The following is a 131,965-nucleotide window of genomic DNA, read 5'->3' as shown; positions in this document are numbered from 1 at the left end:
CCAGAAGGGCAGTTGAAGCTGGTACGGTGGCACGAGCAGTAGTTACCCCGTCGCAGCCACCGCACAGACAGGCCCGTAGACCCCCTAGAGTCCCTGAGGTGCTGGCAAACCCTGATTGGCAGTCCCCAACTTCAGCCGCACCTGTAGTTCCCCCTTTCACCGCCCAGTCTGGAGTTCGGGTTGAGATAGCTCAGATTGGATCAGCACTGTTTTTTTTTTTTAGCTGTTCTTGACTGCGGAGCTCTTGGACATAGTCGTGGCAGAAACAAACCGGTATGCCACTCAATTTATATCCGCCAACCCGGGAAGCTTTTATGCCCAGCCTTTCCGGTGGAAACCCGTCCAAGTTTCCGAACGTAAGACTTTTCTGGGCCTTCTCCTTAACATGGGCCTAACAAAAAAGCATGAATTGCGGTCATATTGGTCCACGAACCCAATTCATCACATGCCCATGTTCTCTGCTGCCATGTCCAGGGCACGATTTGAGACCACCCTGCGTTTCCTGCACTTTAGTGATAACAGCACCTCTCGTCCCAGCACTCCTAATGCTGGCCATACATGTAATGATTGCAGAGACCCTCAAATGCCAGGGCAGTACAAACACCCACAAATGACCCCATTTTGGAAAGAAGACACCCCAAGGTATTCGCTGAGGGGCATATTGAGTCCATGAAAGATTGACATTTTTGTCACAAGTTAGGTTAGCGGAAAGGGAGACTTTGTGAGAAAAAAAAAAAAAAAAATCAATTTCCGCTAGCTTGTGCCAAAAAAAATAAATTTCTATGAACTTGCCATGCCCCTCACGGAATACCTTGGGGTGTCTTCTTTCCAAAATGGGGTCACATGTGGGGTATTTTTTTACTACCCTGGCATTTTAGGGGCCCTAAAGCCCGAGAAGAAGTCTGGAATCCAAATGCCTAAAAATTCCCTCCTAAAAGGTACTCATTGGAATTTGGGCCCCTTTGCCCACCAAGGCTGCAAAAAAGTGTCACACATGTGGTATCGCCGTACTCAGGAGAAGTAGGGCAATGTGCTTTGGGGTGTCTTTTTACATATACCCATGCTGGGTGAGAGAAATATCTCTGTAAATTGACAACTTTGTATAAAAAAAATGTAAAAAGTTGTCATTTACAGAGATATTTCTCACTCACAGCATGGGTATATGTAAAAATACTCCCCAAAACACATTGCCCTACTTCTTCTGAGTACGGCGATACCACATGTGTGACACTTTTTTGCAGCTTGGTGCGCAAAGGGGCCCAAATTCCAATGAGTACCCTTTAGGATTTTACAGGGCATTTTTTACGCATTTGGATTCCAAACTACTTCTCACGCTTTAGGGCCCCTAAAATGCAAGGGCAGTATAAATACCCCACATGTGACCCCATTTTAGAAAGAAGACACCCCAAGGTATTCTGTGAGGGTTATGGTGAGTTCATGTAAAATTTTATTTTTGTCACAAGTTAGTGGAATATGAGACTTTGTAAGAAAAAAAATATATTCAATTTCCGCTAACTTGTGACAAAAAATAAAAACTTCCATGAACTCACTATGCCCATCAGCGAATACCTTAGGGTGTCTACTTTCCGAAATGGGGTCATTTGTGGGGTGTTTCTACTGTCTGGGCATTGTAGAACCTCAGGAAACATGACAGGTGCTCAGAAAGTCAAAGTGCGTAAATGAATTTTTTTGCACCATAGTTTGTAAACGCTATAACTTTTACCCAAACCAATAAATATTAACTTATTGCATTTTTTTTTTATCAAAGACATGTAGAACAATACATTTAGAGAAAAATGAATATAGAAATGTAGTTTTATTTGAAAAATTTTACAACAGAAAGTGAAAAATATCATTTTGTGGCAACAATTTCGATCATTTTTGATTAATATAAAAAAAAGTAAAAATGTCAGCAGCAACGAAATACCACCAAATGAAAGCTCTATTAGTGAGAAGAAAAGGAGGTAAAATTAATTTGGGTGTTAAGTTGTATGACCGAGCAATAAACCGTGAAAGTGGTGTAATGCAGAATTGTAAAAAGTGGTCTGGTCATTAAGGGGGTTTAAGCTAGAGGGGCTGAAGGGGTTAAATACCTTACCTGCAGACCTCAGATCAGAGGGTGATTTCCGCCTTGATCCGCGTGCCAAATTTCTCTCCGCCCCCTCCACAAATGTCATGCATACCGGAAGTTCTTGCTGGAACACATGTGGAACGCACCCAACTTTCTGTGACATTATCGCAAAAGATGAAAGTATCGGGTTGCGACAGGGAGCGCGCACAAGACCGGAGGAACTCCCTGAGTGTCCGACCACCACATGGACCTCCACGCCCGACGCGCAGAGCGGGAAGTCAGGAGCAGAAGCCCAGTACCTGCAGACTCCCTACAGAAACCTAGGGAACAGGAAGACACTGAGGAGGAGCCGGAGGGGGGTCTAATCTATTCTTCCTGTCCCTACCTGGACGGAGTCGGGTCATCTCTCATGGTATGCCGTCATGGAGGATGAAAGGGAAAATGAAAGCGCAAAAGAAAAAAACCTCCTTAATGTGTGCAATTCACATATCCGTGGCGGCACCATGGAAACGTGCTGTATTTTAGTTTGAGATTACAGATCCCTCACACACGTTACAGTCTATGGGTCCATGAAAACCACTGACTCAACATGGATGCCGTCTGTGGTTTTCACAGATTACTGTTAGAACATGGAAATTAATTGTGCAGTGTCTGTGGAATACGGATGACACATGAAGGGCAAAAAATTGACAGACGGACCAAATACGGATTCCGCATTGATGAACCACTGATCATCTTGTCTGCATGTCTTCGCAGACATGTGACTGAGGCCTCATAGGAGCGCTGGCGCTGCATACAACTGACTTTATAGGGTGCTGTCCACATGAGTTATGCAATATGTAGACACAATACAGCTTTGGATAACCCCTTTAACCTCCTCACGACCGCCGTACGCAGGATTGCGTCTTCGCGGCGGTCGTGCTCTTCTGAGTGGACGCGCCGGTGCGTCCTCTCGCGAGACGCGAGATTTCCGGGTATGCCGGCCCGCGCATGCGCATCGCGGGCCGGCAAAATTCAAAGAAGAAGTTCGTCATCAACCTGCCGGCCACGATCATTGGCTGGCAGGTTGATGATTTTCAAAAAATCCAATCAGCAGCCATTTAACCCCACATATTAGTAAATATGATGGGGTTATATGGCTGCTGTGCTCCTCTGCTCCTTCTTTTGGTCGGTTGGTTCCAGGAGAGGAGCACACATCACTGTGAGTACCCACTACAGTACACTTAGCCCCCAGATCACCTCCCAGCACCCAATTAACCCTTTGATCACCCCTTCTTGCCCCTGTCAATCACTAGTGAAAAGGAAAAAAAGTGATCAGTGCAAACTGTCACTTTTTTTTTTTCACTGTTATTGACCGTTAGGTTTTAGGTATAGTTTAGGTCCCTTGGTTAGGTAGTTAGCGATCAGTTAGCGCCCAGCCCACCGCACCGCAGTCCGTTATTCGCTGATTAGCGTATCGCTAATCAGCATTTGTACTTTTATAGTATCTGAAAGTGATCAAAACTGATCACGGTCAGATCTATAATAGTACTAGTGTCACTTTAGTTCGCCCTCCACCCAAAACGCAGTGTTTGCCCGATCAGGCCTGATCGGTCGCCCACACGTGCGTTCGCCCACGCCCGCCCCACCGCAGTGACAAAAAAAAATTTTTTTTTGATCACTGCACATTCACTTTACACGCACTGCGGCGATAAAAAAAATCAGTTTTGATATTTTTTATCAACCGCAGCGGCCTCCGGTACTTCGCTAGCCTCCCCTTTGTAAGACAGGCTTGCTTTTTTTTCTTGGGTAGTCTCAGGGAATACCCCGAAATTTAGTTGCCCACATGTCTAACAGGGGGTATTCCTCTGAAGAGGCCTACAGGCTTCTGACCCAGTCGGATGAGGAGTGGGAACCCTCATCTGATGAATCCAGCGGGTCAGAATACGAACCTGTAGAAAGCAGTGGCTCTCTGACCCAAAGTTCGGACGAGGAGGTTGAGGTCCCTGATAGCAGCAGGCGTACCCAGGCCCCGTGTCGCTAGACCGCAGGTTGCGCAGGATCCGCTTCAAGAGCAGCAGAGTGGGGCTGGTGCTGTCGGATTACTGTGGTGAGGCATACACCAGCAGCCCAGCCCTCCCTGGACCTAGTACCAGCACTGCCGTACAACCTGGTGAAGTAGCGAGCACCAGAAGGGCAGTTGAAGCTGGTACGGTGGCACGTGCAGTAGTGACCCCGTCGCAGCCACCGCAAAGACGTGCCCGTAGAGCCCCTAGAATCCCAGAGGTGCTGGCAAACCCTGATTGGCAGTCCCCAACTTCAGCCGCACCCGTAGTTTTCCCTTTCACTGCCCAGTCTGGAGTTCGGGTTGAGACAGCTCAGATCGGTTCGGCCCTGGGATTTTTTGAGCTGTTCTTGACTGCGGAGCTTTTAGACTTAGTTGTGGCCGAAATAAACAGATATGCCACACAATTTATAACCGCTAACCCGGGAAGCTCTTATGCCCAGCCTTTCCGGTGGAAACCAGTCCAAGTTTCCGAAATTAAAACTTTTCTGGGCCTCCTCCTCAACATGGGCCTGACAAAAAAGCATGAATTGCGGTCATATTGGTCCACGAACCCAATTCATCACATGCCCATGTTCTCTGCTGCTATGTCCAGGACACGATTTTAGGCCATCCTGCGTTTCCTGCACTTTAGTGACAACACCGCCTCCCGTCCCAGGGGCCACCCTGCTTTTGACCGGCTCCACAAAATTCGGCCCCTCATAGACCATTTCAACCTGAAATTTGCAGATATTTATACCCCAGAGCAAAACATCTGCGTAGACGAGTCCCTGATACATTTTACCGGGCGCCTTGGCTTCAAACAATACATCCCAAGCAAGCACGCCCGGTATGGGGTCAAATTGTATAAGCTCTGTGAAAGGGCCACAGGCTATACCCACAAATTTCGGGTCTATGAGGGAAAAGATCAGACCCTGGAGCCGGTCGGTTGCCCTGACTACCTGGGGAGCAGTGGGAAGACAGTTTGGGACTTGGTGTCACCCTTATTCGGCAAGGGGTACCATCTTTATGTGGACAATTTCTACACAAGTGTGGCCCTCTTTAGGCATTTGTTTCTAGAACGGATTGGCGCCTGTGGTACCGCGCGAACTAGTCGCGCGGGCTTCCCCCAACGGCTCGTTAGCACCCGTCTTGCAAGGGGGCAGAGGGCCGCACTGTGTAACGAAGAACTGCTCGCGGTGAAATGGAGAGACAAGCGTGACGTTTACATGCTCTCCTCCATTCACGCAGACACGACAATACAAATTGAGCGAGCAACCCGTGTCATTGAAAAGCCCCTCTCAGTCCACGACTATAACCTCCACATGGGAGGGGTCGACTTCAATGACCAGATGTTGTCTCCGTATTTAGTTTCCCGACGCACCAGACGCTGGTATAAGAAGGTGTCTGTATATTTAATTCAATTGGCTCTGTACAATAGTTTTGTTCTCTACAGTAAGGCTGGGAGAACTGGATCCTTCCTCAAATTTCAGGAAGAGATCATCGCGAACCTCCTGTATCCAGGAGGTTCCGTGGCCCCATCCACCAGTGTAGTTAGCCGTCTACACGAGCGACACTTCCCCAGTGTCGTTGCTGGTACCTCAAACCGACCGCCACCCCGAAAAAAATGTCGTGTCTGTAGCAGGAGTGGAATAAGGCGTGACACCCGCTATTTCTGTCCTGACTGTCCGGACCACCCTGCCCTATGCTTTGGAGAGTGTTTCCGGAAGTACCACTCACAGGTACACTATTAGCATAGGGATCATCTCACCAGGATAGGCACACAGGGCTATTAGGGCCCATTCACTCACAGCTGCTGCAAACGTCTCCTTTCACCTGGGACAAAGTGCATAACGCACTTCGCCACATCTTTGGGCGATTTGCGCTTTGCACATTGTCCCATGGGGAAGGAGAGGTTTGTTCTATAAAGGTAAAAAAAAAAAAAAAAAAAAAAAAAAAAAACAGGTAAGCAAACAGGTTAATGTTTAGTTCCAAAAGTTAAAGTTTATATGTTCTGTTCCAAAGTTAATAAAATTATTGCGTTGTGGCCTGGTTTTTTCTTTTTTTTTTTTTTTTTACCTTCCAGGTGGACCAACCGATCGACCAGCTGCAGCACCGATGTGCATTCTGACAGAAGCATTGCGCTGCTGTCAGATTACACGCAAGTCGGTGTATGCGGCGCTGCAAGACGGGATTTTCTCCTCTGCAGTGACAGATACGTTTGCCGAGGCATACGAGCTGAGGAGGAGGCGGCGTTCCTATGCTTTGGCAAACACTTTGTATATATATATATATATAAAAAAAAAAATCCCGGCAATGATTTATTCATCCACATCGATTGATGCGAATGGAGAAATCTGGTTTGCCAGGGCATACGAGCTAAGTGGGTATGGATGTAGGGCGGAGCTCCTATGTCCTGGCAGACGCCTTTCCCCTCCATTTTTTTTTTTTGGCAGAGATTTTTTCATCCACATTGATCGATGCGAATGAAGAAATCTGTGCCGTTCATTTTTTTCTTTCAGCCCAGAGGCTGAACGGAAAAAAAAATCTCATTACCTGTATGCTCAATATAAGGAGGATAGCAGAAACTCCTAATGCTGGCCATACATGTAATGATTGCGGAGACCCTCAAATGCCAGGGCAGTACAAACACCCCACAACTGACCCCATTTTGGAAAGAAGACACCCCAAGGTATTTGCTGAGGGGCATATTGAGTCCATGAAAGATTGAAATTTTTGTCCTAAGTTAGCGGAAAGTGAGACTTTGTGAGAAAAAACAAAAAAAAATCAATTTCCGCTAACTTATGCGAAAAAAAAATTATTTCTATGAACTTGCCAGGCCCCTCATTGGATACCTTGGGGTGTCTTCTTTCCAAAGTGGGGTCACATGTGGGGTATTTATACTGCCCTGGCTTTTTAGGGGCCCTAAAGCGTGAGAAGAAGTCTGGGATCCAAATGTCTAAAAATGCCCTCCTAAAAGGAATTTGGGCACCTTTGCGCATCTAGGCTGCAAAAAAGTGTGACACATCTGGTATCGCCGTACTCAGAAGAAGTTGGGGAATGTGTTTTGGGGTGTCATTTTACATATACCCATGCTGGGTGAGATAAATATCTTGGTCAAATGCCAACTTTGTATAAAAAAATGGGAAAAGTTGTCGTTTGCCAAGATATTTCTCTCACCCAGCATGGGTATATGTAAAATGACACCCCAAAACACATTCCCCAACTTCTCCTGAGTACGGCGATACCAGATGTGTGACACTTTTTTGATGCCAAGGTGGGCAAAGGGGCGCATATTCCAAAGTGCACCTTTCGGATTTCACCGGTCATTTTTTACAGATTTTGATTGCAAAGTACTTCTCACACATATGGGCCCCTAAATTGCCAGGGCAGTATAACTACGCCACAAGTGACCCCATTTTGGAAAGAAGACACCCCAAGGTATTCCGTGAGGGGCATGGCGAGTTCCTAGAATTTTTTATTTTTTGTCGCAAGTTAGTGGAATATGAGACTTTGTAAGGAAAAAAGAGAAAAAAAAAATAATCATCATTTTCCGCTAACTTGTGACACAAAATAAAAAATTCTAGGAACTCGCAGTGCCCCTCACGGAATACCTTGGGGTGTCTTCTTTCCAAAATGGGGTCACTTGTGGCGTAGTTATACTGCCCTGGCAATTTAGGGGCCCAAATGTGTGAGAAGTACTTTGCAATCAAAATCTGTAAAAAATGACCGGTGAAATCCGAAAGGTGCACTTTGGAATATGCGCCCCTTTGCCCACCTAGGCTGCAATAAAGTGTCACACATGTGGTATCGCCGTACTCAGGAGAAGTTGGGGAATGTGTTTTGGGGTGTCATTTTACATATACCCATGCTGGGTGAGAAAAATATCTTGGTCAAATGCCAACTTTGTATAAAAAAATGGGAAAAGTTGTCTTTTGCCAAGATATTTCTCTCACCCAGCATGGGTATATGTAAAATGACACCCCAAAACACATTCCCCAACTTCTCCTGAGTACGGCGATACCACATGTGTGACACTTTATTGCAGCCTAGGTGGGCAAAGGGGCGCATATTCCAAAGTGCACCTTTCGGATTTCACCGGTCATTTCTTACACATTTTGATTGCAAAGTTCTTCTCACACATTTGGGCCCCTAAATTGCCAGGGCAGTATAACTACCCCACAAGTGACTCCATTTTGGAAAGAAGACACCCCAAGGTATTCTGTGAGGGGCATGGTGAGTTCCTAGAATTTTTTATTTTTTGTCGCAAGTTAGTGCAATATGAGACTTTGTAAGAAAAAAATAAATAAAAAAAATCATCATCATTTTCCGCTAACTTGTGACAAAAAATAAAAAGTTCTATGAACTCACTATGCCCATCAGCGAATACCTTAGGGTGTCTACTTTCCGAAATGGGGTCATTTGTGGGGGTTTTCTACTGTCTGGGCATTGTAGAACCTCAGGAAACATGACAGGTGCTCAGAAAATCAGAGCCGTTTCAAAAAGCGGAAATTCACATTTTTGTACCATAGTTTGTAAATGCTATAACTTTTACCCAAACCATTTTTTTTTTATCAAAGACATGTAGAACTATAAATTTAGCGAAAAATTTATATATGGATGGCGTTTTTTTTGCAAAATTTCACAGCTGAAAGTGAAAAATGTCATTTTTTTGCAAAAAAATCGTTACATTTTGATTAATAACAAAAAAGTAAAAATGTCAGCAGCAATAAAATACCACCAAATGAAAGCTCCATTAGTGAGAAGAAAAGGAGGTAAAATTCATTTGGGTGGTAAGTTGCATGACCGAGCGATAAACGGTGAAAGGAGTGTAGTGCCGAAGTGTAAAAAGTGGCCTGGTCATGAAGGGGGTTTCACCTAGCGGGGCTGAAGTGGTTAATACCCTTAAATGGCTAACTGAAAGTCTGACAAGCTTTCCCCTAATCAGGTCTCTTCTTCCTCATGTTATAACCGCATCTGACTAGTGCGGTGGGTGAGACAAGTGATGGAAAGCAGATCAATCTGAGCGGAGGAGGAAACAAACTGTTGGAGCAGTAAATTGTTCTTGCGGTTACAGATAAGGAGTGAGAACATTTTATTGTCCCTTGATACGTATCCAGTCCATGGATGTGATGAACCTAGGAGTTCTGAGGGGTGAATTCCTTACAGATATGTAGAAGGTCATAAATCCATGCGACATGTCTTCTAGTTACTGGCCAACATGGTACTTCATGGAATATGCAGGTCTCCTCAGCAGGTCGTCCTGCTCCGGCGGACTCTGCAGCACCAGGTGCAGGTATTATCTGAATAGGCATCAAGTATTTCCAAGTTCTGACAATCATTGAGGTCGATGCAGTTTTGAGTTTTAGAGAAAGTACCGTATTTTTCGCCCTATAAGATGCACTTTTTCCCCCCTAAAGTGGGGGAAATGTCCGTGCATCTTATGAGGAGAATACTAATGAGCTCTTCCATTATGGAAGTGCTCATTAGTACTGGAGGATCGGCGAGCAGTGAATGCAGTGCTCCCCGTGCGGGCTCTGTACTCACCGCTTCCTGGTCTTCCTCGGCTGCATGCTGTACTGTGATCTGCGCACAGCGTGATGAGGTCGACGCGCTCTGTGACCTCACGCTGTGCGACATGGGGTGACAGCACAGGGCGGCAGGAAGAGCAGGAGCTGGGTCTCCGAAGCGGCAGGGTCCAGAACAGGAGCGGTGAGTTGATTTATTTGTTTGTCTCTGATCTGAAATATGAGTAATATGAGGGTTTTATAAGCTTTGGGGGGCTTATTAGCATTAGGGGTCTGAGCTGAGGTCTGATTGGGGGTCTTATTAGCATTGGGGGTCTTATTAGCATTGGGGGTCTGATCTGTAGTCTGATTGGGGGTCTTATTAGCATTGGGGGTCTTATTAGCATTGGGGGTCTGAGCTGAGGTCTGATTGGGGGTCTTATTAGCATTGGGGGTCTGATCTGTGGTCGGATTGGGGGTCTTATTAGCATTGGGGGTCTGATCTGTAGTCTGATTGGGGTCTTATTAGCATTGGGGGTCTTATTAGCATTGGGGGTCTGAGCTGAGGTCTGATTGGGGGTCTTATTAGCATTGGGGGTCTGATCTGTAGTCTGATTGGGGGTCTTATTAGCATTGGGGGTCTTATTAGCATTGGGGGTCTGAGCTGAGGTCTGATTGGGGGTCTTATTAGCATTGGGGGTCTGATCTGTGGTCGGATTGGGGGTCTTATTAGCATTAGGGGTCTGAGCTGAGGTCTAATGTGGGTCTTATTATTAACATTGGGGGTCTGATCTGAGGTCTGATGAAAACATTTTTTTTCTCTTATTTTCCTCCTTTAAAACCTAGGTGCGTCTTATAGGGAGAAAAATAAGCATGCATATGCATGCTGGGAGTTGTAGTTTCACAACCCCTGGGCTACTTAGTAACTCTACAGATTATTGCAGCTCCATCGCCTTCACTGAAATTATAAGGTGTCTGCAGAAATCGGGAGACTTACAGCTGTTTAGGCGACTTTCACACTAGCGTTTTTACTGGATCCAGCAGGGTTCAGCAAAAAACGCTTCCGTTACTGATAACACAACAGTCTGCATCCGTTATGAACAGATCCGGTTGTATTATCTGTAACATAGCCAAGACGGATCTGTCATAAACTCCATTGAAAGTCAATGGGGGACGGAGATCCTTTTTCTATTGGGTCAGAGAAAACGTTATGAACGCCATTGAAAGTCAATGGGGGACAAATCCGTTTTCTATTGTGGCAGATAAAACGGATCCGTCCCCATTGACTTGCATTGGGGGTCATGACGGATCCGTCTTGCTCTGCATCCCAAGATGGAAAGCAAACTACAACATGTTGCGGTTTGCTCTCCGGTCTGGGAACGCAACTAAACAGAACAGAATGCATTTCGGAGCACGCCGTTCTGTTCAGTTCAGTTTTGTCCCCATTGACAATGAACGGGGACAAAACGGAAGCGTTTTTTTTTCCGGTATTGAGCCCCTATGACGGATCTCAATACCGGAAAACTAAAACGCTAGTGTGAAAGTGGCCTAAGCTATGGGAGCTGCAGGGTGGCATAGGGAAAAGACAACAAGCTGCTTTGCCTTGGCTGTAGAGGCCACCTTTACCCCTGGTCACTGCACAGACAAGCCCTTGTTACTTGCAAATCTCATCTCCAAGGGACATTTCTACTCTAAAGCCACATTCCTTCTTCACAAGCCACAACTGTGTTCTGCGCATGCGTGGATGCACTGTATCAGTAATTTCCCACTGCGCATGCCCGACGCCAGCCACACGCAGAAGATAGCTACATTGTAACAAATAAACGCAGTTTCCAATCCCAACATACGAAGCGTAGATTGAGCCACGCCCCCTTATGTCTATTGGTCAGCTTTCCGGAAGTTTTGGAAACTTCCGCTTTTCGACTTCCGATGTGCGATATTATTGGTTAATCCTCTTCAGGGGGCGGGGTTTTCTGTCCCGTAGGCTCCCTGTCTGTCAGGTGGTGCGGGCCCTGTATCTAGTCGGTACCGGCTTCCGGTGGAGGTCCTGAAGCCTACGTCATGGGCAAGAAGGATAAATGGGATCGAGGTAGGAGGCTGAGCTTTTTTAGGGACTACAACTCCCATGATGCACTCAGTGCTGAGCCTCCTCTAGTGCCGTGGAGTTTACCTGGTGCCTGTGGAGGTGGGACTGCTAGTGCCACAACACAGCGAGTGAATGCTGAGGGTTGTAGTTTTCACATCTTACTGACTAGATGCCCCAGAATAATCAGATAGTGAATGCTGAGAGTTACAGTCACAGTATGCAGACGCTTGTAGTGACCAAAGTATATTCAGCTAGTGAATGCTGAGAGTTGTAGTCACAATGCGTAGAGACCTGTCGTGCCACAGTATTGTCAGATAAGAAATACTGAGAGTTGTAGTGCCACAGAATAGTCAGTGAATGCTGAGAGTTACAGTCACAGTGTGTAGAGGCTTGTAGACACACAACACTGTCGTATATGGAATGCTGAGAGTTGTAGTTTTCACATAAGACTGTAGAGACTTGTAATACCACAGTGTAATCATATAAATGCTGAGAGTTGTAATCACAATGCGTAGAGACTTGTAGTGCCACAGTATTGTCAGATAAGAAATACTGAGAGTTGTAGTGCCACAGAATAGTCAGTGAACTGCTGAGAGTTAGGCTACATGCACACAAACGTTGTTTGTTTCCGTGTCCCTTCCGGGTTTTTTTTTATAATTTTTTTTGCGGATAGGATGCGGACCCATTCATTTCAATGGGTCAGCAAAAAATGCGGACAGCCCACCGTGGGCTGTCCGCATCAGTATGTCCGTTCCGTAGCCCCGCAAAAAAAAATAGAACATATTCTATTCTTGTCTGTTTTAGGCATTGTTACAATGGATCCGCCAAAAAACGGATGTCATCTGTTTTTTTTTTTTTTTTTTTGCGGATCCACAATTTGTACTTAGCTTTTATTGATATGCTACTAAAACTATATTACTAACTTAACTGATTATTAAAATTCCAGTGCGTCGCAGTCCTCACTCTTCTATTTCATTCACTATAGTGTTGTACAGCATCCCTTACTAATGTGGGGTACAGGTCACTGCTAAACTCTACTGATGCCGCTGCCAGCACGCTATTTGTTCAGTGTTGCGATTCCCCTTATGCTGTTTGGGGCTGCAAACTGCACTGTATTAAAATTGAAGCTTCACGCTGCCCCCCGATATGTTTCGCCGTTACCGGCGTCTTCAGGGGTTAGGGCAGAGTGTGAGCGTGTCTCCTCCCGGATGGTTTATAAGACCTTCGTTTGTGATGTCATCAATGTGTGCTCCGCCTATGGGCGTGATTAGGACCTCTGGTTGGGCTCTGATTGCTATCATGCCGGACCTAGTTCCTCCCACCGGCTATGCCTATCTACATTTGACCCCTAGTTTTCATGACGTCATGGGGTTGCGCCGCGCCTGTGTTGAAGACTTCGTTTTTTTCCCGACTCACCCTACTGCGCATGTCTTTAGACTTTGTTCACGGTGTGTAGGGTTCGTCATGCTGTACTTCCAATAGCGCATGCTCTGGAACATAGATTATTCTTGGAGCCGGTTAACTGCGCATGACCATCCACTTCGTTCCTCTGCGCTCCGATTCCGCATCCTACGTTTACCATGGCGCACGTTCTGGGACTTGGTCACTGGCATTGTCAATCATGGCTCCCCCATCTATCCAGACTACTCCAATTGTGTAAGTTATCTATGTACAGGGCACATATCATTATAATTACTGTGACCTATACGTTAGCTCTACATTAGTACATATCTTCATGATATCCTATTTGCCTTCTGTATTTAGACAAACTAGTTCTGCGCTTTCCCTGCGCTTATCCAGTCACTCAGGCGCCTTGACGTGCATCTTTCTATCTAGATGGACCCCCAGTGTGAAGGTGTCAATCTAAAGGCTAATCCAGATTGCGGACTACTTCTATATTCCTTCTATGTATAATTACTTATGATAAATTCACTATATTGCTAACATCCCATGTCTGGGCTAGATGTCCCTATTCATTGTCTCTAGTATGATTGCCTGATTCTAGTGTTTCCCATACTACTAATCACTCACAAAACTATTCAATATCTAGATTTTACTATCAATGGTATTAATTTGAAATAGAGGTGGCTGGAGTGATGCGTAGGGTTTATCAGGATGTATATCCCTGTTTTGATTGTGCCGTCATCCACTGGACTCATGTCCTAGTTATTGTATGATCAATATCTTGATTCTTATATCTGCCAGATGGTAATGAGTTCCTCTACTTGTATAGTTATTGGTCACAGTCTTTATTCTATGGCCTGATAGATAGATTTTTATATTGATGAGCTATGTCTTTCTCAAACTCCATAGGGTTAGTCGTACTCTCCTCCTAACTTACAGGATAGATTTATGGTGTTATTGGGCCCATTGCTGTTTGGCCTATATTGGGATCCATATTTAGCCTAGAAGTTACTCTAGGCTTTTGCCCTCACCTGGGGTCCCCTTAGTTTATCCTATTATTGTTACTTTATTCCTAGGTCTTCCATCCGGTGGGTTGCTTCATTTTCATTTACAATTTTTCTTTATTATTCTACATATTCTTATTATTTTAATTTGTTTGTTTTAATTCTTACTAGGTCGGTTACCATCTACAGGAAGGACGCATGTGTGAAACCTTCGTTAAGGCCCTTAGGAGACAGGCTGTCAAGCAGGTAAATCCACTTTGTCTCCTCCTGTTGGAGTTTATTATCTATATCTCCTTTTCGTGGGCCTGATTTCACTCTCATCAGTCCCAAAAATTTGAAGTCTGTACTTTTACCTCTGTGTTTCTCTCTCATGTGTCTGGCTAGGCTGGTGTCTTCACCCGTATTGATGCTGCTCAGGTGTCTCGAGATTCGCCGTCTTAATTCCTGGGTGGTCTTTCCCACATATAGCTTGGGGCATTCACATTTAATGACATAGACAACTCCTTTTGTCTTACAATTGATGTAGTCTCTTATTTTATAGTTTTTTCCATTTGTTGGATTTGTAAATGTTTTTGTCACTTTCATCCGCCCACAGAAGGTACAATCACCACATGGATATGACCCCTTGTGGTTCAACCAGGTGGTTTTAGTAGTTGTTCTATGGGATTGATAGTGGCTATGGACTAGCATCTCTCTCAAGTTCCGTCCTCTTCTATATGTTACTGCTGGATATTTTTGTATCACGTGTTGCAAATCAGTGTCGGCTTGCAAGATGTGCCAGTGCCGTCTCAGGATTTGTTGTATGGCTCTATGTTCTGTGTCAGGTTCCTATGCAGCGTATAGTTTTATCACCTTGTTATTGGGGTCTACCTGTCAGTAGATCTAATCTTGCTATCTTTTTTGCCTTGTTATATGCTCTATGCAGGCATTTCTTGGAATAGCCTCTATCATGGAACCGTGAATAGAGTACACTACATTCTTTTTCAAATGCCTCCTCTGTGGAGCAGTTCCGCCTAGCCCTAAGGTACTGCCCCACAGGGATTCCTTTCTTCAAGGGGTCGGGATGGAAACTTTGCCAATGTAGCAAGTTATTTGTCGATGTTGATTTACGAAAAATTTCAGCTTGGATACTGCCGTCAGGCTGCAAACTGAGTTTGAGATCCAGGAAATTAAGAGTGCTCTTGTGAATGTCAGCTGTGAATTTCATACCAATGTGGTTGTCATTGAGTTGACTAACAAATTGGTGAAATTGTGTTTCTGTGTCATCCCCAAAAATTAAAATATCGTCAATATAACGACCCCAAAATAATATGTGCTGTGTGTACCTATCCATAGTGTCTGTGAATACTACTCTATCTTCCCACCACCCTAAAAAAAGATTAGCGAAACTCGGTGCACAGGTCGTGCCCATAGCGGTTCCCGTAATCTGTAAATAATATTTACCGTTGAGCATAAAATAATTGTGCTCCAACAAAAACTTTAATAGTGAAATAACAAACTCATTGTGCTCATAGAACTGTGTTCCTTTAGTATTGAGGTAGTATTGAACAGCTTGTATTCCCAGATCGTGTTGGATAGGAACCTATGACACAGAACATAGAGCCATACAACAAATCCTGAGACGGCACTGGCACATCTTGCAAGCCGACACTGATTTACAACACGTGATACAAAAATATCCAGCAGTAACATATAGAAGAGGACGGAACTTGAGAGAGATGCTAGTCCATAGCCACTCTCAATCCCATAGAACAACTACTAAAACCACCTGGTTGAACCACAAGGGGTCATATCCATGTGGTGATTGTACCTTCTGTGGGCGGATGAAAGTGACAAAAACATTTACAAATCCAACAAATGGAAAAAACTATAAATAAGAGACTACATCAATTGTAAGACAAAAGGAGTTGTCTATGTCATTAAATGTGAATGCCCCAAGCTATATGTGGGAAAGACCACCCAGGAATTAAGACGGCGAATCTCGAGACACCTGAGCAGCATCAATACGGGTGAAGACACCAGCCTAGCCAGACACATGAGAGAGAAACACAGAGGTAAAAGTACAGACTTCAAATTTTTAGGGACTGATGAGAGTGAAATCAGGCCCACGAAAAGGAGATATAGATAAAAAACTCCAACAGGAGGAGACAAAGTGGATTTACCTGCTTGACAGCCTGTCTCCCAAGGGTCTCAACGAAGGTTTCACATATGCGTCCTTCCTGTAGATGGTAACCGACCTAGTAAGAATTAAAACAAACAAATTAAAATAATAAGAATATGTAGAATAATAAAGAAAAATTGTAAATGAAAATGAAGCAACCCACCGGATGGAAGACCTAGGAATAAAGTAACAATAATAGGATAAACTAAGGGGACCCCAGGTGAGGGCAAAAGCCTAGAGTAACTTCTAGGCTAAATATGGATCCCAATATAGGCCAAACAGCAATGGGCCCAATAACACCATAAATCTATCCTGTAAGTTAGGAGGAGAGTACGACTAACCCTATGGAGTTTGAGAAACACATAGCTCATCAATATAAAAATCTATCTATCAGGCCATAGAATAAAGACTGTGACCAATAACTATACAAGTAGAGGAACTCATTACCATCTGGCAGATATAAGAATCAAGATATTGATCATACAATAACTAGGACATGAGTCCATTGGATGACGGCACAATCAAAACAGGGATATACATCCTGATAAACCCTACGCATCACTCCAGCCACCTCTATTTCAAATTAATACCATTGATAGTAAAATCTAGATATTGACTAGTTTTGTGAGTGATTAGTAGTATGGGAAACACTAGAATCAGGCAATCATACTAGAGACAATGAATAGGGACATCTAGCCCAGACATGGGATGTTAGCAATATAGTGAATTTATCATAAGTAATTATACATAGAAGGAATATAGAAGTAGTCCGCAATCTGGATTAGCCTTTAGATTGACACCTTCACCCTGGGGGTCCATCTAGATAGAAAGATGCACGTCAAGGCGCCTGAGTGACTGGATAAGCGCAGGGAAAGCGCAGAACTAGTTTGTCTAAATACAGAAGGCAAATAGGATATCATGAAGATATGTACTAATGTAGAGCTAACGTATAGGTCACAGTAATCATAATGATATGTGCCCTGTACATAGATAACTTACACAATTGGAGTAGTCTGGATAGATGGGGGAACCATGATTGACAATGCCAGTGACCAAGTCCCAGAACGTGCGCCATGGTAAACGTAGGATGCGGAATCGGAGAGCAGAGGAACGAAGTTGATGGTCATGCGCAGTTAACCGGCTCCAAGAATAATCTATGTTCCAGAGCATGCGCTATTGGAAGTACAGCATGACGAACCCTACACACCGTGAACAAAGTCTAAAGACATGCGCAGTAGGGTGAGTCGGGAAAAAAACGAAGTCTTCAACACAGGCGCGGCGCAACCCCATGACGTCATGAAAACTAGGGGTCAAATGTAGATAGGCGTAGCCGGTGGGAGGAACTAGGTCCGGCATGATAGCAATCAGAGCCCAACCAGAGGTCCTAATCACGCCCATAGGCGGAGCACACATTGATGACATCACAAACGAAGGTCTTATAAACCATCCGGGAGGAGACACGCTCACACTCTGCCCTAACCCCTGAAGACGCCGGTAACGGCGAAACATGTCGGGGGGGCAGCGTGAAGCTTCAATTTTAATACAGTGCAGTTTGCAGCCCCAAACAGCATAAGGGGAATCGCAACACTGAACAAATAGCGTGCTGGCAGCGGCATCAGTAGAGTTTAGCAGTGACCTGTACCCCACATTAGTAAGGGATGCTGTACAACACTATAGTGAATGAAATAGAAGAGTGAGGACTGCGACGCACTGGAATTTTAATAATCAGTTAAGTTAGTAATATAGTTTTAGTAGCATATCAATAAAAGCTAAGTATTAGGTAGATTTGAGTAGGTGCTGGATTAACAGGTGTAAACTAGTCCTCTGGACATCAGTAATTATTATTTTTGAGTGCAAAACACTGCATCCAGCACAAAAGGGAAAGCCCAGTTTTTGCCAGAATGACCCCCGCTCTGGAAGCTAGACAGTCGCCCCTGTTCTTGCCTTCCGCTGTACCCCCAAAATGTCTATTTACCCATAATATTACAATTCACCTATTAGAACTCTACATTGTGTTGTTCCTCCATTATCCCTCCTGGAAATTTCAGAGTATATTGATAACTTGGTGTTACCATCTGACACTGTCCAGTCAGTGCTGGTGTTGTCAGATTGTGTAGGTGCGCACCCCCTTGACAAGGGGATTGGCGACACCCAGTTCGCAATTTTAACCATAAATTTCCAGGGCTAATAACAGAGGAACAACACAGTACAGAATTCTGAGAAAAATCTCCAGAATAGTTATTTCATGGGGGATACAAGGAGCAACTGAAATGAACCTGTCAGGAGTGAGGACGGGTCCTCTGTGGTAAAATTCTGGCTGCCACTAGAGGGCGCTCACTGCATACAAATGGCAGTAATACAGTATGAGAACATAGGCCGTGGGCGGTGCCGGGCTACAGTACCCGCAGCAGTCGCCATGTAGACCAGGATTTGTCCTGCCCTGATGTAAGCATCGCGTTGTGCCAGTTGCAGAGAGGCTGTGGATTTTAACCCTTGGTGTTCATTTTCATTACAGATAAGAAAAAATCCAAGAAGCGTCACTGCGATGAAGAGGAGGAGGATGACGATGAGGCGACCACTAATGACCAGGAAGCCGTGCCCTCTGCAGCGGGAAAGCAGGTGGATGAGGCGGGCACCAAACTGGATGAGTACAATGCCAAGGATTATAGATCGCAAATGCCCCTGAAGGGCGACCACACGTCCCGTCCGCTCTGGGTGGTAGGTGTCTTGTAGAGAGTCTGACTACTCTCCTTTGCTCTGGGGATAAGCGGCGCCAGGTCTGCGTGGCAGACACTTCTGTCCCTCCCCATAGAAATAACGTCCTACTAAACCAGCATGTTTATTAAACGAGGGCGTCTGAAAGGTCATCCAGCCTTAAAGGGCCCGTACGCACGACAGTAAAGAACCCGCCATTTTTGGTGGGACTGGTCTTGTGTAAACACTTGCATGCTCAGCTGAGCTGACTGCGTATGTGCAAGTCAAGGGGAAAAGCTGTATGGGTACCCTAAAGGACTTGTCCGGCCTTGGAGCCGAAAACCACAGGGGGTTCTCCCCGGAACGTAAAAAAAAAAGCACTCCTCACCTGTCCGTGGTCCTGCCGCTGCTCTTTTCCTGGATGTTTCCTGTCCCTGCGGGACAAAGAAGCAGCTCTGTCACGTGACCGTTGCAGCCAATCACAGGCCCCATCACTTGGTGATAGCAGTGATTTACTGTTCAAGCTGCCTGTGATTGACCGGGGCAGTCACGGGTCCAAGTCGCTTCCTGAGCCTGCGGGTACAAGAAGCGGCCATGAAGAGACCACCACGGACCATGGACAGAGGAGTGAGATTTTTAATGTTTAGGGAAACGGAAGGGAAAACTCCAGGGATGGATGAAGCAAAAGCTGGACGCACCCTTTAAATGCTTCTCACAGTTTGCTGCAATTGTATCCACTCCAGACAGTTCTAAACAGCCAAACTGATACATTGTAACAACAGGGCAGGAGGGAGATTTGTGCTGCTGATGTATGTATCTCAGAGGATTACTCCCATCATGTAATATCTTTACTGTAAAATGGAAGCTTTGCATTTGAGGTTGATAACGTAGCGGAGACTGTAATAATTTATGATTTACGTTTTCCATCCTCTCCTTAGGCCCCGGATGGACACATCTTCCTGGAAGCCTTTTCCCCGGTCTATAAATACGCCCAGGACTTTCTTGTCGCAATCTCTGAGCCTGTCTGTCGGCCGGTGCACGTTCACGAGTATAAGCTCACGGCCTACTCCCTGTACGCCGCCGTCAGTGTCGGGCTGCAAACTTCCGACATCATCGAGTATTTGCAGAAGTTGAGCAAAACCGGCGTCCCCGAGGGCATCGTGCAGTTCATCAAGGTGAGCGGTCCGGATGCAGGTAGATTAAAGGGGCAGCCTCGTCTTTGACATACCCTTTCAAAATGCTTCTCTGCTACGGGGAGCCAGTAGGTTGGGGGCAACCCCTGACTTGCCTCCAGCAGGATGCCTGGCTCCATATTATATGGGGTATAAATAGGGGTTAGACTGGTGCCAGCGAAGGACTTGGCAGTCACTTGAATGTATTGAGGCATTTGCGGCGCTCAGATTGTTATCTGCAGTATCAACGTGTGTGTTTATTATACAGTATCACATTCACAATGCAAGATCTGGTTTGGAATAATAATCCGTCACCACAATGTTGTGCCGTATGTTTCGGTCCAGTGGGACCTTCATCAGCGGCCTGATCTGTGGCATGGAGGCTGGATCCGTGGTAAAAGCTTGGTCCGTATTATAGCCCTCTGCACTGGGCAAGGCAAGTCACTGAGTTCAATGGACTTCTTGCCATGTAACTACACCATTTTCAAGATTTTTGCTTGCTGTCTGTGAATGGTCACATTCTTGTTTACATCCTGAACGTGCCCGAGTGACGGTGCTGCAGAGCCTATTACAGTATCAGAGCACTGACCTGCACCTGTGTGAGCAACGCTCAGTCAGGAGGGGTTTTAGCACTCAGTAGGGGGGGGGGGGGGTCTGAAGTGGAATGGCATTGACCCTTTAACTGCCGGTAGTTTTATATTGTCTCCTACATAGATGTTTATCTTTCCCCTGCAGCTCTGCACGGTCAGCTATGGAAAGGTGAAGCTGGTGCTGAAACATAACAAGTAAGTTGGGATCTGACGTCTGTAATGCTGCGCTGGTTCTGCACCTTGTACTGGTTGGACCCGCAGGATACCCAGCTGTGTGGCAGATAAACAACGCTGCAGCCGCTCATCTCCACCGCCCCCCTGATATAACAGAGTGTGTGGGGGGGGGGGGGGGGGGTCTGTCAGAGCTGGTAACTGTTCATAAGCCGAATGTTATCCCAATTCTGTGGCCAGAAATAAGATACTAGAAGTATATATAGAAGGACTGGGCACACCTAGGATACTTGGTTACTGACTTTTATTTAATGTGATTAAGATAATTGAATACAATACATTGGAATAAAATTTAAATATCGGACACAGTGTTACTGGTAATTATCAAGGGGCAGTCACTCGAGGAAATGTGGTAATGTATATCCTCTGTGACTCACCACATTGGGAATTGTACCAGCGTGGCTAAATCTGGTGCGCTGCGTCCAGGAGTAAAATATGATTATAGACTCAAATAAAATACCTATAGGAAACAGTAGCAATATACATCAATACAATAGATCCGTAGTAATTGGCAGTTAGTTCTGTATTGGCAACAGTGCTGATGGCAAAATATCAAAATGGTCCCAATATTATAATTGATACAGATAAATGGTGAGAGTTTGGAGTAACTCAAATTCCTTTAGAAAGTCTTAGGCAACAGAGTATAACGTCAAAACTTCCAGTACTGTCCCCGGTGTATAATAGCGATATATCACTATTAAGCCCTCTAGTCGGAGAGGTGCAGTGGTAACAGGCAGTGTCCTGCTGTATAGCTGGCCTGGCGGCGTCCCGCTTCAGGTCAGAAATGAGCATAGAACAAAACCGGCTTTTAATTAGGAACGGTCTTACCGGTGTTGGAGGCTTATATCGTCCAAGTGAAAGCCCCTGCCGTCTATCAAAACTTGCTCCGGTCTTTTACTTCTGTCGGATGGATCCCCTGTTTGCAGCTTGGTTTGGACACTGCGCGCGATCCCGCTTACTTAGATCCAGACTTGGTCTATTTCCCACCTTCCGGGCAAAGTTTCAGATCGGTTCAAAGCTGCTCCTCAATATAGTCAATGTGGTGCACTCTAGCCCCGAAACGCGTCTGGTCTGACCCACCAAACATATGTGAGTGCACCACATTGACTATATTGAGGAGCAGCTTTGAGCTGATCTGAAACTTTGCCCGGAAGGTGGGAAATAGACCAAGTCTGGATCTAAGTAAGCGGGATCGCGCGCAGTGGGATCCATCCGACAGAAGTAAAAGACCGGAGCAAGTTTTGATAGACGGCAGAGGCTTTCACTTGGATGATATAAGCCTCCAACACCGGTAAGACCGTTCCTAATTAAAAGCCGGTTTTATTCTATGCTCATTTCTGACCTGAAGCGGGACGCCGCCAGGCCAGCTATACAGCAGGACACTGCCTGTTACCACTGCACCTCTCCGACTAGAGGGCTTAATAGTGATATATCGCTATTATACACCGGGGACAGTACTGGAAGTTTTGAGGTTATACTCTGTTGCCTAAGACTTTCTAAAGGAATTTGAGTTACCCCAAACTCTCACCATTTATCTGTATCAATTATAATATTGGGACCATTTTGATATTTTGCCATCAGCACTGTTGCCAATACGGAACTAACTGCCAATTACTACGGATCTATTGTATTGATGTATATTGCTACTGTTTCCTATAGGTATTTTATTTGAGTCTATAATCATATTTTACTCCTGGACGCAGCGCACCAGATTTAGCCACGCTGGTACAATTCCCAATGTGGTGAGTCACAGAGGATATACATTACCACATTTCCTCGAGTGACTGCCCCTTGATAATTACCAGTAACACTGTGTCCGATATTTTAATTTTATTCCAATGTATTTTATTCAATTATCTTAATCACATTAAATAAAAGTCAGTAACCAAGTATCCTAGGTGTGCCCAGTCCTTCTATATATACTTCTAGTATCTTATTTCAGCAGTGGGGTGACGCTGCGGGACCGAGAGCCCCCCGCTTGGTGTACCAACCATCCTGTGCATCCTACTAATATACTATATCAGAAATAAGATACTGTTGTCTCCAAATGACACTGTAATGCCAGGTCTCTACAGGATGTATAATGCCATGCAAATGCCACGCCAGTATGTGGCAAAACCTGACGCTACTAAATATGTTGCTATAACATGATCTACTGGTGCCGGCCCCCAACAGATCCAGAGAGAAACGCCGTCAATGGGCACATTCAGGAGCGGCTGCAGCTGGTATCAGAACTGGTCCGTTTTCTTGATCGCAGCTGTTGCCAGACCCTCAGTGATCTGAGTAATAGAAGTAATATTATCACATGATCTCCGCAGGTACTTTGTGGAGAGCGCCCACCCAGACGTTATCCAGGATCTCCTTAAAGACACCACCATCCGCAGCTGCCGACTGAGGAACGAGGAGGGAGAGGAAACGGAACTGATCACCGAGACCTTTACTAGCAAATCCGCTGTGAGTCCAGTCACTGACAGACTGTGTGTGGTTCTACATTGGAAACTTTGACCTATCTATGCGGAAATCTAAGGGTCTCAGTGGTCCTGGAGACTGAAGTATTCTGAACCCCATCTCCTGGGGGTTAGGCTAATGGTTTTTCCCTCCTTCATGCTTTATACTGCAGCACTACTTACTCAGATAGGCTGCTGCGTATCGGTGCAGATCTGCTCAGACATAGTTTGTATTTCCAGATCACCAAGACAACTGATCCGGCCAGCGACCCATCCACCTCCCAGATCGGGGAGACCGAGAATAAGACCGATGTCCCGGCCGACTTGTTTGAGTTCTACGAACAGATGGACAAAGACGAAGAAGAGGAGGAAGAGACGCAGACGGTGTCCTTTGAGGTTAAACAGGTACAACATGTCACCCAGAGACTTGCCTGTTATCTGTCCACATACTTGCTGATGGTTTCCAGTAACGGAACCTGAGGTCTTCTGATTTGCTTTCCTCTCCCCTCTGTTGCAGTAATGAGAATACATTTCCATATTTTCCATAATTGCTTTTTGAGCAATATAATTAGAAATTTGGCTTCAGAGTGAATCTGTTCTGGTGCGGTGACTTCTCTGCCTCGCTGTAAGGACTACTACTCCTCGTCCGTCCAGTAATGGCTGCCTTGTCTTGTTAGGAAATGATTGAGGTTCTCCAGAAGCGTTGCATCCACCTGGAGTACCCACTGCTGGCAGAGTACGACTTCAGGAATGATACCATGAACCCAGACATCAATATCGACCTGAAGCCCACCGCCGTCCTGCGCCCGTACCAAGAGAAGAGCCTGCGCAAGATGTTTGGCAACGGGCGTGCTCGCTCTGGGGTGATTGTACTGCCCTGCGGTGAGTGGTTCGTACATGTTAATGACTGGTCTGTGTAAGGGAAGCAACCAACTAAAACTAACAGCAGAGGGCGCCAGAACACCATGGCTTGTATTGTCTAAGAGGGGTCAGCAACCTCCGCCACACCACCTGGGGGGAAACTACAACTCCAGGCATGCTCCATTCTCTTCGATGAGAGTCCTCAGCACACTCAAGCAAGTGTGTATGCTGAGAGTTGTAGTTTTCAAAACTGCTGGCATGCCAGTCAGAGGTTGTAGACCACTGATCTAAGATAATGTCAGCGGCGCTGGAGGACCACAGAATCGCCCACTCTCCACCGGGTCACTGCAGCAGCGGTGCTCATGTTCATGCAGTGGTTTAGGCTCCTATTGTCTAATCGAAAGATTGACATTCTAAAATCTCAGTCGCTGCAATGGAGTAAATCAAAGAAAATATGGTGCTTTTGGTATATTTATCCCAAAAATTCTCACAGCAGAGGGTTTGTTACAATTGTATCCGGTCTGGACAATCCACATCAGCAGCACAAGTCTCTCTGCCATCCAGATGCTTTCTTGCAGTGTATCCGCCTGCCATCCGGGATTGTCTGGGTTAGGTACAATTGTAACAAACACTCAGCTGCGAAAAAGTTTTGGGTGGGTTTTAAGCCAGACGGTGCAAATTACAATGTTCTCATTCACTGACAGAAAGCAGAGATCTTGATAATGGTAAATTGAGATGCAACGAGAGAGGTTTAGTGCCGGTGCACCAATTTTCTGGCGAGAACACGCGCAGATGTTGCCGCACGCTTGTTTGATGCAACAATTAGTGGCTTAGCTTTTGTGGCACTTTTCTGAAAAGTGGGCAGGACTTAGGAGGGGCGCGACCTTCTGCGAACTGGAAAGTGAACGTGTACTCGTAGCTGGCGCGTGGAGGGCCAGGGATGCCCCTGGTTCAGTAAGACGGCTGGGTCTCGCTCCAGCACAGAGTAGATCACGACCGAGGTACAAAACGCCAGGACGCTGCAAACATTTTTATTGCACGGTGAATACATTTGATTTCCATCGGACTGGACGCCCCCTTTAAGTTCTGTACGGGGCCATTTGTGTCTGCAGGTGCGGGGAAGTCTCTGGTCGGGGTCACCGCTGCCTGCACAGTGCGGAAGAGGTGCCTGGTGCTGGGGAACTCGGCTGTGTCCGTGGAGCAGTGGAAGGCGCAGTTCAAGATGTGGTCGACCATTGACGACAGCCAGATCTGTCGCTTCACATCCGACGCCAAGGACAAGCCCATCGGGTGCTCTATTGCCATAAGCACCTACTCCATGCTGGGGCACACCACCAAGAGGTCATGGGAGGCCGAGCGGGTGATGGAGTGGCTGAAAAGTCAGGAGTGGGGGCTGATGATACTGGATGAAGTGCACACTATTCCAGGTACGGGATAGCAAGTCTACAATCATGTCGTATTGAATGGTGGACAGGGGAAGGGGTGGCATATTACATTGTGCCTTCTACTCCAGCAACATCCAAAGCTGCACTAATAATGAACGTCCCCTGGACACTATTAGCAGATCACTGGGGTTGTCTTCGATAACAAATCATTGTAGACGGTCCATTTCCCACAGAACATCCCTGTAGATCAAGGATGCCCAACCTGCGGCCCTCAAGCGGTTGCAAAACTACAACTCCCAGCATGCCTGGACAGCCTACAGCTATTAGGGCATGCTGGGAGTTGTAGTTTAGCAATAGCTGGAGGGCCGCAGCTTGAGCATCCCTGCGGTAGATCATGCTGTGTTCATCAAGCAGATGGCAGCGGAGAGATCTGAGGACTTGGCTAAGCTGTGTATGCAGCTTTGGATGTAACTAGAGTATAATACACATTTGCTTTGCAGCTCTGCCCAGCGCTGTATTTGGCTGTTATTCATATAACGATGCTCTTTATGATAATTGATACTTTGTTTAGTATTTTTCCTTTTAATTCCAGCCAAGATGTTCCGTCGCGTCCTGACCATCGTCCAGGCTCACTGTAAGGTCGGCCTGACGGCCACTCTGGTCCGAGAGGACGACAAAATCGTCGACCTGAATTTTCTGATTGGCCCAAAGTTGTATGAAGCCAACTGGATGGAGCTGCAAAACAACGGCTACATTGCAAAGGTTCAGTGCGCAGAGGTAAGTGGCATCCACAACGTGGCACGTGGCAGCGCCAATATTAATCCTACTAAGAGAGACAGACAGTAAGGCTAAAAAGGGCAGAATTGGGACATTTCTGGGTGGGATCAGAGTCAGTTAATGTTTTTAATGCTGCAAAGTGTAGTGCGCTCATCTCTGGAGGTGCAGAGCTGTACCACAAGAGGGCGCCTCTGCAGGTGCCACAGTTATTACTGTTCCATGCAAGCTGCTTCTCCACTGTTACTTTATGTAATATATTAGTACGTTCTCTTTTTAGAGTTTGTGTGCTTTTGGGGTGTGTCCAGTCTGCGCCCAGTCTGAGTGAATACAGGGAAGTCCAATATCCCCATGAAAGAGAGGACCTGACACCTCTCCTGGTTTACTCCATAATACAACCACCCTGCAGCATCTCTTCTGTAGTGTTCCTCTTGTATTCCTCTTGGACATACATAAATAAATTGGCAACTGGATGTTACCATTTTCCTTGTCAAAGGGGTGTCTCCCATACAGTGTGTGTAGGGGCCACGCCCCAACTAGTAACACGTAGATATCAATTTATTCACACTTTTTCAGGAGGAATAACAGAGGAATGACGCAACTCATTTAATGTACAATGCAAGAATTCGTTAAGGCGCTTTTCACACGGCGCTCTGCAGCATCCGGCGCGTACGGGAAATGTGCATGGGAAACGCGATGTGAAAGGAGCCTCTGGTAGACGTGTCAGGAGAGATGGCGGCTTTCATTCTCCTAATCCCCGGCCCCCTCCCCTGTTTGCTGTTTATGTTTGTGTCCCTTTACTCCTGTCCTGTGTTGTCACTTATTCAGTTTGCCAACTAATTTCATGAAAGCCGTCAGGGTCCTGATTAAGACGTCTTCCTGACGGCCGGAGGAAGCTGTTGCCGTGGTGAGCGCTCTTGTGCCTCGCGGCTCGTATTGAGGCTATTGCCCGGGGGGGTCTATTCAGCCTCTTCCTTTCACCAGACAAACAAGCTGCGTGTTCAGAATGCGGCCGGGCCTCTCCTCTTGGCCGCCTGCTCCCTCCTCGCTTTCCTTTTGTCCCTCAGGTCTGGTGCCCCATGTCCCCCGAGTTTTACAGAGAATACGTTGCCATCAAGACAAAGAAGAGGATTCTGTTCTACACCATGAACCCAAATAAATTCCGAGCCTGCCAGTTCCTGATTAAGTTCCATGAGCGGAGGAATGACAAGATCATTGTGTTTGCGGACAATGTGTTTGCGCTGAAGGAGTACGCCATCAGGCTCAACAAGTAAGTGGCCGCGCATGACAATCAGGCGCAAGCGCTGCCGCCCTCTCAATGGACTTTTTTGTACCTTTTTTTAGAGGGGTTTTAAGGGGTCCCGTTCCAGTTCCCTTGTGTTCAGACCACCAGGGGTGGGAAGATTCGATTTTAGGTTGTGCTCACACTAAGGCTCCATTCACACGTCCGTATAATGGGTCCGCATCCGTTCTGCAAATTACGGAACGGGTGCGGACCCATTCATTCTCTATGGGGTCGGAATGAATGCAGAGAGCTCACTATGTGCTCTCCGCATTTCCGGAGCGCGCACCTCGATATTCCGGTCCGCGGCTCCGGAAAATAGAGCATGTCCTATTCTTGTCTGCAATTGCGGACAAGAATAGGCAGTTCTATGGGGGGGCCGGCCGGGTGTATTGCGGATCCGCAATGCACTATGAACGTCTGAATGGAGCCTAAGAGAATGCGTCTTGCAATGAGATGCAACAATGTATCAGCTGCAGCAAAACAGGGAGGTGAAAATGCAGGGTTAACACACCTAAGCCTTGTGACCGATCAGTGTGATGTCACTGGCCTAGGAAGAGGCTGCAGCGCTCACCGGAGCGCCATGGCCTGATCAACAGTGGTGTCAGGAGTCTGACCCTCAATCAAATATGGATGACTTTTCCTGAGGATAGCTGGTCAATATTGTATTGTATTCCTGGACATCCCCTTTAACTAGAGGAGCAAATAATTCCCAAGTCCAAAGAACTGTAACCTCTTCCTGACATCCACCGTACATGTATGGCAGATGTCAGGTCTTTAAAGATGGCACCTGGAGCAGACACCATAGCCTCTGGGTGCCTGCTTTTTCACACAGCGGACACCCGGGGCTAATGTCTGCGATTGGCGATTAATGCAACATTTAACCCCTCAGACGCTGTAATTAATTTTGGCCAAGGTATCTGAGGTGGCATTTCCCAAGTGCGCTGCACTCCTGGAGCCAGAATGCCTTCCCTTCACATAGATCGGGGAAGGCGGTCCTTAGGGGTGATAGGCCTGAGCCTGTATGAGGCTACCAGGCCTATCGCGGGTATATTCCATTGTAGGCCTGCAGATGGCAGAACTGTATTGACCAGGCATGCTCAACCTGCAGCCCTCCAGCTCTTGCAAAGCTACAACTCCCAGCATGCCCGAACAGCCTACAACAGGGCATTGTGGGAGTTGTAGTTTTACAACAGCTGGAGGGCCGCAGGTTGAGCATGCCTGACCTGAGACTGAATTTCACACTCACTAATGTATAAATGCACATTAGTGTATGTGAAACGCAATCTAATGATTGCATGTTTAGGTTCCCTACGGAGGCAAAAAGAAAAAAAAGCTTTTAGAAATATAAAAAAAAAAAAATGTAATCCACCCCTTTCCCTATAATAATAATAATAATAATAATAATAGAATACTAAAGATCATATGCATCGCCGCATCCCAAATGCCTGAACTATTAAAATATAAATGTATTTATTCGATGTAATGGAAAAAAATAAGTTCAAATGGCCGATTGTCACTTAAAAAATTTAAATAAAAAGTGATAAAAAAGTCATACACACCCCAAAAATGCTGACCTGTGGTGGGGGAGTTATAATACATGACTTGCATTGAAATCCATCCCAGAAAAGTTGCTTGTGATTAGGTTTGGATTTTTCATGGCTGTAAGATACAATGTTTCGCATTCCATCTACTGTAAATGTATCAATTTCAGAGGATGTGGCTTCAGTAGATACATTGTCTGCAGATGTGACAGCAGGCGCCGCGCCACTGTAGGAGCAGGGGATTTTCTGGTTGCTTTCTAGTCAAGTGACCAAAATGGTGAAACGCTGTGTATTTTAGGTATTTAGCGGTTATTATACGGCACTTCAGACGGGTCTCTTCTGGGAAGGATCCTTTAATCTCGACTGAAAAGAGATTAGCCGAAGCGGTGCTCAGGGTATTAGACGTGTTCACTGTTCCGTGCGAGCGGGCAAGGAATGAACTCGGGGTGACGGTTATAAGATGTCACATCACCCCGGGGCGTGGCCCTGCCTGTCAGTCACAAAATTTATGTCAAAACTGGAATCCGCCATAAACACTGGGGGTCGTTTTTTACACCAACAATTGGAGTTGCAGTTGCAGACTTTTTTTTTTGTTGCCACCTTTAACACTGCGGATTTCGGGGGGGGGGGGGGGGGGGGCGGCGGCAGCGTCGCCCCATCAATCCCAGAATATTCACTATAATTTACGCCTCGTTATAAAACACCAGTCTCTGATAAGGGGAGATTTGTCATGCCCCCTGCACCTGAGCTGCGGTGCCAAAAAGTTGCACATTTTGCATAACTCCCCATTTGGAGCAACAATTTGCAACGTTGCAATTCTATTAAGAATGTTGCCGCATCTCGCACCATCGCGAACTACGCGAAGACTGGCATTCCAGAGCTGATAAATCTCCGCCATTATCTCACAGTTTATGCAGACTCAGCAGGTCCTGCAGATACTTTGCTTTACCTGGTCTGCGGTCTTGTCCTCTTCTCTATTCACCTCCAAAGCTGCATTCACAAGACCTGATGTTAGAGTTACTCAAGGTGAATTGACAATTTAACTTTCACCCTTTTTTTCAGACCGTACATCTACGGCCCGACCTCCCAGGGGGAAAGGATGCAAATTCTACAAAACTTCAAGCACAATCCGAAAATAAACACCATCTTTATATCAAAGGTGAGACGCTGAAATAAAGATTCATTGTTGTATAACGAACCCTTCTTCAGCTTTGTGTTTCAGTTCCTTGCCATTTTCAAGATCTCTGCTTGCCCTCAGTGAATGGCAGCTTTCATAGTTCACACCCAGATGCTGAAAACCCTTTGTGAAGGACATGTAGTTGCGGGGCCCGATGCAGTGTGTTAGTTCTCCTGACCAAGTCCTGCTCTCACATGTAACACAAGAGGGCTAACGACACGTTCACACTCGCTGTGGGGCTAATAAAATGTTGCAGCATTTTTTTATTCTGCCTCTGGATGTTTTCCATTCATTGACAGCAAACACACGTCTTGAAGATGGAAGGGGATGACTAGATACAAATAAATCCAGTGTTTAGTAATCCTAAGCACAAGCCGTCTGATAACCCCATTGACTGAGGATCAGTGTTCTCTGCCTGGATTTTTACTGCACCCAAGACCAAGTAAGTTTCTGTTCTGCAGGTTGGAGACACTTCCTTTGATTTGCCCGAAGCCAATGTACTGATCCAAATCTCATCACACGGGGGGTCCCGCAGGCAGGAAGCACAGCGTCTGGGCCGTGTCCTTAGAGCCAAAAAAGGTAAAAATCTTCCAATGTACATACACAGTGATTCCACCAGCAGAATAGTGAGTGCAGCTCTGGAGTATAATACAGGATGTAACTCAGGATCAGTACAGGATAAGTGATGTATGTACACAGTGATTCCACCAGCAGAATAGTGAGTGCAGCTCTGGAGTATAATACAGGATGTAACTCAGGATCAGTACAGGATAAGTAATGTATGTACACAGTGACTGCACCAGCAGAATAGTGAGTGCAGCTCTGGAGTATAATACAGGATAAGTAATAGAATGTATGTACACAGTGACTGCACCAGCAGAATAGTGAGTGCAGCTCTGGAGTATAATACAGGATAAGTAATAGAATGTATGTACACAGTGACTGCACCAGCAGAATAGTGAGTGCAGCTCTGGAGTATAATACAGGATGTAACTCAGGATCAGTACAGGATAAATAATGTATGCACACAGTGACTGCACCAGCAGAATAGTGAGTGCAGCTCTGGAGTATAATACAGGATAAGTAATAGAATGTATGTACACAGTGACTGCACCAGCAGAATAGTGAGTGCAGCTCTGGAGTATAATACAGGATAAGTAATAGAATGTATGTACACAGTGACTCCACAGGCAGAATAGTGAGTGCAGCTCTGGAGTCGGCTTCTTATCTGGTACTGGTGACTCCAGGGGTCAGTGTGGTTTCTTGTGACCACCTATACGCTGTTTGTTTTCCGTGTAATTGCTTTCTGTGACAATTGCTTAAGTCTCGCAGCTGATGGCGTCGGTCAGTGACCCGGGAGCCGCTGTGTGGACATTGGATTTGATATAATTGGTCTGTGTATAAATGTTTTCCCCATCAGTTGTGAAGGAGCCGTTACCAAATCTAGTTTTCACGCCCCTCATGTTGATTTCTCCTTCGTTAGTTAATTAGCGCTTGTTGCTCCCATTCTGTTGTCACCCCGATTTGTTTGCGCTCGAGTGGCTCGTTTGCCTGTTACCGCCACACAACAAGGCAGGTCTGTTGTCTCTCTCTAGGAAAGCTTGGGTGAGGTCTGTAACAGGCGCTCATATTAGTCCTCGCCCGGCTTTCGCAGAACTTTCACATAATTACGGCCTGATTCTTCCCACATAACAGCATGGACTCGCAGCTTGGTGCTGACTTGTTAGGTGACGAGGTCAGGCGATTGCACCAAGTCCGTGCATTTCCGTCACTTATTAAGTGCAACTAATAGGCTTGAACGTTTCTCACGGCCTTTAACCCGATTACTTTACCTTGTGGGGGCAGTATGGGGGGGTGCTTAACTTTTATTCACTGCAGGCCTCCCCTCCCCTCATGTCTCCTTAATAATTCACTTTCTTCATGATCTCTCCCTCCTGCGCTCCGCTTTCTGCGGCCTGCGTCTGCTCTGATTTATGCTTCTTCGTAAAAATCCCGGCGGCGATGGCTCAGACTGCGGCTCATTTCCCAGATGTTTCAGCCCCGTACCTGTTACAGTCGCAATAAATAAAGCTTTTTTCAAAGTTCTACAATTTTCTAATCAACTTCCTCAGTATTGGCAAGATCTCTGCTTGCTGTCAGTTAATGGGAACATTCTTGCTTACATCCTGAGGCTGGTACAGACCTTCTCACACGTGAGGCTCGGTTACAATTGTATCCAGTCTGAACATTGAGCTCGTCTGGACTGATACATTGTAACAAACTATCAGGATAGGAGACAGAGTTGAAGATTGCATGGACTGGATACATTGTAACAAACCCTCAGCTGTGGGAAGCATCTAGCCAGTATCGGTTTACAGCCTCTGCTTTTATTTTTATTTTTTTGTGAGAACTGCAGAATTTTGGCTTTTACTTTGGGAGTGACTGGAAAAGAAAATGGGTCCAGAGAATTAGTGGCGGAGGGGGGAGATTTTTGACCTTCTGTATAGTGATACTTGTGTAGGTCACACGCTCGTCTCTTGTTTTCTTCAAGGAATGGTCGCCGAGGAGTACAACGCCTTCTTCTATTCTCTGGTGTCTCAGGACACTCAGGAAATGGCCTACTCCACCAAGAGGCAGAGGTTCCTGGTGGATCAGGGCTACAGCTTTAAGGTATGAGTGGTGCGGGGGGGGGGGGCACATATCGGTCGTGGTGTGACCAGCGAGGAGCAAGGGTCCACAGGATAGGGGTAACTATTAGATCAGTGGGGGTCCTACTGCTGGGACCCCCAGATATCATGAGAATGAGGACCCCCTGAAACACTCATCTCTTTCTAGGACTCCCATGGAGATGACTAGAGGGGCAGTAAGCATGCCGGACCTCCGACTCTGTTCATTTCAGGGGGTCCCTAAGGGGTACAGGGTCTCCTTTCTAGGGATAGGTGTGGGTCCCAGTGGTAGGACCCCGACTGATCTAATAGTTATTCCCCATCCTATGGATAAGGCATAACTTGTCATGACCAGAATACCCCTTTAATATCCTACAAGTCTGTGCTGTATAGGGGGGCAGTTTGCTATACAGCGGATACAACTTCCCTTGTATTTGTAGCATGTACCTACCTGGTGGTCACCCAGACTTGAAGTACCACAACTTGTAAAATACAGTGGGGGGGAGGGGGGTGTCGCTACAAGCAGAGATATAACCATAGATTCTGCAGTGGTTTATATATAATAACTGTCCAGCTGATTGTGAGCTGATATCGGGGGGGGGTAAGTGGCCTCTTGCTATTCATTTCACCATCTGCTACAATGTCTGCCACTTTGGCTAATACAGAGGTGCATACCTTCCATTTGCAGGGGAACGCCCCCATTATGGCTTTTATATCAATAAGGGGGTCATCTAAAGTGAGCATACCCCTTTAACAGTAAATAGTTCAGATTTTGGGTACAGGACTGAAGGTCCAGTTGGAAAATAACCCAAACTTACCATCCTGCCATTTAGGGCATCATTTGGGGAGGAGGGGCTATTTGCATGTCGATGCTCCTTTACATAAATGTGGTTGTTGGTTCATTAATGGGAGGATTAATTACAGGTGATTACGAAGCTGGCCGGCATGGAAGAAGAGGACCTGGCTTTCTCCACCAAGGAGGAACAGCAGCAGCTTCTTCAGAAAGTGCTGGCCGCCTCCGACCTGGATGCTGAAGAGGAAGTGGTTGCCGGAGAGTTCGGGTCCAAGTCTTCCACCCATGTGAGTGCGATGGCGGTTCTTACACTGTTATCCCTTCTCTTCCCGAGCTGTGATGGTCCCGGATGATACATTGTTATTCCTTCTCTTCTTCGTCTGTGATTGTGCCGGGCAGGGCCGGTTCTAGGTGAAATGGGGCCCGGGGCAAAAAACAATAAGCCCCCCCCCATGACACTTGATGACTTTTACAGAAGAAACTGTATATTGTGGGGCACAGTGTAGAGGTATACTGTATATTGTGGGGCACAGTGTAGAGGTATACTGTATATTGTGGGGCACAGTGTAGCGGTATACTGTATATTGTGGGGCACAGTGTAGAGGTGTACTGTATATTGTGGGGCACAGTGTAGAGGTATACTGTATATTGTGGGGCACAGTGTAGAGGTATACTGTATATTGTGGGGCACAGTGTAGCGGTATACTGTATATTGTGGGGCACAGTGTAGAGGTATACTGTATATTGTGGGGCACAGTGTAGAGGTATACTGTATATTGTGGGGCACAGTGTAGAGGTATATTGTGGGGCACAGTGTAGCGGTATACTGTACATTGTGGGGCACAGTGTAGCGGTATACTGTACATTGTGGGGCACAGTGTAGCGGTATACTGTACATTGTGGGGCACAGTGTAGCGGTATACTGTACATTGTGGGGCACAGTGTAGAGGTATACTGTACATTGTGGGGCACAGTGTAGAGGTATACTGTACATTGTGGGGCACAGTGTAGAGTTATACTGTACATTGTGGGGCACAGTGTAGAGTTATACTGTACATTGTGGGGCACAGTGTAGAGGTATACTGTACATTGTGGGGCACAGTGTAGAGGTATACTGTACATTGTGGGGCACAGTGTAGAGGTATACTGTACATTGTGGGGCACAGTGTAGAGGTATACTGTAATTGTGGGGCACAGTGTAGAGGTATACTGTATATTGTGGGGCACAGTGTAGAGGTATACTGTATATTGTGGGGCACAGTGTAGAGGTATACTGTATATTGTGGGGCACAGTGTAGAGGTATACTGTATATTGTGGGGCACAGTGTAGAGGTATACTGTATATTGTGGGGCACAGTGTAGAGGTATACTGTATATTGTGGGGCACAGTGTAGAGGTATACTGTATATTGTGGGGCACAGTGTAGAGGTATACTGTATATTGTGGGGCACAGTGTAGAGGTATACTGTATATTGTGGGGCACAGTGTAGAGGTATACTGTATTGTGGGGCACAGTGTAGAGGTATACTGTATATTGTGGGGCACAGTGTAGAGGTATACTGTATATTGTGGGGCACAGTGTAGAGGTATACTGTATATTGTGGGGCACAGTGTAGAGGTATACTGTACATTGTGGGGCACAGTGTAGTGGTATACTGTACATTGTGGGGCACAGCGTAGCGGTATACTGTACATTGTGGGGCACAGCGTAGCGGTATACTGTATATTGTGGGGCACAGTGTAGCGGTATACTGTATATTGTGGGGCACAGTGTAGCGGTATACTGTATATTGTGGGGCACAGTGTATCCTATATGTGTATAACAAACATATTTCACATGAACACTTACAGTTACTTGGCCCTTGGGGATCTCGGACGCCACTTCCACACTTTGGCCGGGGGCTCGGCGGAGCTGATGATGTGTTTTATCCTAATGAGAAAGATTTCATAATAAGGATTTGGAGAAGGGGCAGAGGGATAGCAGAGCAGGGAGAGGCTGGTGCTTCTACTAGGGGGGTCATACCATGGGGTAGTAATAAAGCCCACCATAATGCCCCCCAGTAGAAATAATTCTCCTTATAATGTGACATTGCAAAAAATACCCCCTTGTAATGCCCCCAGTTGAGCTAATGTGCCCATAGTGCCCCGATAATGTGCCAGTATAAAATACCCCTATATAGTGCCCCCATAGTGCTCCCCCCCCATAATGTACCAGTATAAAATGCCCCATATATAGTGCCCCAGTAGATGCCCTCAGTGTCCCCCGTAATTTGTAAGTATAAAATACCCCTTCTTAGTGCCCCCCGTAGATGACCCCATAGTACTCCTCTCCCACCTTCCCCATAGTATCCACCATAATGTGTCCCAGTATAAAATGCCCCTATACAGAGCCCCCATATAAAATGACTATGGAGATGAGCGCTTCCACAATGGAAGCGCTCATCTCCCTGTGTGACTGTCCTGCCGATAGTTAGTTGCGTGCCGGCACGGGGGGGCCCTAAGGACTCGGGGGCCGGGGGCAATTGCCCCCCTTGCCTCTATGGAAGCGCCGGCCCTGATGCATTGTTATCCCTTCTCTTCCCGATCTGTGATGGTGCCGGTGGGTGATCCATGTTGATGAGATGACGCCTCTCCTTTCCCCCCCACAGCTGGGCCGGCGTGTTGGCACCATGAGCTCCATGTCTGGGGCAGATGATACCGTGTACATGGAATACCAGGCTCACAGAAGCAAAGGTGCCAACAGCAAGCACGTGCACCCGCTTTTCAAGCGTTTCCGCAAATGAGATCCTGGGTTCTGCTGACGTGGATCTGACACGTTGTCCACACAGTGAGGTGAAGCAGGAGAACACCGGAAAACCCTGAAATGCGCCAGTACAATGGCTCATCATGAAATGTGTCATTTATTCTTTTACCTACTTTTTTTTTTTAAAGCCTCAAAAGTATTTATTGCTGCATGTTCCTGCAGATGCAGGTGGGTGCACAGAGATGAGTATTCCTTACAGGAATAGTAAACAATGGGAGTTTTCCCTCTTATCTGTAACATATCTTTCTGGTTACAATGTAGCGTTACATTGGCGCGGACTAGCTCCTGTGTCTGACATTGATGACTGTATAACATGGAACGTCCGATTATTTCCTGCTAATAAAACGTTTCATCTTGTCGTGACGTTTGTCCACCTTTTACTGCTCTGTGGTATCGGCTCTTCTGTTTCAGTACATCGGTTATTAGTCACTGGTCTGAGGAGAGTGGATTCAGCACCAGAGAAGGTATTTACACTGTGCTCATCCTGAGCCTCCTCCTTCACGAGTAGAATACTAGGAGTACAGTAAAGGCTGTCATACAGAACAGCAGGAGAGTGAACGGAGGCGGTATTTGCAGAGTGGTTTACATTCCCGTCCCATCGAGAGTCTATATCAGGGGTCAGCAACCTCCGGCACTCCAGCTGTTGTCAAACTACATCTCCCACCATGCTCCATTCACTTCAAGAACAGCCAAGCAGTTGTGCGTGCTAGGAGTTGTAGTCCCACAACAGCAGCAGCGCCAAAGGTTGCAGACCCCTGGTCCTTGAGCCGGACTCCAATCCGCAAGGTGATATTCTATTGTTCCAAAGTCCATTGTCCATCACCTCAGAACGTTTGCTGTAAAGCCTTGTCGCTCTTCTGACCGTAAGGGCTCAGGGTCATGCACATGACGGTATGTATTTTGTGGTCTGCAAAAAACTGAAAAAATGTGAATGCTGTCCGTGTGTATTCCGTATTTTGCAGAACGGAACAGCTGGCCCCTAATAGAACAGTCCTATCAATAGTCCTATTGTGTACAATAATAGGACATGTTCAATTTCTTAGCGGAGTAAGGCCTCATGCACACGACCGTTTTTCGGGTCCACATCTGAGCCGCAGTTTTTGCGGCTCGGGTGCGGACTTATTCACTTCAATGGGGCCGCAAAAGATGCAGACAGCACTCCGTGTACTGTCTGCATCCATTGCTCCATTCCGAAGCCCCGCAAAAAAAATATAGCATGTCCTATTCTTGTCTGTTTTGCAGACAAGAATAGGCATGTCTACAATGGGCTGCCCGTTCCGTTCGCAAATTTCTATTACTAGAATATTTCCTTTCACCGACAGCAAGCAGAGATGCTGAAAATGGTGAGACAGTGTGAAGCAGAACCCTTCCTTATACAATAATGAATGCAGCTCGGGGCTGTACAAAGGGTCTGTGTGAGAGTTGTACACTAGGTCTCTGCTAACAGGAAACCAGAAGAATGGGAGCAGCTTTGGGTCTGACTAGAGCAGACAAGATGTAAACCAAGCATTTTCCGTGTGGTGTTTGTGCACCGAGCGTGTGACGGGACATCTGTCCTGTGAGACGGCAGCACTCCGCAGACGTCATGGGGTCATTTACGTATATGTGATGCGTTTATCTTCTGGGGTGTGAGGTAAACATTGGGACGCCTCTGATCTGCGCTGCCGCCACACATCTGAATCTGATTATTATTATTTTTTTTGCTTTTGCCAGCAGTTTTTGGCTCCAACACAAACTATAAACAAAAATATTCATTCAATGGGTCGGCATCCGCAGTACGGACCCGCCGCAATACGGGCACAGAACCCTTACATTTGTGTGCATGAGCCCTTTGTGTAATGATAGAAAAAAACATGGCTGCTTTCTTCCAGAAACAGTGCCACACCTGTCCACAGGTCGTGTGTGGTACTGCAGTTCATACTCCATGGAGCTAAGCTGTAATACCGGGTACAACCCGTGGACCGGTGTGGCGCTGTTTCTGGACAAATATCAGACGCGTTTTTCTGATCCTCCACATCTCCTTCGAAGTGTACACAGCGATATCCGGGAATGAGGAATGGCTGACGTATTCACGCTTCCTCTGCCAAGTCTTATGAATCACTCACTGATATTTTGTCTGCATCTCGTTGAGGAGAAGCAGATCCCAGTGCTAATCGGGGGCCAGTTCCTGCGGCAGCGTAATCCGCACACCCCGTAAATGAGATTTCCTGCTTGGCCTTTCCCAGCTGCTCGTTTGGCGGATTGAGGCCCCGACATACAAAAAACACATGATGCGTCTGACCCTGTTAGCACAATTTCCTGCCGCTGGGCGACAGCGCGACCCCAGGCACAAGGAAGGAAGCAATGTCTTCTCTCAGTTTCCTTATTAAGGCCTCATGCACGCGACTGTATGTATTTTGCGGTCCGCAAAAATTACGGATGAAATCCGTGTGCATTCCGTATTTTGCGGAACGGAACAGCACTATCCTTGTCTGTAATGCGGACAATAATAGGACATGTTTTATTTTTTTGCGAACGGAAACGGAATGCACATGGAGTAACTTCCGTTTTTTTTGGCGGACCAATTGAAAAGAATGGTTCCGTATATGGACCGCAATAAAAACTTTACGGACACTGAATGAAAACATGAAGCCTAAGACTCTAGTCACATCCTAAGCTGCATTTAAATTTGCTGGATGCCTCTTGCAACCTGTCAGACCATTGCTATGCACTAGTAAACATCTGGTCCAGTATAGAAGCTGTAGATCCTATGATGGATATGTCAGAGGGGCGTCTTGATGCTCTGGGCCCCCAACTTCTAGGTGCCATTTATAATACCAGGGTCTTCAGTGGCAGAAAGGCTCTTGGGCCCCTCAGGCACCAGGTGTAAGTGCTGCCTCTGCACCCCCTATAGCTATGCCCCTGCACTGGTGAAATGCATTGTGGGAGCCATTCTTCTATGTGCAGATGACCACAGCTGGGCGCGCTCTGTGCAGGAAAAGGTTGGCTTTTGCAGCCTGGAACTGGAGAACAGCAGTGTATGCAGCTTTGAATGTGACTAGAGTGGCCTGCGGCTACAGTTTGGCATTGTCACTGGAGGGGTGATATCACAATTGGTTTTTTTTTGAAGAAAACATAGAATCCCACCCTGAGCGCTGACGATAGCGAGCAGATCCCCATTTACATAATGTATTCCTAATCTGTAAATAATCTGCGACATCTCATTTGCATTTTGTGTTTTTCCACTGACATCGGGTCAAGAAGATACATCAGAGAAAAAGGTTTTAAAAAAAATGGAGTGTAATCGGAGAATAACGAAAAGTTCTGCATCTTTCTAAGACGTCATTTCATTTTCAAGATCACTGCTTGCTGTCACTGAATGTGAATATTCTTGTGTCTCTTCCAAGTCTGAAAACTGGTCCTGCTGATAGAGCTGGAGTTTGTTACAATGTATCTTATTGGGCAATCCTTTGTGAGAAGACTTCTGTCCTGAACTTCAGGTTGGTTGTTGGGTTTACGCGCTGCGCGTTTTCCGATTCCCTATCCACGGCGGGAACGCCCCACATTTTGCTGTGGATTCGTAGGCCAGTTCAGCAGTGTTTAATAAATACACCGTGTGAGATCCTAAACTTACTCTGATACATTGTAACGAATGGCTTCTTTAGCAGGAGCAGAACAGGTTTTCAGGTTCTAAATACAAACAAGATGTTCACTGAATCAAGCAGAGATCTTAAAAATTATGAGACAGTGAAACACTTATCAGGAACGGCCACCAATATGATGGCAGATCACTAATTATACTGGCTGGGGACTCTTCTTTCTGTTTCTATACTTCCGCGCGTTTCGAGTTGCCCTTCCGTAGCTGTGAATGTGTAGCTGCTCATCACTTGGCGTCGCTGCTGAAATGTCCGTTGTATATATTCATCAGCGACGCATTTCGTCAGCCACAAATGCATCAAATTCACTGTGGTTCAGTAGACATACAGTGGGGTCTGGGTGGTTGTCACGGCTGAGGATGGGGAAAACCCTCAGCCGTGCGCTGCCAAAAGATGTTACACGCTGCTTGACCAGGACGACAGTATTAGGGAGCAGGTCACCTCCTATTGCGTCCCTAAACTGACCCTGACTTCTATCCATATGAGTCAACCCTGAAGGTGGGAGGACTCATACACCGTATGCCTTGGGGTCCCTACTAGCCCTCAAGATTGCCCTGGAACAAGGAGCAGGGTAAGACGACCTGTTCCTTCTGGACACGAAGGAACAGGAGTCTCACTGGCCAAGCTGCAGGGAAAGGAACATAAACAGCCTATGGATATGGCAGGAGACTGAAAAGCACTTCCACACCTACCTGCCACAGACACTCAGACTGGATCCCGTGCAAGACAGCAAGTGTCCACACCCAAACACAAATGGACACAGCACACACACAAACACACAGGAAGCCAGATCCATAGGTGTATAACATAACAAAGGAAAACATCAAATGGACATCAACATAAACTTAAGAGTCACAGTTAGATTATGACCACAAGGGTGGCCCCCACTGGCAGATGGAGTTCACAGGAGGCTGCTCCAGATAAGCATGGCTGAAGCAACCCACTGAGACATGCCAAACACAGAGGCTTTATAGGCCTAAGTGGCCACACCCACACTCAGTGTCTCACACACACAGAAAGGGAGTTAACCCTTCCACCACCAGGGAAGGGAAAACACCACTTAAAGGGGAAGTGCACACAATAACATCAAACCAAGTGCACACAAACACACATACCAAATGGAACCGCATGCACAACATAGCAAGCTGCCACGATACAGCACCGACTGCTATGCTGCCACATACATACTGTTGCCAGCGGCAACCACAGGTGAGGCAAATACCACAGCCCTCACCTGTGATTGACAACCAAACCAAAACCGCTGACAACCGCATGCGGTTCCTGAGTCACGACCATGACCATGGCCGTGACAGTGGTGCTACCATAACACGGACCCTAATATTCAGCCAAGTCCGTAGGAAAACTGTCCGTAGACTAAAACTGGTCATTGCCCCATGGGGAGGCAGGCACAGAATATCTATGGGAAATAAGGTGGTGAGATGTAACATAGTAACGTATTTTGTAAAGCTGAGAAAAGGCGTCCGTCCGGTTACCACAAAACACGAGGTAGAAGCCAATTTTTTACATCTTAGGGGAATCTATTATCTGACTACGTAATATAACCTGCATGTCGCATCATGTTTTTTTCTCGTGCAGTCTACATTGTGGCCCTTTCAAGGAAAATTCTTTACCTTTTGTGTCACCTCTATCTCCTCAAAGATTGTAAGCTCTTGCGAGTAGGGCCTTCCTCGGAGCCTGAGGAAAGTGACCGACCATCAGCGAAATGCCTAGCCCCTGTTTTTATGAAAGGCTACTTTCACACTTGCGGCAGTGTGTTCCGGCGGGCAGTTCCGTTGTCGGAACTGCCCGCCGGATCCGCCGATCTGCTGCTGACTGTAAGCATTTGTGAGACTGATCCGGATGCCAGCTAGATACAACTTTAAGTCCTCAGGACGGCAATACAATTAAATCTAATGCATTGGAAGAGCTGAAGGACCTGTGATGACATCACAGATCATGTGACCAGTAAAACAGGCAGTGGTTGAGAAGGACCTGCGAGGATGTCACCATCATGTGACCGGTGCAGGAGAGGAGGGCAGTGAAGAGGAGAAGAAGCTGTGGTGATGTCTGCTACATGAGGAGAGGTAAGTGAAGGGAGAGGCAGAGCACTGCTGGGAGTTGTGGTTATTTAACTAGGACTGTATGTTAGGGCTGAAGGGAGGGATGTTATTTATATAGGACTGTATGTTGATGGTGGCTGGGGAGTAGGTTATGTTATTTACATGGGACTGAATGTTGAAGGTGGCTGGGGAGGAGGTGATGTTATTTACATGGGACTGTATTTTGGAGGGGGCTGTAGATAGAGAGGGATGTTATTTACATGGGACTGTATATTGGAGGGGGCTGGAGAGATGGTGTGATGTTATTTACATGGGACTGTATTTTGGAGGGGGCTGTAGATAGAGAGGGATGTTATTTACATGGGACTGTATATTGGAGGGGGCTGGGAAGATGGTGTGATGTTATTTACATGGGACTGTATTTTGGCGGGGGCTGTAGATAGAGAGGGATGTTATTTACATGGGACTGTATATTGGAGGGGGCTGGGAAGATGGTGTGATGTTATTTACATGGGACTCTATGGCGAAGGGAGGGAAATAGTGTTACTTACATAGGACTGTATGGTGGAGGTAAGAATATAACTACAGGGGGCATTATAGGCGTTACCTATACAAATATATAAATGGGCCATACAAAAAATATCGTGAAAAACTTCCATGTAAAATCCCCTCAAAAGACAAGGTGGCACTGCCTCCGACTGGAGAAGAAGTTCAGTCTCCAGAAGCGTCAAAGCTTCTTTACTGTAAGAGCGGTGAATCTGTGGAATAGACTCCTCCGGACGTGGTCACAGCAGGAACAGTGGACAATTTGAAAGTAAATTACATTAATGCTTATGAAAACGTGTAGAAATCTGAGTCTTGCTTCCTTCTGGGATTCGCGTCCCCACCGATCCCTTGGTTGAACTTGATGAACGTATGTCTTTTTTCAACCGTATTAACTATGTAACTATAGGCCTTCTTATTACTACTGGGGGCTCTATAGGAGGGACTTATAGATCGCTTTATTACTACTGAGGGGTCTGTAGAGAGCTTTATTACCACTGGGGGAACAATAGGGGGTCCTATTACTACTGAGGGGTCTGTAGAGAGCTTTATTACCACAGGGGGAACAATAGATCGCCTTATTACTACTGGGGGGTCTATAGGAGGGACTTATAGATCGCTTTATTACCACTGGGGGAACAATAGGGGGTCTTATTTCTACTGGGGGGCTCTGTGAGGGTATTATTAATACTGGAGGGCTCTTCTACTAATGGAGGCACTCTTGGGGAGCATTATCACTGTTGGGGGCACTGTAGGGGGCAGTATTACTAATGAAGGCATTATAGAAGGGTATTACTATCGGTGGGACTATGAGTACTATTACTATGGGGGGGCACTGATATTTCTTCAGGATAGTATTTGGGGGTATTGTGGGGGCTCCAGGTTGGGGGATGATGATAGAAATGTGAGGAAGCTAAGATGTCTGTGTGTCACACTCTGCAGAGATGAGGCGGCTGAGAGAAGTCCAGTGTCACAGATGTAGAAGGGGAGAACACCAAAAGACAATCAAGAAGGAAGGGGAAAGACACTAGGCCTCACCGCTAGGAAAGGAAAAGGGTCACCACCTATAAAACCCTGCTCCTGGCCCTAACTCCTATCCGTATAGGCACCTCTCGATGGTAGAGATACCCATACACGGGAACCTAGAAAACCCTGGTGACCCTCAGATGCCCTCAAGATAATGACAGGGCAGAGACCACCTGTTCCTTCCCTGGTGAAGGAACTAGCGTCTCACTGAGGCCTAGTAAACAACCGGGGGGGGGATACAAAACACGACAAGCGGAACACTTAACTTCAGAGGATGAAGGATGAAGGATGAACAGGACTTCAACACGAACCACACTCCAGCTCTTCCAAGACAAAATGAAGCTATCCCAAGCAAGGAGTGATGGGAAAAGTCAGACTAAATAGGGCGAGGTAAAGGTCACCTGATCCACACCTGAACAGGAGGTGTGGAGATACCAGCAACACACAGACAAAGTGAAACCATAAGAGGCTGTCAGATCACTAATGTGCAGACAATCTTTCAGACCTGAGACCCGTCACAGATGTGACATCCGGCCCAAATGGAGAAGATGATGACAGAGAAGATCTACATTTGAGGAGACGTCACCTGGAGGCCCTGGATGTGACAGGTATGTTCTTCTGTATAGCAAGTACAGGAAAGTGCGGGGAGAGGGTCGATTTAGAGAACTGGGCCATATTCATTGGGGCTTAGATCTTTTGAGACCCTAGCAACGCCCCTGGCTTAGGCGCAACCCTGTGAATATCCTTGTGTCCCAGCCAGAGCCCTGAACCCAATAGAACATCTCAGGAGGACCTGAAAATGGCTGTCCACCGATGGCCCCCATCCAACCTGACAGAGCTGGAGAGGATCTGCAGAGAAGAATGGCAAATCCCCAAATCCAGGTGTGAAAACCTTGTGGCATCATCTCCAAGAAGACAGGAGGCTGGAATCACCAAAGGGGCTTCAACTAAGTCCTGAGTAAAGGGGCTGAAGACTTAGGTCAATGCAACATCTTAGTTTTTCCTTTTCAGTAAATTAGCAGAGAATTTAAACATTCAGTTGAAGGCCTGTGTGGTCCGAGCTACTGTAGAGCAAATTGCTGACAACTTTACTGCTAGCGATGACAGAAAGGTGTCAGGACATCACTGTTTGCTGTGTAGCGGCTTCATCCATAATTCTGCAGGTTTCCAGTTCAATTTCAAGCAAACACAGAATTCTTTTGTAACTTTGGATGTGATTAGAGAACAAATTATTCACTTACTGCTTTCCTTAACCAGGAGCATTAAAAGTATTATTGCCATCGCTAGTGGTCTGCAGTGTGCTGGTCTCCATGTGGAACTACAACACCCAGCATTGCCTAACAACTGCAGGCTTCATACTTCTAATCCTGAGACTGCAGCAACTTTCCTATTAACCAAGGTTTTCATTAGGATGAACATAAACCATGGTTAAAGAGGCATCCTGACAACCTGATAAAGACGACCCCGAGCTGAACCTAAAGTGACACCACAAATTTTCCAATCTTGATGCAGAGGTCACAACGTGTCCCCCCCTCCCCCACCATCCCCGGCCTCATCCATTGTCTCCAGAAAAATACTGAGAATTATTCTGCAGGACGTGGACGGGAGGAGCTGACATTTATGGATTTTAGTATCATGCATTTAGTGCGGACAGTTCTGGGGAAATTATTCTAATCACAGCCAAAAAGAACGAAAAATCCCCAAAACAATAAAATTTAGCACCCCCCCCCCATACCAGTTTTTGGACATAAAAAGTCACAAACCTTGTGTTTGCAACTTCTTACACGCCATTGTGCTGAAAATTAGGCGCAAGTGGCATTTCTATGCCACTACTGCCACTTTCCTGAGAAGCAATGGAGGAGTCGGGGCCCTTGGGCACAAAATATTTACAGCACCTTGAAAAAGTATTCATACCCCTTGAACTTTTTCACGTTTTCAAGTTACACCCACAAATATATTTTATTGGAATTTTATGTGATAGACCAACACAAAGTATCAAGTATGTGTGAAGTGAAAGTAAAATGATACACGTTTTTTCAACATTTTTAATAATTATAAATCTTAAAATTGTCGTGCATTAGTATTCAGCCCCCCAGAGTCAATACTTTGTAGGACCACCTTTCTGCAATTACAGCTGCAAGTCTTTTGGCATATGGCTCTACCAGTTTTGTAAAACTACAACTCCCACCATGCCCTGCTCTAGGCTGTCCAGGCATGCTGGGAGTTGTAGTTTTGCAACAGCTTGAGGGACACAGGTTGGGCATCCCTGTTCTAAACCATTCCATTGTAGCTCTGGCTGGATGTTGAGGGTTGTTGTCCTTCTGGAGGGTGAACCTCCACCCCATTCTCAAGTCTTTTACAGCCTCTACCAGGTTTTCCTCCAGGATTGCCCTGTATTTAGCTCCATCCATCTTCCCGTCACCTCTGACCGGCTTCCCTGTCCCTGCTGAAGAAAAGCCTCCCCCCGGCATGATGCTGCCACCACCATGTTTTACAGCGGAGATGGTGTGTGAGGGTGATGTGCAGGGTTAGTTTTCCACCACACACCGCGTTTTGCATTAAAGAGGACCTTTCATGTTTTTTTTTAATGCTAGATAAATACCTTTACTTGCGGGGTACACCCTGCTGATTCTGCCACCCTGCCTTTTTTTTTTATATCGCTCCTACGCCCGCTGTGCCCCCCGGCAGTTTTCCTGCTCGGTATGTTAATCCTGAGCATCGGTACAGGGAGGAGACCCCAGGGTTTCTCAGTGGGCGTCTCCTTCTCCCTGGCTGTGCCGCGATCCAATCACAGCGGAGAGCGTCACAGCCAGGGAGAAGGAGACACTCACTGAGAAACCCTGGGGTCTCCTCCTCCCTGTACCGATGCTCAGGATTAACATACTGAGCGGGAAAACTACAGGGGGGCGTACAAGCGATATTTAAAAAAAACAAAAACAGGCAGCATTATGGCTTGCTTTCAAATATGGCCTCCTTCTTGCCACTCTTCCATAAAGTCCAGATTTGTGGAGGACACGACTAATGGTTGTCCTGTGGACAGATTCTCCCACCTGAGCTGTGGATCTCTGCAGCTCCTCCACAGTGACCATCGGCCTCATGGCTGCTTCTCTGATTAGTTCTCCCTTTGCCCGGGCTGTCAGTTTAGGTGGACGGCCATGTCTTGGTAGGTTTTCAGTTGTGCCATACTCCTCCTGTTTTTGGATAATGGATTGAACAGTGCTGTCTGAGATGGTCACACCGGATTGTATTTCGGGGTATCGGAGCACAGGGGGCTGAATACAAATCCATGTCACACTTTTCAGATTTTTATTTATTAAACATTTTGAAAACCATGTATCATTTTCTTTTCACTTCATACACACTTGCTACTTTGTGTTGGTCGATCACATAAAATCACAATAAAATACATTTAAGTTAGGGCTCATTCACACCGATGTATGAACGGATCCGCACCCGTTCTGCAATTTTGCAGATGGTCTGAGGATCCATTCAATTCTATGGGCCCTCAAAAGATGCGGGCAGCACACCGTGTGCTGTCTGCATCCGTTATTCCGTACCGCAGCTCCGCAGAAAAGATAGAAGATGTCCTATTCTTGTTCGCGGACAAGAATAGGCATCTTCTTTTATGGTTGTGGCCACATTGCGGAATGCATACTCCGTGTTTTGCGGCTCTGCAAAGCACTACGGCTTTCTGAATAGGCTCTTAGTGCGTGTAACGTGAAAAAATGTGGAAAAGTTCAAGGGGTATTAATACTTTTTAACTGTATCTTCTTTGACACCAGTTAACTCCGAGCTGCTGTAGATTTAATATTAATCTTTATTTATATAGCATCAATATATTCTGCAGCACTTTACAATCGTCTCCCTTTAAGTGCACGGCCTGCCGGAGGATGCACCTAGTTTATGACCTTTATGATAAATCTCACAATCCTGGGAAAAGATAATAGATTAGATAGAATAGGGAATGTTACTTGAAGCTCCAGAACAAGTGCAGAATCTCGGACCCTGACGTGTCCTTCGCCTCCTATCGTGTATTAGTGGTGTGTTGTGTATGTGTCGCAGGTATGTGGCGGTATACAGGTGCCTTATATTTCACTGTATTTGTAGACTGCACTTTTCAATCTAGTTTCGTCACTGCTCTGCCTCTGTGTTAGTCTTAACTGCATTTCTAGCATTCTATTTACAAAACCAGTAACCTTCCCTTAACATCATTTCTGCTTTCCCTTCCCAAGCACACAGTTACCGTCAGTCAATGGGCGTCGTCCGCCGCTGTATATGTCGGCGATGCGTTCAGTATCTGTGAGCAACGAAAAGAAATAATTCACAATCTAAGGTCCTCGTTCACACAGGACAGTCCTGCCATTTTAACCCCTCGTTACACATTTCCCTCTCTTTTTTGTGGCAGTTTTGCTCAGGGCTGCTTTCACGTGTAGTGTTTATTTTATTTTTTTGCAGTAAAATCGCCAGCTCCAGATGTTTTGCTGTAGATCTGTAGGAAATATGAAATGGGACACACAGGTGATTTTTTTGCTACCGAAAAAAGCAAAACCACAAAGGGGTAAAAAAATAAAAATAAAATAAAAAAACAACATGCAAGCAGTTCAGTGGTAAAAAAAACAACCAAAACCCTCCAGGGCATCATAATAGGAACAGGAAAAAAAAGACAAACAACTGAAATAGACGAGCGGCGCCCGCTATCATTTTCCACTTACTTTCTGGGGAGATTTTAGCTGTTTTCTTCTAAGCCAAGCAAAAAAAGGATCAGAAAGTCCTTGTGTCCCCACTGAAGGGGTTAATGACACTGAGGTAGAGGGGTCCCCTTGTCCCCCTGGGTTGGGGAAACTTGATGCAGAAGCCATTGATTGCAGCCTGTGACCACCCCCTTCCTCCTGTGCTGGGGGAGGGAGGCTTTAATAATGGTGTAAACTGATGCCCAGTCTCTCCAGAGCAGCGCTCACTGCACACAGGCAGGATGGCTCTGCTGGGGGGGAGGCAGCTGCTGCAGATGGAAGTTGTGGGGCTCTGCAGGAGGGGGGTGCATAGGTCCCCCAATCTCTGGGGCGCAGGGCAGGCTGTCAGGGAGATGGCGGAGGGGGTGAGGAGTCTGAAGGAGATGCCAGGACCCAGCACCATCACCAACCTGGTGGAGTTCTTCTGGAGAGACGGGTTCAGCCGCATCCATGAGATCCAGGTAAGGGGGCTGGGGGGTGATGCTGATTACTGGGGGTATGACAGATTACTGGGAGAGTAGCACACTGATTACTGTAGGGGGGGGGGGGGGGGTGGTAACACTCTGATTACTGTAGGGGGGGGTGGTAACACTCTGATTACTGGGGGGGGGGGGGGGTAGTACTCTGATTACTGGGGGGGTAGTACTCTGATTACTGGGGGGGGGGTGACTGATTACTGGGGGGGTAGTACTCTGATTACTGGGGGGGGGGGTGACTGATTACTGGGGGGGTAGTACTCTGATTACTGGGGGGGGGGGTGACTGATTACTGGGGGGGTAGTACTCTGATTACTGGGGGGGGTGACTGATTACTGGGGGATAGCACTCTGATTACTGGGGGGATAGCACTCTGATTACTGGGGGATAGCACTCTGATTACTGGGGGGATAGCACTCTGATTACTGGGGGGTAGCACTCTGATTACTGGGGGGGGGGGGGGGTGTGACTGATTGCTGGAGGGTAGCACTCTGGTTATTGTGGGGGGGAGGGGGGGGGTGGTATGTAACTGATTACTGGCTCCTCATAGATCTGTTATAATTTATTTTGGGGGGAACTTGATATACTTCTATGGGGGGGGGGGGGGATTTTTGGGTTGTATTTTGGGGGTTCTTCTCCTGGAGTTGGGGCATTATGCATTGATTGTATTTTGGTGGGGGGCTTATAGTAATGTTATACTGTGATTTTTAGGGCTTTATATTTGGGGTGTCTTATGGGGGGGCATCATCAGGTGTCATGGGGATTGAAGGGTTAATGATTTGTGAGCAGGAGTCCTGGTGTCTGAAGGTGCTGTGCTTTTCGGGGCTGTAGGGGTTAAATCTTGTAATTAAGCAGCGTTAACTCTCTCCTCTCCGGGTCCCACGTGTTCTGATTTCCAGTTATACAACCAGGGGCGTGGCTTCCATATCTGCTGTCAGCAAGCCCCGCCCACTCATGTGCAGACTAGAAGTGGGCGTGGCCGCCGAGTTTTTACATAGAGCTAAACATTGTAGCGCAGCTAAACATTGTAGCGTGCAGACCCGATCACGTGTGAGGGCTGAGATACCCTGGCCGTATCACAGGCTTAGATACAGTGGAAAGGGTCACATGACAGGCTTAGATACAGTGGAAAGAGTCACATGTCAGGCTTGGATACACAGACTCGGCAGACAGTATGGCACATTATAGGATTAGATACATGAGAGGGGAGAGGGGGAGAATCTAATCTAATCCTATAGATACACAGCTAGGATAGGCTTGGATACACGGCTCAGTGGATGGGGTTACACAGGACAGGCTTAGCTACACGGCTCAGCCGACAGTATCCCACAGGACCGGCTTAGATACACGGCTCAGCAGATGGGGTTACACAGGACAGGCTTAGATACACGGCTCAGCAGATGGGGTTACACAGGACAGGCTTAGATACACGGCTCAGCAGACGGGGTTACACAGGACCGGCTTAGATACACAGCTCAGCAGACAGTATCCCACAGGACAGGCTTGGGTACACGGCTCGGCAGACAGTACCCCACAGGACAGGCTTGGGTACACGGCTCGGCAGACAGTACCCCACAGGACAGGCTTGGGTACACGGCTCGGCAGACAGTACCCCACAGGACAGGCTTGGGTACACGGCTCGGCAGACAGTACCCCACAGGACAGGCTTGGGTACACGGCTCGGCAGACAGTACCCCACAGGACAGGCTTGGGTACACGGCTCGGCAGACAGTACCCCACAGGACAGGCTTGGGTACACGGCTCGGCAGCACGCTGTCTTTGTGACTGGTCCTTTGTTCTTCCCTGTCCTGCAGACAGGTGTTTAGTATTTAGTCGCCGCTCTCGGGGTAATCTGAGCCGCCATGGCTCCCTGCACATTCATCAGGGACCTGGATTAGGGCAGACGGATGATGGGTGTGGTGGTGCTGGGGAGCACTGTCGTTGCTCTTAGGTGTGTTCTTCACATTTCAAATGCCACAAAGTTTTTCTGAAGTGTTTTTTTTAATTTTTTTAATCACATTATTTTTTTTCTTGTTTTGCCTTTTTCAGCCCCCCCCCCCCATCTATAAACAAAAGTCTATTAGAAACTTTTCACTGTACAATTATTCTGCGTAATTTTTTGGACAATCCCTTTAATTCCTGGAGAGTTTGCTCCGTTGATTCTGGCGGCGGGATCCTCCTCTAGTCACACCTCATGCAGCTTGCTTTCGGCTGGCGGTTCTTGCTGGTTCTTCGCTGTATTTACAGAGCGCCTTTATTTTGGCGCTCTCCTATCTAGCGTTCGGATTTCCTGGGCCTCTTGCCAAGCAGCTGCCTCGCTGAAATCTCCTCACGATTCCCCTTGAGAAATGGGCAAATTGCATTCCTAAGTTATACGGAAAAATCCTCCCTCCTGAGTTTGACGTGTTCTCCTCGCACCTTATCCCGCAACTTCTGGTCACCTATGGGCATGGCCGCTACTATAGAGCTCGGTGGGGTTGTCGCCCAGCCTTCCACATGTTCATTCTGCATGGTTATAATCCTGCTTTGTCTGTGTCAGTCCTCACTGCACTTCTAGCATTCTATTCACAAAAACAGAAAAAAACATAATACAACTTACAATTTCTTCTTTGGAATTTTATAAGATGAACAAAGCAGCATAATGACAGTTTCTGCCTCCACCTTGGAAAAAATGACTCTGCAAACCAGAGAGCAGCTTTTTTTTTTTTTTTTTTTCCATCCCTTTTCTTTTTGCCGTTACAGAAATAACCCTAACCCAGCTTTTTCCATCCCACACTCCTTTTCCCACCCAACCTCCCGGCTCCTCTTCCACCTGTGGCTTCCCAGTTGCAGCTGCAACAGGCATCATATTTGGCTCCTACTACAGAGGGAGAGCTCCTCCTGGTGGACAGTAGAGGGGACTGCGCCCTGGTTTTGGGAATCTCCACAGATGACATGCAGGGAATTATGATGCAAGAAATCTGAAAAATATTGAATGGATCGGATGGTGACGAGTTCAGGGAAGCTTATTGTGAACTGTGGTCTGTGTGTAATAATCAACAAAACATTCTGCTTCTTCATAATTTCTCATGGTTTTCAAGATCTCTGCTTGCTGCCATTCAAGAAGAATCTTCATTGTTTACTTCTGGTGGATGACCATCAGTACTGATCATGGAATGGACACACGAGTGCACAGCTCTAAGGACTGTAACAAGCCCTGCACCTCTGAGTCCTTTTTGCTTGCAAAGTTTTTTTTTTTTTTCTTAAAGGGGAACTCCAGTGGTAACAATAGTTTTCTATGTGAATTCTCTTTGATGTTGCTCCTCTAGGTCTCTGCAAAATAAAATATCAGGCAGAATGTTCCTTGATCATTGCCTGACCACTCAGGAATGCCTTGGGTGAGAACTGTGGAACCTCTTAGCCAGGGGTGCACCACCAATGAGGCCAGGTGAGGCAGCACCAGGTAGGGGGGCAGCGGGAGGGCCATGGGGGGGAAAAAGGGGCTAGGTTAACAAATTGGCATGGGGAGGGTGGTGCCTTTCAGTTTTTGCCTCAGGCAGCAGAAAGGCTAGGTGCACCCCAGTGTAGTCCGCTGTTGTCGCCATATCTCTTCCACACGGCTGTGAGTTTCCTTTAGGTGATCCACGATTCTTGCCAACCAGTTATATTAACCCTCCCTTCAGTGAGGGGAAGTTCACTCATTGCCTGCGACATGCTGCACGGAGCACAGCCGGCCGCCTCTCCTGGGCCTTAGACCTTAGGACATCATGGAAATGTACTTACCTGCAGATAGTGGTTTCTACAGTCAAGGTGGTGGACGGAGCTGGAGTAGTCTCTTCTAAAAATTAGTTTAGTGGTGGTTGTGGTGGGAGCGAGGATGACTTATATCGTTACATTCTAAATGTGAGAAGTGACACAACCCGGCTATACAATAAATTCTCCTTCCATTTCTAGCGAAAGCACATCCGTGAATATGGCCGAATCTTCAAGTCGCACTTTGGTCCTCAGTTTGTGGTGTCGATTGCAGACAGAGACATGGTTGCTCAGGTTCTACGGGCCGAAAGAGACGCTCCTCAGAGAGCCAACATGGAGTCCTGGCAAGAATATAGGGACATGAGAGGACGATCCACCGGTCTTATATCTGCGTGAGTAGTAATCGTCCCCTGTAGGGTCATGATTAAAGGAGGCTTCTGAAGATGTTTAACTTATACCAGCTGCACATATATAATTATATACAGGAGATGCCCAGGTTATACCAGCTGTACATATATACAGGAGATGCCCAGGTTATACCAGCATGGTCCATATCACTATATACAAGAAGATGTATAACTTATACCAGCTGTACATATATAATTATATACAGGAGATGCCCAGGTTATACCAGCATGCTCCATATCACTATATACAAGAAGATGTATAACTTATACCAGCTGTACATATATAATTATATACAGGAGATGCCCAGGTTATACCAGCTGTACATATATAATTATATACAGGAGATGCCCAGGTTATACCAGCATGGTCCATGTCCATTATTCTTGGCTCCTGTCTCCTCCGCAGGGAAGGTAAGAAGTGGCTCGCCATGCGCAGCGTTCTACGTCAGAAAATCCTGAAGCCCAGAGACGTGGCCGTATATTCCGGGGAAATCAATGAAGTGGTCCACGACTTAATCAAGAGGATCCACTTCCTACGATCTCAAGAAGATGATGGTGAAACTGTGACCAACGTCAATGACCTCTACTTCAAATACTCTATGGAAGGTAGATCATCCTCGGCCTTGTCGGTCCTCATAGGAATTTTGATTAACTCTTATATACCAAAAACATATTTATTTTAAAAAAAAATTTTTTTTTTCTCTTATCTGTTCCGCCGTGTGCCCGGTTTCCTCCAGCTGTGGCCACCATATTGTACGAGTGCCGGCTCGGCTGCCTGAATCAGCACGTTCCCAAGCAGACCCTGGAGTACATCGAAGCCCTGGAGCTCATGTTCAGCATGTTTAAGACCACGATGTACGCCGGCGCCATACCTAAGTGGTTGCGTCCATTCATCCCCAAACCCTGGGAGGAGTTCTGTCGCTCCTGGGACGGCCTCTTCAGATTTAGTAAGGATCGAACCTTATTATAGCAGATTTTTTATTTATTTATTTTTTACCTGTTTTTTTGAATATTTATTTTTTATTTTTATTAATGTGTAGGTCAGATCCACGTGGATAACAAGCTGAGGGAGATTGAATCCCAGCTCGAGAAGGGGGAGGAGGTTAAAGGGGGGCTCCTGACGTCACTACTGATCAGTAAGGAGCTATCTGTGGAGGAGCTCTACGCCAACATGACCGAGATGCTCCTTGCTGGAGTCGATACGGTAAACAGGGCTTCAGCGGGGCGACGTATTGTGTGGGGGAGGGGTGGGTCATAGGGTGATAACGGTTAACCACTTACCCCCTGATGTCCCCTTCTTCAGACCTCATTTACACTCTCTTGGGCGACCTACCTACTGGCCAAAAACCCTAGTGTCCAGCAGACCGTTTATGATGAAATTGTCCAGAAAGTAGGGAAGGACGTGGTGCCCACCGCAGAGGACGTCCCCAGGGTGCCACTCGTGAGAGCCGTGCTGAAGGAGACCCTCAGGTGAGAGGGTGAATCCCCACCAAGGGAATAGAATATATTGGGGACCTTCACCGCAATATATAAAGTGTGCAGTACCTACCCCTGACTCTGCGGGGCACCAGCATTTTTATGTGTTTACTTTTGCCTGGCTTATATTGGTGCACTGGTCGCTATGGTTCACCTGCCTCATATGCTGGCCATGGACCTAGATTGTCTTGGCTGATTCTGCCTGCCGTGTGTGTGGATTGGGATAAGCGGCATCATGGCAGCCACTTATCTCTATATTGAAATAATATGCACCCTCAGCCAACTGCATGTATTCATGGAGGAGTCCGTTCTGCTGGGCCACCAGATGGTGCAAGAAGATTCTTAAAGGTGCTGGGCTAAGTGTGCAAGTCATCTCCTATAGCAGAATAGGACATAACTGATTGCTGGCGGTCCAACCGCTGGAACCCCCACTGGTGACAGAGAATGAGGGTTACGTTCCCCTGATCTGTTGGAGCGGCAGATCGAGCATGCACCTTACTTCTCTATTCATGGGAATGGAGGGGCAAGGTGCATGCTCGATCTGCCGCTCCAACAGATCAGGGGAACAGGACCCTCGTTCTCAGGATTGGTGGGGTGCCAGCAATCGGAGCCCCAGCGATCACTTATTCCTAACTAGGGGATAGCTTTAAAATTTGGCACAAGCTTTTTAAAGAGGACCTCTTGGGTGGAGAGTTTCTCAGTTTAGTTACTTTTACATTTTTCATTTTTTCTTAGATTATTTCCAGTTTTACCAGGGAATGGCAGAGTGACCCAGGACGATCTGGTGATCGGAGGATATTTGATCCCTAAAGGAGTGAGTTATCATGGGTCGCGTGCTTGCAGGCAAATCCACAACATTTCCTCTAAAGGGGCTCTCCCGATTTTATGTTAATGAAGCTTAATCACTCTATAGGCGAAAGTCCAACAACATTCTTCACTATTTTAAGATATCTGTTTGCTTTCAGTGAATGAGAACACTTCAAATCCACAATGGAGACTCCATTTGTGATTATGCTAATTTCTATTATTTTCTTTTTCAGACTTGGGCTACATTCACACGAACGTGGTGTTCTGCGGATTTGCAAAACACTGATACCGGCCCATGTGCGTTCCGCAATTTGAGGACCGCACATGCCGCCCCCATCATAGAAAATGCCTATTTTTGTCCGCAATTGTGGACCAGAATAGGATATGTTCTATTATTTTTGCTGAGCTGCTGTCCGCATCTTTTGCGGCTCCATAGAAATGAATGGGTCCGCACCCATTCCGCAAAATTGCAGAACTCTAGCGCTCCCTTCAGAATCGTGGCAGCGCAAAGCGATTTCCATTTCAATTAGCAAACCCGAATTGCGTAAATAGCCATTGAGAAAATTCGGGGTGCAATGTTGGTTTGTGAACACCAGATGGCGCATGGAACTACAGTCAGTTAGTTCCCGTGCGCTATACAGTAAATATCAGTTTCGCTGTGCAGATAGGAGTACTGTAGGTGGCGAGGCTTATTCCATTACAGAAGTCCCGCATAAAGTACTGCAAACTGATCGCCAGTTCAAATTTGCCCCATTTTCAGGATTAATTTATGAATAATTAAAACAACCAGAAGCGCTGAATGGAACCATACAGCGCTACAGAAGAACAAGGGCAGACTCCGCCTACTAAACTTAGTGAGCGGAGATACCGGAGGGCATAGCAGGAGAACGGAGCGGCGCCCGGGGATAATAAGTGCAGTGAGATCCCCGGGCGCCGCTCTACATGTCTGTATCGGTGAAAGGTCCTCTTTAAAATATACCGTCGGATTGGAGAAAATTCCGATCAATGGTATATTAATAGGGACTCCTGACTTTACATTGAAAGTCAATGAGGGACGGATCCGTTTCCAATTGCACCATATTGTATCAACGTCAAACGGATCCGTCCCCATTGACTTGCATTGTAATTCAGGACGGATCCGTTTGGCTCTGCACGGCCAGGTGGACACCCGAACGCTGCAAGCTGCATTTTGGTGTCCGCCTGCAGAGCGGAATAGAGGCGGAACAGAGCCAAACTGATGCATTCTGAGCGGATCCTTATCCATTCAGAATGCATTGGGGATGAACGGATCAGTTCGGGGCCGCTTGTGAGAACCTTCAAACGGAACTCGCAAGCGGAACCCCAAACGCAAGCGTGAAAGTAGCCTTAGCCAATCACATTCTGGTTCCCACGGTAATGGGAACCAATCACAGACCGGTTCTCTGGCAATCCAGCTTAATTGGTGATGACAGCTTGTCAAACAATTATGTCATATTGGTTAACAAGGTATTTAACCTTAATTTCCCCCCTCGCCTATGACAGCACCCATGGATAGCATCCGCCCCCTTCCTCAGGACAGGAAACGGGAAGCACAGCCTCTTCAAAAGGGAGGTACAACCCCCATCATGCCAGTTCTGTTTCCTGTCCTAAGGGACAGGGTGGATGCACAGCTGTAAAGAGCAGAGCTGCGGGAGCCCCTTGGTTGATGCCCGTAGGAGGAGGGCCTACCCGAGCGGCGTAAGTCTTCCTCGGAAGCCGCTGCTGAAGTCTGGCCTCTTTGGACTCCCTCTCGTCCGGTCACTCCCCCGTCGGGGCTGCTTCGGTGTCCCTGGCCTGGCGAACCTCTGCGGCCGTGCCGTATGTTCGGCTGCCGCTGGCGTTCGTGCGCGCGACGCGATTATTTCCGGGTAGGTCGGGCCGGCGCTGATGTCATCGATGGGCGCCGGATCTGGGCTTCCGGCTTTTGGCAGTGGGAGGAGGCGGGCCTTGGACCGGAAGGGGAGGGTGCTGGCGCGCGCCCGGCAAGTTCAAAAACCAGCCAGCTCTCACTGCAGGCTGGTGTTTTGGCCTGCAGTGAACTCCATAGATGAGAGCCAGTGGCAGAAAATGGAGCCCACACAGCGCGCAGAACCCACTGAAACCACCAACGAATCCTCGGTACCGGTGGGGGTAAGAGGGGCGAATGCCCTGCATTTTCCATTTATCTCAGTACCTGATGGTTGTCTTTGCTTTATGTGTTTAGACTTCTAAAGAGAGAAGGGGGTCAAGATCCAAGGAGCGGGGCTGTGCTATTTGCAAGAGGAAGCTACCGTCCGGTTGGGGCAAACCTGCATGTCAGGCCTGCGTTGGCAAATTATTGGAGGATGAGGCCCCCTCTCTCTTATCAAGCCTAAAGAGGATTATCAAGGATGAAGTCAGAGAAACAGTTAAAGAATCCTTGAGTAATCTGCTTGAAGATCGCCCTAGTACTTCCGCCGCGGTCTCTATTCCCGCTTCAAGCGATCAGGAGCTGTTATCCGGGTTAGAGGAGGAGGGAGAACTTCCATCCTCGGATCATTCACAGGACGAGCAGCTGGCGGGAAACCCTTGTTCCTCCCAGAGAACATTAATGCTCTAGTTGGGATTGTCAGGGCAACTATGGGGCTTGATGATCAAGCAGAACCCCAGTCTATGAGGGATTCCATGTTCGAAGGCCTAGGTCCTAGAAGATTGAAATGTTTTGATGTGCACGAGAATATAACTTCGGTTATTAAGAATGAATGGAGCAGGCCGGACAGAAAATTTTTCGTGCCTTCTGCCTTAAAGAGGAAGTATCCCTTTGAGGACAAAGCCTCTGCTGATTGGGATAGAGCCCCAAAGTTGGATGCTCCGGTAGCAAAGATCTCTAAGAGGGCAGCCCTCCCGTTTGAAGATGCCGGAACTCTTAAAGATGCTATGGACAGAAGAGCAGAGGTCTATTTAAAAAAGAACTGGGAGGCGACGGCTGGTTCTTTTAGACCCGCTATAGCCGCCACTTCTGTGGCCAGGTCCTTAAAGGTCTGGATGAAGGAGATGGAGGAGCAGATGAAGAAAGGGGCGCCCACGGAACAGCTCCTCTCGTCATTTCCAACTCTGTACAGTGCAATTGACTTCCTGGCGGATGCCTCAGTGGACTCCCTGAAGCTGTCAGCAAGAGCCGCAGCTCTTTCAAATTCCGCCCGTCGGGCGATTTGGCTAAAAGACTGGAAGGGAGATGCGGGGTCGAAGGCAAAATTGTGTGCTATCCCCTGTCAGGGTGAATTTCTCTTCGGGCCCACGTTGGATGATCTGCTGGAGAAGGCCTCTGACAGAAAGAATGGTTTCCCTTCTATTCATCAGCAGCCTCCTAAGAAGCCCTTTCGTTCTCAGTCGGCCAGATTTAACTTTAAGAGAAGAGAAACTCCCAGGCAGTCTGGTAATGCGCCTAGAAGGAGCAAGGGGTTTCTTTTTTCAGGTGGAGAGGCCTCTAAGAAACCTCCGCAATGACGCCAGATGCCCGGTTGGAGGTCGTCTCTCCCTCTTCGCGGATCAATGGCGGAAGATCTCAGACAGCCCCTGGATCCTCTCAATCATTTCACAGGGCTATTGCCTGAACTTCCTGAGAACTCCTCCAGAAAGGTTCGTTTTGACGGACTATCGCTCCAGCCCAGAGAAGCTAGAAGCATTGCGTCTGGAAGTGGCAGATTTACTAGAGAAAAGGGTCCTGCAGGAGGTTCCAGCTCAAGAGAGGGAGAGGGGCTATTATTCGACACTTTTTCTGGTAAAGAAGCCGAATGGCACCTTCCGAACCATAATAAATCTGAAGCTGCTCAACAAATACCTGGTGTACGAGAGGTTTCGTATGGAGACTATCAGTTCCATAATTCCAAATTTATTCCTAGGCTGCTACATGGCGGCCCTGGACCTCAGGGACGCTTATTACCACGTCCCAATCCATCCCAGTCACCAGAAGTACCTGAGAGTAGCAGTTCAGTTCCCGGACAGACTCCTGCACGTTCAGTTTCGGGCCCTGCCGTTTGGGTTGTCTCAGGCACCCAGGCTTTTTACGAAGATTGTAGCAGAGATGATGGCTCATCTGAGGGAGAAGGATCTGATTGTCATCCCCTATCTAGACTATTTCCTCCTTCTCTCTCAGACACCGGGACAATTATCCGAGGGGATTGCCTGGGTCAGGGAGGTGCTGGCAAAGTTGGGTTGGGAGTTAAATCTCCAGAAATCCAATCTCGTACAAAGTCAGATATGCACCTTTCTGGGGCTGCTCCTGGACTCCCAGAAGCAGAGGTGTTTTCTCCCGACACAGAAGGTTTCTCTGTTAGTCTCCAGAGTTCAGGACATTGTGGCTCGCCGTTCTATCTCTCTAAGAGACGCCATGTCAGTTCTGGGCCTAATGACGGCCGCAATCCCGGGGGTGGAATGGGCCCACTTTCACTCGAGGTCTCTTCAGCTGCAGATCCTGGGAGCTTGGGACAAAGATCCCCCTATCCTTGGATTCCCTCTTCTACCTGTCAACTCGTACAATAAAAGATTTAGTGGTGGACAGAACCTTCCAACCTTCAGAGAGGAGTCCCTTGGTCAAGGCAGGATCCCCTCTCTCTGACTACAGACGCAAGTCCTTGGGGGTGGGGAGCTCACACAGAATCTCTACTTCTGCAGGGACAGTGGGATCAGGAGATAGTTCCCAAATCTCACAACTTCAAGGAACTCCTGGCGATCCTCATGGCCTTGAAGAAGTGCCTCCACCTTTTAAAAGGCAGAAATGTCTTAATCTACTCCGACAACATGACGGCAGTAGCCTATATCAATCGTCAGGGGGGGACGAGATCGCTAGATCTAATGTCCCTCACCAGGGAGATTTTCGAGATAGCAGAGGATTTCCTTCCATCGATCAGGGCGGTACACTTAAAAGGAAAGGAGAATGTGAAGGCAGACTTTCTGAGCAGGCATTGTGTTCGGCAGGGGGAATGGTCCCTAGATCAACAAGTCTTCAACGACATCGTGGCTCTCTAGGGTCTCCCGGTGGTGGATCTCTTTGCCACAAGGGGAAACAGAAGAGTGAAGAGGTTCTACTCTCTATCCCCACTAGAACGGCCCACGGCGGTGGATGCTTTGGCGCAGTCATGGAGAGTGGGCCTCCTGTACGCCTTCCCTCCTATAAAGCTACTCCCGAGAGTCCTGAAGAAGATTCGGGAGGAGAAGGCCCTAGTAATTACTATAGCCCCCTTTTGGCCCAGGAGGGTCTGGTTTTCCTGGCTAAGGAGGATGTCGGTAGCAGACCCCTGGGTACTTCCCGTCTTCCCGGGACTACTAGTTCAGGGACCATTACTTCATCCACAGTTGGAGAGCCTGCACTTGACAGCCTGGCTGTTGAGAGGCAGATCCTAGAGATGAAGGGTCTTTCCGGGGAGGTGATAGACACCCTTTTAGCCAGCAGAAAACCTGTTACCTCAAAGATTTATTTGAAGGTTTGGAGGGCCTTCCTTCGATTTGCAAACAGGCCCGTTAATGTCTTGGATCCCCCGGAGTTACCTCTAGTCCTGAGCTTCCTCCAGGAAGGCTGGAATAAAAAGCTGAGGCCCAGTACTTTAAAGGTCCATATCTCTGCCTTAAGTGCTCTCTTTGAATATAGGTTAGCAGACCACCCCTGGATTAAGAGATTTGTAGTTGCAATTTCTAGACTCGCTCCCGTCCAGAAATCCAGAGTTCCCCCCTGGGATTTGAACCTAGTCCTGTCTGCTTTAACCAGAGATCCCTTTGAGCCTATTGAGGACATCTCTATTAAAATCTTAACCTTTTAAATTAGTTTTCTTGCTAGCCATTACTTCTGCTAGAAGAGTGAGTGAGATCTCGGCCCTCTCTATCGAAAAACCATATCTCAATATCTTAGAAGATAGGGTTATTTTATCTCCTGACCCTGCCTTCCTTCCAAAGGTCTCATCATCCTTTCATCGGTCTCAGGATATAGTTTTACCTTCCTTCTGTTCCTCACCCAAGAATCAGAAGGAAAGGGAATTTCATTGCCTCGATGTTAGAAGGTGTCTAATCCAGTACCTTTTGGCCACTCGGGGCTGGAGGTTGTCCTCTAAGCTGGTAGTTTCCTTTCAGGGACAGAAGAAGGGCTCCCCTGCTTCCTCTCAGTCCATAGCCAGGTATATAAAACAAGCCATCTATCTGGCATATTCCTCTAAGGGGGTTCCTCCTCCTGCCGGGTTTGGAGCACACTCAACAAGAGCAGTGTCTACATCCTGGGCAGAAAGAGCTTCCGCTTCTATCGACCAGATTTGCAGAGCAGCTACTTGGAGTTCTGCCCATACCTTCTTTAAGCACTATAGGCTGCAACTTCCTTCACAGGAGGGTTTGGGATTTGGGCGTAAAGTTCTCCAAGCAGTTGTCCCACCCTAGGTTGATCTCGCCTAGATATCCATGGGTGCTGTCATAGGCGAGGGGGGAAATATAGGATTACACTTACCGGTAATCATTTTTCCTTGAGCCTATGACAGCACCCGCCTAATTGCCTCCCCTACAAAAAAAAAAAAAAAAAAAATATAAATATATATATATATATATATATATATATATATATATATATATATATATAATATAAAAAAAATATATATAATATAAAAAAAAAAAAAAAAAGATTTTTAGAATATATAGAGAGATATATGCGTGTGTCTGCACGCAGAGAGGAGCATTTTTGTTCTGTTGTGGTTTTGTGGTGTAGTGTTTTTGTCTCTTTAGTTCTTGGACTAGGACTGGCATGATGGGGGTTGTACCTCCCTTTTTGAAGAGGCTGTGTTTCCTGTCCTGAGGAAGGGGGCGGATGCTATCCATGGGTGCTGTCATAGGCTCAAGGAAAAATGGTTACCGGTAAGTGTAATCCTATATTTCCGTGAGAACCGGCCTGTGATTGGTTCCCATGACCGAGCTATAAAAAGACCTGGCAGTGAAGAAAATGGCAGATTACCGTTATTGGAAGACAGGCTGCCATTTTTTTTATATTAATTAAATACAGTGACATTGCTTTGATTACTGCTTTGCACACTCTTGGCATTCTCTTGATCTAAGGCCCCTTATATATGAACAGCTAGTCCATTGTACAGTAGTTTATTAATTTTTATTTATTTTTAACCCCTCTAGCCCTATTTTTAACCCCTCCAGTCCCTCCTCGCCTGTGTGAAAGGGGCCTTAGATCCTAATGTAGCCATACTGAGAGTGGGGGGTAAAGTGTAAAGTAACACCATATACAGTAATATATTTGTACTGTATGCATTTGTTTTATTTAATTAGGCTATCTTTCTATGCTTATTTTAATTTTATTTTTTTAATCATTAGGAGTATGTTATCTCGCAGTGCTATTTGTTAAATAAACTTAGATGCAAGACCAGCAGAAGGTGTGCGCACCAAAAAGTTTTACTATTAGATAGATAGATAGATAGATAGATGGCTTAATAATATCATACTTGGTTTGGATTGCACCAGTATGATAGTAATAAGCGCTGTAGCCGGGTTATATTACTGCCTGTGTAATTTTAACATATTCTTATATGTACTGAACATATTTTTAAATAAAAAAAATACGTACAGTACAAATGTTTTCTATACCATAGATGTCAATATCCTCTGTAGTAGCATGCCCTTTGTACAGGAGTTTCCTTGGTGAACAATGAATACGAAATTTGGGGGATGGGTGTGCGCATTGTACGGCAACTGGGTTAATGGAAATTCAATGCCACAGTCTTTGTACTCCTTCCTCCTCTTTTCTACCTACCTATCTATGTACATTATACTGTACAAAACACTATCTAATTCACACTTTTCCCACGGTCATGTGAACCAATCACCGTCAAGTTCCCACGCTATTTAGGTTAATTGGTTATATGTTGCCGACCTGCCATAACCAATTAGCCTTAATAGCGTGGGAACTTGACTGTGATTGGTTCACATGACCATGGGAACTCTCATTGGCTGAATCTTCCATATTAATTGAATGGAGCAAATTTTCTTATGAGTTATCATACCGTTATGCAGCAAAAATTTTATTTTATTTATTAAATAAAATTGAACAAAGATTTTTGTGAGAACGCCCCACTGTCCTCTGTTACTATTTTATTGGCTTACTGGCTGAAGTGAAGTGTAGAAGATGCAGTGGGGCACAGGACAGTACAGTAGGGTGCAGTGGGGCACAGGACTTTAAATTTTTTTTTTTTTTTTATGATTTAATGTTGAGGTGCCATCGCCCGACTCCTGTATAGTGTCGGGATGACTATGGGCTGTATCAGGAGCCGGATAGCGATATTAACCCCTTAAGGACTCAGCCCTATTTCACCTTAAGGACTTGGCCATTTTTTGCAAATCTGACCAGTGTCACTTTAAGTGCTCATAACTTTAAAACGCTTTGACTTACCCAGGCCGTTCTGAGATTGTGTGTGTTCTCCCTCCCCCCCCCCCCCCCGTCACATATTGTACTTCATGACACTGCTAAAATTGGGTCAAAAAAGTTAATTTTTGCATAAAAAAATACATTTTTTACCAAATTTTTGAAAAATTAGCAAATTTCAAAGTTTGTTTCTATACTTCTGTAGAACATTGTGATACCCCCAAAAATTGTGATGATTTTACATTCTCCATATGACTACTTCATGTTTGTAGCATTTTGGGAATGATATTTTATTTTTTGGTGATGTTACAAGGCTTAGAAGTTTAGAAGCAAATTTTGAAATTTTATAGAAATCTTCAAAATCCCACTTTTTATGGACCAGTTCAGGTTTGAAGTCATATTGTGAGGCTTAGATAATAGAAACCTCCCATTCTAGAAACTACACCCCTCAAGGTATTCAAAACTGTTTTTTCAAACTTTATTAACTCTTGTGGAAGACCTAAAGGGTTAATAATGGCAGATGGAGAAACAATTTCGAAATTTCTATTTTTGGAAAGTTTTCCAATTATAATCAATTTTTTCCAGGAGTAAAACAAGGGTTAACAGCCAAACAAAACTCAAAATGGGTTGCCCTGATTCTGTAGTTTGCAGAAACACCCCATATGTGGTCGTAAACTACTGTTTGGCTAAACGGCAGGACATAGAAGAAGGGGAACGTCATATGGTTTTTGGAAGGCAGATTTTGCTGGACTGGTTTATTTACACCATGTACCCTTTCAAGCCCCCTGATGCACCCCTAGAGTAGAAACTCCATAAAACTGACCCCATCTAGGAAACTACGGGATAAGGTGGTTGTTGTTTTGGGACTATTTTAGGGGTAAATATGATTTTTGGTTGCTCTATATTACTTTTTTTGAGGCAATGTAACAAAAAAATTAAATTCTAAAATTGTTTCTACATTCGCTATCTAGTTTTGTGGATCACCTAAAGGGTTAACATAGTTTGTAAAGTAACTTTTGAATACCTTGAGGGGTGTAGTTTCTTAGATGGGGTCACTTTTTTGGGAGTTTCTAGTCTAGGCTACATCAGGGGGGGCTTCTAATGGGACATGGTGTAAAAAATCAAAATCTGCCTTGCAGAAACCGTGTGGAGTTCCCTTCGTTCTATGCCGTGCGGCTATATAGCCATTTACGACCACATATGGGGTGTTTCTGCAAACTACAGAATCGGGGCCATAAATATTGAGTTTGGCTGTTAACCCTTGCTTTATTACCGGCAAAAAGGATTCAAATGGAAATTTTGCCTAAAAATTGGTGTTTTGGCACAGTTTTTTTATTTTATATTTTTACCACCGTTCATCCGAGGCGTTTGGTCAAAAGTTATTTTTATAGCGACGACTTTTACGCACGCGGCCCTCCAGATGTTGTAAAACTACAATTCCCACCATGCCCTGCTGATGGCTGTAGGTTGTCTGGGCATGCTGGGAGTTATAGTTTTACAACATCTGGAGGGCCGCAGTTTGAGGATGCCTGCACTAAAACTAATATTTTTTTGGGGAAAGAAAAATTGTTTTCGTGTCTCAAGTCTGAGAGCCATAGTGTTTTATGTTCTCTAGTGAACTGTTGGGTATTATAAAAATGTAGTACTCCATGGAAGTGTGATACTCCCTGAAGCAATCGATAATGCAGAGGCCCGGATGATCGGGGCACGTGTCACATTGAGTTGTGGTGTCCTTCCGTATCCCCCTCTTGTGACACACTCTGCACCTTTTTTTGGGTTCGTCCCTTCTTTCCAGTATGGGGGACCACACCTGGAAAGTGTTGGCCAGGGACGATTCGGGCGCCTCCAGTTCCCGAGGTACTCCGGCCTGCTCTTTCCCGGTCCGAAAAGATCAGGTCTTTGAGGACTGCCTCATAGAATTGGAGGAATGTCCCTGTGCTGCCAGCGCTCCGGGACAGCACAAAAGAGTTGTACAAGGCAACCTGTACCAAGTAGACCGCAACTTTTTTGTACCATGCCCGGGTTTTGCGTATGGCGTTATATGGCGTGAGGACTTGATCAGAGAGATCAACTCCTCCCATATACCGATTGTAGTCGACGATACAATCGGGCTTGAGGACCGTTGCCGCGGTACCTCGCACAGGGACTGGGGTGGTGCTGTTACCGTGGATTGTGGACAGCATAAGGACATCCCTCTTATCCTTATACCTGACCAGCAACAGGTTTCCACTGGTAAGGGCACGGGTCGCACCCCTGGGGATAGGTACCTGGAGGGGGTGGGTAAGGAGGTCGCGTAGATTTCGTGACAGGTTTCCACGTGGATCTGGCGGCAAGGGACCTGAACAAGGGAATGCTGGTATAAAAGTTATCCACGTACAAGTGGTAACCACTATCCAGCAGTGGGTACATAAGGTCCCACACGAGTTTCCTGCTAACACCCAGAGTGGGGGGACATTCTGGCGGCTGAATACGGGAATCTTGCCCCTCGTACACACAAAATTTGTAAGTGTACCCTGAGGTACTCTCACAAATTTTGTATAGCTTCATGCCATACCTCGCCCGCTTTGTGGGAATATATTGGCGGAAACTGAGTCTCCCCTTGAACGCGACGAGAGACTCACTTTTCTCTTCTTTCCCTGCCGAACGGTGCCTCTCCCTCACTGACCCTAACCTACCTGGGTGGCGATGGGTGCAGGAGGGTGATGGATGGCGACTAGGGGGGACACAGGAGCTGGTGCTGCCGGGTGCTCGTGCAGAACAGGAAGAGGAGGGGAGAGAGGAGCGCAGGAAGTTTGAATCTCGCGCCTCTCTCCCCTGCACCAATCAGCACCCTGGACAGCAGTGTTCAGCACCAGGGCCAGCACCGCCTCTCCAAATTTTCGTACTGCGATTGGTAGTGTGTAATTACGCCACCGATCGCAGTCTTTTTCCGGTTCATCGGGTCACAGGACACCCGAATGGACCGGAAACGCAGAAAACCGCAGGTCTGAATTGACCTGCGGTTTTCTGCGATCGCCGATACGGGGGGACCCCCCCCCCCCCGCGTTGTTACGGGATGCCGGCTGAATGGACGCCGGCATCCCGTTGCGATTAACCCCCGCGGCGCCGGAATCCCGATTTAAAGTTAGGGCGTACCGGTATGTCCTGAGTCCTTAAGGACTCGGGGGGGGGGGGGGGGGGGGGGGGGGAAATAGGGCGTATCGGTACGTCCTGAAGGGGTTAACTTTAACTCAACACTGCCATCTACTGGCATTGGTGTGTATTGATGGACTGGAGGAGATAAAATCGTGTTTAGTTAGTAACGAATTGCGAAATAAGGGAGCGGTAGCGATGACACATCTGAAGCCTTACTGACACCCTGGCAGAACCCAGTGGACCCCAGTATAGGTTAGGTTAGTAGAGTCTATCCGTCACGGGTGGTGTCTTATGATGGATTCAGCACTGTGTTGTATTTATTTATTTTATTTTTTGTGCTAAAAAAAGATTTGCATCGCTAGTACTCGCCTCAGCTGAGGGTTTGTTACAATTGTATCCAGTCTAGGCAATGCTCTGTAAACTAAACAGATTCCAGACTGATACATTGTATCCAACTAGCAGCGTCATGCGGCTCCTACTGTGTGTAGTTCAGAGCATTGTCTAGACTGGATACAATGTATCCTGTTATCAGCTGAGAGTTTCGCTATGTACTGGCTCTGAATGTAACCAAGAGTGTTCTCCTTCACTGACAGCAAACGGACATCTTGAAAATTGTGATAGACTATGTGACAGTTGTAAAATGTTGCATTATACAGGTAATTATGTCTTATCTTGTGTTTTACAAAAGAAATGTAGCGGAGTTAAAACAGAGGAAAGTATCTCTGCTTCCCCGTCATTCTAGAGCCCTTTTAGTTAAAGGGAACCTGTCGCCGGGATTTTGTGTATAGAGCTGAGGACATTAATTGCTAAATGGCCGCTAGCACATCCGCAATACCCAGTCCCCATAGCTCTGTGTGCTTTTATTGTGCAAAAAAAACGATTTGATACATATGAAAATTAACCTGAGATGAGTCCTGTGTGAAGGAGCCCAGCACCGCCTGCATCCTCAGACTCTCCTTCTTGCTCCCAGACATCAGAAATCCATAATCTCGCGAGCTAGCGCATGCGCAGTTCGTTCCCTGAGGCTGATGCCAGCACAGGGAAGGAACACTATGAGGACACTGCGCATGCGCTAGCTCGCACATCGTGAGATTACGGCGCTCTAGCTTTCTGACGTCGGGGAGCAAGGAGGAGATTCTGAGGATGCAGGCGGTGCTGGGCTCCTTCACGCTGGACTCATCTCAGGGACAGGACTCGTCTCAGGTTAATTTTGCATATGGATTGGATCAGTTTTTATACACAATAAAAGCACACAGAGCTATGGGGACTGGGAATTGCGGATGTGCTAGCGGCCCTCTAGCAACCCATGTCCTCAACTCTATACACAAAATCCCGTGTGGTGTGGTGTTTTTTTTTTTTTTTTTTTTTTTTTTTTAAGGTGTTATCCCATGATTATTGTGGGAATAAAATATGAAAATCAGATATCTCATAGTACATGACAATCTCTTCCTAAGAAAGCTAGAACCAGCCCTGCACCTCACATGGATCCAGAGATCTCCCCAATCATTGCTCCAGTTGCTCTGATAGATTTATATGAAGCAGGCAACTCCGGCTGAGTGCTGCAGCTCAGGGGGCGTGTCCTCTCTCCTGCAGTTTCTCCCTATCACAGCTCAGGTGGACAGAGAAATAGGAAAAAAAACAAACAGCAGGTGGCGCTGTACAGATAGATTTTATTGCATAGCTCAGTGGCTATAGTAAATTTGAATTACCTGTAATTACAGAAGTTTTCAGATCCGGGTGCCGGTAAGAAAACTGCAGAATATTGTTCATGAGCCAACCCCTTTAAATTATGTGAGGCTGCTGTGCTTGTAGCCAGGATTTTTAGTATCTGTACCTGGGAAAGCTCGGTGACGGTCGTTTGTTTTGCAGCAGTTAGTCATCATGTTGCCATGCAGGAGTTCGGTGACCACTGTAATGGTGGCCTTATGGGTTGTCACTCTGCTTTGCCAGACCAGGAAGTTGACTCTATGGGTGTTGATGTCCTGTGTGTGTCCCCAGACCCAGCTGGCGTTGTGCCACTATTCCACCTCGTATGATGAGGACTGCTTCTCTGCGGCAGAAGAATTCCGGCCCAGTCGCTGGTTGCGGCACGGACACCTGGACAAAGTCGAGAACTTTGGCTCCATTCCATTTGGCTATGGAATCCGCAGCTGCATCGGGAAGAGAATCGCGGAACTGGAGATTCACCTGGCGCTTATACAGGTAGCTGGGGCATGGGAGGAGTGTGCACCTAACCCACCTGCAGCCAATGTGAACAGCCTGCCCCCTGGTGGGGTATTTGCAGAGACGTGGCCATATGTCAAGAGGAGGCGGAAACTGCTGAAAGGATAACCCTGCTGTAGGGCTGCAAAGGATTGTGCATATTACACCCTTTGTGTGCTGGCTGAGCTGGTAATGCAGGTGGTTCCTGGATGCCTTGAAAAGGAACCCCCTCTATTGGCCAGAGCTATGCCCTGCATGAGATGGCACCCAGTGAGTGACATTGGTGGCATGTAATTATTATTTTTCCTGAGGTTTTTAAACTGCGGTTTAATGTCTATTCATCGTAGGGTATTTGGGGAACAGGACCCTCACAATCGGCATGTCTTTATGACCCCGGTTTTATAATAGATATCCAAGCTGATCCGCCATTATACCAGTCACCGGGTCTTGGTGTCTTTGCTGCCAGTCACCACTAGGAGGCGCACACTTCCTGTAGATCTCAATAGGTGAGCTCCCCCTAGTGGTGTCCGCTGGTAACCAGAATTTTATTTTATTATTCTGGGGCTTTGGAGCTCCGACCGCTATAAGAATATTTTTAGAAAATTAACTGGTTGAACATTTTGGACCCAATTAGATTAAAAACCAGATCTACCTAATTTTTCACATTTTCCCACAGCTCCTTCAGAAATTTGAGATCAAGACGTCACCGAAGACTCAAAGTGTCCTTCCAAAAACACACGGACTGCTCTGCCCAGTGGGCGCCATCAATGTATGTTATGTGGACCGTAAGTGACGGAGGTGCGATCTCAAGCCACTGAAGGACTACAACCCCTATTGGGAGAATTTATGAATTCCAGACTTGGGATTTTTAAGCGGCGGAGCGTTTGATGTGAAGGAGATTGTGACAGACGTTCTTTCTTGCACTTTCCTTGTACTGTACGAAGTAACCAAGAAATCTGCCCCAAGACAGGAAATGGAAGGGACGACTTCCCAAATTGCCTCCCCCTAGTTTATTGGGCCCCAGGACATCTTGGCATCATCTGATGTGGCAGATTATGGTACAGAACATTTTGGCATCATTTTAGTTTATAATAGATTTTAATTTTTCTTGGATTTTCCTCTAAATTAAATGTTCTGCAAATTTCTAATAGACTTTGATTTTCAATTCCACACTATTGTCAACATCTCTGCTGTCGGTCATTGAGTAGGAACCTTCTACTTGCACAAACTCCACCCTGCTCACACAGCTGAGGGCTTGTTACAATTGTATCCAGTTTAGTCCAGTGTATCAGTCTGGGGTCCATAGAGGATTTCTGACACTGGATACAATTGGACAAAGCCTCTCGGCTGTGACTAGTATTCAGCCTATGATAAAGTTAATGTTCCATTCAGTGACAGCAAGTGGGCATGGATCTGAAACATGGTTTTATTAGAAAGTTTCACATCTCTTTCATATACAAGAATGAAGCCTTAGCTCTACACGAGCAGAAGACCTGATTCCCTACATTGACTTAGTAACTAGAAATTCTTAAGTCGCCCGTTGTCTCAAGTTATTAATTTCCTATCCAGCCCTTGATACATCGATTTCAATGTCACCTGGATTTACTATAGAATCCTGAGTCAGGAATTTGGGAAAGCTGGGTGTCCTGAATCTGTGGTATCGTGTAGTGTGACCAGTAAATAAATAAATGGGAAGTTCTGCGACTTTTTGATACTTTGTTGCAATTCTTCACATTTTATGAGATCTTGGCTTTCTGACAGGTAATGAAACCATGTATGTTTATTAAACCCCTACAGACCCTATTGCTTCTCACAGCTGAGGGTTTGTCTCAGTTTATACAGTATCGATGTTGTCAGCCTGGAGCGTTTTCTAGATTGGACACAGTTGTGGCAAACGCTGCGAGAAGCTTTACAGTATGTTTGCAAGGAGGATTTTGGACACTGGTTTCAGTGCGTAAAACTGGGCCGAATCTGTGCTGAAACCGTCTCCCATTGTTTTCAGTAGGAGGCCGCGCTGCAGCTCATACGGCCAAGGATTTTCAAAATCACGACAAGACTGTACAGGTCCATTCTTGGCACAGTTACCGCGTGGATCCTCACAAAGCCGCGGCGGGAGCCTGCTCGTGGTTTAGTTCCATTCAATGGGGGGGTGGATGCATGAAAACCCACAACATTCTGCCTTGTGATATGCAGCAGATTTTGCTGTGGACAGAATCCACTGTCTGACCATACCCATAGGTTTCCATTCACTGACAGAAAGCAGAGATCTTGGAAAAGTTAAAGTGGCAGAACTTTTCTTTATAAAAGGACGCGTTATTTACACAAAAATCCTTTAATTGTCCTATGCCATAGACTGATTCCAATGGAGTTGCAGCAGCCTGTGACCACTGGTGCACTCAAATGAGGGAACACAGGACCCCGTATTCTCATGAATAATGGGGGCCCCACTGCCTGACACCCAGCAATCACACAAACATGGATACTTGTTTGTCATGGGACAACTCCTTTAATTCTCTATTCTTGATGTCCTTGCTTTTAATCGGTCCACAAAAGGCCTCGTTCACACGACTGTGTGCTATCCGTTTTTTCCATCGCCTGTTCATTTCTGTGGGTTCATGCACACACCTGTTTCTTCTTCACAGATCCGATCGTCAAATCTCCCCACAGGTCCTAATCCTGTCCATATTTGCAGATTAGCATAGCCCTTTCGAGAGTGAAAAAAATAAAATGGAATGCACATAATTTTCGCTCATTTTCATTTTCACTTTTTTTTTTTTTTTTTTTGCAGACCGACAATTAAAAACTATTTTGTGCATGAGGCCTAATGTTTTACTTCAGTTGCATCCAGAGCAGTATTCACTATTCTGCCGAGATCTGAGAAACCCCTGCTGGTCCAGTGTCTGCACAGAGCTCTGCTGTGTTGCTCTGTGAGAGATGTAGTGTTATGTTTTTTTGTTTTTTAATACAGTAGGAATTAAAAAACGTGTCCCACAATGCACTGCATCTTGTGAATGCAGCTCTGGATGTGACAAGTATATGTATTTCTTAACAAAACTGAGATACAGATGTGGCAAGGCTGAGTTGGGTATTCTGCAGAATATAATATATATTCGCATTTTTTGCCCTATAAGACGCATCTGGGTTTTTAAGGAGAAAAATAAGAAAAAATATATTTTGAAACAAAAGGTGTGCTTTTGGTGGGTTTTGAACTACCGTAATGGTGGTCTGTGGATGGCACTGTTATGGGGGCATCTGTGGATGACACATATATAGCATCTTATGGGACATCCACAGATCCCCCATAACAGTCTCTCTGTGTAGTGAATGGGGGCCGGCATCTGTTTCTGTAATGGCAGCGGGGCCCGCTGCAGTCACTGTATTCCACTACGCCGGGCCCCGCTCTCTGTAGTATACGGTAATCCTATCTAACTTGTGGGTATTGTTAAAGTATTTCAATCATCTTAAATCCAGCGCTGTACTACTTACTACTAACTTCTTGGCAGTCAGGAGGCCGGGCTCGTAGCGTAGCTCACTGCGCCTGCGCCGCCTGCTTCATTCATAAAGTGGGCGGTGTAGTGAGCTACGCTACGAGCGCCTGCCCGGCCTCCTGACTGCCAAGAAGTTAGTAGTACAGCGCTGGATTTAAGAGGATTGAAATACTTTAACAATACCCACAAGTTAGATATGATTACCGTATACTACAGAGAGCGGGGCCCGGTGTAGTGGAATACAGTGACTGCACCGGGCCCCGCTGCCATTACAAAAACAGAGGCCGCCCCCCCCCCCCCCCTCCCTCCCTCTCAGCATATTCACTGGAAGGTCGCAGCATTCGCCCCCCCCCCAAGACACACTATGCGTCTTATAGGGCGAAAAATACGGTATATGTTATATAATTTTTTATTTCATTTTTTACTCTTTTGGGTTTAGATAATGCAGGACTTCTAATAGATGTCGCCTCTGCTACACTTCTAAGCCGGATCTGGCGGTTTTACTGCACCCCTTCTCCTCTAGTATTTTAGTCCGTAAAGTGAGTTGTTACATTTTATTTCCATTGTCACTTTGTATATCTGATTGTTGGGCAGTGAATCTTTTATACTGTACTTGAATCGTGTGCCCGGCAGGCTCCCTGTCCTCCCCATCATGGTTTTGTTTATGTAATTTATGGGGCCAGTATAAGATGGCCATACATAGTAATGTCACCTGGAGCTGACCAGCCGACCATCCAAAGATGACGGGGGAGATGAGGATACGGCTGTTGGACTTCATAGAAACATAGAATGTGTCGGCAGATGCCATCTGCCCAATAATCGTGCCTGATCCTATTGTTCTTGGGGGGGGGAGGGGAGAGAGAGAGACTGAGAGAGAGAGACTGAGAGAGAGAGACTGAGAGAGAGAGACTGAGAGAGAGAGACTGAGAGAGAGAGACTGAGAGAGAGAGACTGAGAGAGAGAGACTGAGAGAGAGAGACTGAGAGAGAGAGACTGAGAGAGAGAGACTGAGAGAGAGAGACTGAGAGAGAGAGACTGAGAGAGAGAGACTGAGAGAGAGAGACTGAGAGAGAGACTGAGAGAGAGAGACTGACTGACTGACTGAGAGACTGACTGACTGAGAGAGAGACTGACTGACTGACTGAGAGAGAGAGAGACTGACTGACTGACTGAGAGAGAGAGAGACTGACTGACTGACTGACTGAGAGAGAGAGACTGACTGACTGAGAGAGAGAGAGAGAGACTGACTGACTGAGAGAGAGAGACTGACTGACTGAGAGAGAGACTGACTGACTGACTGAGAGAGAGACTGACTGACTGAGAGAGAGAGAGACTGACTGACTGACTGACTGAGAGAGAGAGACTGACTGACTGAGAGAGAGAGAGAGACTGACTGACTGAGAGAGAGAGAGAGAGAGACTGACTGAGAGAGAGACTGACTGACTGAGAGAGAGAGAGACTGACTGACTGAGAGAGAGACTGACTGACTGAGAGAGAGAGAGAACTGACTGACTGAGAGAGAGAGAGACTGACTGACTGACTGAGAGAGACTGACTGACTGACTGAGAGAGAGACTGACTGACTGACTGACAGAGAGAGAGAGAGACTGACTGACTGACTGACAGAGAGAGAGAGAGACTGACTGACTGACTGACTGACAGAGAGAGAGAGAGAGACTGACTGACTGAGAGAGAGACTGACTGACTGACTGACTGACTGAGAGAGAGAGACTGACTGACTGAGAGAGAGAGAGAGAGAGACTGACTGACTGAGAGAGAGAGACTGACTGACTGAGAGAGAGACTGACTGACTGAGAGAGAGACTGACTGACTGACTGAGAGAGAGACTGACTGACTGAGAGAGAGAGAGAGGACTGACTGACTGACCTGACTGAGAGAGAGAGAGACTGACTGACTGAGAGAGAGAGAGAGAGACTGACTGAGAGAGAGACTGACTGACTGAGAGAGAGAGAGACTGACTGAGAGAGAGAGAGACTGACTGACTGAGAGAGAGAGAGACTGACTGAACTGAGAGAGAGAGAAGACTGACTGACTGACTGAGAGAGAGACTGACTGACTGACTGAGAGAGAGACTGACTGACTGACTGACAGAGAGAGAGAGAGACTGACTGACTGACTGACTGAGAGAGAGACTGACTGACTGAGAGAGAGACTGACTGACTGACTGAGAGAGAGAGAGACTGACTGACTGAGAGAGAGAGAGACTGACTGACTGACTGAGAGAGAGAGGGAGACTGACTGACTGACTGACTGAGAGAGAGAGCTGACTGACTGAGAGAGAGAGAGAGAGAGACTGGACTGAGAGAGAGAGAGAGCTGACTGAGAGAGAGGACTGACTGACTGAGAGAGAGAGACTGACTGACTGAGAGAGAGAGAGACTGACCTGACTGAGAGAGAGAGAGACTGACTGACTGAGAGAGAGAGAGACTGACTGACTGACTGAGAGAGAGACTGACTGACTGACTGAGAGAGAGACCTGACTGACTGACTGACTACTGACAGAGAGAGAGAGAGACTGACTGACTGACTGACAGAGAGAGAGAGAGAGACTGACTGACTGAGAGAGAGACTGACTGACTGACTGAGAGAGAGAGAGACTGACTGACTGAGAGAGAGAGAGACTGACTGACTGAGAGAGAGAGAGACTGACTGACTGACTGACTGAGAGAGAGAGACTGACTGACTGAGAGAGAGAGAGAGAGAGACTGACTGACTGAGAGAGAGAGAGAGAGACTGACTGACTGAGAGAGAGAGAGAGAGACTGACTGACTGACTGAGAGACTGACTGACTGACTGAGAGAGAGACTGACTGACTGACTGAGAGAGAGACTGACTGACTGACTGAGAGAGAGACTGACTGACTGACTGACTGACTGAGAGAGAGAGACTGACTGACTGAGAGAGAGAGAGAGAGAGACTGACTGACTGACTGACTGACTGAGAGAGAGAGACTGACTGACTGACTGAGAGAGACTGACTGACTGACTGACTGACTGAGAGAGAGAGAGAGAGAGACTGACTGACTGAGAGAGAGAGAGAGAGAGACTGACTGACTGAGAGAGAGACTGACTGACTGAGAGAGAGACTGACTGACTGACTGAGAGAGAGACTGACTGACTGACTGAGAGAGAGACTGACTGACTGAGAGAGAGAGAGACTGACTGACTGACTGACTGAGAGAGAGAGACTGACTGACTGAGAGAGAGAGAGAGACTGACTGACTGAGAGAGAGAGAGAGAGAGACTGACTGAGAGAGAGACTGACAGACTGAGAGAGAGAGAGACTGACTGAGAGAGAGAGAGACTGACTGACTGAGAGAGAGAGACTGACTGACTGAGAGAGAGAGAGACTGACTGACTGACTGAGAGAGAGACTGACTGACTGACTGAGAGAGAGACTGACTGACTGACTGACAGAGAGAGAGAGAGACTGACTGACTGACTGGACTGACTGAGAGAGAGACTGACTGACTGAGAGAGAGACTGACTGACTGAGAGAGAGAGAGACTGACTGACTGACTGAGAGAGAGAGAGACTGACTGACTGACTGACTGAGAGAGAGAGACTGACTGACTGAGAGAGAGAGAGAGAGAGACTGACTGACTGAGAGAGAGAGAGAGAGACTGACTGACTGACTGAGAGACTGACTGACTGAGAGAGAGACTGACTGACTGAGAGAGAGAGACTGACTGACTGACTGAGAGAGAGACTGACTGACTGACGGACTGACTGAGAGAGAGAGACTGACTGACTGAGAGAGAGAGAGAGAGAGACTGACTGACTGACTGACTGAGAGAGAGAGAGAGAGACTGACTGACTGAGAGAGAGAGAGACTGACTGACTGACTGAGAGAGAGAGACTGACTGACCTGAGAGAGAGAGAGAGAGAGACTGACTGACTGACTGAGAGAGAGAGAGAGAGACTGACTGAGAGAGAGAGAGACTGACTGAGAGAGAGAGAGACTGACTGACTGAGAGAGAGAGACTGACTGACTGAGAGAGAGAGAGACTGACTTGACTGAGAGAGAGAGAGAGACTGACTGACTGACTGAGAGAGAGAGACGACTGACTGACTGAGAGAGAGAGAGACTGATGACTGACTGAGAGAGAGAGAGACTGACTGACTGACTGAGAGAGAGAGAGACTGACTGACTGACAGAGAGAGAGAGACTGACTGACTGACAGAGAGAGAGAGACTGACTGACTGACTGAGAGAGAGAGAGACTGACTGACTGACTGAGAGAGAGAGAGACGACTGACTGACTGACAGAGAGAGAGAGAGAGACTGACTGACTGACTGACTGACTGAGAGAGAGAGAGAGACTGACTGACTGACTGAGAGAGAGAGAGACTGACTGACTGACTGACTGACTGAGAGAGAGACTGACTGACTGACTGAGAGAGAGAGAGAGATGACTGACTGACTGAGAGAGAGAGAGACTGACTGACTTGACTGAGAGAGAGAGACTGACTGACTGAGAGAGAGAGACTGACTGACTGACTGAGAGAGAGAGACTGACTGACTGACTGAGAGAGAGAGACTGACTGACTGACTGAGAGAGAGAGAGACTGACTGACTGACTGACAGAGAGAGAGAGAGACTGACTGACTGACTGACAGAGAGAGAGAGAGACTGACTGACTGAGAGAGAGAGAGAGAGACTGACTGACTGACTGAGAGAGAGAGAGAGAGACTGACTGACTGACTGACTGAGAGAGAGACTGACTGACTGACTGACTGACTGAGAGAGAGAGAGAGAGAGACTGACTGACTGACTGACTGAGAGAGAGAGAGACTGACTGACTGACTGAGAGAGAGAGAGACTGACTGACTGCTGCCAGATCCGGGGGGAGGAGGACAGAGGGTTCTTGATGGGTCTGACAGCAGCTTTCTCCTCTCTCCACATTGAGGACACGTGCACACTTGGCTGTCCTGAGCATGCATGTGTATGGAGGGTTGGGAGGAAGGGCTGAAATGCTCATCTGGCAGCAATCTGATCCGTATGGCCGGATTTACAGTTTTCTTTCTATTGTTTGACTTTTATGTAGTTCTTGTTTTTTAGCACCAATACATTTGTAATAAACTATTTATTGGTTTCTGGTTCTTTGGCTTTTATGGCTTTCTTCAGGGTCAGTGCTGGGATATGCATCCTAATAAGTTTACCAACATCCTATACATACAAGGATCTCCATCCGGCAGCGGTCGCCAATCACTATTTCTACACATAGCATGCAGCTCGATGCGGGGAGAACTGAGGCAGAAGATGGCGACCAAGCTGCGGATGAAGGGGTGGGGCGCAAACAGAGGCGCTCACTTTGCTTTGGGCCCTCTTTGCTTTTAGGGGCAAATACAAAAACTATCGCTACATGAGATTGGAAAACAAAAGGAGCTCCATAGTGTGAAGCCTTAAATGGCGCAGACGCATTTGGTGGTAAATTCGCAAAAGGCGTTATGTAAATGTCTGACGCAACTTGGTAAAAAGCTGGATCGGAGGACGCCCCCTGCGGATGGGGGACTGCCGCTCCTTTCCATTCAATCAATGGTTCGACAGGTAATGCAGGTATGTGGTGGTTACTGGGTTAAACGGGGCCCTGCGCCTTTTTGTACAGAAAGATCAGCGCCGGTCACAAATATAGGCTTCAAGAAATCGGGAAACTGACCAGTTGACTAATGGCAAATAATCTGAACAATGCAATTGCGGGGGTTAAATATCATTGAATATCGTCTTACTATTTATATGCTGTATATTTAATATACTGTGTGTGTGTAATAAATATATAATATAATTGAAGAGATTAAATATAAAATGTATCGGTTATATCGCCTCACAATTTTTTAGATATATTTTCACTTTGCATGATTTGGCATCTTTTTAATTTAAGCTGTCGCGCGCGTGTGTGTGTGTGTAAACTTACCAACAGTGCGAACATCAAAAAAAGCGCCCCCCCCCCCCCCCGGGATTGTGGGCAGATCTCTGCCGTACCCCATTGTAGGCAGGCATTCAGTCTGCAGTGCCGGATCCAGTGAATTCCGGCAGGCTGCTCTCAGCTGAACAGCCTGACAGAATCACTGACGCAGTTGTGAAAGTACCCTAATACAGCGCCCATACTCTTACATCCAGTGACGTCTCCTCTGATGTACATGTTCTCTTTCTTTATCTTCTCCATTCAGACCAGACCGCCATGATGATTTATTTCAGCCATCTCTTCTCTCTGCAGAGTTTGACATCTTAGTTTCCTACTTTTCCATCATCCTCCCACCTTCTCAACATCCTATCATGCACCCCCAAAACTATACTGCGTAAACTGATAAACCCCCTGAAAATACTAGTTACACACAAATAGCGCCCCCTTCGATTAATTATTGGAACACAATGCTCTAAAAAAATAACTGCACCCAGCAAATAGTGTCCCTGACACTGATAGTGTAACCATAATGTCCCCTCAAAAACAACTGTGCTAATCTGATGCTGTGCCAGGGTGCCCCCACAGTAATACTGCTCCCAACAATACTAATAATACTGTGCCAGAGTGCACTTAGTATTAATAGAGCTCCTACAGTGCCCCCAACAGTAATTGTGTCCAGGGGTCGAGTGGAGGGGGAACGCATGGGAACGGCGTTCCTGCACTTTTTTCATGGCAGGAACGCCGTTCCCTTTCAGCCTCAAGCCAGGAGAACACGGCTGAATCAGATTCACAGGGGGAGACGGAGCGCACTGTGCAGGGCAGGTTAAGGGAGGAGGGGCGGCTTCAGTTGAGAGGAAGCTGTCTGTGCGGTGCCGCTGCCTGCGACTCCTCTCATGGCGCCCCGCCCCCTAATGACCTCATCTCCTTCACTACGAGATCATTTAGAATGTCTTTTAGAAAAGTTTGTCCTGGGATTCGAACTCACGACCTCTACACATCAGAGGTATTTCAAAAGGCATTTACCCTCACAGCCATGAAAGCTGTCTAGGTAGTTGCTTTAAAAAAAAAAAAAAAAAAAAATATAAGACTTCTACTTATACCTAGTGTACTGATATCTAGTGTACAACCATACACATGACAGCTGCCCACAGTGTATGGATGTAGCAGAGCTGGGTGTGTTGGGGCAGCTGTCATGTGTATGGTTGTATACTAGGTATCAGTACACTAGGTATAAGTAGAAGTCTTAGTTTTTTTTTTTTAAGCAACTACCTCAACAGCTTTTATGGCTGTGAGGGTAAATGCCTTGCCTGTAATGTGTAGAGGTCATGAGTTCGAATCCCAGGACAAACTTTTCTAAAAGTGTTTTTTTTTTTTTTTTTCTGATACTTCTAGTGTACTGATACCTAGTGTACAACCATACACATGACAGCTGCCCCAACACACCCAGCTCTGCTACATCCATACACAGTGGGCAAAGTTACCTACAGTAGAAGTCTTATATATTTTTTTTTTAAGTAACAAGCTAGACAGCTTTCATAGCTGTGAGGGCATATGCCTTGCTTCTGCTGTGTAGAGGTCATGAGATCGAATCCCAGGATAAACTTTTCTAAAAGTGTTATTTTTTTTATTTATTTTTTAGTCCGCAGCGACACAAATTACAGCATGCTAGATTTTCTGTGCTTTTTTATTTTTTGGAGGGGGGGGGGGGGGTTGCAGTGGATCTTGGGTGAGTTCCCACACTTTTTTTCCCAGGACTTGACCCCTGATTGTGTCCCAGAAGTACGGTAATAATGCTCCCATAGTCCCCCAGCTGTAATAAAGCCCACCATAATGCCACTGGTAGCACTAATTCTATTTATAGTGTGCACCAGTGCAAAAAATGTCCTGTTGTCATTAACATCTTAGTGCCCCCAGTAGAGCCAATGTCCCCAGAATGCCCTCATGTGTTCCAATGACCCGTACTGTGTGCCACTAGAAAAAACACTTAGTGCCCCTTTAACTTGTGACAGTATAAAATACTCCTATATAGTTCTCCTCCCTGTCCCCATAGTGTCCTCAATAATGTGCCAGTATAAAATGCCCTTATAGACTGCCCCACATAGATGCCCCCATAATGCTCCTTTTCCCCTTCTCCATAGTGGCACCTAAATGCTTGCCAGTATTAAATGCCCCTATATAATGCCCCCATAGTGCTCTTCTCCATAGTGCCCCCCCCCATAATGCGTGCCAGTAAATAGGGCCCCCAGTAAATGCCCCATAGTGCTTTTACCCCCCACTTCTCCATAGAGCCCCTCCATTATGAGCCAGTAGATGTGTCCCCTCTTCTCCATAGTGCCCCCCCATATTGTGCAAGTATATTGGGCCCCCATAGTGCTTCCCCTCTTCTCCATAGTGCCCCCCCCATATTGTGCCAGTATAATGGGCCCCCATAGTGCCCCCCATATTGGGCCCCCATAGTGCGTTCCCTCTTCTCCATAGTGCCTCTCCATATTGTGCCAGTATATTGGGCCCCCAGTAGATGTGTCCCCTCTTCTCCATAGTGCCCCTCCATATTGTGTCAGTATATTGGGCCCCCATAGTGCGTTCCCTCTTCTCCATAGTGCCCCTCCATATTGTGTCAGTATATTGGGCCCCCATAGTGCGTTCCCTCTTCTCCATCGTGTCCCTCCATATTGTGCCAGTATATAGGGCCCCCAGTAGATGTGTCCCCTCTTCTCCATAGTGCCCCCTCCATATTGTGCCAGTAAATAGGGCCCCCACCCCCCTTCTTGCCATACTGTACTATAATAAAAACAATAAACACATATACTTACCTTTATGCTGCTTAGCGATGCAGGCCTCTTCCGGCCTGTGTCCCGCTCAGGCGGCGCAATGACGTCATTGCATCGGCCTCTATTAGGCTACAGACCTTTACGGCAGCTTTCTCCTTTAACAGTGAGTTTCTGTAGAGGTCCTCTTAACAGTGGCCTTTACAGCAATCAGCCCCTTAACACTGACCTCCATAACGGATCATCCCCTTAATTGTGACCTCTACAGCAGCCTGCCCCTAGGGTGGCCAGAGGCCCAGTTTTAGGCCGGACAGTTTGGCTTTCAGACTCCATGTCCTCCGTCTGGCACAGGGCCGGGACGGACACAAGGATGTCCTTTTGGACAGCTCACTCTCAGACAGCAGCACTGTACTGTCTGAGAGTGAGCTGTTCAAAATCAACAAAATTAAGTTAAAAATCAACTTCTGTCAGCTGCAGGGGTGTCACCGTCCCTGCCACCCGTGCACCTGACAGAAGTTGATTTTTTTTAACTTCATTTTTTAAATCCCTGTCGGCTGAGGAGTGAGAGGGGGCGTGGCCTAACCAGATCAGGGGCGTGTCCTTTTCAACAGCTCACTCTAAGACAGCAGCACAGTGCTGTCGGAGTGGGAGCTGCAGAGAGAAAGTCACCCTCCCTCCCACCCCTGCAGCTGACAGAAGTAGATTTTTGCCTTCATTTTTTTCAATCCCTGTCGGCTGAGTGGGAGGGGCGTGGCCTAACTGGATCATGGGCGTGGCTTAGTGGGACATGGGTGCGGTGGTTTTAAGTTCATAGTTTAAGGGTGGACATATTGTGGCAGGGGGTGTGTCTGGGCTCCTTCCTGCAAGAGTGATGCCCCTCTGGCTCATTTGCATACCAAATAAACTGGATTTTCAGAGGATAAAAACATCTATTGCTGGAACAAAGGCACATCTTGAAATAAGGTACTAAGTGCTATTAGGCAGGGGTGTAGCTATAGGGGGTGCAGAGGTAGCAGTCGCTGCTGGGCCCAGGAGCCTGAGGGGGCCCAAAGACCCTTGTGCCACTGGCATTATAGAAAGTGCATACTGGTCAATTTACACCTCTGGCTGGAGGGAAGGGGTTAGGTTAAGAATTTGGCATGAGGGGGCGCCCTTTCAATGTTTGCCTCAGGCAGCAGGAAGGATATGTGCGTCCCTGCCCCTTGGCAACAAGCACTGAGGGACGGGGGCCCAAGCTGAACTCTTGCACCAGGGTCAAAGAGCTTTTAGCTACGCCCCTGCTATTAGGCCATGGCTTTACTTCAATAGCAATTATCCTGGGGACAGACAGTGCCGCGCCTAGGGTGTATGGCACCCGGGGTGGGTCCTTTCTCTGGCACCCCACACCAATACTTGTACCCCCTTACAGTAGTATTTCCCTCATTGTACAACCTTTACAGTAGTTTTGTCCAGATATGTGCCCTCTCATGGTAGTTATGCCTTCACTGTACAACTTTAACAGTAGTTATGCCCACATTGTGCCCCTTTAAAGTACTTATCCCTTCATTGTGCCCCCTTCACAGTTGTAATACCCCCTTTGTGCCTCATTCACAGTAGTTATGTTTTCTCTGTGCCCATTTCATAGTAGTAATGCCCTATCTGTGCCCCCTTCACAGTTGTAATGCCCTCTCTGTGCCCCTTCAGAGTAGTTATGCCCTCACTGTGCCCCCATAACAGTAATAATGCCCTCTGGGCCCCTTCATAGTGATAATGCCCACTCAGTGCCCCATAATAGTTATGCCCTCACTGTGCCCCCATAACAGTAATAATGCCCTCTGGGCCCCTTCATAGTGATAATGCCCACTCAGTGCCCCATAATAGTTATACCCACCCACTTTAAAAGAGAAATGCTCTCTGTGCCTCCTTCACAGTAGTAATGCAATCTGTGCTCCCTTCATAGTAGTAATGCCCATTGTGCCCCCTTAAGATTAGTAATGCTCATTGTGCCCCTTCACAGTAGTAATGCCCATTGTATCCCATTTATAGTAGTAATGTCCATTGTGCACCCTCCATAGTAGTAACGCCTTTTGTTCTGTGCCCCCTTTGTAGTAGTAGTAATGCCCTCTGTGCCCCTTTGTAGTAATAGTAATGCCCTCTGTGCCCCTTTGTAGTAATTTTGCCCTCTGTGCCCCTTTGTAGTAATAATGCCCTCTGTGCCCCCTTTGTAGTAATTTTGTCTTCTGTGCCCCCTTTATGGTAGAAATGCCCTCTGTTAAATAAAAAAAAAAAAAAAACACAGTACCTACTCACCTTGTCCCGTTCCTGAAGCTCACAGTCCTCTCTCCCCTACAGACACAGATCACTCTGCAGCACGGTGTGGGCGGAGCTTATGCAGAGAGATGGGCTGAAGGCTCCGCCCACAGGCTGGCAGCGCGATCTGTGTCTTTAGGCTGAATGGTGGAACGGGGAGAAGTCTTCCTGCATCACCATTCAGTGCGGGAGAGACAGAGCGCAGGGAGCTGAGTGACAGGACCACAGCTCCCTGTGCTCCTCCAGTGAACGCTTCCATCTATATTGATGGAAGCGCTCATTGCTTCTAGGCTCTGGCACCCCCTGAGAGCCGGCACCCGGGGTGGAGCGCCCCCCCTTCCTCCCGGGTACACAACTGGTGGCAGATCTCCTTTAAAGCTCACCTACAGCAGTGAAGAAAAATAGCTGGGTTGTTATGGAAACCTGGAGTAAAACTGTGTGTATGTGGAGGCTAACGACCTGCGAGCTTCTATTGGCTGATAAGGGTCATGTGACCAAGCGTCTATTGGTTAATGCATTTTCTTGGGGAATATCTCAGGAACGGTACTTCCTAGAGAGCTGAGACCCGGTCTAAAACCTCCCCGGACACCTGATGTACCTGTCTGCCAAATATGGTGATTGTAAATGCGACGGTGCGGATTCCTTTAGCGGACATACACACACACACTCTGCTTTATATATTAGAAGAGATAAGAGATATATATTTATAATTTATATTTTTCATTGCTCTACTTCACAAGTGCTTTTTCACTACTTTATACAAAGCAGGTATATGTATACTATACCGGAAGCTCCGTTCTTCAGATGATTTCCCGCGCTATGGATAATAACAAAGTCTGCCAAGTCAGCATATCGGAGGATATATGGTTGTGCCGGCTCCAAACACTTGTACCACCGAGATGATGAAAATTCCTCCACACTGAAAAAACTAAATAAAAACCAGACCTGTATCTACTGTAATCTGTTTTTTGTATCTTAAGATGAAATAAAGGATTACTTTTCAACAATCATCATGGATGGATTTTTGTTATCTTGGTGTTTTTCACTAGTTTCCTGCAGAATCGCCACCCATCAGATCCGGTGTCCATATTTTTGCATTATCTTTCCTGCCATTTAAATCTCAGCTTCTCAGTAGGCTTCTTGTATCGGAAGAAAGAGGCGGACCACCTCAGAAACGTGTCAATGTCTGAACAGTGGGGGTCCGACTCCCAGCTCCCCCACCACTCAGCATGTACCAGCCCTACTTTAAGGGAGTGGAACAGACACTTGTAATTACATTGCGCTTCTGAGACCGCACGCAGCGTAATCCTGAAGGGGAAGTAGCGCTTGTACGATTGCTGGCTCGTCTTCATACAGCTGCTTGGTAGGGGGGCTGGGAGTCGGACCCCCACCAATCAGATATTGATGGCCTATCCTGAGGATAGTCCTCAATATTACTGGCTGCACTTACCCTTTTATCTGGTGATCACTACATACCTACCTGAAAGCAACTGAACATCTCTGGTAGTTCTCAATTGTCCATGAAGACCTGCCCGTTTATGGGGAATTCATAAGTGGCAGATTTGTTGCAGGAATTTCTGGATTTCTGCCATCTCCATAGGAATGCAGCTTACGGAAATCCATTTGCTTCCCACCAGGACAACCCAGATAAATGGAACTGATTTTCAGTCTGAGAAATGTGAATTCACCATTACTTTGGTTCATGTTAAAACATTTGTTATTCTGCCGTCTAGTGGTGAAATAGAGAAAAGCAGCCCCAGATCCGGGGCAGCGGGGTGGGCTCAGATCTGAATGGTGAGCATTGTCTTCAGCGAAGGAGACTCTTCAAGGTATGGCTTATGTAATGGTGGAGCACAGGAGCTGGGGCCGGCTGCCCCCGACATGGACGGTATATACAGTATATTGGCATATATACTAGAAGCCTTTATCAGTAATGCAGAGACGGCTCAAGACTTTGTGAGGCCTTAGGCGAAACTCGAACATGAGGCCCCCACGAACACAAGATATGAAAGCGATAATGAAGATCAACTACAAACAAAAACACTTGGTATAGTATCCCGAGTCTGTCTATTACATGTGCAATGCGTTTGTCAGCATTGTTTTAGGCCTCATGCACACGACCATTGTGTGCATCCGTGTCCGTTGTTCCGTTTTCCGTGATTTTCTGCAGACCCATTGACTTTCAATGGGTCCGTTGAAAACTCGGAAAATGCACCGTTTGTCATCCGCGTCCGTGATCCGTGTTTCCTGCCCGTCAAAAAAAGAAGACCTGTCCTATTTTTTTGACGGACAACGGTTCACGGACCCATTCAAGTCAATGGGTCCGTGAAAAAACACGGAGGCACATAAGATTGCCGTCCGTGTCCGTAGGCTACTTTAGCACAGACGGATCCGCAGATCCGTCTGCATACAGCTTTTTCAGAGCTGAGTTTTCACTTCGTGTGAAAACTCAGATCCGACAGTATATTCTAACATTGTGTCAATGTCAAACGGAACCGTCCCCATTGACTTGCATTGTAAGTCAGGACGGATCCGTTTGGCTCCGCACGGCCAGGCGGACACCAAAATAACTTTTTTTTTTTTACTTTCCTTCATGTCTGGTGATCCTCCAAAAATCACAGAAGACACACGGAAGAAAAAATGGACATGGATCACGGAACAACGGAACCCCATTTTGCGGACCGTGAAAAAAATACTGTCGTGTGCATGAGGCCTTAAGGGAAAATAAATACTCTTTTGAGCTCATATTCACTGGTCGGGCACCACTGTCTGACTAGGACTGAGGTGAGGGCCCTGGCTCCTTTTTAGTCTCCCCTGCGTGGCTGCGCAGTGCTCTGGGGGCGGGGCTGGAAACGTTCAAAAGACGTGCCTGTGCGGTGGCACGCTCCGAGTCCCAGCAGCCACTGCTCTCTTAAAGAGGCAGAGAGGGGCTCAGAGCGGCCGCGGGCCCCGCTGCGGCTCTTCCATTAGTCCGCTTAGGCCACCTGCCGGCCGCGGAAGCCAATAATTGTACTTGTGGCGGTGTCGGGTGCGAGCCAGAGCGAGGCCCAGTGTCGTTACTAGGGCTGGTGTCACCCGGCGCGGTAGAAAATGGTGTCATAAAAAATCGATACCAAAAAAGAGCAAAAGGCTTCTCACCAGTTAATAATAATCATGCATCGCTACATATACACGTGCATATGGTATAAGAACAAATGTTAAACACACCTATTAGGAAATACCAGACCGCATGGAATCAACTACAATATTTATTGACAAAATTAATAGAATAAATTACAATAAAAACAAGTGTAGAGAAAAGGCGACATCCACCCGAGGAGGACACAAAGGCATTTATTCATACCGCTCCAACAATTCATCCAAAGCTATGTAAAGTGCAATAGAAAACAGGAACAAAAATTACGAAAACAGAATCAATTACCCATAATGTGCCTCCTCCGCGATGGCGCCAACCCCGATGCGCGTTTCGGCAAACCTTCATCTGGGGGTGGAGCTATCACTGCCGGACGCACAATAAATACCCATAGTAACCAATCATATTGCTCAATATAATTATAACTTACACACACCTGGGTGGTAAATACAAAAGCTTGTATAAAGCGCGTTGCATATTTGGGACGTGATGTGTCACATGACATAGTCATGTGATCAACTATCCGGTCACATGATGACGCTGTCAAACCCCACGATATTTGCAGGACAAGGGGGAAAAGTAAAACCTTTTTCCAAAACTGATATATCCACTGAAGACAACACAGAGGTTAATTACCTTCAAATCATCACGCTGTATATCTCCCCTTCTCTCCAAGAAGTTCCTCCTCTTCCCATTGGATATGGAACTGGGGGCCTCCTTTCTTTAATTCAACGAGATGGATCTTGTCTTCCTTTCTGTAGATTCCAAATGGTCAGAAATTGAGGATAAAGATGAGAAGGGATATTTTCTTTCCTTGACAATATCCTATCTTTACGCCTCCATTCATATATCTTCTTTAGATTGAAAATCATTACAGTCACGGAAGGTTTCTTGGAGTTGATGTCCTGAATTTCTCTTTCCCATTTCACAAAATTCTCATTTAATGTTTCGTCAAAAGACGTGAGTGTCTCCTGGCTACATTCCTGTCTCAAAATAGATTGTATTCGCTGCCTCATTACAAATCTCCTCCCATTTTCCCAAAAAGACTTCATCCTGCACATAAAAAGAGGGGAACACCTGTATGCTCAAACCTCTTGGGATCAGGCCCTTCTTGAAGTATCTTTCCAAAAATGCTCTGTTCCTCCAGGTTCCTCCAGGTCTTGGTTTGTTTGTGCAATAAATTATTCAAACTGGCCTGCATCTCCCTGGCATTTCCCGAGTCAGCAGCTGCTCCTGCAGCGGTTTCATAGAAAATAACATCAAATGACGAAAGCCAAGATTGTTCCCTGGCTTTATAATCCATAATTTTAGCGGGAGCCAAATCTGTAAGAAACAACAGAAAACCGACTCCTCCAATCTTTCCTGGGATTGGAAAACCCAAATGGGGCTTTGTTCCCTGTGGGAAGTGTATAGGCTGCACCAATATGGAAAGGGCTACTGAGGTTTGTGATGTTACCGGTGAGAAGGTTTTCCAGATCACTCATCGGTTAACTTGCTCTAGTACAGCAGTAATTTATTATACAGAATGCCCAAAAATATATGTGGGCCTCACTACAAGGGAGTCGAAGATCAGGGTGCGTGAGCATGTTCGTGACATCTCAGCTGCCCTCAATGAAGGAGATATGGCTAATTTGAAACCTGTTGTGAGACACTTCAAAATGTATCATGATTGTGACCCCAAGGGCTTGAAAGTTCGGGGAATAGACTGTGTACCAAAAAATGTCTGAGATGGTGACCAGGGCCGTCTTTAATATTGATTGGACCCTGGGCAAAAATGTACTTGGGCCCCCTGGATCCCGCCTTCCCACACCTTAGCAGGCAATCACGCCCTCCACCACAACACACACACAAAAAATCCACACATCTGGTAGAGTACAGTGAATGACTGTAAATACTTCCAGTTCTGAAGACTCCAGCGGCTCAGGATCAGTGCTCTGGGCAGCTGGGCTCAGGCTGGAAGTGGGCACCGCTCTGCAAGAAGGAGACCAGGGCTCAGCTCACCCTAGTGTTACAGTGCACCCCAGCACCCCACAGTATGCAGTATAGCACCCTATAGTATACAGCACCACACAGTATGCAGTATAGCACCCCACACTATACAGTACCCCACAGTATATAGTAGAGCAGTATAGCAGCCCACAATATACAGCACCCCACAGTATACAACACCTCACAGTATACAGCACCCCAAAAAATACACGATACAGCCCCCACACTATACAGTACAGCAGTATAGCACTCCACACTATACTGCACCCTCAGTATACATTATACAGACCCCCACAGTATACAGTACAGCAGTATAGCCCCCCCACTATACAGCCCCCCCCACTATACAGGCCCCCCACACACTATACAGCTTCCCACAGTATACAGGTCCCCACACAGTATACAGGCCCTCACACTATACAGCCCCCCCCACAGTATACAACCCCCCCACAGTATACAGGCCCCCCACAGTATACAGGCCCCCACACAGTATACAGCCCACCACACAGTATACAGCCCACCACACAGTATACAGCCCCCCCACAGTATACAGCCCACCACACAGTATACAGGCCCCCACACAGTATACAGCCCCCACACAGTATACAGCCCCCACACAGTATACATCCCACCACACAGTATACAGCCCACCACACAGTATACAGCCCACCACACAGTATACAGCCCCCACACAGTATACAGCCCCCCACAGTATACAGCCCACCACACAGTATACAGCCCCCACACAGTATACAGTCCCACACAGTATACAGCCCCCCACAGTATACAGCACCCCACTATACAGTAGTTTACAGTATATTAACATAACAGCCCCAGTCACCTTTTTCTGATGTAATCTTCACACAAAAAAGCTCCACAGTTAACTTCTGCAACACTCCTGATAGGACCTGTGATGACCTCATAGCCATGTGACCAGTAATTGCTAGGTTACTGGTCACATGGTGATGATGTCATTAAGGTCCTAAATCACAACTTTAACACAGTACGATCATGATGCCTGGACTCCTGGTAGAGCTGACAGCCTGACACCCGGGGCAGTGGCTAGCAGGGCTCAAGAGGCAGCTGCCTTGGGCCCACCAGGAGCAACTGGGCCCGGGGCAGCTGCCCCTTTTGCCCCTTGGTAAAGACGGCCCTGGTGGTGACACCTCAAAGAAACTTGCCCAACTGGAATGTAAATGGATTTGGAAATTGAATACATTGCGTCCAAATGGACTTAATGAGTCTTCTGGTTTTTCGTCTCTTCTCTCGGCATTCCCCGGGTCAGCATGTGTCGTTGGTTTTATACTATTATGAATTGGTATTTGTAATTATTTATTTAATGTTGTGTCATCACTGCATGAAATTAATCATTTTACATTTTTAGGCTCCTGGCTCTAAATAAACTAAATTGCTGGCAATGGTCAACAATTAACCCTCTCCCCCCTTTTTTTCCACACATCATTATTCATAGCACATTTATTTTGTCACATTTAATCATGTTTGCATCTCACACCCAAATTTTTTTTTTCCTCCTCACTGTTTTTACATATTTTTTGCATAATTTATTTTCTTTTTATTCTTTTATCTTTTATTTACACATTCACAACTTGTCACGCTTTAACATAATTTTTATAATTGTGTTTTTGATTATTTTTGGGATCGTTGCACTATGATCATGATGTATCTAATTATTGAATTATTGTATCATGTATTCAATTATACCAGTTATTATTATTTTGATGTGTGTTCACAATTCATGTATTTACACTTTATTCACTCTTTTTTTTTTTATCATACATACATTTATTCACGCTATCACTATGTGTTTTATTGTCAGGATATTGTGGATTGTTTTCTATTCCCAGCGGGATTATGCCAGGCCTGCGCATGCGCTATTATTTGTTTGAGGCCGCTGACACTTATCCCGCAAATACCATGGGGTTTGACAGCGTCATCATGTGACCGGATGGTTGATCACATGACTAAGGTGTCATGTGACACATCACGTCCCAAATATGCGGCGCGCTTTATACAAGCTTTTGTATTTACGACCCAGGTCTGTGTAAGTTATCATTATATTGAGCAATTTGATTGGTTATTATGGGTATTTATTGTGCGTCCGGCAGTGATGGCTCCACCCCCAGACGAAGGTTTGCCGAAACGCGCATCGGGGTTGGCGCCATCCCGGAGGAGGCACATTATGGGTAATTGATTCTGTTTCTGTAATTTTTGTTCCTGTTTTCTATTGCACTTTACATAGCTTTGGATGAATTGTTGGAGCGGTATGAATAAATGCCTTTGTGTCCTCCTCGGGTGGATCTCGCCTTTTCCCTGCACTTGTTTTTATTGTAATTTATTCTATTAATTTTGTCAATAAATATGCTGGTTGATTCCATGCGGTCTGCTATTTCTTAATAGGTATTTAGCATTTTACAGGAGCAGCGAAGGGGATGATATTTATCTCTTCATCAAGCCCTGCAAAAAATCTGCTCAGATTTTGTGTTGAAATTGACCTGCGGTGCAGATTTTACATCTGCTGCATGTCAATTCTGGTTGGGGGTTTTCCTTTTTGCGATGCACTGGGTGAAATCCGTAGCAAATCCACAACACAATCTGCATGTAGATTTTCGGCGCAGTTCTTGTTACGGAGTTGGCTACAGATCCACGATAGACCTGCAGCAATTTGCACCATTGTCCGGAATAAATCTCTGCCATTGTGTTTGACAGCAGAGGTTGTTCTCTTCCTCCCCCCCCCTGCCCCGGCCTGTACCCCAGCAGCATGTGCCTATATGGTCATGTGTACATTGAGGCCCCGCATGGAGCTGTCACTGTACGGGACTCTGGGGTCGTTTGATCTCCACATTTAATCTCTGGATCATAAACTTTCACGGTGCAGAATGAATTAAACTCAAGAATGACACCGAGAATGTAAACTGAGGCAAATAGAGAATGTCCTGACGAAGTCCCGCTCTGTAGTCGCGCGCAGTGATCCGCCATTGTCAGCAGTGGCTCAAGAAGACTATGCTGGGAGTTGTAGTTTTGCAACGCCAGAGAACCCACAGAAGTAAATGGATTGATCTGCTGGAAAAGGGGGGGATCTCAGCTTCTTCCACTCGCTCATTTTATAGAGTGTGACCTATGGCCACCAGGTGGCGCTACCTTCTTAACTGTCATTTATTACATCTGCAGCACATCAATAGGTTTTGCATGTGAAAAATGTTATGCTCCTTGGGTTGATTCATGGCACTGAGCATTGTCACCTCCAAAAACTGCACCCATTTCACTGTAAGAATAGCCAAGACCATTTATTTCCATCTTCAAAGACTGATCCTGTAGTCACAACTTTAGGGAAAGTTAACACCTATGACATGGTCTTCATATAAAGAGCGTTACCCCAGTGATGGTCTTCTGTCAGGTTGTTAAAAAAAAAATTTCAATGGCTTCTTAGTTATAACTGGAGAAGCTGGGTGACTACCAACTAAGCCACCATTGCAGCTCTAATAGGGGGTTGTCAGCCAACTTTCCTGGACTCCTGAATGGCGCCGCTGCACTACAGGAGCAGGGGACATGTCACTGTAGGATGATGGAACTAAAATGATGATCATAGCGGTTGTAACCCAGCTTTCCCAGAAACAGATAACTAAGATACGGCTGCAATGGGATGCCACGTTAATGGGGTAGTGCCCCTCAGGAAGGAATGTCCAGGGTCGTCGGTCTGGTATCCACTCTCTGCGCAGACGTCTGTTTATTTTCCATCGCCTCTTGTTCTGTAAAATCTCAGATTCAGTAACAGCGGAAAAGTCAGGAGATGATGGAGAATATGGAATAAATCAATTTTAGTCTCTTTTCAAACATCCAGACATTTACTGGAAGCAGAGCAGCCAATGAGCAGCGAGCTTTCATCATGTTACACATTGTATCCTCTTGTATATGTTTGGTTGCTAAGACAACGTTTCACTGGTTACATTCATGGATGTAATGCAGAAATATGAAAGCCATACACGGAAGGATTCTTATTAATGAAAACATGGGGGATATTAACGTGAGCGATCAGAAAACTCCACAAACTATCCGATAAATGTAACGCATCAAAGGGATGATCATAGGAGAACCGGCATCTCAGTTACAACCTAATATAATGGTAAGGCAATGGGTGTGGTACAACCGTGAGGTATGCAATGTAACCATGAGAGGTATGGATGAGATACATTGGCTACATCCATAAAGTTGAGTGTATGTATACAGTGATTCTGGCGAACAGCAGAATAGTGAGTGCAGCTCTGGAGTATAATACAGGATGTAACTCAGGATCAGTACAGGATAAGTAATGTATGTACACCGTGACTCCACCAGCAGAATATTGAGTGCAGCTCTGGAGTATAATACAGGATGTAACTCAGGATCAGTACAGGATAAGTAATGTATGTACACAGTGACTGCACCAGCAGAATAGTGAGTGCAGCTCTGGAGTATAATACAGGATGTAACTCAGGATCAGTACAGGATAAGTAATGTATGTACACAGTGACTGCACCAGCAGAATAGTGAGTGCAGCTCTGGAGTATAATACAGGATATAACTCAGGATCAGTACAGGATAAGTAATGTATGTACACAGTGACTGCACCAGCAGAATAGTGAGTGCAGCTCTGGAGTATAATACAGGATGTAACTCAGGATCAGTACAGGATAAGTAATGTATGTACACAGTGACTGCACCAGCAGAATAGTGAGTGCAGCTCTGGGGTATAATACAGGATGTAACTCAGGATCAGTACAGGATAAGTAATGTATGTACACAGTGACTGCACCAGCAGAATAGTGAGTGCAGCTCTGGAGTATAATACAGGATGTAACTCAGGATCAGTACAGGATAAGTAATGTATGTACACAGTGACTGCTCCAGCAGAATAGTGAGTGCAGCTCTGGAGTATAATGCAGGATGTTACTCAGGATCAGTACAGGATAAGTAATGTATGTACACAGTGACTGCTCCAGCAGAATAGTGAGTGCAGCTCTGGAGTATAATACAGGATGTAACTCAGGATCAGTACAGGATAAGTAATGTATGTACACAGTGACTGCACCAGCAGAATAGTGAGTGCAGCTCTGGAGTATAATACAGGATGTAACTCAGGATCAGTAATGTATGTACACAGTGACTGCACCAGCAGAATAGTGAGTGCAGCTCTGGAGGATAATACAGGATGTAACTCAGGATCAGTACAGGATAAGTAATGTATGTACACAGTGACTGCACCAGCAGAATAGTGAGTGCAGCTCTGGGGTATAATACAGGATGTAACTCAGGATCAGTACAGGATAAGTAATGTATGTACACAGTGACTGCACCAGCAGAATAGTGAGTGCAGCTCTGGAGTATAATACAGGATGTAACTCAGGATCAGTACAGGATAAGTAATGTATGTACACAGTGACTGCTCCAGCAGAATAGTGAGTGCAGCTCTGGAGGATAATACAGGATGTTACTCAGGATCAGTACAGGATAAGTAATGTATGTACACAGTGACTGCTCCAGCAGAATAGTGAGTGCAGCTCTGGAGTATAATACAGGATGTAACTCAGGATCAGTACAGGATAAGTAATGTATGTACACAGTGACTGCACCAGCAGAATAGTGAGTGCAGCTCTGGAGTATAATACAGGATGTAACTCAGGATCAGTACAGGATCAGTAATGTATGTACACAGTGACTGCACCAGCAGAATAGTGAGTGCAGCTCTGGAGGATAATACAGGATGTAACTCAGGATCAGTACAGGATAAGTAATGTATGTACACAGTGACTGCACCAGCAGAATAGTGAGTGCAGCTCTGGAGTATAATACAGGATGTAACTCAGGATCAGTACAGGATAAGTAATGTATGTACACAGTGACTGCTCCAGCAGAATAGTGAGTGCAGCTCTGGAGGATAATACAGGATGTTACTCAGGATCAGTACAGGATAAGTAATGTATGTACACAGTGACTGCTCCAGCAGAATAGTGAGTGCAGCTCTGGAGTATAATACAGGATGTAACTCAGGATCAGTACAGGATAAGTAATGTATGTACACAGTGACTGCACCAGCAGAATAGTGAGTGCAGCTCTGGAGTATAATACAGGATGTAACTCAGGATCAGTACAGGATCAGTAATGTATGTACACAGTGACTGCACCAGCAGAATAGTGAGTGCAGCTCTGGAGGATAATACAGGATGTAACTCAGGATCAGTACAGGATAAGTAATGTATGTACACAGTGACTGCACCAGCAGAATAGTGAGTGCAGCTCTGGAGTATAATACAGGATGTAACTCAGGATCAGGACAGGATAAGTAATGTATGTCCACAGTGACTGATCCAGCAGAATAGTGAGTGCAGCTCTGGAGTATAATACAGGATGTTACTCAGGATCAGTACAGGATAAGTAATGTATGTACACAGTGACTCCACCAGCAGAATAGGGAGTGCAGCTCTGGAGTATAATACAGGATGTAACTCAGGATCAGTAATGTATGTGCACAGTGACTGCACCAGCAGAATAGTGAGTGCAGCTCTGCAGTATAATACAGGATGTAACTCAGGATCAGTACAGGATAAGTAAGGTATGTACACAGTGACTGCACCAGCAGAATAGTGAGTGCAGCTCTGGAGTATAATACAGGATGTAACTCAGGATCAGTACAGGATAAGTAATGTATGTACACAGTGACTGCACCAGCAGAATAGTGAGTGCAGCTCCGGAGTATATTACAGGATGTAACTCAGGACCAGTACAGGATAAGTAATGTAATATACGTAAACTGTTTTTTGAAAGGTTTATTTTATTTCACATTAGAAAGGTGCAGGATTCTGGGTTGATACGCCATTTTCCTGGTTCTGTCTTTTATCCTTCGCTGGGATAATGTCATTGCATGTGATATCTTAGCAGTAGTGTGAACTGGGCCTGGCAAGATCCCACTGAAATCCTGCAGTCTGGCCCTGGAGATTTGCACATTTGTCTAGTTGCAGCAGATGCAGTGTCTGAATACAGATTCCCCCTCTCTCCAGTCAGTGAGGACCCGGGGCACTGCGAGGAGGAATCTGCAGCGCTCAGCAGATGATATTTCGGGACTAGGTTATAATTAGATAAGTTATCATGAGCACATTCTGATCCTAAAGATCCGTGACCACTGAGTGGAATCTTCTGCAGCCACCTGCCTAGTAATCGCGGGGGTACAGGAGCGATATCCATGTATCCTCCACCCCACCCCCACTTCCTCCTTTTCTGTGCAGGAAGTTGCTCGCATATATGACCGTTGTCGGCCAGTGCTCGTACTGCGGCCCACCATCAGCAGGTCCACAATATATGGGCACTGGCTGTTTGTGCACCACATAACGGATGCGGACCCATTCATGTACGGAACGGACCCATTCACTACTTTTTATGTGGTGCAGACTGTCAGATGCGGATCACGGATCCCATTCAAGTAAATGGGTCCTGCGTTCGTATACGGCGGCCCTACGGTCGGTGTCCATGCAATTTACGGACCGCAGCACGGGCCCGGCCGATACACATTCATGTGCATGTGCCCTAACTCAACAGGACTCCATAAATGCCGTATTACCAGATGGCCATAAATGAGGCTGTAAAGGGTAGTGATTAGGGATGATTCATATTTTGAAATTCGCGTTCGGGTTGTGGTATAATCTGAATTGCGTTATGGATTCCGTTACCACGGACCATAACGTAATTCCATAACGGAATGCCTTTAGAGGCATTCCGTTATTCATTCCGTCATAATAGAAGTCTATGGGCTGCAAAACGGATCCGTCCGGTTTCTGTTATGCAGGAGAGGACTTGGGATCAGGAGAGGACTCCCCTGCATAACGGAAATCGGACGGATCCGTTTTGCAGCCCATAGACTTCTATTATGATGGAATGAATAACGGAATGCCTCTAAAGGCATTCCGTTATGGAATTACGTTATGGTCCATGGTAACGGAATCCATAACGCAATTTAGATTATACCCGAACGTCAAAATATGAAATCCGCTCATCCCTAGTAGAGATCACACTACATTGCAGTTCTGTGATGGAAGCAGGTGCCGGATTATCAGATGCTGGAGTGGAGGAATTGCACATATTCTGTACACGCTATGGCTTTATGCTGCAGTTTATTTTTTCTGTTACTAATCAGTTTCCATGGCTACAGCCAATGGGACCTCCCAGGCGTAGACTGATCATTGCACAGGGACTGCCCCTGAGGAATCTGGATGATGCAGGGAAGAGCGAAGGAGAGGGAAAAATAAAAAGCAATGAGAGATAAAGTAGGAATAAACTTATTAACATCTGCTGGTGATGCTTGTCATGGGGGAGTGGGGCCCATAGTTAGACATGGCTGGGAGCCACAAAGAGATTGAGTTAAGCCCAGGTTTTTACCTGCAATCAATAAATGGCTGCAGATGAGTGGTGACTGAATGTATGGGAGTTCAGCAAGGGCGGGGCATGACACTAAGCAGAGAATCCATGTGAGGCTCCGCCCCCTTGTATGTCAGTTCTGATTTGCTATAGGCTGCATTGCTGCAGACCCATGCTAAAGAAATCATGGTGTCCACATGAAGAGAAGCTTTCTCACATCTGCTACTTGTCCAGACAAGGGAAGACGTCCACCTTGGATGCAGCAATAGTTAATGTGGTGGAGCAGGGGTGGGGGTCGGGGGTCTCCTTATCTCTGCTCTAAAAAATCAGAGCAATACTTTTCTGCAACGTTTTAATATATTTTGCCTTTAAAGGAGCCATGGGTGTAAGCTTAAAACTCCTGGTCCCTGCAAAATATATCAAATATATCAGCTATCACATGCTGGCAGGGCCCGGGAGAGGCTAATACCCATAATTATTCTCCCTTTGTGCCAGCATATAGTAGTAATGCCCACACTGTGCCCCCTTCACGTAGTAATGCCCATTTGCGCCCCCTTCATGTAGTAATGCCCATTTGCACCCCCTTCACGTAGTAATGCCCATTTGCGCCCCTTCACGTAGTAATGCCCATTTGCGCCCCCTTCACGTAGTAATGCCCATATGCGCCCCCTCAGAGTAGTTATGCCCAGCTGTGCCCCTTCATAGTATTTATGCCCAAATGTGCCCCCTTCTAAGGCAGTAAAAAAAACAACAAAGTAAATACTCTCCTGGTTCCTCCGATGATCATGGCTCAGATCCCAACGCTCCCCAGCAGGATACACCGCTCCGCTGATGGGGGGCGCCAGCAGCTAAGAGGAACGGTGAAGCGGGGAGCGGCCGGCTCCTGCGTCACCATCACAATCAGCTGAGAGAGGGACATACCTCAGCCGATCCGGGACCGCCGCTGAAATCCGGGACTGTCTCGCTGGATCCGGGACACTTGGGAGGCATGGCTGCCACTGCACCCCCTATAGTTACACCTTTGCCCTTAGCTGTGGGAGGCAGTAGGTTTGTCAAGATTTTCAGCCTCTGGGTACAAAAACGAAAGTTCCCATTCAGAATTTTGGAAATAGAGAATCATTAAAACATGAAGTTCAATCTGTGAGATTTCCACTGATGACGGCGTTATCACAATGCGCCACCTGCGCCCGGCTGTCACTGACCCCCCCCCCCCCCTGCACCAGTGATATCTGTCATCCCAGGGCCAGGTGGACGTTATATCTCAACCACTTCTTAACCCCCCCGACCTCATTAACCCCCTGGTGTCTCGATTCACTTCTCAACCACTTCCAGGCTCTGTGAACCCAAGTTTGGAAAAGACACAAAACATAAAAGCTCTAAATTTAGCTTTTACTTCAGCAGAATCCTGACAACAGCTGCAGCTTCTCTGGGGCCTCGGGGGCTGTGGAAACCGCACAGAATAATGGACGGAGAGCCCGGAGCTGTCATGGTGGGTCCTCGTATGACCCAGTTTTCCCAGTGCACCTCCAAATGTAGATATCATTCCCAAGATACATACGTGAAGCAATGTAAATAACAATCACTCCCATCATCTCTCACCTAAAATGTCCCAGCTAGGGATGAGCGAATTTCATATTTAGACATTCGTTTTTTGGTTCATGTTGTGGTATAATGTGAATTGCGTTATGGATTCTGTTACCACGGACCAAAACGCAATTCCATGACGGAATGCATAACGGAATGCCTTTAGAGGAATTCCATTATTCATTCCGTCATACTAGGACCCTCGATGACGTAATCGCGCTCACCACGTGGTGACGTCAGCGCAGGTCCTTCTTTCTTCTATCATCGTTCAGCAGGACCTGCGCTGACGTCACCACGTGCTGAGCGCGATTACGTCATCAAAGGTCCTTTTGTAGGTCCTGAAAGAAGAAGAAAGAAGACGATCCCAGCTGCGCGAACAACAGGATGAGGTGAGTTGATTATTTATTTATTTATTTTTAACCCCTCAAGGCACATTATACTTAGCATTCTGTAACCATGTTATAATGGAAAATAATAAAATCTACAGAACACCAAACCCAAACCCGAACTTCGGTGAAGAAGTCCAGGTTCGGGTCTGGATACCACAGTCAGTTTTTTCTCACGCGCGTGCAAAACGCATTGCACCCGCGTGATAAAAACTGAACAACGCAACGCAATCGCAGTCAAAACTGACTGAAATTGCGTGCGCACTTGCGCGGGTTTCCCGCAATGCACACGCGACGCATCCGGAGCAAATCCGGGACGCCCGTGTGAAAGAGACCTAAGGGTTCGGCTACACTGAGAACTTGGGCTCATGATCTTGGTTGTGCCGAAGGATTGCACTGGGATGGCATGTGTTGTGCCCAAGGAACACAGTGGGATTGCACAGGTCGTGGCCAAGGATTGCAACGGAATTGCATGTGTGGCACCCAAGGATCACAGTGGGATCACGTGTTTTGCCCCAAAATCCAGTGGGATCACATGTGTTGCACCCAAGGATTATAGTGGGATCTCACGTGTTACACCTGAGGATCACAGTGGGATTGCATGTGTCGCACCCAATGATAACAGTGAGATCGCACGTATGGCGCTAAAGGATCACAGTGGGATCACACGTGTAGTGCCCAAGGACTGCAGTGGGATTGATTGCATGTGTAACGCTCAAGGATCACTTTGGGATCTCACGTGTCACACCTGAGGATCGCAGTGGGATTGCATGTGTTGCACCCAATAATCACAATGCGATCGCATGGGGTTGCAGGTGTCATGCCCAAGGAACGCAGTGGGATCACATGTCTGCCGCAACTGTGACCCCAGAACTGCAAAAAATCCAATATTGCCTGGATTTTTAGTGATTTCGGGGTCACGGTAAACATGCAAGCTACACAACAACTGCATTCATTTCTATGCTAGCACCGCTATGCTGCAATTCCTGAGGGGTTAATTGTGCTGATCACGGCCCCCTGTAAGAGATCGGGTGCTGCCAGTCAGCAGGGGGCAGTCATGTACACAGTTCTTAGTATATTCTAACTTGAAGCGTCCCCATCACCATGGGAACGCCTCTGTGTTAGAATATACTGTCGGATCTGAGTTTTCACACAAAGTGAAAACTCAGCTCTGAAAAAGCTTTTATGCAGACGGATCTGCGGATCCGTCTGTGCTAAAGTATCCTACGGACACGGATGACGGACACGGATCTTGTGTGCCTCCGTGTTTTTTCACGGACCTATTGACTTGAATGGGTCCGTGAACCGTTGTCCGTCCAAAAAATAGGACAGGTCCTATTTTTTTGACGGACAGGAAACACGGATCACGGACGCGGATGACAAACGGTGCATTTTCCGAGTTTTCAACGGACCCATTGAAAGTCAATGGGTCCGCAGAAAATCACGGAAAACGGAACAACGGACACGGATGCACACAACGGTCGTGTGCATGAGGCCTTAGTAAATTGCTTAATACTTCACACAGCTGAGGGTTTGTTTCAATTGTATCCAGTCTAGACAATCCTTGAAAGCTAAAGACATCAGCAGCACAAATCTCTCTCCTGTCCTGATAGTTTGTTACATTGTATCGGAGCAGGTAAAATGTGTCTGGAGCGCAGGATTGTCTAGGCTGGACAGTAATGTAGCAATGATAGATAATAGATAGATTCCCATGCTGTTGTGACACAGGGTAATGTATGTGTGGGTTGCAGTATTTTTAGCGGGGTCTCGCAGTATGGTCGCCGCCTGTGTCTCCTGTGGCCTCAGCTGGCCTCGGCCGTACACCTGCTCTGCCGCTGCGTTTCGGGGGCACCTGTTCGGTGTGTGACCCCGCTGTCCTCCTCTGAATGTCACACTCTGCTATTAAGCTTCCTCAAGTGCAGCTTTTAGCAACTTAAAGGGAAACCGCCCATCTGAATGTCTCGGAGCTTCACCGGCTAGAAATCAACATCTGTAAATAATATAGAAATGTATTTAAAAGGTTGAGAAATTTCGCTTGAACGCATTTTGAGACTCGTGATGTTTTCTTCTCTGTTCAGTATGAAAGAAAACGTTCCATTTCTGCTGGTTTCCTAGAGCAGTGCACTGGAGGTTAGCAGTTAGGTCACTTGTTAACAGAATTCGGAATGCTGCTCTGGGTGTGACTGGAGTATATCTCAAAATAGAAATAAATATTTAAATTTAGATCATTTTTGTCCGCTATGTATCTAAAATGGTGCAGACAATATTGTGGAGTAGAAGTATGTAAAAAATTCGCACCCATGGCGAGGGGCCCTTTAAATCCTACCTGTCTTAAAGGTACAGTGTACATTTTTTTCGGTGTTTTGAGCTACCGTCTTCATTTTGAGCTCATTCTGTGCATATTTCATATAAGGTTTCCTCTCGTCATATTAATATTAACCATGCAGCGTCCTTATGAATGGAACGCGTTCACTATCAGAGCTGGTCCTTGGACTTTGATAATTGTTTCCCGTCAGCTCCAGCAGGAATTTCTGAATTCTCCTGGTTAAAGGAAAACCACAGCAGAATGGAGCTCGCCCTCAGGTGAAAGAGCGGAGTCCGAGCCATGGACATGTCACGCTCAGGACCGTCACACTGGTTTTTGGTTGGACCTTCTTGTTGCCGTCTATAAAAGTAGCTGCAGAAGTGTTTACTACAACTGCGCCCTTAAGAAAATGGAGGCTACTGAGAATGCATTTAAAATGTTTTTTTTTTTTATGTGTATATGCCTTTAATTTTTTTGTTTGAAGAATTCCCTGTGGCCAGTAGATTATCTTGACAAATGTTCAGTTTCCCTGCAGCGCCACCAAAGGAGAAATATACGGGCACTGGCCGTCTGCACAGACGGAGAATGGGTCCGCATCCGCCAGATAGGACCGAAGATAAGGCTTCACCTATCTGTTAGTGGTGCACTATGAAGCGCTTCCTTGGGCTTCTGATCTGTTCCTCCGCACCGCAAAAAGATAGAGCATGTCCTATCTTTGATTGTATGTTGCCGATCGTGGACCCATTCAAACCAATGGGTGCAAGCGGAGTGCACATGGTCGATGCACATGCATTGCGGACCGCAATTTGCAGTCCACAGAATGGGCATGAGCAACTCCGCTCGTGGGTATGAGCCTTTACAGCCAAATAAGGCTACTTTCACACTTGCGGCAGAGTGATCAGGCGAGCAGTTCCGTCACAGGCAAAACATATGCCAACTGATGGCATTTGTAAGACTGATCAGGATCCTGATCAGTCTTAAAAATGCCTGATCAGTCAGAAAAATGCATTGAAATGCCAGATCTGTCTTTCCAGTGTCATCCGGCAAAACGGATCCAGCATTAATTTTTTTCACCTTTTTTTTGGTCTGAGCATTCCGGTATTTTGAATGCCGGATCCGGCACTAATACATTCCTATAGAAAAAAAATATCAGATCCGGCATTCAGGCAAGTCTTCAGTTTTTTTGTCTGGAGATAAAACCGTAGCATGCTGCGGTTTTATCTTTTGCCTGATCTGTCGAAAAGACTGAACTGAAGACATCCCTTTCGTCCTAACCAGCAGCACAAGTGGGGTATTTGCCCCTGTGAAGCTGGTCAGGACAGGCGGAATTTTTAATGAGCAAAAAATTTCTGCTTAAGTATCCTAATTAGTAATTAACTAATTAAGCCCCTACCCCATATAACCCGGCCCCAACTGGACGGGGTTGCTTTATAACAAGTAAATGATAAATCACACAAGGGGTGGGATATTTGTGTGCTGCTGTTAGGACTAAGGGAAAACAAATTTACGTCAAAATTTCCACTGGTATTGACGGTTAGGTTTTAGGATAGTTTAGGCCCCTTGGTTAGGTAGTTTAGGGATCGGTTAGCGCCCAGCCCACCGCACCGCAGTCCGTTATTCGCTGATTAGCGTATCGCTAATCAGCATTTGTACTTTTATAGTATCTGGAAGTGATCAAAACTGATCACGGTCAGATCTATAATTGTATTAGTGTCACTTTAGTTCGCCCTCCACCCAAAACGCAGTGTTTGCCCGATCAGGCCTGATCGGTCGCCCACATGTGCGTTCACCCACGCCCGCCCCACCGCAGTGACAAAAAATTATTATTTTTTGATCGCTGCACATTCACTTTACACGCACTGCGGCGATAAAAAAATCAGTTTTGATATTTTTTATCAACCGCAGCGGCCTCCGGTACTTCGCTAGCCTCCCATTAGTAAGACAGGCTTGTTTTTCTTCTTGGGTAGTCTCAGGGAATACCCCTAAATTTAGTAGCTCAAATGTCAAACAAGGGGTATTCCTCTGAAGAGGCCTACAGGCTTCTGACCCAGTCGGATGAGGAATGGGAACCCTCATCTGATGAATCCAGCGGGTCAGAATACGAACCTGTAGAAAGCAGTGGCTCTCTGACCCAAAGTTCGGACGATGAGGTTGAGGTCCCTGATAGCACCAGGCGTACCCGGCCCTGTGTCACTAGACCGCAGGTTGCGCAGGATCCGCTTCAAGGGCAGCAGAGTGGGGCTGGCGCTGTTGGATTACATGGTGAGGCATACACCAGCAGCGCAGCCCTTCCTGGACCTAGTACCAGCACTGCCGTACAACCTGGTGAAGTAGCGAGCACCAGAAGGGCAGTTGGGGCTGGTACGGTGGCACGTGCAGTAGTTACCCCGTCGCAGCCACCGCACAGACGGGCCCGTAGAGCCCCTAGAATCCCTGAGGTGCTGGCAAACCCTGATTGGCAGTCCCTAACTTCAGCCGCACCTGTAGTTCCCCCTTTCACCGCCCAGTCTGGAGTTCGGGTTGAGACTGCTCAGATCGATTCGGCCCTGGGGTTTTTTGAGCTGTTCTTGACTGCGGAGCTCTTGGACTTAGGCCTCATGCACACGACAGTATTTTTTCACTGTCCGCAAAACGGGGTTCCGTTGGTCCGTGATCCGTGAAAGTTTTTTCGTCCGTGGGTCTTCCTTGATTTTTGGAGGATCGGATCCACGGACATGAAAAAAAAGTCGTTTTGGTGTCCGCCTGGCCGTGCGGAGCCAAACGGATCCGTCCTGAATTACAATGCAAGTCAATGGGGACGGATCCGTTTGACGTTGACACAATATGGTGCAATTGCAAACGGATCTGTCCCCCATTGACTTTCAATGTAAAGTCTGGAGTCCCTTTATACCATCGGATCGGAGTTTTCTCCAATCCGATGGTATATTTTAACTTGAAGCATTCCCATCACCATGGGAACGCCTCTATGTTAGAATATACTGTCGGATATGAGTTACATCGTGAAAACTCATATCCGACAGTATATTTTAACACAGAGGCGTTCCCATGGTGATGGGGACGCTTCTAGTTAGAATATACTACAAACTGTGTACATGACTGCCCCCTGCTCCTGAAGGGGTTAATTGTTCGTATCATGTAAGAGATCAGGGCTGCCAGGCAGCAGGGGGCAGACCCCCCCTCCCCAGTTTGAATATCATTGGTGGCCAGTGCGGCCCCCCGCCCCCCCTCCCTCTATTGCAATAATAGCATTGGTGGCCAGTGTGCGCCCCCCCGCCCCCCCTCTATTGTAATAATAGCATTGGTGGCACAGTGTGCGCCACCCCTCCCTCTATTGCATTAACATTGGTGGCAGTGTGCGCCCCCCCGCCCCCCCTTCCTCCCTCTATTGTTTTAATACATTGGTGGCAGTGTGCGGCCTCCCCTCTCCCCCCCCCCCCCGATCATTGGTGGCAGCGGAGTAGAAGCATCATACTTACCTGCTGGTTGCTGCGCTGTCTGTGACCGGCCGGGAACTTCTCCTACTGGTAAGTGACAGGTCTGTGCGGCGCATTGCTGTCACTTACCAGTAGGAGGTGCTCCCGGCCGGACACAGACATTGCAGAAGCCAGCAGGTAAGTATGATGCTTCTACTATTGCTAAGTAACCATGGCAACCAGGACTGCAGTAGCGTCCTCATTGCCATGGTTACCGATCGGAGCCCCAGCGATTAAACTGGGACTCCGATCGGAACTCCGCTGCCACCAATGATCGGGGGGGGGGGGGAACAGGGGAGGCCGCACAGTGCCACCAATGTATTAAAAGAATAGAGGGAGGAAGGGGGGGGGGCGGGGGGGGGCACACACTGCCACCAATGTATTAAAACAATAGAGGGAGGAAGGGGGGGCGGGGGGGGCGCACACTGCCACCAATGTATTAAAACAATAGAGGGAGGAAGGGGGGGCGGGGGGGCACACTGCCACCAATGTTAATGCAATAGAGGGAGGGGGGGCCGCACACTGTGCCACCAATGCTATTATTACAATAGAGGGAGGGAGGGGGGACCGGGGGGGGGCCGCACTGGGCCACTCAGCCCCAGATCTCTTACAGGGGGCTATGATACGCACAATTAACCCCTTCAGGTGCAGACCCTGAGGGGTTAATTGTATGGATCACGGCCCCCTGTAAGAGATCGGGTGCTGCCAGGCAGCAGGGGGCAGTCATGTACACAGTTCGTTGTATATTCTAACTAGAAGCGTCCCCATCACCATGGGAACGCCTCTGTGTTAGAATATACTGTCGGATCTGAGTTTTCACGAAGTGAAAACTCAGCTCTGAAAAAGCTTTTATGCAGACGGATCTTCGGATCCGTCTGTATGAAAGTAACCTACAGCCACGGATCACGGACACGGATGCCAATCTTGTGTGCATCCGTGTTCTTTCACGGACCCATTGACCGTCAAAAAAATAGGACAGGTCAATGGGTCCACGAAAAAACCCGGAAAACGGCACAACGGCCACGGATGCACACAACGGTCGTGTGCATGAGGCCTTAGTTGTGGCAGAAACAGATCGGTATGCCACTCAATTTATATCCGCCAACCCGGGAAGCTTTTATGCCCAGCCTTTCCGGTGGAAACCAGTCCAAGTTTCCGAAATTAAAATTTTTCTGGGCCTTCTCCTCAACATGGGTCTAACCAAAAAGCATGAATTGCGGTCATATTGGTCCACAAACCCAAATTATCACATGCCCATGTTCTCTGCTGCTATGTCCAGGACACGATTTGAGACCATCCTGCGTTTCCTGCACTTTAGCGACAACACCGCCTCCCGTCCCAGGGGCCACCCTGCTTTTGACCGGCTCCACAAAATTCGGCCCCTCATAGACCATTTCAACCAGAAATTTGCAGATTTGTATACCCCAGAGCAAAACATCTGCGTAGACGAGTCCCTGATACATTTTACCGGGCGCCTTGGCTTCAAACAATACATCCCAAGCAAGCGCGCCCGGTATAGGGTCAAATTGTATAAGCTCTGTGAAAGGGCCACAGGCTATACCCACAAATTTCGGATTTATGAGGGTAAAGATCAGACCCTGGAGCCGGTCGGTTGCCCTGACTACCTGGGGAGCAGTGGGAAGACAGTCTGGGACTTGGTGTCACCCTTATTTGGCAAGGGGAACCATCTTTATGTGGACAATTTCTACACAAGTGTGGTCCTCTTTAGGCATTTGTTCCTAGAACAGATTGGCTGCTGTGGCACCGCGCGACCTAGTCGCGCGGGCTTCCCCCAACGGCTTGTTACCACCCGTCTTGCAAGGGGGGAGAGGGCCGCACTGTGTAACGAAGAACTGCTCGCGGTGAAATGGAGAGACAAGCGTGACGTTTACATGCTCTCCTCCATTCACGCAGACACGACAATCCAAATTGAGCGAGCAACCCGTGTCATTGAAAAGCCCCTCTCAGTCCACGACTATAACCTTCACATGGGAGGGGTGGACTTCAATGACCAGATGTTGGCTCCGTATTTAGTTTCCCGACGCACCAGACGCTGGTATAAGGCTGAGTTCACATGGGCGAGATTTCCGCGCGGGTGCAATGCAGGAGGTGAGCGCATTGCACCCGCACTGAATCCGGAACCATTCATTTCAATGGGGCTGTGTACATGACCATTTTTTTTCACGCATCACTTCTGCAATGCTTTAAAATCGCAGCATGCTCTATATTCTGCGTTTGTAACGCAGGACAGGCCCCATAGAAGTGAATGGGGCTGCGTGACAAACGCATTGCATTCGCAAGCAAGTGCGGGTGCGATGCGTTTTTCACTGATGGTTGCTAAGAGATGTTGTTTGTAAACCTTCCGTTTTTTATCACGCACGTGAAAAACGCATCAAAACGCATTGCACCCGCGCAGAAAAAACTGAACAACTAAACGCAATCGCAGACAAAACTGACTGAACTTGCTTGCAAAACAGTGCGAGTTTCACTGAACGCATCCGGAGCCAATCCGTCACGCCCGTGTGAACCCAGCCTTAGATTGTGTCTGTATATTTGATTCAATTGGCTCTGTATAAGGCCTCTTTCACACAGGCGTCAGTTTTTTTGCCCGGATAAGAGGCGGGTGCGTTGCGGGAAAATGCGCGATTTTTCTGCGCGAGTGCAAAACATTGTAATGCGTTTTGCACTCGCGTGAGAAAAATCGCGCATGTTTGGTACCCAAACCCGAACTTCTTCACAGAAGTTCGGGTCTGTGATCGGTGTTCTGTAGATTGTATTATTTTCCCTTATAACATGGTTATGAGGGAAAATAATAGCATTCTGAATACATAATGCATAGTACAATAGCGCTGGAGGGGTTAAAAAAAATAAAAAAGTTAACTCACCTTATCCTCTTGATCTCGTAGTTCCCGGTCTCTTCTTTACTAGCTGTGGGCTAAATGACCTGTGGTGACGTCAGATCACATGCTCCAATCACATGGTCCATCACCGTGGTGATGGAGCATGTGATCTGACGTCATCAAAGGTCCTTTACCTGTATTTAATGCTCACCACAGGTCCTGCTCAACAAAGGATACAGAAGGAGATGCCGGCTTCGCGATCAAGTGGACTAAGGTGAGTTAAATTATTTTTTATTTTTTTTAACCCCTCCAGCGCTGTTTTACTATGCATTCTGTATTCAGAATGCTATTATTTTCCCTTATAACCATGTTATAAGGGAAAATAATAATGATCGGGTCTCCATCCTGATCGTTTCCTAGCAACCGTGCGTGAAAATCGCACCGCATCCGCATTTGCTTGCGGATGCTATGCGATTTTAACGCACCCCATTCACTTCTATGGGGCCTGCATTGCGGGAAAAACGCAGAATGTAGAGCATGCTGCGATTTTCACTCAACGCACAAGTGATGCGTGAAAATAACCGCTCATGTGCACAGCCCCATAGAAATGAATGGGTCCGGATTCAGTGGGGGTGCAATGCGTTCAACACACGCATCGCACCCGCACGGAAAACTCGCCCGTGTGAAAGGGGCCTAAGGCTGGGAGAACAGGATCCTTCCTCAAATTTCAGGAAGAGATCATCGAGAACCTCCTGTATCCAGGAGGTTCCGTGGCCCCATCCACCAGTGTAGTTAGCCGTCTACACGAGCGACATTTCCCCAATGTCGTTGCTGGTACCTCAACCCAACCATCACCCCGAAAAAGATGTTGTGTCTGTAGCAGGAGTGGAATAAGGCGTGACACCCGCTATTTCTGTCCTGACTGCCCTGACCACCCTGCCCTATGCTTAGGGGAGTGTTTCCGGAAGTACCACACACAGGTACACCTAGCATAGGGATCACATCTCACCAGGACAGGCACACAGGGCTATTAGGGCCCATTCACACAGAGCTGCTGCAAACCTCTCCTTTCACCTGGGATAAAGTGAATAATGTACTTCGCCACATCTTTGGCGATTTGCACTTTGCACATTGTCCCATGGGGAAGGAGAGGTTTGTCCTATAAAGGTTAAAAAAAAAAAAAAAAAAAAAAAAACACCAGTAAGCAAAAAAGTTAACGTTCAGTTCCAAAAGTTAAATAAAGTTTATATGTTCTGTTCAAAGGTTATTATAAAGTTAATAAATTTTATTGCGTTGCGGCCTGGTTTTTTCTTTTTTGTTTTGTTTTTTTACCTTCCAGGTGGACCAACCGATCGACTAGCTGCAGCACTGATGTGCATTCTGACAGAAGCATTGCGCTGCTGTCAGATTACACACAAGTCTGTGTATGCGGCGCTGCAAGACGAGATTTCTCCTCTGCAGTAAAAGATACGTTTGCCGAGGCATATGAGCTGAGGAGGAGGCGGTGTTCCTATGCTTTGGCAAACACTTTGTATATAAAAAAAATATATAAAAAATCCTGGCAATGATTTATTCATCCACATCGATTGATGTGAATGGAGAAATCAGGTTTGCCAGGGCATACGAGCTAAGTGGGTATGGATGTTGGGCGGAGCTCCTATGTCCTGGCAGACGCCTTTCCCCTCCTTTTTTTTGGGCAGAGATTTTTTCATCCACATTGATCGATGCGAATGAAGGAATCTGTGCCGTTCATTTTTTTCTTTCAGCCCAGAGGCTGAACGGAAAAAAAAATCTCATTACCTGTATGCTCAAGGAGAATAGCAGAAACTCCTAATGCTGGCCATACATGTAATGATTGCGGAGACCCTCAAATGCCAGGACAGTACAAACACCCCACAAATGACCCCATTTTGGAAAGAAGACACCCCAAGGTATTCGCTGAGGGGCATATTGAGTCCATGAAAGATTGAAATTTTTGTCCCAAGTTAGCGGAAAGGGAGACTTTGTGAGAAAAAAGAAAAAAAAAATGAATTTCCGCTAACTTATGCCAAAAAAAAAAAAAATTCGATGAACTCGCCAGGCCCCTCATTGAATACCTTGGGGTGTCTTCTTTCCAAAATGGGGTCACATGTGGGGTATTTATACTGCCCTGGCATTTTAGGGGCCCTAAAGCGTGAGAAGAAGTCTGGGATCCAAATGTCTAAAAATGCCCTCCTAAAAGGAATTTGGGCACCTTTGCTCATCTAGGCTGCAAAAAAGTGTCACACATGTGGTATCGCCGTACTCAGGAGAAGTTGGGGAATGTGTTTTGGGGTGTCATTTTACATATACCCATGCTGGGTGAGAGAAATATCTTGGTCAAATGCCACCTTTGTATAAAAAAATTGGAAAAGTTGTCTTTTGCCGAGATATTTCTCTCACCCAGCATGGGTATATGTAAAATGACACCCCAAAACACATTCCCCAACTTTTCCTGAGTACGGCGATACCAGATGTGTGACACTTTTTTGCAGCCTAGGTGGGCAAAGGGGCCCACATTCCAAAGAGCCCCTTCCGGATTTCACAGGCCATTTTTTACAGCTTTTGATTGCAAACTACTTCGCACGCATTTGGGCCCCTAAAATGCCAGGGCAGTATAACTACCCCACAAGTGACCCCATTTTGGAAAGAAGACACCCCAAGGTATTCCGTGAGGGGCATGGCGAGTTCCTAGAATTTTTAATTTTTTGTCACAAGTTAGCGGAAATTTATTTATTTTTCTTACAAAGTCTCATATTCCACTAACTTGTGACAAAAAATAAAAACTTCCATGAACTCTCTATGCCCATCATGAAATACCTTGGGGTGTATTCTTTCCAAAATTGGGTCACTTGTGGGGTAGTTATACTGCCCTGGCATTTTAGGGGCCCTAATGTGTGCGAAGTAGTTTGCAATCAAAAGCTGTAAAAAATGGCCTGTGAAATCTGAAAGGTGCTCTTTGGAATATGTGCCCCTTTGCCCACCTAGGCTGCAAAAAAATGTCACACATGTGGTATCGCCGTACTCAGGAGAAGTTGGGGAATGTGTTTTGGGGTGTATTTTTACATATAACCATGCTGGTGAGATAACTATCTTGGTCAAATGCCAACTTTGTATAAAAAAAAATGGGAAAAGTTGTCTTTTGCCGAGATATTTCACCCAGCATGGGTATATGTAAAAAGACACCCCAAAACACATTGCCCTACTTCTAAAAGTTCTATGAACTCATTATGCCCATCAGCGAATACCTTAGGGTGTCTACTTTCCGAAATGGGGTCATTTGTGGGGTGTTTGTACTGTCTGGGCATTGTAGAACCTCAGGAAACATGACAGGTGCTCAGAAAGTCAGAGCTGCTTCAAAATTCACATTTTTGTACCATAGTTTGTAAATGCTATAACTTTTACCCAAACCATTTTTTTTTACCCAAACATTTTTTTTAATCATGTAGAACAATAAATTTAGCGAAAAATTTATATATAGATGTCGTTTTTTTAAAAAAAAATTACAACTGAAAGTGAAAAATGTAATTTTTTGGCAAAAATGTTGTTAAATTTCGATTAATAACAAAAAAAGTAAAAACGTCAGCAGCAATGAAATACCACCAAATGAAAGCTCTATTAGTGAGAAGAAAATTAGGTAAAATTCATTTGGGTGGTAAGTTGCAGGACCGAGCAATAAACGGTGAAAGTAGTGTAGTGCAGAAGTGTAAAAAGTGGCCTGGTCATTAAGGGTGTTTTAGCTAGGGTGGCTGAGGTGATTAAAGGGAACCTGTCATCAACTTTGTGCTCCCCATACTAACAGCAGAATAAAGCAGAGAAAGGTGAGTTGATTTCGGCTGTTAGTCATTTTAAAGTTAGAAATAAGTGGTTGCTGAGAACCAACATCACAATCATTGCAGACTGGGCCTGGAAAAGAGTCATGGCCTCCTGAGAAGAGTCCTGGTTATTCATGAAGTCCTGCTCTCCCCCCACCTGCTGATGACTGATGTCTTCTACCTAGTTTTCTTCCTTTCTGTCTAGGAGAGAACTGCCAATCATCAGCAGATGGGGGAGAACAGGAGATTAGGAATAACCAGGACTCTTCTCAGGTAGATCTGACTCTTCTCAAGGCCTGGGCTGCAATGATTATGATGCTGGTTCTCAGCAACCACTTACTTTTAGCTTATGAGTGACACAGCGCTGACATCAGCATTTCTGTCACTATTTTATGCTGCCCTCAGTGAGGTCAGCGTAAGGCCTTATGCACACGACTGTGGTGTGTCTTGCGGTTTGCAAATCACGGATCCGCAAAACACGGATGGCGTTCGTGCGCATTTCGCAATTTGCGGAACGACACATACAGCCTTCAATATAAATGCCTAGTCTTGTCCGCAAAGTGTGGACAAGAATAGGACATGTTATTTTATTTTTTTTTTTGTGGGGCCACGGAACGGAGCAACGGATGCCGACAGCACACAGAGTGCTGTCCGCATCTTTTGCGGCCCCATTGAAGAGAATGGGTCCGCATCCGAGCCGCCAAAACGGTGGCTCGGATGCGGACCAAAACAACGTCCGTGTGCATGAGGCCTAAAGATGATGACAGGTTCCATTTAAGACTTTCCATAGGAATTTCAGGAATATAGCATGCTTTTCAAATCATTAGGTTTCTGTGATCCATAACGTAATTGCCACCGTCAGGTAAGATTGTTCGCCATCAGTACTTGTGCTCAGCTAAAATATATACAATGTTTTATTTATGATGAAATAAGAGTAATAATAATAATCATCATCTTAATAATCCGTTTCTGTACCCTGCACATATCAACATGTCGTGACAAACTGTTTCCATTTCCCTTTTCATTCTTCAAAGGAGATTCCCAGCACAAGGTTTGATATGATTTTGGATTCCTCGTAGATCTCCAGTATGATGAAGCTGCCATCTAGTTCCAGACCCCTCCACCTTCCTGATCCCTGGCACAGCAGATGGCCTGGATGTGTCACTGTGACACTGCAGAGCCCTGCCTATACCTCTGCCTTCCCTTCAGCACTGCCCCTTTAAGGAGTTGCTAGCTGCTGTGTGCAAGGTCTCTTTAAAAGGTTGTTCCAGCAGCCAGGAGGGAGGGGGTATAGCCATTGTTTCTGCCAAAGGTTTTTTTTTTCCTCTCTCTCTGATCTGATTATTTTAACTCCAGTTAAAGGAAAGGCAAGATGGCTGAGATGGGGAAGGGAGTCACTGCAGGGAAAATAGCCAGCAATATGCAGAAGAAGCTCACCAGGGCACAGGAGAAGGTAAGCAGATCAGACTGCTGTGACAGGGGACAGTGACAGCTCCTAGAGTGTCAGCTCTGCATTAATGGGCTAGCATTTGCTGCTCTGCATTGCTGCATTAGGAGGGAGCAGTGTGTGGGTATTTGCTAGGGGCAGGGTGGGACCACTGACCGATTAGAGTGTCAGCTCTTCGTAGCAATCTATTGCCATGTAATCTGCAGCTTTAGCACAGCGGTGTCAGGCACCCATGGAGCCTGAAGCATGGTGTCAGGGGGTGCACTGAGAGCTCTGCTGCAATGCCATATGTAGTCACAAGTAATGCAATGTAATTCGTTATGTAAGGAGGCAGCACACTGCACCCTCTGATCTCCAGGTATTAGCTGCTAATCCTCCTCCCTTTCTGGAGCAGCCTGGGAAGAGCATTTCAATGTAGGGAAGGATGTTGGTGTGACACCATGTAACATTTACTGTCATTGAATGGCTGGGAAATCAATGTGACAGCAGAGGAGGTTTCCTGCAGATCTGTGTGTGTTCTGGGCCCAATGATACATTGTTACAATGGAGCCTCCTTGTTTTGTAAATAAAGAAACAATCATCTCATTTCCTGCAAAAGGAGGGGGGGAGGGGGGTCAGTGGATTTGGTTGGTTCTGCTGATGCCTTTTGTCAGTTTTCAGTAATGATATGGCGGTAATTATATGGTGTTTAGATCCTGCAGATCTACAGTCAGTTTGTCTATCGTGTGTGCATGTCGGGGTTGTTGCATTATATGGTTATTATTAATGGTTATAGTGTCATGACAAGAACCCCCCCCCCCCATCTCCCTTTCTGTTTCTGCCTCCCACCATTCTATAGGTCCCTTCTATGTACAGCCCCTGCAGAATAGTATGTAATCAATGTATGGATGGGTAGAAGTGTTTGCTGGAGGTCACCACTAGTTTTGGAGAATTCACCAGTAGTGATGATTATATATCGGTTATTGTCTTACCAGCCAGAAACTATTATTCTTAGCTTTCTCTCAGCATTGCATCCTACATGGGCACTGTATGGCGGCACATGGAAGTCCTATGGTTCTGTATTATGGAGTTGTAGGCACTCCCTATGGCACCATATTCTACTCTAGAAAGGAATCCACAATTTGCTAATAGATTACATATGAATTCGCTGGAACAACTTCCATATACTATCAGAAGCACAGTATGAGCCCCTAGTAGAGCCAGGTATGTGCATAGGTCCGGATTTGGCCATGTGGATGCAATATCATATAGCTCGGGTCACTTGACTGGTATATGGAAAACCAAGATGTGCTGGAGGTCAGAGGTTACTGCAGGAATGTGGAGAAGTATTCCTATCAGGCTATTGATTATGTGGGGTTTTATTCTATTCTTCATGAGGGTACTTTCACACTGGCGTTTTTCCTTTTCCGGCATTGAGTTCCGTCCTAGCGGCTCTATACCGGGAGAGAACTGATCAGTTTTATCCTAATGCATTCTGAATGGAGAGCAATCCGTTCAGGGTGTCTTCAGTTCAGTCTTTTTGACTTTTCAGGACGGAGATAATACTGCAGCATGCTGCGGTTTTATCTCCGGCCAAAATTCCGGAACACTCGCCGAAATGCCGGATCCGGCATTTTTTCCCATTGACATGCATTAATGCCGGCCCCGAGTGTTCCGGCATTGCGGTCTGCACATGCTCAGACCGCAACTGAGAGACGGATCCGGCATTTTAATGCATTTGTCATACGTATCAGGATCCTGATCCGTCTGACTAATGCCATCGGTTTGCATGCGTTTTGACGGATCCGGCAGGCAGTTCCAGCGATGGAAATTGTGAAAGTACAGTACCCTAATATATTTGGCAGTACGCAGGTGTGACGGTGTAAAGAAGGTATATATATAACCTGTGCCCCTTTTTTCTTCTGGTCATCACCAGGCCTCCTTTATGGCCCCCCCTTACAATATATGACCCCAGGCCCCTGATTGATGGACGGCAGGAGGACAGGAGGAGACATGTGTGCTGCAAGTAGATCAGAGGTCACAGCTGGTTTTGGAGACATAGATCATTCTGGACACTTGATAGGGGAATCTATATTTAACCCATGAATGGCTGTATTCCTTTGGGTTTCAGGCTTGGGGGGTGCAGAGGAAACCATGTCTGAAGGAGACAAATGCTCCACATTAAAGTGTGTGGAGGTTCCCTGTTCCATTGTTGACCTCCCTCACTACCCCCTACCACATTTGGAGACACGCGACGATCAGACTTGAATTTAGCAGAATGGAATTATAAAAATAAGTTACTGTGCATCATTTCCAGCTGCTGTTTCCTAAACTTGCTGGTTTAAGAAAATAGTCGTCATGTCAATAACAGCCGCGAGCTGCAACAATGTAGAAACCGTACTGTGACAGTGGGAGGTGACTTTTATTTTTATTCTTTTTTTTTTTTTGGGTTGGAGAATTCATTTACCATGGTGAATAGATATGTACAGGTCCTTCTAAAAAAATTAGCATATTGTGATAAAGTTCAATATTTTCTGTAATGTACCGATAAACATTAGACTTTCATATATTTTAGATTCATTACACACCAACTGAAGTAGTTCAAGCCTTTTATTGTTTTAATATTGATGATTTTGGCATACAGCTCATGAAAACCCAAAATTCCTATCTCAAAAAATTAGCATATCATGAAAAGGTTCTCTAAACGAGCTATTAACCTAATCATCTGAATCAACTAATTAACTCTAAACACCTGCAAAAGATTCCTGAGGCTTTTAAAAACTCCCAGCCTGGTTCATTACTCCAAACCGCAATCATGGGTAAGACTGCCGACCTGACTGCTGTCCAGAAGGCCATCATTGACACCCTCAAGCAAGAGGGTAAGACACAGAAAGAAATTTCTGAACGAATAGGCTGTTCCCAGAGTGCTGTATCAAGGCACCTCAGTGGGAAGTCTGTGGGAAGGAAAAAGTGTGGCAGAAAACGCTGCACAACGAGAAGAGGTGACCGGACCCTGAGGAAGATTGTGGAGAAGGACCGATTCCAGACCTTGGGGGACCTGTGGAAGCAGTGGACTGAGTCTGGAGTAGAAATCCAGAGCCCCCGTGTACAGGCGTGTGCAGGAAATGGGCTACAGGTGCCGCATTCCCCAGGTCAAGCCTCTTTTGAACCAGAAACAGCGGCAGAAGCGCCTGACCTGGGCTACAGAGAAGCCGCACTGGACTGTTGCTCAGTGGTCCAAAGTACTTTTTTCGGATGAAAGCAAATTTTGCATGTCATTCGGAAATCAAGGTGCCAGAGTCTGGAGGAAGACTGGGAAGAGGGCAATGCCAAAATGCCTGAAGTCCAGTGTCAAGTACCCACAGTCAGTGATGGTCTGGGGTGCCATGTCAGCTGCTGGTGTTGGTCCACTGTGTTTTATCAAGGGCAGGGTCAATGCAGCTAGCTATCAGGAGATTTTGGAGCACTTCATGCTTCCATCTGCTGAAAAGCTTTATGGAGATGAAGATGTCATTTTTCAGCACGACCTGGCACCTGCTCACAGTGCCAAAACCACTGGTAAATGGTTTACTGACCATGGTATTACTGTGCTCAATTGGCCTGCCAACTCTCCTGACCTGAACCCCATAGAGAATCTGTGGGATATTGGGAAGAGAAAGTTGAGAGACGCAAGACCCAACACTCTGGATGAGCTTAAGGCCGCTATCGAAGCATCCTGGGCCTCCATAACACCTCAGCAGTGCCACAGGCTGATTGCCTCCATGCCACGCCGCATTGAAGCAGTCAATTCTGCAAAAGGATTCCCGACCAAGTATTGAGTGCATAACTGAACATCATTATTTGAAGGTTGACTTTTTTTGTATTAAAAACACTTTTCTTTTATTGGTCGGATGAAATATGCTAATTTTTTGAGATAGGAAATTTGGGTTTTCATGAGCTGTATGCCAAAATCATCAATATTAAAACAATAAAAGGCTTGAACTACTTCAGTTGTGTGTAATGAATCTAAAATATATGAAAGTCTAATGTTTATCAGTACATTACAGAAAATAATGAACTTTAGCACAATATGCTAATTTTTTTAGAAGGACCTGTATAGCAGGAATGGACCCTGGAGACAAAACTTTTCCTGGACCCATCACCTAACTGGTTGAGACTATGTTTGGTCCTTTATTGTTGTTATTATTGATTATTAAAGCCCCATTCATTCCACGGCGCTGTCCACATGATAAGCGGTGCACATACATAATACAGACAATTGCAATGAGCATGAACAAGACGAGTTATAAACTGGTAGAGAAGGAGAGAGGGCCCTGTCAGCAAAGGCTTGCAATCTACAAGATGGGATCTATATACAATATAAGCATGACGTATCCAGATCTGTAGGATAATCTTTGTGGCCCCACCTGCCTATAGGCTGCTGTTATTTTATGGCATTGGGGGCTTATGTCCCCCCAGGAGTCATAGGGCTGCAACCCCCTTTACCTGCTCCAGGGCTGCCATCTGGAATCTCAGGACCACGTACAGGCAAACTGTCCCCCACACTGGCCCTGCTTACATTCATAGCTATAACAGCCATAACTTTTTTCCACATCAGGCCACTTTCCCATACACATCAGTAAAATTTTAATTTCTATCAACTTTTATTATGGGGGAAAAATGATTAACCAAACATAAAAAATGTGTTCACTGCATTGTACGAATTATTATTGGGATTAAAGGGATATCTCAGATCTTCCACATAGCAGGCAGCAGCCTTACCACTACACTATGGCACTGCTCTGTTGGGGCTCATGCACAGGACTGTGGATTTGTGTCCACATAACATGCAGATCGGATGCGGACCCGTTCACACGGTCTGCTGTCTGCATCTGTATTTCTGTTTTATGGCCCCACAGAAAAAAATATTACATGTCCTACTCTTGTCCGTTTTGTGGACAAGGATAGAGTAGTTGTGAAGGAGTGAAAAAAATGGCTGCAGGTTCTCAGCCGGTATCTGTGTTTTGCGGATCTGAAGTTTGCGGACAGCAAAAATAGCTGCAGCCGTGTGCATGAGCCCTTAGGCCTCATGCACACGACTGTTGTTTTTCTCGGCCTCCGTTCCGTTTTTTGGGCAGATAGGATTCATTTCAATGGATCAGCCAAAAAATTATGATAGTTCATCCGTTTGTGTTCCGCATCCGTTGTTCGTGTTTCCCTTCAGCCCAAAAAAATAGTCCAACTTTTTTCACATTTGCGGACAAGGATAGGCATTTATTACAAGGGATCTGTGGGGAAAAAAAGGATCCTCCAAAACAAACGTTTTTTTAGCGGATGCACAATTTGCGGACACAAAAAACAACTGTCTTGTGCATGAGGCCTTATAGGGATAGGATTTTGTGTGTTCAGAAAGCTACTAAACAGTATTACCATTTTCACAGACATAATATTATATAGTATAAATCCTATTGTTTAGCAGCTTTTGAGACACAAAAATTCCAATCTCTGTAACAATTTCTCTCTTTTTTATTTTTTGTAAAGTTTTTAAAGTAGAAAAATACAACTTTTAGTAATGGTAGAAAACATAACTTTTTTACTTCCCATAAATTTTTCTGCAAAGTTAATATTACTAAAAAATAATGGAGCAAAAATCATTACACTAAAGGCATTTTTGTAACATACCTGCTATTAAATATCATGATAATTACAGTATTTGTTGTCCCTGTAACCATAATAACCTGTACAATACATCGAACGCATTAATTATGGTCAGCGGTAAATAGGGCAAGTAAAATTGACGCTATTTTTCCCTTTGTTTTAGTAATACTATTTAATATTATGCTTGTGAAGACAATAGTAATACTGTTATCGCATCTGCAGTGCTATAGTGTAGTGGTAAGTCTGCTGCCTGCCAGGCTGAAGGTCTGGGAATCAATTCCTAACAGAAACCATTAAAATCATTGCTTTAGTAGATATCATTGGGTTTGGCAGGGGCCTCTTCACATCTAAGGGAAGGGCCACACAGCTTTATTAGTATTACTGTACTGAAGTGACTATTCATGAGGCTGTTGATGTTAGAGACCCCCGAAGTGACCAGGCTGCTCCGGACCCCCGTGGCGGCAGTAGGGCGCTGCCTGTAGCTGATTTGCTCCGCTGAGCTTGTGCCACTTTAAGATCATGCAGCTGATTTTATCTTTCTTGACCCTTGACTTTGTCTTCGCACATTTTCCCAAATACTTGATCTGAAAACGTTTTCTCGTTGCTTTCTCAAGATTCCCAAAGGAAATGAAATATTGGCAAATTGTGCCTGGAATAAGATTCACAGGGCTGTAAAAAAGCAGATATCAAGGAGCAGAGCCCTCGCAGGCCACATCAGTCAGCGCTGTTATGTGGGCCACTACATGTGGCCGCCCTCCCGGCTTCTCCTACTGATGGGAAAGTAAGAATTTGCGTAGAACGGAAAATAAGGTTGGGATCTGAGAAGTGGCATTGAGATCTGTAGCCTCGGGAGTGTGGGAACTGGACGGTGAGCGAGGCCGGGGGTCTTATCGTGTGTATAGAGCTGGGGGTCGGCAACTTCCAGCTGTTGTGAAACTATAACTCCCAGCATGCACACATGCTCAGCTGTTCTCAGAACACCCATAGAAGTGAATGGAGCATGCTGGGAGATGCAGTTTCGCTACAGCTGGTGTGCCGGTGTTCCGTGATATTTCCCGACCCTCTTCACTTCCTGTTGTGACGCGGCCGCACCGGACATGACGTTCCTAGCTTTGGAAGGAGGTGTGCCGCGCCGCGCCGCGCGGGCGCACAACGACTGGGTAGGGAAATTTCACAAAAGAGTTGGGGAGAAGGGGCCACCTAATGCGCTTGCGCCTTACCTCTCATCTGGCTCGAGATGATCAGACGCCACGCGTGCGCAGTGAGTGGTAGGGAGATTTAACAGAACAAATGGCCATCAGATTTCCCTACCCAGGTGCGGTGATCGGATGGATGTTCGGTATAAGAGATCTCCCTTTCCACTGGTGCGCACGCGCGGTGTATCCCGACGGGAGTAGTTAGCTGCGCTTGCGCACTGGCCCGTCATTTTTTCCCTAACCTCTAACTGCTGGTGAGCCTCCCGGCGCATGCGCAGTGTCGGATGGTGTCCAACTGAGAGGTAAGGCGCAAGCGCATTAGGTGGCCCCTTCTCCCCAACTCTGGTGTGAAATTTCCGTACCCTGTTGTTGTGCGCCTGCGCGGCGCGGCACACCTCCTTCCAAAGCTGGGAACGTCATGTCCGGTGCGGCCGCATCACAACAGGAGGTGACGAGGGTAGGGAAATATCACGGAACACCGGATCCCTGGTCTAGAGGCCATCAATCAGCTTATAATGTGCGCCCGTCCTATGCCAGGTTCTCACAGTTAATGACTTTGTGCCAGGTGCTGCCACCAGGACAGACTGCCAACCTCATGGAACATTTTCCCTATCAATCTTGGCTCTTAGTCATTAAGCCAGAATTGTGCCAGAATTCTCTTATACAGACTTATCTCCCTCTTGGAAAGCTGGGTGGAAACCATTGTAGGTTATGACCATAGTTGTCACCCTGGGTCTGGAATGACAAATCCACCTTGCACATGAGCAGTTCCTCTCCAGTCTCCAGCACAGCAAGGATCTATTCACACGTTGCAGATTTGTTGCAGATATTTCTGTCCCATGCAGGTGAATGGGGCTTGCACCTGCTGCAGAAACCACCCAGTTCTGATACAATGTAATGCCTGCAACCAGTCTCCGGTGTGTGAATTCACACTGGCGAGTATTCCGCACGGATGCGATGCGTGATGTGAACGCTTTGCACCCGCACTAAATCAGGACCCATTCATTTCTATGGGGCTGTTCACATGAGCGGTGATTTTCACGCATCACTTGTGCGTTGCGTGAAAATCGCAGCATGTTCTATATTCTGCGTTTTTCACGTAACGCAGGTCCCATAGAAATGAATGGGGTTGCGTGAAAATCGCAAGCATCCGCAAGCAAGTGCGGATGCGGTGCGATTTTCACGCATGGTTGCTAGGAGACGATTGGGATGGGGACCCGATCATTATTATTTTCCCTTATAACATGGTTATAAGGGAAAATAATAGCATTCTGAATACAGAATGCATAGTAAAACAGCGCTGGAGGGGTTAAAAAAAATAAATAAAATAATTTAACTCACCTTAGTCCACTTGATCGCGCAGCCGGCATCTCTTTCTGTCTTTGTTGAAACGTCATGTGACGTACCATGTGATGACCGGAGTGACATCATCAAAGGTCCTTAACCTCTATTTAATGCTCACCCCAGTCCCCAGGTCCTGTTCAGCGCAGAGGAGACACAAGTAGATGCCGGCTTCGCGATCAAGTGGATTAAGGTGAGTTACATTTATTTTTTTATTTTTTTAACCCCTCTAGCGCTGTTTTACTATGCATTCTGTATTCAGAATGCTATTATTTTCCCTTATAACCATGTTATAAGGGAAAATAATAATGATCGGGTCTCCAGCCCGATCGTCTCCTAGCAACTGTGCGTGAAAATCGCACCGCATCCGTACTTGCTTGCGGATGCTATGCGATTTTCACGCTTCCCATTCACTTTTATGGGGCCTGCGTCGCGTGAAAATCGGACAACATAGAGCATGCTGCGATTTTCACTCAACGCACAAGTGATGCGTGAAAATCCCCGCTCATGTGCACAGCCCCATAGAAATGAATGGGTCAGGATTCAGTGCGGGTGCAATGCGTTCACCGCACGCATCGCACCCGCACGGAAAACTCGCCCGTGTGAAAGGGGCCTTATACTCCAAGGCATCTCGGCAAGATGAATGTCTGGGGAATTGCTATGTAGGCAACTCCTTGAAACTTTGGTGCAGTTGCTGGAATTGCTCCTATTCCTGGAGGTCCTGTAAGTCGGTGAGGGGGGGGGGGGGGGGGACCAGGAATGCTGACGGTCACTCCTCACTGTGACTCTGGATGGGATCGGCCTGTGATGTCACAGCAGTGATACATAATGTCCGATGGTGGGGAGGGGGCCTGCTATCTGCTGCGCTGGGGTCACCTCTGATCTCTGCGAACAATCCCTGTTATGTATGGACACAGGATCCCTTCCTCTCCGCTATTAGGTTCAGTTGCTCCACAGCAAGTGACAGTTTTACAGCTGGAGGCCCCTTTAAATGTGGAGACAAGATGAGCAGTGATCTCTCTGCGGTTCTGGGTCCGCATTGTTTTCCTGCATCTTGGTTAGTTGCTCTAAATCCCAAAGGTGCAAGTCCGATTGTCATGGCGATCTGCGAGGAAACGCAAAAATGCACCAGCAGTCGGCTGCGGCTAGAAATCGAATGACCGCAGAGAAAATGTCATTGGTCCTCATCTCGACCACTGCGTCCGGCCCATTATAATGATTACAGATCCCCAACAAAAGTGAGGACACCCCTTAGTGACAATGGCCAAATTGTGCCAATACTTTATGTGGCCGGCATTATTTTCCAGCACTGCCTTCACTCTCTTGGGCATGGAGGTCACTGGAGCTTCACAGGTTCCACCGGAATCCTCTTCCCTGGTGGATGTTAGAGACCTTGGGCTCCTCCACCTTCTGTTTGAGGAGGCCCCATAAGGTTTAGGTATAACGCACTGGTCTCCAGTCCTCCCCTGTATACCGCTGCACGCGCTGGACACCATCTGAACCAAATAAGTTTTATCTTGGTCTCATCAGACCACAGGACATCCATATCCTTAGGCCTCTTGCACACAAACATTTTTTGTTCCATTTTTTTGCGTTCTGTATACGGAACCATTAATTTCAATGGATCCAAAAAAAAAAATAGAAGGTACCCCATTCTCACTTAGGGGTGTCCTCACTTTTGTTGCCAGCGGTTTAGACATTAATGGCGGTGTGATGAGTTATTTTGAGGGCACAACAAATTTACACTGTTCTACAAGCCGTGCACTGACTGCGTTACATTGTATCAAAGTGTCAGATCTTCAGTGCTGTCCCAGGAAAACATAGAATAAAATATTTACAAAAATGTGAGGGGTGCGCTGACTTTTGTGAGATACTGTATCTATCTATCTATCTATCTATCTATCTATCTATCTATGGTTTACATCTGACTAAAGACTGATATGTGCAAGACGAGTATCAATGGTGATGTTATATATACAGGAAGGATAGATGGAGAGATGATTAGTTAGATATGAGATGGATAGTGTCAGCATTATCTATATAGATTCTGTGTTGTAGGATGTCAGTATTAATGGGGCACATGGAGCCCCTGGCAGTAAAGAGGCCCCAGGTTTATCTTTTGCGTTGGGGACCAGGAGCCCAAAGCTTCGCCCCATGACCTGCAGCTGGAGGTACAGACGTCTGGCTTCTGGTCCAGCGCTGATGTCCACACTTTTGTTCTGCATCATTTCCCGTCTTTTCTACAGAACAGCAGATTTCTCCGCAGACACAACATTTCTCTAATGCTACAAATATCCCTCCAGGACCTGAACCCGGAGACCACGGAATATTCCCTGTGCTGGATCAGGTTCCCCTCGCACACCGCGCTCTTATTACTCCTCAGACGGTGGCGGTGTGATAGGAGGACATCATTTCAATCCATATTTAGAAATGTTCGTCCTCGTTTGTAGTTGTTTTTCTTCATTTATTGTAAAGTTGCCAGTGGTCGGGGATCTGTGGTAAACCACAGCATTCTGCCATAAATTGGTAACAACCGGGGCGTAACAGTGTCGAACTGATTAGCCAAGGGAAAGATAATCCACTGACAGGTGCAGGTGGGGGTCATCTGCTGGACCCTGTAAAATGCATGGCTTATATGTATGGTCAATGGGTACCCCTTGGGTACTGTTCTGCCCTCAGGTGTCTCTCCAATTAAAGCTGCCCATTCATACTCCATAACTGTCGTCTGATTGTTTGGCCGACAGCTGTGTCTCCCGACTCCTTTCTGGCCAACACGTGTCTTTGTATCCTATGGGGAGAGCGCAGCTGCTGCGGACACTTCTGGTATCAGCTTATCTCCCGTGAGAATAAAGGATTTGGGTGAAGATATTCATTTTGCCCCATCCTTGTCTCTCCCGACAGATGATGTGAGAGATGAGTCGGGACCTCCTCACACACATTAGAGAGTTGGCCAAACCTGACGTTCTCAATTGCGTATAATTTGTAAATAATCATTGGGTAAAATGATCAGAATTGGCTTTTTCCTCCAACCTTTATCTGATGTGTATGAGAAGCTTTAGTCCAATGTGGTGAGAATAGTTTAAACATAATGTACACTGACACCCAACCGAAAACCAGAAATGTTTTTATGAGGATAGAACCCCTGACAGATGCATTGGGCTATCTGTAAGAAATACTGTTCAAGTGTGTTTTCTTGGGCAACCTCTTATAAGCAGGTGTTTAAGGTTTTCCAATAGCTGATATATATACAAGTCAGCTGGTGGCCGTATACACCATGCAGACTCATTTTAAAAATTTTGGGGGCTCGTCCGGGATACTAGTGGAATATGTGCACTGAGGGCCACGCTGCAATGAATGGAGAGCAGGCTACACATGCACGACTCTCTCCATTAAAAGCTGAACATAGCGAAATGCGCTTACTTGGCTATTTTTCGAATTCGCATAGCAGTGAATGGAGAGAGTTGTACAGGCGCAGCCTGCACTTCATCATGGTCCAATTCTTGAGATAGAAGCAAGTCCCAGAAGTGGGACCCACGCCTAATAGATAGAGACTTATTGAACATACATTCGTGTGAAGTAGGATGTCAAAGTGTCTAAAGAACTTTCATACAATAAATCTGACTTGGGGCTCATGCACGCAAATGTATTTTCTTTCTGTGTCCGTTCCGTTTTTTTTTTTTGCGGAACCGTTCATTTCAATGGGTCCTCCAAAAAAAACAAAAGGTACTCCGCGTGCATTCTGTTTCCGCATCTCCGTATTTCCGCTGCAAAAAAAATAGAACATGTCCTATTATTGACCGCATTACGGACAAGGATAGTACTGTTCTATTTGGGGCCAGCTGTTTCGTTCTGCAAAATGCGGAATGCACACAGACGTCATCCGTATTTTTTGCTAGGACTTAGGGAGTTGATGATGGTGATGATGATTACCTTTACTAAAATGTGGACACCTACTATGCTGTTAATGTGAAGCGGACGACATGACTGCAAACTTGCAGAGTCCACAAATGTTGGAGAGCAGCTTCGGTTGTCTCATCACACCACCCTTCAAGGTGCGGAGTGGTTAGGACTGTTGTGCATGTAATTGGGACTGTTGGCATCTTTTTCCATCCCTTTCTACGGCTCCTGTAAACGTACGATGTTTCCTTGTATGGTTTCTGATCGTCAGTCTCTGGGGTGATGTCTGCACTTTCCTCCTGATCATACATCTGATCTCATCCAATGCCTTCCCACTTCTCAGCATCCCTTTTCATTCTAACAGCACGCAGCCCCGTCAAAAAAATAGAGAAGCTGCAGCCGCATCCCCCTCTTCCCCTCTCTGGCCTGTCTGCTATTAATTCCTCCACTGCAGAGGGATCTGGTGGTGAAGATGCAGGTGTATGACCATTTACAGGCTGCTGGAAGGTGAGGGAGATGCCATTTCACTCTGATTCTACAAAACCTCCTGATGCTGAGTAGCTTTCAGTTTTCATGATATTAAAAGCTTAATGCATCTCGATGGCCAAAGAGCAACAACTCCTTTAACAATAACTCATTAATGCACCATAGAAGATTCCACGAAGCTGCGGGTGCTTCCCATTTTGAGAGTTTTATGATTTGGCATCATAGTCTGAGCAGCAGCGGTGTCCGTGAGCCGTTCTTCTCAACAGGTCTGCATGCCGTATGACTCAGCGCTGCGTCACAGATTGTAGCCGCTCCTTATAGCAATGGATTACACTGGTCTCTGAGAGTATTCCTGACTGGTTCCCTTGCTGTCTCATTGTCTCCTACAGATGAGGACATTGTTACTTCTTGCCTGAAAATTTGGCAGATTTCCGCAAAAAAAAAGCTTTCCTAGAAAGAGGCAATGGAGTAAGAAATTAAAGGTGATGTCCAGAGTTTTGGATAACCCCTTTAAATTTCATTTGGAATTCCACATCAGACTGCGACGTTTGATACAATGTCTAGATAAGTTTCCTTCTTTGGAACTTTGGTTGTAGTCCATGGAGAGCAGTAGGTGGCAACAGGGTCAACCCATAGGACCAGGGGATCTTCTGGTTGGTTCAAGATCTAACACTATAGACCAGTGATGGCTAACCTTGGCACTCCAGCTGTGGTAAAACTACAACTCCCAAGATGCCCCCCTTGCTTGGCTGCTCTCAGAACTCTTTAGAAATAAATGGAGCATGCTGGGAGTCGTAGTTTCGCCACAGCTGGAGTGCCAAGGTTAGCCATCACTGCTATAGACCAACCACCCATGAGGTCTGAAACACTGGTGAGTTTGGCCCTTGGAATAATTTTTTCCAGTAGTCATGAGGTATATCGGGTTAGAAACCAGCAGTACAGCCTGAACAAGTGGATGTGTGGTGGTCACTGGCTCTTCTATCACCTAGAAGACCACGCTATGTCTCTGGTGTGATGGCTTGTATCTGGGCTTCCTTCACCAGGGGCATACGTTCAGTTCACTGCTCTTATCCTATATCTCGCCCAGGTAGTCAGCATCTGGGCCACACAACCTCTTCATTCTTCTCACCACATTTGATGGCAAGGGGGTAGTAGAAACATCTAAGTGCTCCATGCACTGGCCCCATAGGCATCCTCTGCTAGTCCCAGTGGCTAAGGGAAGGTGGGCACCAGTGATCATGGACTGACACCAGTTCCCAACCTCTTTGATCCATAATGGGCAGGACAAGTCCATATAGATTGGGCACCATTATCAGCATGGATGGGGCTGTTCCAGATGCTGGGTTTAGTGATCATTTTGGAAAAACAGTAGACAGATTTTTTTTTTTATCGCTTTCACTAGTCAACCCCTTCTCTATTTCCTCATTTTAAGTTCCACTTTTTTCTAAAAATAAAGCTGCCATGGTGTGTGAACTGAACGCCGAGAGTGGGAAAGTGATGTGACGCTGCGTGTGTGTGTGAGGGGCGGGGGGGGGGGGGGGGGGGGGGGGGGTCACTGCTTTGGACATAATTAGAAAAAATTGGCAAAAATATGGCTTTATGAAGCGCGCCCCCCCCCCCCCCCCCCCCTTGAAGTCTCTCATGACCCCAGATCCGGGGGATTCATCCCTGCTGCCATTTTCTTCATGTTACGGGAGTGTCTGGATCACGCAAATTGAGGGTGAGCTGTGCAAAAAAAAAAAAGTTTTTTTTCTGGCAAAAATATTTGTTTGCCATCTAAAATACTAAAAAAGAATTCCACTTTTGCAGCTCAGAGATCTGGTGCCGGGTTAGAGATTCAGGGGTCTTAGACTACACCAAATTGGAAGCTTTGGAGCCCTGTGCCCCCCCCCCCCCCCACTTAGGATGACTAAAGGTTGTCTAATAATAGATTTAAGGATAATTCCATCTGATTGACCAAAATGATTGCTTGGCTTTGTTACAGATCGTACACTATAGTAATCATATGCTTGTATAGCTTCATGGATGGCAGGGGTGTGTAATGAGACCCTCCCCCTAAAAAAGCAAGATGTTTTATACTTTTGGAGACCCCATACGAATCCTTAGTTCAGACTGTCCTACATCTGCCGGCTACAGACTGGTGTGAGCTCCTGGCAGAAGCTTCTCCACAATCCACTCCCAGTCACCCTTCGATAATGGGAAATGGCCGCCATATGGGAACTGATCTCCTCTCCGCCTCCACTGTACAGAGAAATGTTGAGTCCTTTGTGCATAGCCTGGGGACATGAGGATCCCATTCACATCTCGGAATAATCTCTGATCTCCTTTTTCTGTCCTGTGCGACCATCGCATGGGAATGTAGAGCAGCTGCTGGTAATTCGGCCCGTCACCGTGTCACCCGCCCGTGCAGCTGTCACGCGGCCGGCCTCATAGGAGACTCCTCTCTCCAGGAGATATGACTGCGCTGAGCTGCACCCCATGGCTGCACCCTGTTTTGGGGAATCTGTAGTTACTGACTCCTATGAGTCATTGGTTCTTGCAATTTTCCAAATTTGATTCAGTACTATTTAGATTCGAAGAGGTTAAGATCTCACCCCCTCCCCAAACCCAACATGGATACCGTCATACAGCTGTTCACTCCTAATAATCTCCTTCTAAGTAGCGACAGGATCCAAACAGGTGCCGAGCTGAACCTATTCATGTAACATAGTCTCATCCCACAAAAGCCTAAGGAGCAACAGCTGAATATAATGAACATAACGGTCGGTTTTCTTTATTGTCCTAATGATAATGGGGGTACTACTCATTAACAAGGAAGGGCTGCAGCATAGGACGAGAGGGCATTACTGGATATTAAATCCAGTGGTGCAATAATCATGTCTGAATGACTCTGTGAACACATTATAAGAACTTGGGCTACTTTCACACTTGTGGCAGAGCGATCCGGCCAAACGTACGCCAACTGATGGCACTTGTAAGGCTGATCAGGATCCTGATCAGTCAGAAAAATGCATTGAAATGCCGGATCCGTCTTTCCGGTGTCACCGGCAAAACGGATCCGGCATTTATTTATTTTTCACCTTTTTTTCGGTCTGCGCATGCGCAGACAGAAGGACGGATCCGGCATCCCGGTATTTTGAATGCCGGATCCGGCACTAATACATTCCTATGTAAAAAAATGCTGGATCCGGCATTCAGGCAAGTCTTTAGTTTTTTTGGGCAGGAGATAAAACTGTACCATGCTGCGGTTTTATCTTTTTGCCAGATCAGTCAAAAATACTAAACTGAAGACATCCTGAACGGATTTCTCTCCATTTAGAATGCATGGGGATAAAACTGATCAGTTATTTTCCGGCATTGAGCCCTTTTGACGGAACTCAGTGCCGGAAAAGAAAAACGCAAGTGTGAAAGTACCCTAAGGTGTGTTACATCCCTTATTTTTATTTTATATGTTTATATATAATACTGCTCCTATGTACAAGAATATAACTACTATAATACTGCTCCTATGTACAAGAATATAACTACTATAATACTGCTCCTATGTACAAGAATATAACTGCTATAATACTGCTCCTATGTACAAGAATATAACTACTATAATACTGCTCCTATGTACAAGAATATAACTACTATACTACTGCCTCCTATGTACAAGAATATAACTACTATAATACTGCCTCCTATGTACAAGAATATAACTACTATAATGCTGCTCCTATGTACAAGAATATAACTACTATAATGCTGCTCCTGTGTACAAGAATATAACTACTATAATACTGCTCCTATGTACAAGAATATAACTACTATAATACTGCTCCTATGTACAAGAATATAACTACTATAATACTGCTCCTATGTACAAGAATATAACTACTATAATACTGCTTCCTATGCATAAGAATATAACTACTATAATACTGCCTCCTATGTACAAGAATATAACTACTATAATACTGCTCCTATGTACAAGAATATAACTACTATAATACTGCTCCTATGCACAAGAATATAACTACTATAATACTGCCTCCTATGTACAAGAATATAACTACTATAATACTGCCTCCTATGTACAAGAATATAACTACTATAATACTGCTCCTATGTACAAGAATATAACTACTATAAGGGTACTTTCACACTTGCGTTGTTTGATTCTGGCAGGCAGTTCCGTTGCCTGAACTGACTGCCTGATCAGGCAAAATGTATGCAAACGGATGTCATTTTTTCTGACTGATCAGGCATTTTTCAGACTGATTAGGATCCTGATCAGTCAGAAAAATGCCTGATCAGTCAGAAAAATGCATTGCAATACCGGATCCGTTTTTCCGGTGTCATCAGGCACTTCATTTTTAAAGGTCTGCGCATGCGCAGACCGGAAGGACTGATCCGGCATTCCGGTATTTTGAATGCCGGATCCGGCACTAATACATTCCTATGGAAAAAAATGCCGGATCCGTCATTCAGGCAAGTCTTCCGTTTTTTTCGCCGGAGATAAAACCGTAGCATGCTACGGTTTTCTCTTTTGCCTGATCAGTCAAAACGACTGAACTGAAGACATCCTGATGCATCCTGAACGGATTGCTCTCTATTCAGAATGCATGGGGATAAAACTGATCAGTTATTTTCCGGTATAGAGCCCCTGTGACGGAACTCTATGCCGGAAAATAAAAACGCAAGTGTGAAAGTACCCTAATACTGCTCCTATGTACAAGAATATAACTACTATAATACTGCCTCCTATGTACAGGAATATAACTACTATAATACTGCTCCTATGTACAAGAATATAACTACTATAATACTGCCTCCTATGTACAAGAATATAACTACTATAATACTGCTCCTATGTTAATAATGTGATACAGCTGCTGCTCTGGGATATTTCCGATCTGTGTGATGTCATCGTCCCTACACTACAGGTTTTGCACTTCTGCGGGTGATTATTATCCAAGGAACTGATGACTATAGAGCGTCAGTCTGAGAATAGCTTGCACATTTGCAGGATGAGACAGCTGGAAATGCTGGCTGACGTAGTAATATCTCTTGGGCTTGACATTTCCCTGGCTGCGGCTCCACCACCCGCCTACACTTGGACTCCATTTTGGGGATTTAGTCTTGGTGACATTTTGAGAATGGTTGCTCTTGGGCTGTCTAATAATAGACTGTCATAGTTCTCAATGGAAAAGAGAGAGACTGTTAATCTGTTGCTTTTGCTGAAGGTCCTGCAGTGAACATGAGGAGAGGCGACTATATGTGTGACTTATCCCCTATGAGACGCTCAGCTGTGGTCCCCCGGTAATTGTGCAGATGCAGCGAATGCAAAAACCTTGACACTTTATCCAAGTGTCAGGTGAGGATGGAGACGATCCATCAGCAGAAGAGTGCCGGCTGTCACTGGTGAATGTAATGGGTCAAAACTCCCAAATCTGCTAATATCAGAATAAATCTCACTAAAGATGGAAATAAAGAAAGGCGCAGATTACAGGGTGCACTGTTTAGTGGGATTTTTAGACCTGTATTGGCACAGTGATGGCGGCACTAGTAGTGAATGTCTGGTGCTATTATGTATGGCACTTGGAGCCATTATTATTGGAGTAATCTGATCTCGGTCATTCAGAATTGAGATCATTATACCTGTTACTGTTTCCATAAGTCCTGTAGTCCTATAAATGGCCGCAGCATTAGATGGGCGCTCCAGTCTGAGCCATAAGTGGTTGAGTTGTGCCTACCTCTTTTAGGCTCTGAGTTTTTTTTATAAAGATACAGTATAGCAGTGTTAATGAGGCACTGGATGGTGTTCTTGGAAAGCTACTGTTATTGAGGCCCTTCATAATGTATGGTAACTATGTAGGCACTGTACGGAACCATTATTAAAGGGATTCTGACAACATGAAAGTGCAGTGCGGTCTGCAGCAGCATGGTATAGAGCAGGAGGAGCCGAGCAGACTGATATATGGTTTTATGGGAAAAGATTCAGTATAAGCTTTTATTTTTAACATTTAATTTCCTGCTCATTCTAGGCTTTGAAGTCAAGGAGAGCCGGTCCTATCAGGGGCTGACAGCCTTCCCTCTATGAGGAGACGGTCCTAGCAGTGACTGACAGCCTTCCCTCTATGAGGAGGAGGTCCCATCAGTGACTGACAGCCTTCCCTCTATGAGGAGGAGGTCCTATCAGTGACTGACAGCCTTCCCTCTATGAGGAGACGGTCCCATCAGTGACTGACAGCCTCCCCGCTATAAGGAGGTCCCATCAGTGACTGACAGCCTCCCCGCTATGAGGAGGAGGTCCTATCAGTGACTG

The 131,965-nt window shown here is 46.4% G+C and overlaps 2 protein-coding genes across 4 annotated transcripts; both read left to right on the top strand.

Annotated features, from left to right (window-relative positions):
* The first annotated feature begins 11,561 nt into the window (after nt 1-11,561).
* On the top strand, nt 11,562-37,017 carry ERCC3 (ERCC excision repair 3, TFIIH core complex helicase subunit). 3 transcript variants are annotated; one of them, XM_044274717.1, is made up of 16 exons: nt 11,576-11,690; nt 14,267-14,341; nt 18,772-18,974; nt 19,889-20,125; nt 20,858-20,907; nt 23,262-23,397; nt 23,631-23,795; nt 24,068-24,272; nt 25,364-25,678; nt 26,229-26,413; nt 27,478-27,680; nt 30,299-30,395; nt 30,875-30,992; nt 32,944-33,062; nt 33,983-34,138; nt 36,500-37,017. In XM_044274717.1, the coding sequence occupies exons 3-16, from the start codon at nt 18,933-18,935 to the stop codon at nt 36,632-36,634; spliced, it is 2,163 nt and encodes a 720-aa protein (XP_044130652.1). In that variant the 5' UTR covers nt 11,576-11,690; nt 14,267-14,341; nt 18,772-18,932; the 3' UTR covers nt 36,635-37,017. The 3 variants fall into 3 exon arrangements, with proteins under 3 accessions (XP_044130651.1, XP_044130653.1, XP_044130652.1); XM_044274716.1 differs by lacking the exon at nt 14,267-14,341 and having other exon boundaries at nt 11,562-11,690; XM_044274718.1 differs by lacking the exons at nt 14,267-14,341; nt 36,500-37,017 and having other exon boundaries at nt 11,562-11,690; nt 30,875-30,990; nt 32,941-33,062; nt 33,983-34,119.
* An 11,905-nt stretch (nt 37,018-48,922) lies between these two features.
* On the top strand, nt 48,923-71,413 carry LOC122923874 (cytochrome P450 27C1). Its single transcript, XM_044274721.1, has 9 exons — nt 48,923-49,109; nt 53,058-53,248; nt 53,670-53,869; nt 54,001-54,210; nt 54,304-54,467; nt 54,567-54,733; nt 55,475-55,553; nt 69,054-69,257; nt 69,934-71,413. Exons 1-9 carry the CDS (start codon nt 48,924-48,926, stop codon nt 70,048-70,050), a joined length of 1,518 nt encoding a protein of 505 aa, XP_044130656.1. The 5' UTR covers nt 48,923; the 3' UTR covers nt 70,051-71,413.
* The last annotated feature ends 60,552 nt before the right edge of the window (nt 71,414-131,965 follow it).

Source organism: Bufo gargarizans, unplaced genomic scaffold, assembly GCF_014858855.1.
Source record: "Bufo gargarizans isolate SCDJY-AF-19 unplaced genomic scaffold, ASM1485885v1 original_scaffold_2029_pilon, whole genome shotgun sequence".
NCBI lineage: Eukaryota > Metazoa > Chordata > Amphibia > Anura > Bufonidae > Bufo > Bufo gargarizans.
The sequence above is the reverse complement of the archived record's forward strand: the minus strand, read 5'-3'. Positions and strand labels throughout refer to the sequence as shown.

What these genes read in the sequence shown, in the direction of transcription:
- LOC122923874 (XM_044274721.1), top strand. Translation starts at nt 48,924, where the DNA reads ATGGAAGTTGTGGGGCTCTGCAGGAGGGGGGTGCATAGGTCCCCCAAT. An exon ending in TCCACCGGTCTTATATCTGC is followed by an intron (nt 53,249 to 53,669) that starts GTGAGTAGTAAT and finishes TCTCCTCCGCAG; the next exon opens with GGAAGGTAAGAAGTGGCTCG. An exon ending in GGACGGCCTCTTCAGATTTA is followed by an intron (nt 54,211 to 54,303) that starts GTAAGGATCGAA and finishes ATTAATGTGTAG; the next exon opens with GTCAGATCCACGTGGATAAC.
- ERCC3 (XM_044274716.1), top strand. Translation starts at nt 11,663, where the DNA reads ATGGGCAAGAAGGATAAATGGGATCGAG. An exon ending in TGTCCTTTGAGGTTAAACAG is followed by an intron (nt 23,796 to 24,067) that starts GTACAACATGTC and finishes TTGTCTTGTTAG; the next exon opens with GAAATGATTGAGGTTCTCCA. An exon ending in ATCAGGGCTACAGCTTTAAG is followed by an intron (nt 33,063 to 33,982) that starts GTATGAGTGGTG and finishes GATTAATTACAG; the next exon opens with GTGATTACGAAGCTGGCCGG.